General features: G+C 43.8%; 3 protein-coding genes and 1 long non-coding RNA gene across 8 annotated transcripts; 1 reads left to right on the top strand and 3 right to left on the bottom strand.

Annotated features, from left to right (window-relative positions):
* Window positions 1-13051: 13051 nt before the first annotated feature.
* LOC118788832 (NEDD8-conjugating enzyme UBE2F) lies at window positions 13052-77026 on the bottom strand. Of its 2 annotated transcripts, none has more exons than XM_036544943.1 (10): window positions 76826-77026; window positions 69949-70085; window positions 64100-64129; window positions 62649-62714; window positions 46954-47021; window positions 41839-41909; window positions 40025-40082; window positions 29260-29292; window positions 26645-26707; window positions 13052-14428 (listed from the first exon to the last, which is right to left on the bottom strand). In XM_036544943.1, exons 2-10 carry the CDS (start codon window positions 70064-70066, stop codon window positions 14378-14380), a joined length of 558 nt encoding a protein of 185 aa, XP_036400836.1. In that variant the 5' UTR covers window positions 70067-70085; window positions 76826-77026; the 3' UTR covers window positions 13052-14377. The 2 variants fall into 2 exon arrangements, with proteins under 2 accessions (XP_036400836.1, XP_036400837.1); XM_036544944.1 differs by having other exon boundaries at window positions 76859-77026.
* Window positions 77027-92346: 15320 nt separating this feature from the next.
* On the bottom strand, window positions 92347-99722 carry zgc:162780 (uncharacterized protein LOC555377 homolog). Of its 2 annotated transcripts, none has more exons than XM_036545260.1 (6): window positions 99084-99722; window positions 98184-98344; window positions 96450-96669; window positions 95919-96022; window positions 95085-95222; window positions 92347-94621 (listed from the first exon to the last, which is right to left on the bottom strand). In XM_036545260.1, exons 1-6 carry the CDS (start codon window positions 99192-99194, stop codon window positions 94525-94527), a joined length of 831 nt encoding a protein of 276 aa, XP_036401153.1. In that variant the 5' UTR covers window positions 99195-99722; the 3' UTR covers window positions 92347-94524. The 2 variants fall into 2 exon arrangements, with proteins under 2 accessions (XP_036401153.1, XP_036401154.1); XM_036545261.1 differs by having other exon boundaries at window positions 94569-94621; window positions 95081-95222; window positions 99084-99720.
* A 2448-nt stretch (window positions 99723-102170) lies between these two features.
* Window positions 102171-126159, bottom strand: zgc:162396 (uncharacterized protein LOC555292 homolog). 3 transcript variants are annotated; one of them, XM_036544644.1, is made up of 8 exons: window positions 126087-126159; window positions 123074-123138; window positions 107460-107643; window positions 106310-106470; window positions 105365-105578; window positions 104691-104791; window positions 104035-104068; window positions 102171-103169 (listed from the first exon to the last, which is right to left on the bottom strand). In XM_036544644.1, exons 3-8 carry the CDS (start codon window positions 107568-107570, stop codon window positions 102936-102938), a joined length of 855 nt encoding a protein of 284 aa, XP_036400537.1. In that variant the 5' UTR covers window positions 107571-107643; window positions 123074-123138; window positions 126087-126159; the 3' UTR covers window positions 102171-102935. The 3 variants fall into 3 exon arrangements, with proteins under 3 accessions (XP_036400537.1, XP_036400538.1, XP_036400539.1); XM_036544646.1 differs by having other exon boundaries at window positions 103003-103169; window positions 103931-104068; XM_036544645.1 differs by lacking the exons at window positions 123074-123138; window positions 126087-126159 and having other exon boundaries at window positions 107460-107649.
* Window positions 117476-119410, top strand: LOC118788667. Its single transcript, XR_005005422.1, has 3 exons — window positions 117476-117526; window positions 118934-119194; window positions 119363-119410. It is a non-coding gene; the product is annotated as an uncharacterized LOC118788667 (long non-coding RNA).
* Window positions 126160-133398: the final 7239 nt, after the last annotated feature.

The following is a 133398-nucleotide window of genomic DNA, read 5'->3' as shown; positions in this document are numbered from 1 at the left end:
CAACTTTAAGGACAGTTATTGTGTCAGTAAATGGAACGTCTTATACAGCATTTTATCAAGGTCACAAGGTCATAAGGTTACAAGGTTATTCCCATTCACCTACCATTCCCTGTGGAGTTGGAATGGCATTGCTAAAGGTAAAGAGTGCTAGACTGCTAGACCAATGCCAGATCTTCAGTTAGCCTGACAGCTCCTCCACACGGATTACAGCTCTGTTCTGCAGCCACACAGATCCCTTCCCCCCACCCTCAGTTCACATCTGTTCCCCCCGCCAGCTTCACATCTCACCAACTCTCCGAGGCTCTCTCTCTCTCCGCAGTACCACCCACAGCATCCGCTCTCCGTAACTTCGTGGAGGTCAGATGCCGCGTGCATGAGAACTGCATAAACCTGTTTAAATAGGCTTCAGCCATATTGCGTGATGCTTAAAGAGTGAGAAGAATCCCCCGCCTCACCACCGTGGCGTACCTAAACTGCACACAGTTCAGAGGAATTGCTTGATGGAGGAGGGAGAGGAGATGTTAGCGCACTGCAAGCCACAGAGAAGAGCATAACACATGTTGAAGACCAGTGAAGACAATATTACATTACATTGTTTGCTTAGTGGTGGCTCTTATTCAGGAAAACATTTATAATGACTTCATACAATTAGATATTTACTGAAGTAAAGCATTTGGCTCAAAGGTACAACAGTGGGAGGGAATCAAACCAGAAACCTCTGGATTACAACCTCTGCCCCTTATTCACTACCATTAGGACTATGAGAACTCCAAACACTGTGCAAAAAGGAAGCAATTTATATCAAACCCAATGATCTCTCATTGATTTCCACGGCCTTCTGAGTTCAAGATGGCCTCCAAATTTTGTTTATACTGCAAACCTGGGGAGCTTGCTGCTTTTTTGATTAGATTATGCTCTCATCGAGATGGGAGATTGCCTTTAAAAACAGATGAACAACCAAAATAACCAACAGCCTGATGAATTTAACATCATTAGTGCTGAAGGGCTCGGTGCGCTGCGGTCACGTGGCAGTCCAAATGCTTTTTCGCTAAGATCACTTGAATTTTTCCCGGCTGGCTGTTTGGCCCCGGCACTGATCGGCAGCACCCGTGGCTTAAAAGCCTGAGGTACTTTACCTGCACAGTGCTTATTGGTGAACACAATGGAGGAACAGCCACTCTATATGTGAATGCATGAGACTTTTGAAAGATTGAATAAATTCTTTTATCTTTTCTGGTCCCTCCATTAATCCACTGGTCTTTCATTATTGTTTCACAGAGGGCAAGGACACAGTGTACCCTGGGTAAATAAAAGCACCTGAAGGACATGTTTGTGAGTCATCAGAGCACATTGTACCTGCCCTGCTGAATTGGCCAATTAATAATGTCATGATCCATTCGACTGGTGCACATCCGACGTCAGCTCCAACTCCATAGTCTTTCATCTGAAAGACTGAGTTATCCATTCACCGTTTGTGGAAATGTCCTTCTTTTCAGATGTTTTCAGAAATAAAGCTCTAATATCCCCCAGTGCTGATAAATATGTTTCTACATTTTTTGAATACTGTCAAAGAAATGGTAGTTATTCCTATGGTCTCTGATTGTTACAAAAATAAAAAAAAAACCACAACAGAAATATTGGTGCCCCACAATGCCTTTATCTGCCCTGGCGTCAAACACATTTACATGCAAATTACTTTTTGTCATTTAAAGCAGAGCACACACACAGAAAGGCATTCCATGCTAATATTTGAATGTGCAGCTTAAAATCAAGATAGCAGATACGGACAGTAAACAGATACGGACAGTAAACATACCTCATGTTCTAATGGCAGTTAGCTAGTCTGAGTGTCATAATACAATGCAGATGGGTCATGCTTTGATCTGTGAACTTGTGGCAGCATTAAAAAGGTACCATGCTTAAAGCATGTCAATGGCTATGACCATTATTTTTTTACTCCAAGTGATGTACAGTGAATGCAAGTACCACAACAGCTGGAGTATCTGCACTACCAGTCAAAAGTTTGGACACACCTACTCAGAGAAGGGTTTTTTTTTTTTTTTCATTTGTACTATTTTCCACATTTTAGAATCATAGTAAAGACAGCCACGCTATGAAATAACACAAATGGAATTATGCACTGATCAAGTTAACATTTTTTGGAAGAAATTCACACATAGGCATCAACGTCACTATTAACATTTGTCTAAGAAACACATTTCAAACATTTAAGCATAAGTCAGATAAAAATATCTCTGACTGCATGTTTCCTGTTCTTAAAAAGTTGTGTCTAAACTTTTGAGTGTTGCTGTACAAGAAGTTAATTTGCAAAAACCGCAAACATAAAATAGAAAGCTATAGCTGACAGAATGTGATGGTCTTTGTCCAAACAGACCAGACATTTTCAGTCTTCACAACTACACATTATACTGTATGGGACCACACTGTACCGCCTGTTGAAAGACCTTCTGTCCGCTCTGCCAAAAGAACAGGTTTACAGCAGCCAAAAAATACAGATAAGTTTTCAACTTATTATACCAGCAAGTGCTGTTTTTTCACATGCTGAGTGGTGTGATTCAATCCCACACAAGTATGAAAGCAAGGAAGTAAATATACTGCCTAAGTCTACCACAGAGAAAAGGTGGTAATGTCAAATCACTGAAGAGCAGAAACTTCAACCAGTGGTTTAATGAAAAGAGAAGAAAAAAAAAACAAAACAAAATATGCAACCTTGCTTATGGTTACAATGTATTTGATAATACCTTTGGTAGATATAATAAAATTGTCTAGTGTAATTACTACTGATTACACTACTGATTGTGTATCACAATTACTACAAATCATGCTGCATTCATGAGAGAAAAAGATTGTATTGTGTAAATCGTACATTCTTGAGAAAGTAAGATTCTGTCATGTAAAACGTGCGTTCATGAGAGAGTAAGATTGTGTCATGTAAATGAATTTGTCTGTTGAACCTCCTCTGATGGAGGTTGTGTGAATTGTATGGGACTGTCTGCCTCATGGCATATTTCTCATGCCCCCTCACACAGATACAGACACACACCACACATACGCACACATACACACACGCATGCACGCGTACACACACACACACACACACACACACACACACACACACACACACACACACACACACACACACACACACGCACACACACACACACAACAGGAGCAAATTGGATTATTAACATTGGCATTTTCACATTTTATAAGCAGTCTCTGAGGGCTGAAGTCTTTTCCCTGGTTTATTTGTGGTACCCGGCAGAATGAAAGCTGTGGTCCACCTCTGGGAACATAACAGAAATGAGGAGCACATGGGAAAAGAGAGGCCTGCGAGAATATGCCACACACACAGACTGCATACTGCAAATCCACAGAGATTAGTTTCAAAAAAATAGCCTGTAGCAAGGAAAAGAAATACTCATGTGAGCATACTGTAAATCCATAAATAAAAATAAAAACAGGCTTTGATAAACATCATTACAAAGTGATAGAGAGAGGAATATGTTTCCACGGGGACAATAGTAAAGGGTGTGCACATATTTACAGCGGCCACATGTCGTCCTCCCCTAAGAGGGGCATGAATTTGGCATTTCACACAGTGCGCCTAGCACGGGACCTTCGCTCTGCAATACCATATGACCCAAGCCTCTTGGAACAAGGTACTTGACTTTGGGACTGAAGTCATATGTACAGTGACTCAACGCGCATGCCTCCTTGCGGACTCCTCTTACGAAGTGATTGATGAAACAACCTGGGAGAACCGCAGAAAATATATTTCATGCGTTCCTACATTGATGATAACAAAGACACTGTCATAACTCAGTCTCCCCACTGGATGTAAATACTGTAGTTAAAATACACGTGGGCTCTCTTCCAAATCCCCATAGATGCATCAGAATAGGTTATTATGAAAACAGAAATCAGTGAAATGCTTCAGTTGTACAGTGAGAGGGAGAAAGAAGAGAAACAATGTCAGGGGGAAGCAGGTGGTGGGTGTGTGTGTGTGTGTGGGTGTGTGTGTGTGTGTGGGGGGGGGGGGGGGGGTGTTGTTGGCAGACGCATTAAATGACATGGCAATTAACTTCACTGTGTTTTTGTGCATTGGACAGTATTCAGTCAATATTAACTTATTACTGCTTGTTATAAGGCAGTTTGCCTGACCTTTAATACTTTCAAGTAGCAAGAAAACAGATGCCTGCTGAGAAATCTCTCCCCCTTAAGGTAACTGTCAGCTTCTGTATGCCTAATCAAGTTGATTGTTTCATTGCGCTTTAAGGAAGTCAGTGCTTGAAAATACAGGTTTTTTTTTTCCAATTTTGCAATTACAAAAACACTTTTTAATCATGATTTAGGAGGAATAATCTGTTGTAATGAAGGCTTTTAACATCCCAGAAGAATGACAAAATAGGCTATAGGTGTATTTATGTTCGTCGAATGCTCAAACATGTAGGCATCGTGCAAAGATGACTGTGCTTGTCAGAAATATTGTTCACAGGCATTAATGGTGTTCTGCTTGTTATCTTTGTTGCGAATGTGATGTGCTATTCGTGGAATCCCGAAACGAAGCAGGAGGCACATTAGAAGAAAACTTAGGAGAGAGAGAGAGAGAAAAAAAAAAACTCATTAGGAGAAAAAAAATGCTCATTAAAAAGAAAGATATAGCAAATGACACAGCGATAATTAGAATGTAATTAATCACTTTGAAGTGTCACAAATCATTTAAGGCTTGTAGGTGGGACTGCCCTGAACTGATTACAAAGCCATTTTTCCATTCTCAGGTTCAATTTTTTAAACAGTTGTCTGAATTTCAAAATATTCTGAGGCATGAATATTTAATAAAAGTGCCTGGCACAGCATTGCAGAGCATATTCCCCCCAATTTGGATATTTAGCTCCCCTTTTTCTGACATTTGCAGTCACTGTGCTCTATGCAAAGACAGATTATTGCATGTACTGTAAGGCTGGTGCACTAGCGTCCACACAAGATGGTCAGTGACAGATGTCTCAGTGGAGCACCAATGATGCCACCTTGAGCAATGTCCGTCATGTGAATAACTTAAGAAAATTAAATAAAATAAGGAACTAAATAAATGGGAAGTGTACAAGTTCCACAAGAAAGGGGAGCAGTGGGTGTGTAGTGGTTGAGTTGAACTCGTAACTTGAAAGCTGCAGGTCCAGTTCCCAAAATGAGCACTATTGTTGCACCATTGAGCGACACGCTTAACCTGAATTACTAGCCTGCACCTAGATAAGAGCGCTAGTAAACGTGTATGTTAATTAGTAGTACTGTGTTGAAATTAGGTTCATATTTCTAATGATGAGATGTTTCCATAACTGAATTCCACTGCAGATCTACTGCTATCAGATTACACACAGACGATTAAAGATTATCAGGCAGGTGCTGAGCTTAGATCCACTGACTATAAATATTCATGCATACATGGGTACTTCTTTCAACGTCTTCAGTGAAAATTTACATTTTATAAACGAGCCACAGATTTTTAAAGTGCCCTGACAGTGCAGTAACTTCTGTAATTAAAAATAGCAGCAGACACTGTGATATTATGCTCTGAAATGTTTCAGTCAGGTCTGTTAAAGCTAGTTAGCCAGGTAGGTAGACCAGTGATTGTCAATCTCCAGTCAAAATTGAGATGTCTAAACCCAAACAGTTCACGTTAAGAGGGAAGTCATTTTTTAATCACAGACATTTCAGCTAAGGCCAACAGCAACACTTATTGGCATATCTTCCTATAAAAGAGGTAATATGGAAATGTAATAAAAGGTTTAAAACAACACAGAAACAATCCTGACTGTAGTGCATATGTAATACTTATATACATTGGCGGGAGAGCCAATGTACATGATTGGAATGTACAAGTCAAATATGTGGAGCCTGAAATCATTTTTATTGTATTCTGAAAAAAGATAGTACTGTAGATTCTGATTTACCATTATGCCTTAAACCTTTCATGCAAGAATTTACAAATAATAATGACTAAATACATCTTAAGATATATTCAATACATAACTGCAGAATACTTAACTGTCTGATTAATTATCTATAGGAAATTATCCTCAATATCTTTTTGGATTTTGTTACCAGCAAGAGCCAAAGCTGCTGTAATGCCAACGGTGTATTGTGTAAACAGGGAGATTACTTTCCCATTTATCAGAGTTTTATCTTAGGTGAATAACCAAAGTTTTATGAGCAGTCTGCTACTATACCTCCTTTTGTCTTGTGTTATTGTGTTAATGGGAAGCGAGGCTGGTTTCCTGTAGGCACTGTGGAGAATCAAAAAGGGCACATTTTTTGGGCATTACCTGGGCAATTGCCTTCCACGGAGTGAATGCACTTAAAAGTGACCTTCCCGCACGATAATGCAGCTACTCTCCACGAAAATGAAGAATGAATAGAGTGAATGAGATGCAGGGATAAATCAAAAGGCCTGGCAGATCTGGGAACATCAGGTAAGACAATACTGTTTTTCATTTCTGTTAGGAGGCGGGGGGAGGGAGGCTGCTCTAAAACCCATTTGCCAAACGAGAGAGCGTAACGCTGATATGAGCAAGCCCTCGGGTTAGCTAAGGATATCCTTCAGTGACATTTTAATTACGCGTAGGATTGTCGTACAAGGTTTTTGCTCTGCTTTAAATATGTCAGTCCAGTGTTTCTAATATGCCATAGAGCAAATTTGAAAAGTCAACACATTTTGATCAATAAGCTCTAGGACAGGGATAAAACCATCTTAGCTGCCTGTAAATGAATAAAGTAAAGGGAAATTACCATTGAATATGAAGAAGAAGAGTGATATCCACACTGTGGTCTGAGAATAGCATGGTTGTATCTTACAGGAGTAGCTCTACAATATGAAACTCAAAAGCACAGCAGTGACAAAGACTGCAGGGGAGAGACACTGTGCCACTCACACAGAGAGAGAGACACTGTGCCACTCACAGAGAGAGAGAGACACTGTGCCACTCACACAGAGAGAGAGACACTGTGCCACTCACACAGGGGGAGAGACACTGTGCAACTCACACAGGGGGAGAGACACTGTGCCACTCACACAGGGAGAGAGACACTGTGCCACTCACACAGGGGGAGAGACACTGTGCAACTCACACAGTGGGGAGAGACACTGTGCCACTCACACAGTGGGGAGAGACACTGTGCCACTCACACAGGGAGAGAGACACTGTGCCACTCACACAGGGTGTGAGTCACACAGGGGGAGAGACACTGTGCCACTCACACAGGGGGAGAGACACTGTGCCACTCACACAGGGGGAGAGACACTGTGCCACTCACACAGTGGGGAGAGACACTGTGCCACTCACACAGGGAGAGAGACACTGTGCCACTCACACAGGGGGAGAGACACTGTGCCACTCACACAGGGGGAGAGACACTGTGCCACTCACACAGTGGGGAGAGACACTGTGCCACTCACACAGGGGGAGAGACACTGTGCCACTCATACAAGGGGAGAGACACTGTGCCACTCACACAGGGGGAGAGACACTGTGCCACTCACACAGGGGGAGAGACACTGTGCCACTCACACAGGGGGAGAGACACTGTGCCACTCACACAAGGGGAGAGACACTGTGCCACTCACACAGGGGGAGAGACACTGTGCCACTCACACAGTGGGGACAGACATTGCCATTAACACTGGAGGAAGGCCTTGTGCCATTTATACAGGGGGCCAGAGGAACTGGGAAAGCTGGCTGCCACTAAAATGTGTTCACATTCAAATCATTGACCGCCAATGTATACTCATCACTCTTCTGGCCATGGTCCCACAGGTTCTTATACCAGCAGACTGCAAATGAAATTCTTCGATATTGATTTATTCATGGACTACATCTTCGTTTTCCCTCTAATAAATCAATCCTCTCTGGTCTCCTCACCTCCTCCAGTAGCGCTCCGCCCCTTCACTTGGTCCCCCTAAATTAAGTGTGGTACTATTCATTTGGATTCCCTGAGTAACACTGTTGTGGACCATGGCAAATGACTGAGTGATGCATATTTCATAAGGAATCATTTTCACAGTGACTTACATAGCTGAAAACTGACATATCATCCATTTATGCAGATGAATATTCCCTGAAGCAATCGAGGTTAAACGCCTTACCTGAGAGTTCAACAGTAGTGCTCCACCTGGAAATAAAAAGAGGAAGGCTTTCCTTACAGCATCAGTTCCCTAACCAGTGAGCTACAATCCATTCATATGAAAAATAAAAATAACTTTCAGAAATGTCCCAGTTACTTCATGGAAAATAAAGTGAAGCAAGCCAAAAGACAAAGAGAAGCTGGGATGATACTTATGGCAGTGTTGCAATAAATTATTTCTGTGTTTAAATGTGACTCTGACATCTAACTTAGAAATTGTACTTATCTTTTCTAATTTCACAGAGATAAAGATGACTTTCACATTAGATAACTTGATTCTCGGCCTGTTCCAATCGAGTGAAGTTCTGGGTGCTGGGTCAAAATTTCTGCCATGCCTGGATCATGAGGTCTGCTTGGGACTTTAAAGGCATGCTGTCAGTTTCCCTTGTGAGTAATACATGGCTCGGTTCCAGGAACTAGTCATATATGTAGAATAGAATAGTGTACAGTCTAACATATAGTATGTATTAGTAGCCATCCCATTCATCCTAAACTTGATAGCGACCTTCAGTAAAAGCTTATCCATTGTACTATACCATATTAATCAGAAATCTCCCAAAACGAGCACTTTCTTGATTTTAAACCCATAATAAAATCCAATCAATTTCCTTCAGCAATAATCATTATTATATAGACATACTTAGATCAAGCTATTTATAAATGTATTTTGAGAAATGTGTAGTTTGACATGATTTAGGATCATGGAAGGGAGAATTTTATCCACAACATAAGTGATAAATTCATTGTTAAGAGCCATTTTTCAGCTGGCTGTCATGAAAACAGCAGGAAGACCATTTCAAGACCATTGAAAGGCCATTTCAAACACCAACAAATGACCAGTTCTATGTGCTGTTTCATCTCTGTACCCGTCTTTAATTTACCATCACTAAAACCTGTTTGTTCACATGGAATATAATGCTTCCTACACGTAAAGTAAGAATGTGTGTTTTCAAACAAAGTGAAAATTCATTTGCCAGCACATCTTCTGCATGCAGATAGCTTTGATCAGATGAGGCAAGGGGGCAAAGAGGATAGGATGCGCCTCCATCTCCAGAAATCAGGGCCACTGCCTAAAAAGCAAAGGGAAAATAAGAGTGAGAAAGTCTTTATGGGGACTTTGTACCCTAAATTCCATTACCCCACATCTGCTCTAGAACCCTGACTGCTCCCCCCTGCTTCACTTGGTTACTGGATCTGCCATTCTATATTTGGGATGAGACACACATGCTAATTCCCCAGACACACGAGGCCTAAAGCCCACAGAAGCCCAGCACTCAGGCTGTGATGAGGCTGCTCCTAACAGATGCAGAGAAAATAAGCGCAGTAAAGGTCTATCCTCTGCCGTGTGAAATCTCTGTGAGCGTGAGCTGCGTGTTTGCCTCTCTTGGCTTTCGTAGCAAAACTCGTGGGCAGTGCCAACATAACACTGTGTATTCCTCTCTCCCCCTCCTTCGCCTGGCTGCTGTTGTTAACAGTGGGTATGTGAGGGTGCAACAACCTCCTACCATAAGGAGCTGCCTGCCTACTGTGGAACATAGACTGATCTGAGCAAATAAAAACGCTTCGCTCTCTACACTGAGGTATTCCGATTGGTTAAGATCAGTCACTGACAGCCCATATAATACTGCAGCACACCTACTGCAGTGCATCTTCTCAGAGGTACTCAATTCTGAAAATTGCGTATCACAATACACACACAGGTGATCCCGATTTTATCACACGGGGATGTTTACACTCAGCCAAATGCTACACAAGTAGGAAGGCTAAGCCATCTCAGAGTGACAAGAATACACAGAGAACTGGACGTGTACCAGAATGCCAAAACACACAGGCTAACATAGGAGCTAAGCCCTGATGTATCTCAGTTTGCAGGGAGGCATTTTTCGAAGAATCTTAAAAACAGTATCGTCCTCCCCTGAAATAGTCTCCCATGCTTCTCCTTTTACTTCCCCCATGTGATCCCCCCTGTCAGCAGCTTCCTGCATAATCCTATACTGATTTATGGATCACATTTCCTGAGCATTGATGGGTGGTCAGGTTGGCAGCTGTGCGCAGATTGAGTGTTCCAGCAGGCTGCGCTGGGGTCAGTCTCTAACTACACCACCTCAGCAAAAACGAGCGCGGTGAATACCTTTGTTCCCATTGCCCAGGTCAGTGCGTCAGCGCTTCTTCGTCACAGCCTGCGGCGAGCGGATTCCAGCCCGGATGGTATGGACACGGAGCACTGACAGACGACAGCGGATGCCCCCGTTCTCTTATGCGGAGACCAGCTTTGATTACACGCAGTGACGTGGAGGAAACATTGTTGACATAGAAGCCGTGCACCAACTCCTCAACTACCCCTTCTATGGAACTACGACCCTCTTAATACATTACATTATTTTCATTTAGCTGACCTTGCCCAAGGGTACAGCAGCAGTGCAGGAATCGAACCTGCAATCTCTTGGTTACAAGCCCTGCTCCTTCCCGCTATGTCACACTGCCAACCTATAATGATTTTTATAAGTTAAACAGTTAACACATTTGCCGTCCTGTTAGAAATGCCTCAGTGGCTGTTTATCCCACATGTTTTTAAGTAACTAACATGCTTGTCCAGAGTTTACAGGCAATAATTTGTAGAAATGCACTCTGGAGTGCAGAAACATTCCTTTCCTTACCAATTTAATTTTTATCTTGTGTAAAGTAAGAATTTGGAGATACAGAACCTCACCATGAGTGCATTTCAATGTGCACTGGTTTATACCACATGAGCATTTAAGAAATTGGTAACCCACTCTACAAATGAACACTAATATGAAGGTTGAAGTGAAGTATTTTCTGTCTGCTTGGTAGGCGGCTATCACTGAGAATCCCCACATTCCCCTAAACACAAACTACCATTGACTGGAAACCTTTTTTTTGGCCCTTGGCTTGACAAAATTGCGCAGGCAGCTTTAGGAGCTGAACAAGCCTGTTTGTCACAATCCTACCTAAACCACCCCCGTGCTTTGCAGAGGTTCCACTTCACTGTTCCCGGGCCAGCCCACGCACACCGAAAACGTCTCTCCCTCTCTCTCTCTCTCTCAGGGGCTCCAGGCACTGCTGCGCTGCACCGCGCATCACAGCCCGGTGAGTCACAGCTGCGGGACTCTGCCTCGACCAGGATCCGCTGCGCGTGTTTAACCTTCAGCGTTCCTGCCCAGGTGACACCCGCTGTTTTCACAACATCCCCGCGACGAGGTGACAGTGGAGCCCTGCCGCAGGGGCTGACGGGGGGGGGAGGGCGGTCTCTCCGCGGTCTGTCAGGCCGGTGAGGTGTGTGTGCAATGGGTGAGCCCAGGCCCGGCGCCATGGGGGCGCTTAGGAGTCCCCAGACGGACCTCAACGCACCCCCAGTTGCCTCCTTATATCTCCATGTCTACATAGTATTTATTACGCTTTTTTAAGATATGATGTTTTTGTGCCCCCCCACCGTGAATTGCAAGTGCACCCCTCTGTAATTTCTCTGGGCGCCGGGCCTGGGTGAGCCGCTGTCAGGGGGCGGTTGAGGAGTGACAGAGGGGCTAGCGAGTGGCAGCTCTGTAGCTCACTGTCCTTCTGACAGCCCTCAGGGGGAAAGGACTCTATCTACCTGACAGCTGTCCTTTCCCTGCTATCCCGGCAGCAAGACTCCTGGCTTTGCAGATTGCAAAGCAAACATTACCCTTAACTTCTGAATGGTGAGCAAATATTTCATGAGCAAATGGTGAATAGAATAATAAAAAAAAATAACGAGCAGCTCTGTCAACACACTTTGCACAAATTTACATTATTTTAGTCATAGATAAAGAATTGCTACACTGTGTGCTCCCCCTTGATAGTCAGTCATGTTGAATAGGCTTGAATCCAAACACAAGTAGGAGGGCGCAGGAAGTGCACATGAAGGATGTCGTTTCACATCAATACCGATGCATCCTTTCAGGACGCTGTGTGAGATAGAGGAACGTGCTGAATCTCAGACAGCTCAGAAGGCCAGGATGCACAAGCATATCAAACAGTCGTTTGTTTCATGAGGGAGACTTCAAATAAAACTAAGTCATGAAGCCCCAAAGGTTATCCAACATCAACTTTACAGCGAAGAAAAGCAAAATAGTCTGTTGATTCCCAGAGAACCCTGTCCAAACATTATTACTGTGGCCTAGCGTTCAGCTAGCTTTGATGTGAACTCTTGTGAAGGTCTCTGACAAGGGAGGAGTGGACATTGTATGCAGTTAATCATACAGCTACTGGACACGACATAGTACTCTTTACCAAGTACTGGGGGGAACGGAAGAAATGGTACTTACACAAGGAGTCAGTGAAGACAAACACCATATTTTTGTCCTTATTATAATTCCTCTTTAATATATTTTTTAAAAAATGGATATACAACTCTGAGAAGGAACAGAAGTGTTTAAATAAGGGGACAGACCCTCACCAATCCTGCAAGGCTCTGATGGCTGAGCTGCTGAAGAAGGGCCGGGTGCCCAGCGCATGCCATCTGACCTGCCACCTGCATGTCATCATTCCCAACAATGACACGCAGAGCAAACATGCACACACACACACACGCACGCACGCACGCACGCACGCACGCACGCACGCACGCACGCACACACACACACACACGCAAACTCAACCTCTCTCACACACACACACACACACACACACACACACACACACACACACACACACACACGCAAACTCAACCTCTCTCACACACACACACACACACACACACACACACACACAGGCGCAAACTCAACCTCTCTCACACACACACACACACACACACACACACACACACACACACACACACGCAAACTCAACCTCTCTCTCACACACACACGCACACACACACACACACACACACACAGCCATAGACACACAACCAAACAATTCAAACACTCAGCCATACATACATACATACAAACACACACAGACATAGACACACTCAACCATGGACACTCACAACCAACACACACAGCAAGCCCACTTAAGTCATCCCCACACCTACACATACCTTGACCCAAAAACAGCTCTAACACCCACGTACACTTTCGCACACAGAGTTAGCATGCACACACACATAGTCACTCTGACACAAACATGAGCAGAGATATATATGCTAAAGCACCCATAAGCCAAACTGTATCCCAACATGCACTCGCTCACTCTAATATCTACAGTACACCTCATTGACACATATTTAAAACCACGTCCCGACTTCCCAACAAATAACAAGGCTGCGGTTGTGTGAACGGTGGCGTGTGAGGGCGCGTCTGCAGTGTGGAGGGATGGGCAACCTTCACGCATGCTCAGATGGGACAGGAGCGGGGACAGGAAGCGAGGACGAAGGAAGTGACCCAGCGGCAGACCGCGCATGTCCTCAGAGAAGAACAATCGCTTCGTTCATTTTTCGCTCAGCCAGGTAAGGTCGACGGTTGTGGTGCAGCAGAATCCGGAGCCACAGCCGTCAGCCACAGACAGGCCGTGCAGATCGTACAACGTCACCATTGGCATTAAGCACAGAGAGCCGGAGTAACACTTCTGTCCCCTTTGGGCATGGGAGAAGGACGCGGTGTCCGCGTAGGCGTGCTGGGTGTCGCAGGCAGTATCGGGGCCTGTGACCTTGGCAATTCGCATGCTGTCAGGAGTGGGAGCAGGCAGTGTGGTTTATTTCAGTTAGAGAGTGTCCAGCTACATGGGGGATTTCTCTCAGAACAAAGAGGGGAGAGGGGCAGGCACTAGCATGGAGGGATGGTGGTAACGAGGGTCTATCCACTTCGTCGTCATGATCATCGTAGTCGTCGGGTTTTCTCGCGCTGCGTGTTAAAGTGAATTGATTCAGTGACCTTGAGGTCACCACACCAAGCTCACCCATGAGTTTTGGAAAAACAAAAACAAAACATCTGATCAACGTTCCTTTTCACTGCTCCAGTAATTGGAGACTTGCCTTAAGGGACCTAGAGAGGAGTGCTAAAGCATTTTCTTTTTTCCCCCATTTATTTTTTAAAATTTTAACATCTAGATTCTTTTTTTTTTTGGTGGTTTTGTATTGCAGTCTGGGGTGTGGCTGGAGGTGTGTGCTGAGCAGGTCGGTCGTGGGGGGCTCCAGCTGCGCAGTCGCAGACGGAGGGGGGGTGGGGGGGGCAGGCAGCCGACGCAGCTGGCGCAGTCATCATCTGGCGTAGTTCTTGATGAAGTCCTGAACTTTGTTCCGGAAATCCTCCTGGAACGAGAACACAGGCAGGCGGGCGCATTAGGATTTCGCGAAAGGCGCTGACCTCGTTAAATGAGATCCCCCGCGCAGGAACGGCACCCACTGAGAGACACAAGCGCGGCGGGGTCAGTGGGGCTGCTTTCACCAGAGGCTGGCTTTCTGCTGCCACAAAAATAGAAACATCTGAACACACAGAGCTCCTCTGTTATGGAATAGCTGTGTCTGGGAATCAGGCACAATCCCTAAATCTAGATTAACAGCCTATCTTTATCACAGGTCTTACAGTTGAACTGGGTGCTGAGGAGGATGGCTCCTGGCTATATGAACTGGAAGGTGCTAAAACTGTCATTCCTGTCACCTCATTTTCAGTGGGACTGCCCTGTGTTGTTAGCTCTGGGAACGGGACAGTCTCGGTGCCGAAGGAATTCACTACTACAGTGCCATTCACTCTTTTCATGGGCTGCGGTGCCCAGCATGACAGAGCTGAGGTGAGCAGGACTTCAGGTAAAAGAACACACGATTGTGGACTTGTGGCATAGAGCCCTGCATGGGACTGTTTTTTGGATCTTACTCCAGTAGCATTACATTACATTGTCATTTAGCAGCCATGCTTACCCCGAGCAACTTACATAGGTCACAGTTTATACAGCTGGATATTTACTGAGGCAATTCTGGGTTAAGTACCCGGCCCAAGGGTACAGCAGTAGTGCTGCAATGGGGAACTGAACCAGCAGCCTTTCAGTTACAAGCCCCGCTCCTTACCACTATGCTACACAATATCATTCCCAGCTGATCTGCACCCATGTCATCTCATTCTGGTGCTCAAACCCAAACCTGCCTGCAGCAAAAGATTCCCTCCTGTCCGAGCCCCACCCTAAAGGCTTATTCACTGCGTATTAGCATACAGAAGCGGTATGGTAGTGATACCACCAGCTTCTGAACCTTGTTGGAATGACAATATCCCAACTTACTGTCGCACCACCTGTACATTTGTCCTGTGACTGCATATGCTGGGCTCTGGACCTGCAGGCCCAGGGCAGGGGCCGTGCTTCGCACTTGAATCTGAATGTTCTAGATAACAATCGCACAGAAATAACGCAAACGACGACGTCAGAAACCCTGCATGTGACAGTGACATTAGTGGCTCATTAGCGACGCTTGTGATTCATCGCACAAAGCATTCGAGACCCTTGATGTCTGCAACATAAGACCAGCCGCAGGGGGTTTGAGAGTAGGGAGGGAGGGAGAGAGGAAGGGGGGCCGCTTATGGAAACAACTGCACCAATAAAATCTGACACTACGGACATCCGCCCAGAGAACGAGCTGGCAGAGCCAGGACTATTATACAAGCAGGGCATAGCGCGAAAGCTTGCTTATATTAATAACAACATCACCTCCATTTAGAACAGAGAGGCCGGGCCACTCTAAATCACTCTCAGCTGCTACCTCCACACAACCCATAAATAACCACAGATGGGGAGAGGGAAAAGGCCCCCAGAGAACCAGATCATTTTTAACATTGTGAATACTAATGGTAAAAAAAAAGGATATGACAGCCTGGAAGTCTCGGTTTTCTGGCATCCGATTTGCTGTGACGCTCACAGTCCTTTTAACCTCCTACTGCACGGCCAATAAGAACTACCAGATCTCACAATCACAGACAAAGATTTTCGTTGAGGTTTGGTCGTTTTCCGAGACTCATTAATTAACCAGACTGGGGAGTCGACGGCAGCACCGCCCAGTGAAGACTTCCAATTAAAAACTAAAAATAAATCTCTCTGGGAAGCACGCACTGGGAACACAGTGTGTTGCAGTAGCTGAAGTGGGGGGTTGTGGCCGGTGAGGGGGGGGTGAGGGACGGTGGGGTGGGGTGGAGGTTCAGTATTGTCGGGTGGCGAGTGATCAGAGCTCTCTCAGAACAGCGCAGGCCCCTGGCACCTGTTTGCACAGCCCGGCTACCCCTGACCTTTGCGTCCCGACTCCGTTTACCGCCCGTCTCCGATTGCAGGGAGGAAAAACGCTGGCTAATATTTTTACTCAGCAGTCTGGCAGGTGCTCGTGTCCCCCCTTGTGAGATGGGGAGGGAACGTAATGTTGCTGGAGCCCTTCCGTGCGTGTTATGATCAGGGCGGGGGCTCCCTTTGGGCGTCCTGGAGGACTCTGGAACAACCTCAGGGTGAGCTGCGCCCCTTACCCCCCCCCCCCAACCTCCTCCCCTGTAACATGGTCTTGTGTTGCCACTCTCCACTTTCCCGGATCCCCCCGGGATATCGGCCGTCTCTGATCTCTGATCGGCTCCAGCCTGCATGCTGATGATTGGGGCTGGCGTTTTGAAGGCCTGCCGAGCGTGCCCACACCAGCAGCAGCAACAGGACAAGGATGAGGATGACTGGGGGTGGGGGGGGGGGGACCGAACAAACAGATGGAAGGCACCTTCCTCTGGCACTCTGCAGGACTTTGAAGCCACACTCACTCTCTTCTGCTCCGCCGGAGAAATCGACTGAGAGGACAGATCACTGCTCTCCCCAAAGTTTCCCCAGAAAAAAGAACAAACAAGCCCTGCGTGCCTCTGTATGAGGGCTGATAACATGCTCCTACTCAGGGCTGTCTGCATGGGGGTGTGTGTGTGGGGGGTGGGGGGGGCAGCCATTTACAGCTAAGACTGTGGGTTTATGCAAGGCAGATTAATTACCATCTGTCCTGCTCAGCCCTGAAGTGAATTGCCCAAGAAAAGCCAAAAAAGAAAAAAAAAAGACAGAAGTCAAACACTGGTGAGGCACTTGCTTGGTTTATCAAGTGGGACTCAGGAGCAAACTCATAACAAACTATAAAAAAAAAGAGGTGAGAGAAGGATGGGAGTGGGAAGGGATGTCTGTTTGTGGAAAGATAACCCCCCCACACTGACAGAGCTGTGAGGGAGTCTGGTGGGAGATATACCTGGCTTGGAGCATGCTGACACATCTATTACACGGACAGCTTACTTGTACAACTTCACAAAGTCTGTCCTCATTCTCTGATCCGGCATCAACACCCGACCTTTTACACAAAATGACTGCCACCAGAATTACGGGCTGGAGTGATTCATTCCTCCTGGTCACTTACTCGAAATTGTCCCAGACAAAAGGCCCTTCAATTTAAGCTATACCCGGGCAACCCTCGGCTGTAGGAGAATAAAACACCCTGGAACCTTATTATTGCTGGCTGTGAGGGGAAAAAAAATAATAAATTAGCTACACTTATATTCGAGCAAGAGACGTGATGTTCTGTTAAAAGAACATTTTCGGCTACTGTGGGGAGGTTGGAAACCTACAGACTGGGCCACCACAGACCCCAAAGCCTCATGATTCCCACCGTTGCATAACTTGGTGCTTTCAAAAACGTTTGGGGCCAAGGTTTTAAATAGCCTGGCGGGCCTGTTTATTAATCTGTCTGATTAAAATTTAAGACGTCCGTGTCGGTAAAGGCTAAGGAGATTACCTTCTTTTTTCCTTTAGACGCGGCTTGGAGAATTTAAAGCTTTTCAAAGCACCGTAATAGAAAAAAATGATTGAAAAATAAAGTGGTTGTAACAGCCGTGCCTCCTTGAGCCATGGCCGAGTGAAAAGGGGATCTGACAGGAGGGGGATGGGGGAGGGAGGTAATTCAGGAAGGTGTGAGGTGGAATTTAGGAAGTGCTGAGTGGAGCAATGAGGCTGGCACAGTGAAGCTACTCTGGCGCCTTCTGTGGGTAATCTGCATGCTGAAACAGTATGTACCCACAGATGAAAAAATAGAGGCCCACTCCATTAATGATCCTGCTGTCATGACTGAGAGATATCATATACTGAGAGGTCTTAATAAATCCACCCAAAAATATATTTCTCAAGAAAGGTGTAAGGTGCACCCACGTACAAGAAATTTATTTAGGGCCATATCTGCATAATGAACTGTAATGCCCTACGGTTGTACTGACTAAGGAATTTACTGGAACCAGTTTATCTAGGATGTAATGCAACATTTCCTCACTTCGAGAGATACTTGATTCAAACGTGTTTTCATAATCCCAGAGTTTCCTCTTTCAAAAACCACAAGCGTATTCTGATCAGAAATCAATCTGGCAATAAAAAATAAACAATGATGACAGAGAGCTCAAAGGAATCTTCCACCACTTCCAAAATCCCAGCGTAACCCCTTGTTGTACTGAATGATAATGGTGCATCACCGACTGCAACTTTTTATGGCCTTCCCCGAATTGTTATAAGACATTTGCTTTTGGAGTAACGCAGCCCTTGCCAAGAGGACAACAGTGGCTGAAAATAAAGTAAATGTCAGCCTTGCGGAACAGCTCCTAAACACCTCTGCCACCCTTACACACACGCACACACACGCACGCACGCACACACACACACGCTTCCCTCTACTTCCAGTCCACAGTGTAGGAACGCCCGCACCCAGCCCCAGCCTGCAGCTCCAGCCTGCTCCCTGGCAATGATTGAATAGCTGCCATTTAACACACTTAATTAGTTTCCCTCCTAATTAAAATCGGATGGGTGTGTTCCATGCCCCGTCGACCCCCCTGGGCTATGAAAAGCACCATGGGATTTCCCAACCCGTGTTTTTTTAAACACTGGAGGCTTGCAGCACTGAAATAAACAGGACGCCACGCTGGGGTTTTTACTGCCTTCATCAGCAGTAAAGACATCGATCAGCGGGGCGCTGTGCCCTCTGGCCCATCATCTCGAGGCGGCGCGGCTGGCATTTCCGCGGCAGGGTCACAGACAGACAGGCCCCCCTGCGATTCTGTCCCCCGCCAGCGGGGCAGCACCGCGGGGTCACCGCACGCAGACGCAGGGTTAATGCGCCCGTGACTCAAACAGGCCCGCCCGCCCTGCCCGACGAGCGAGGTGAGCCACGGGGGTCAACGCGGATTGCGCGGTTCTGATGAACCTCCAGCGATATCCACATAACCGAACCCCGAGGGCCCCTGATGCCCAGCAGAGCCTCAGCAGGGGGTGCAAGCTGGCCTTATGTTAAACGTAAAGCAGCCCCAGAATTATCCAAAGCCACCCCTCCTGTATTACAGCTGCTGAGAACAGAAAACAGTGCCGTGCTAATGACGGTTACATAAGCCTGATTACATCAGCTCCTCCCAGCTACTCGACCCTGAAGGGGCTGTCAGGTACACTTGGTTGCATTTAAACAGATTTGGGGGTGGGGGGTGGGGGGTTGGGTCTGCAGCTGTTGGGCACGGTAAGATGTTTCCCTGTTTCCTCCCACGCTCTGCTTTCACACTTCCAAAACCGTCCGATCGGTTTCTGAAATCTCGGGGCAAACTGACCTTAAGGAGTCTGCTTATTCGGCTTGACTTCAACATTTTGATCGCACCGATTCAGGTCCGATCACATCATGAGAACACGACCCATGAGAACACGACGAAGTCAGCTCACCAACTAGAGGGGTGGTAGCCGTGAAGGTGCAGGGTGTAGGGTGCGTACATAATTAGCCTGGCATCAAGAGGATAAGCATTGCATAGCCTATATTACTTAAAACATATTCAGAGCCAGTTACATGGTAATTATGGCAAAAACATTGACTAAATATCACAGAAGCACCAAAAAGGCACAGACTCAAAATAGCCAGTAACACAGTAAATAAGCATCCAGCTGAATGAATAAAATGTCAGTGCTAAAAGAGAAGCAGAGAAAAGTTGCTAATTGTTTTAATATGTGTATATACAATGTGGCAAGCAATTATCATTTAAAACAACATATTGACATATTTATATAATACATTTATAGGATGGTGAAGATGGAAGCACAGGCCCACACATTCCATCACTGTCACCGATCAATTAGTCTTTGTCCCCGGACAAAATCCACATCCAAGCTTTGTGGAGGAGTTTAGCATAATTGAATTTTAACTGAAGTGCTGTCAGCTGTCTATAATCACCGCAATCCCTTATGAAAATGTTCAGGAAGGACCGATAATGCAAATATGCACATTATGGAGCAAGATTATGGAGTAACTCCCGCAGGAGAGTAGAAAGAAACTAGAAAAAAAGAGGATACTGGCAATAGTGATGTTATAAATATATCTGGCCCATACAATGACACTGACATGAAGTTTGATTTCCACAGTTAATTAACTGTAGGTCCGTATAATGGTTTCAAACATATGGTCTTCAAAAATAAAAACATGTTGGTTGCTTGATGAAATCCACACAGTAGATGAGAGAGTAATGTATTTTCTAAGTAATGCAGTTACGACTTTCTTTATTAATTAAGACCTCAGCAGAAGGAAATGCAAGTTGCTTACTTGCCCAAACAGTGGCCATGCTTGTTCCCAACCACACACTGCTACATTCTCCGACAGCATACTACTGGCCTTAGTAAAATGGTGTACTGCATGCAAACAATAGCTCGTCACACTACCAATGTTTGAACAAACAACAAGTTTACTGATTGCACCATAAACTTGATTTCAACTTATAGGTCAAATTCCTTCGCTATCTAATTTGAAGCCAAGACCTGAAGGCAGATTTATCTCGGTCTGTGGATGATCCAATTTCTGCACACCACTTTTTTTCAGTAGATTTATGTCCAGGGAATAAGCAACCCAATCCCCAACCTAATGTATGTATTTTTAAAACCTGGAACACCCAATGATTTTTCCCCTTTTTTCTCCTAATTTGGAATGACCAGCTGTATCACAGAGATGCTGCTTATTGCTGCAATCCTTGCTAAAAACCCGGGAGAATGCAGAGGAACACTTGGGAGTCACAACAGATGGTAAACAACAAACCTAAGGCTGGCTAGAAACTGATAACAGCCATTATATGACGATAGCCGTACTGATATAATGCTTAATGACTGCTTAGGAATTGCAAAACACGTGTCCTTGATTGAACCGTGATGATCCACCGCGGATTCTGATCCCTTCAGGGTGATCCCAGCTTCTGGCTGCTGATTTCAGGGCACTGCAGTGTAGAAGCCTGTGTGTGGAAACCTGCAGCGATCCCACCCACCGAACCCGCACTCAGACGCTCTCCCACGCTCACCCGCATCTCTCCGCTGACAGGGCACTCCGGAGGCGATGACGCACCCCTCACGGTGTGGCAGCGCCTCTTTGCAATGCAAAGAGCAGAGCAGCCCACCAGGCAGGGAGGTGCGCGCACGCTGCTTCTGTTACCGAAAACCGTTTCAGCGAGGGAGAACAAGAGCATCACATTTGTGTCTTTACAATGTCAAAAAAAAGACCATGATCTCGTTTAGATCGTCACCATTTTCAGGGGGGCGATATTGCCTGTGATGCGTTTCTGACGCTGCTTTCAGCAGCTGTCTCTGTTAAAAGGCCGTGTGGTCCCCAAACCCCTGTGCCTCGCTCTACTAGGTCTGACCACAGAGGCAAAGTCTGTTACATCACTCTGCAGTGGGTGGACGTGCAGGCTGCGGTCCAAGCGACGCGAAACGCACACGTCCCAGAATTCCCTGATCGCGGCTTGTTGGTCTCAAAACGCCCCCTCGTCCCCTCTGCAGCTTAATGTCACAGGAAACCGAAGATATTAACCCAGGCTCCCCAAGTCACAAGGAAAGGAATCTGGAAGCAGATGGTGGTGTGGGGGGGGTAGTTGTACACCGTGAGGCTGACTGCTCGTCCCTCACGTACAGGAACAAACTGACCATAACAACATCAGACCTGACCCCCAAAAGCAAAGACCATCTGCCCGACCAACAATCCCGGCTCAGCCGCTGAGCTACTGCCTGAGCCACTGCTAGGCAAACACAGACATCAAATACGAATCTGTCTAGACTTCGCTGTCTTCATCCATGCCCATTCATTTCAGCGCAGACCGAGAGGAATGTTCTCCCTCTGAAGAATCCTCAACACCTTCCGTTGGGCTGTAGTATTGAGAACGAAGAGTAGAAAACCCGACTGATGCAAGGCCAACGCCGCCCACCAGCAGAATGCTGGCGCACTCCCCTGCCTGTCATCCCTCAGAGGGGAGTCGCTAAAACAGGAATACTGCTCCTCCTCAAGGCATTTATACCACAAAATGACTGCAGGATGTGTTACTCCTGGTCTCCTGAGAGCCACAGGCTCCACAATCAAGAAGTTTAGACTGTTTGTGATGCTCTAACTGCAAAGCAAACACTGTGATTGGGGAGAACACAACCTTCTGAACGTACCTTTGCTGACAGGAATTGAAATTGAAAGACAGGATAAATATATCTAGCTGGTTTTCATTTAACACTGAATAGGTACATGAATCAAGGGAGTCTGAACATCATTAACAAACACCCCCAAGACTGCACTTCCATCAAAAATGCACAGCTCAGAGACCTATAACTAAGCCTAGAGACTGTTTCCATGAACATCAAACCCGCTCTCTTTAACTCTACCATACAACTTTAGGTGTGATGTAACCATTACATAACACGCCATAACATGTTTACACATGGACATAAATATTTCAGTTATACAAGAATGCACACACAAAGTGGTATGCCACAATAAGAGAACTGTAAGAGAATTTCATGAGCAATTAAGAATGACCTTGTAAACTGGGCGACAATCGCAGTAAAAACACATGTCAGAGTTAGACCTTATTACCCACTCTTTCCATGACACATAATCACTGCAACAGGTATAAGTGGCAGCTATAGCTGGTGGGGAAATGCGGAGTCAGAGGGATGAGGACTGTTAAATGCAGTGGCAGAAAGGGCGCACACAGACCACACTGCAGCTGTCCTGGAGCCTGGGCTCTGACTCCAGCAATGCACGCTTAACTGGCTTCGAGCTTCTTGCACGTCTCTAAACCTTGAGCTAGGCTAGCATAATGCGAAAGCAAAATCGCGTTTTAAGAACGACGCCCAAATGCACCGAATTCTGTCGGAGCTGGATGTTGTGCGATTGGCTTAATCTAAGCAAGCCTTGTTTGGTCCCAGTGATGAAAGAAGGGGAAAAAAGGGGCTTTTTTACATGAAATGAAAACGGCCTTTGCTGATGGGAGAGAGGCAGGGGGCATGGGGAGGTGTCTGGTTATGAAGTACAGATGAGAGGGCTGCATGGGAGAGAACACCATCGACTGAAGATCATTCTACTGGCAGGGGTTGAATTACAGAGTGCATGTGCCTGGGGCAAGTTCACCTTTGAGCAACTTTCTGCAATGGTGCCAATGGGTGCTGACGTCCACAAATAGTTTGTCTAAAATTATTCAGTCAAATACTTCCCACTTTGGACTTTGGCTCCTTTCTGCCTTCATGTGAAATGCAATACCTCTTGAACTCATCCCAGATTTCTGCCCACGCTCCAGAGTGACCCTTGTTTAAATCAAAGCTTGGACCATTTCAGGAAAAAAAGAAAACAAAATGACTACTGGCCTTTGGACACAGGGGTTGGCAGGATATCAATTAAATATCACCACGAGGTTAATTAAAAACCTCTTACAAAGAGTCAGTGCAGCAAAAACATGCAATTTATCACCAAAAATGTGCCTAATTAGATAATATGACTCAGTGCATTCTGGGTATAGTACATCTATCAAATGACTTAATGATGGGTTTGAACTAGGCAATACATACTTTCAGTTCTTTCAAGGAGACTTATAAAGGCAATGAATTTTGAAAAACCAACAGACTGGAAAAAAAAATACTGTGTTTTATTTTTTTCATTTTCATTGTATTTATTTGTTTCATTTCCAGGAACACTGCAATGCAGCCTTTATAGTTAGAAGACAGAAGAGGAGAAATGAGGGGCCAGGGAAGCCCCAGCCACTGCTGCTAATCATCATGCTTTAGTCTTTTTCAGTGCGGGTCAATTTATTCATATAGTTTATTATTATATAACTTTAAATTTAAAAATTTTACTATTTAAATTAGTTATAGCAAAATTTTTTGTATTTTCATTTAAGAGGGGTGTGTGTGTTTGTGTGTGTGTGTGTGTAACTTTATAAAAGTAGAGGTCAGTACTCTTCAATTCTGATTTGATCTCATGATGGAAGAAAACCTTTATGGAAGTTACAGCACAAACAAATAATTTATTTCTCAGTCCCAGCTCAATTAATTTAGGCTATTTGCTGAGATTAAAAAAAAGAAAATTGTAAGAAACCAACAAAGAAGCATCCTAAAGGTTAAACTGCAGAATGGGAGGCCTGAATTCCACCCCTCAAAAACTTTTTCCTTTCAACCACTTAACTAGCACTTGATGAACTTGGACCAGCTAATATATCTGAAAAGAGGAACAAAAGCAACACTCAACTTCTCAACAGAAACAATTGCAGCTGTCTAGATGAAGCAGCCCCAATGCTGATGCCTTTATGTGAGCCTTCATGAGCAGTCTGACTAAGACCATTTGATCGATAAGCTATTAGCTCTCTAATGAGTAAAAGGCCTTGCTTTTCTGTTCTGTTCTAATAACCAATTGTAGGGCTGGCTATAAATTCACACTCCGAAATGAGTCATCTTGAACCCAATCCGCGCCTACAATTTCAGATGTGACACAACTCTAACCAACTTTTATAAAAGCCTAAGCAAATTATTGGAATGCAGTAATTAAGAGCAGAGGTTAGAGGAAAAATGAGTGCACACTCTCACCACTCTCAGACGTCTGAGGATTTCTTTTAACCACGGTTCACACATAGCTTGATAATATTACTAAAATATGTCTGGTCCGCCACTTATAGCTTACAATCTGTACAGATTTCTCAAAATAATTATCAAATGCATTTGAACATCTTTGACCAAAACAACCTGGGCCATGATTAATTTTGTACAAAGTAATGGAAACTGCTGGCCATCAATTTATCATTTATTTCCTCATTTATTTCGGTATTTTGTTCATACAAGAAGTTAACAGTTCATCAAAGCTGTGATTTTTCTCTTAAGTGCTGTAGTCATATTTCTGTGTGAATTAAGGAGTAATTTGTTGATCCAAAACAGCCTACAGCACCTTGTGACTAATGTGTCAGTGGACTCAGGGACAGTAGACATGTTCAAAGAGAACTCTTCCTAAGATCAATCAACTATACTAATGCAAACTGAGATGTTCAGTCAGAATCAAGCAGGAAGCAAATTCACACATGGAAGCATATCATGACCAAAAACTTAAACATTTATATGGGTATCTCTAAATAATACATGCATCTCTCTTACAAGGTCACAGTGTAGTGACGAATATTATGTAATAATATAAGAATCAAATGTTACATAAGGTATATTACTGTAGCTTTTTTAATGTTGTTTTTTATCTACTTCTATTGATATAGCCCAGTACAGAAAAAAACTGTCCTGCTGGGAAAATCCCTTTAAAACTGGGAAAGGTTCAAATCTATGAGCATGCATGCTGGAATATCCCTTCAGGCATGCATACTGTCAACAAAACCACATCCACTTATACCAGAGGACATTTCAGCTGTGCTGGATATGCCCACATCCTAGCCGCTGGGAAAATATAAATGAGAAAAGGTATGAGAATAACACCTACCACAAAAACATCATGGGGCATTTTATCTGCATTGTCACGACACCATAATTATAGTTGATACAGATGAGGTCCCGTAGCAATTTGCGCCAGCCAAAATACCCACTAGAGGCCCTTCCTCACGCCGGACTTGATGACTACAGGGGTGTCAGAATTACACTTTGCCTGTTGCGAAATGGACCCTGCACTTCTGCATCGGTATTGAGCATATAATACCGGGTGCCCCAGGCAAATGTCACAGTCATGTGGGGAATCAAACTGGTGGACTTTTAAGGAATCCATTACACTGTGTTTTTTCATTTCTCCTGTCCCCTAGGACACACACACACACACGCACGCACGCACACACAGTCACAGTGTTCTGCACATTGCACGGTACACGGTCCCCTTGGGTGTTACGATAACAGCTGCTTCAATGAGGACCACCAATGCAGTGCAACAGGGAATATTTACAACTTAATTAGTAGCATTTCCATTCTGTCCACAATCCTCTCCAGTGAGACGTACAGTATGATGTGCGTGTGAAACCTATGATAATTGTTATAATTGGTATGATAGATTTCTGGGGAGCATTTTCCCCTGGTCAAAAGCATGACATAATCACGCCTAAAGCTGCGCATGCCGGGAGCTCAGCGTCCACATTCTAATCATTCCTGATGTTTCATTTCCTACATGTCTGCAGGCTTATTGTTGGGGGACAGAGAGCGCGCTCGGGGGGGCCGACCTATTCCGCTCCTATCACTCCCGTCCCTTCCAGGTGGATATTACCTTGTCTCGTAGGTGATGCTCCGCTGCGTCAATGTTCAACGGGTCATCGAAATTCAGTAGATCCTGCAGGGAATACAGGAAAACGGGATGAGTGGTGGGTTTATGTCACCTCCGCAAAACTCTAATCCTGAAGCCCTTCCTTTCTGCACCATGAATGTAGCCTGTAGAAGCCATGTTTCTTAAGATATTCTGTCCCTTAATCTGGTCCCTGATTGGATCTCATTTTACTGGTAATGTGCAGGTCATGCTGTGGTCGGGCTGCGAAACCGCAGTCCCGATGCAGCCGGCCCCAGGCCCCCCCCCTCCCCTGCGCGCTGTCAGACCGCCACAGCGCCTGGCACAGGACTGCGGAGCTCAGACAGATTAGGAGCGCGTGTCAGAACACGGAGCTCGGAGCGAAGACGTGCGAGATGGAGCGCTTTAAAGGGGAATCACAGAGGGTCGAGCTCACTCCGCGAGGCCTGGCGAGCCGGTGCCCAGTCACCTGCGTCTCTGCGCTGAGCTGACAGGATGTTATTGTAGCTCCTCAGAGGGGCTTTGCTGCACTTCCCAGCAGATGTCAGCCTGATCTGCCACTTGGACTTTAGTGTGTACCGTGTGACACCGTGGGATCAGACAGCAGGACTGGTATGAGCGGACTAGATGAGGCCGTTCTGCAGGGAATATATGCCAGGGAGCCGAGCGTGGTACTTACTACAGTGAAGTCCTTCGTATCATAGGTCTGCTTGGTTGGACATACCTATTATTTATGAAATCAGCCTTTTGGGGGCAATTCCCTTCCTATGCACATACTACCCAAACAAACACTTTCTCTGGGAGTCGTTTTCAAAGAAACACATTTCAAAGGGAAGCATAAAATGAACTGCATATTTTAATTAGGAATCCAGTTTGAATTGTAAGTCACAGCGATGAGATCAGTTATTGATGAGCTATCATTAAACAACCCAAGAAGCCCTTGAAGGGTGAGGATGTGTATCTCAAACAGACTCCAGTCAAATTAAAAACAGACACACGATGGTTTTGTATACCAACGAAAACACATTACTGTATTACTGTACACATAAGAGGAGGTTTTTTAGGAATGTACATCATGCAAGTACCATGAGGAGCAGGAGAGTGCCCATGCAATCCTACTGCCTCCTTACCTAACACTGCCACTTCAACTGCAAATCACAACTAGCATAGGTAGTGCTAATTCCCGTGGGCTAATACCCACAGGAAAATGTCGGCACAGGGCAGTATCTGGCAGTGTGCATTCTCTCTCTCTCCTCTCAGTAAGCTGGACTCTTGCCACATCTGTTCCGCTTCCCAGGGCCTTGCACATTGGCCAGCCTGTTGCCAGGTGCAGAGTGCCACAGAGAGTCGCATCCCCTCCTTTGTCACATCGGCAATGGCAGGACACCTTAGGGACATGGCCCATTATTGATGAGGGACATCAGGAACTCTGACAGGCTCTCACCTCCTGCGACTGCCAGCCCCAACAGCCACTAAAGAGACTGTTAACACGTGGCAGCTAAAGTGGCCCTGGCTCAAGACCTTCACACCTGCACAGATTAAAGAGCGCCAGGATCACATGTCCTTTGTGCTGTCAGATAAGGCATTATTTATTTAAGACTTACTGAAACAAGACTAAGTAATCAAATCATCAACACATACCAGAATGTTTTTGAACTATAAACATAAGTTCTACCATCTGGCAAAAACAGCCTTACACACTTAATATGTGCATACATGTAACACGAGTTCTTAATACCTGTGCTTAATGTGTGTGTTCTTACAGACGCACATGCACGCAACACACACGTATCCGACGAAGAAAAATACAATGGTAAACACCATATTGTTAGATTCTGACTACTGGTATACTGTGAAACAGTAATGCTCCCAAGGCCACCAGACAGTAAGGCCATTCCACTAGTACCACTTGCAGCAGCACCACTGTAAGGTACGCGTCTCGGGCATCCTTCACAGCATCCCGTCCGCCCCTGAGTGTGAGCGAATCAGACGCTTTCACTGATGCTGCCTCACCGCATCATGCGCGGGAGCTGGAGGATGCTGTCAGTGAGGCATGACAAGACAGCTCTCCACGTGCCTGACAGCTTCATGTTTAGCTCATGAGCTGCAGGTAAGCTCTGGTGGATGACCAAACACAAAAACAGCACAAAATGTGCTCACAATCAGCGGCTGATTGCTGGCTGATATTGCCCTATTAGTGGCTTAGTTTGGTTTCGTTGCTAGTGTTCCTGGTATGGCTTTGTTCAGTTTTCAGGGTTTGTTCATAAGGTCACTATTTAGGAAACAAGGAGGAGTAGGAAGGAAACATGAAGGTATGTATTCAGTTACAAATTCTGCAGTTCAGGATATAATGCAGTAAAAGTACTCAAAATGGAGCACCTGGCTACAGTACTACTTAGTATAGAGTTGTGTGATTTTTTTTTTAACCTGGTTCTTACATTTTAGTCATTAATCACAAGTGGCTACTGATCTTCAGATGTGATATGTGACATTCCCCTACGAACACATCCCTCTGTCAATCACAGATCTCAGCACATGTTCAAATGAGCAACAGGAGCAGGGAGGTCAATGACCGCATTATTCCTCTTTAAGGTACTTACGGTAAATAAGGAGTTTAATCCCCAGACCACGTCCTGAAAGAGAAAAAAAGAAAACACAGAAGATGGTTAAAACTGCTCCTCCTCCTGCCCCCGAACTTCTTCATCTCGTTATTATTACAACTCTTACAGTTCAAGTAGCAAACCATTAAATGCATTAAGTGCAGAATAAGTCTTCACTTATGTTGACTTTCAGCACTGTATTTGATGATGATGGGAAAATCTTCTGACAGTTCTAATGTACAGCTATTCTGCAGTTTTTAGGAACACGCCATTGATGATTGGAGTCATGAAGCAACGAGTATAAAATTGATTACTTAGCCGTTCTCATTTGCGGACGCTAAAAATGAGATGATGGCTTGTTACAAGGGCACCCCAACAGCAACAGTGTGCATTTATGAATCATAAGGATGCTGTAATAAAATATTCTAAATGCCTACAGACGTTTTTACACAATTACCCTTTGGAAACCCCTTTCCCGGGGACACTCATATAAATGATTGAATAACTCACCTTATGTTTCTTGTAATGAAATAATGATTCATTTTCATGGTGGAATATTTCACTGAGTGAAGGGCAATTTGAACTCAGCTTCACACTTTAAAATAATTGATACTGTAACAAATCCTATTTGGCCATTTTTCAGTCCCACTGACAATTACCCAAGACATTATATCCATCATAAAAAAAAAAAAAAAAAAAAACTAAAATAAAGAGAATGCAGGGGAGACTGGGACACTGTGACACATGTGAAAAAGGAAGACTAAATACATGGCACTAAAGTTAGTGTATACAAATATACCTTAGCTTAAATACACCATAATGATACAACAAGACGGACAACACCTACAGAAACATAACAAAAGGTTGGGAAAGGAGGGTCTGCTGGAGTTCATAAAGTAAATGTCACACTATCAAACTGCAACTTCTTCAATAAATGATGAACGAGAAAAACGATGATGCCAGAAAATATAACCAATTGATTAAAAATTGGTCTACTGCCTACGTCTTGTTTTAGTGAGGGGAAAAAAATGCCCTTGTTACAATGAATTACGATAATCAGTTTTCTGTGAGTGTGAGAGGTAAACCTGAAAAAAAATGTTTACTGTCAAAAAAAGACAGATTTCATAAAAGATATGACACAGAGACAAACAGCCCTGTTCTTTAGCTTTATTAGTTATTAGTTTTATTATTATTTATCAAATTTTTTTTTGCTTTATTTCAGTACCATCATCATATCTTCTGCATAATATCTGTACGAAGGCCCCGATTCAGTCATATTACAGTCTGCTCTGGCCTCTCCTTTCCAGGGAAGAAAGAAAGAAAGAAAAAAAAAAAAAAACAAAAACTTTGCACTAGAGTGGGCAAAGGTTTATTGGTTTATACCACACATTTGTCATAACTTCCTGTGACTGCTGAACTCACTAGGTTGTGTAAGAAAAAGAAAATTAATCGTAGTGCTTTCATTGCTCGGTTACTCAAAGTGGAGAAAAGAACGCTTTGTACCGAGGCTGAACAGGGGCTTCTAGAGGTTATTGTCTCCTGAATTCTCAATTAAGGAGCCAAAAGCTTGCAGTGGATATTGCCTTTGTTAGGTTCTTCTTTTTTTTTTTTTTTAAAGTCGGACACCCACACAGCCAAACGGGAGGTGCAGGATGAAACGCAAGCATAAAACAAATCAATACCGTAAGCTTTGGCCTTCACATCTTTTGACAGCCTATTATGAGGCTGTGCGGCTGGAAAGCCAGGGAAGGCGATGAGAACAAACTATGGGGACTGACTCACACGCACGTGACTTCCTGCAAGACTCTGTCACCTTTAAAATCCAAAATAACGTCACAGACACTGGTCTTTCGGTTCGGCTGCGTGTTCCTACTTCACAAGCTTCATGACAACTCTGGAAATGTAGCATCAGAGACAGGGATCAAAGCTTCACTGGAACTCTCTCTATATGGTGTCCTTCTCTTTTACTTAAAGCGGAATGATATCATTGACGCATATGCTACTATCCACTGGAACACTAGACGGGGGCTGTGTGGTCACAGTAAGCTGGTGCTGTCAAAGAGTGACTGACAGCTCAGATTAGCATTTCAATTTGGTCGCGCCTGTCCAATTCCTTGAACGGGTCTCCTTTTTCACCCCGGATTAATTAGGAAATTGTTTCACTTCACTGCTGTCATCCCTTCTAATATTTCACTGAAACAAATGCTTAACCTTGAATACAAATTATGCAAAAACGAACAAACGAACACACCGTTTCCTCCCGGCAAGTGGAAGGGTTTTTTTTTTTTTTATAAATGAAAATCAAAAGAAAATGGCTGATTATCATGATCAAACAACAACAGCGCTACCTTGTTTACAGGGCACTTAACCTCTCCGTTGAAGTGTGAGGCTTAAACGGGTAACTGAGCAGAGCCTGCTGGCAGAGGCAGGCTAATAAGGAGAGTTTATTCCCCCCCCCGTTGCAGACAGGAAGAGTGGAAACCAGAAGAAAGTGGGTCATTTCGATGAGGCGGGCAGGCACACGCCGCCCCTGCGCTTTGCTTTTCAGCGGAGGGCGGAGAAAGCCTGCGATAACCGCTCTCACGATGCGTGTTCAAAGCGTCTCCTCCTCTCTGATCATTACCCTCCCAACCACACAGTTGTCAAATTCTAACATCCCCCCACCCATCTCCCCACCCCATCAGGGGTTTGGGCATGTGGTCTCGATCAGATAAAGCCGAAATTTAAGGGAGCGCGCACAAAGAGCCCGAAATCCTCAACCGAGGGGCCAGAGACGTCCACGTTTCAGGGATCAAGCCGGAGTGAAAGGACGGATTAGAGGAAAAGCGCAGAAACACGGCCGATGAAAAGATGCACAGAGGTAAAGGGCGGGGTAGAGTTTACGGAGGTGCGCATTAAGTCAGCTTTGTCAGAGTGGATTAAAGCGAGGCGGGCAGCGGCTCCCTTTTGTCTGGGCGGGAGAGGATCAGTGACACGGCGCTGAGAGGAGAGTGGGTGGGCGTGGGACGGGGGGGATGGAGCTGCGGATGAGAGCTGAGCAGACAGTAAGGGGAGGTAATGCTGTCTGACTACTGTGTGGGCTGAGGGCTGGCGCTGCACTGAGGCAAGGTGATGGGAGATGACAGCATCACTCAGTCCCGCGCACACGAAGCGCAGGAATGGAGGGCCCGCGTGTTTACACACACACACAGCCACACACACACTCGCACTCGCACTCGCACACACACACACACACACACACACACACACACACACAGCCACACACACACTCGCACACACACACACACACACACACACACACAGCCACACACACACTCGCACTCGCACACACACATGCGTGCACACACACACACACACAGCCACACACACACACACACACACACACACACACACACACAGCCACACACACACTCGCACGCACACACACACACAGCCACACACACACACACACACACACACACAGCCACACACACACAGCCACACACACACTCACATCGTTACTAACATTGGCAGGGACAAACACCACCCTCACACACAGGCACACACAATAAATAAAGCTGGCCAGGATGAGCTCAAAACACCCGACATAAATACACCAAGCTTGCACACACGGGTAAACACACACACACATGGATTAATTAGAGATATCCACTCCGCTTCCCCTGCACACAGACCAGTCCCCGAGGGAGGTCACGAAGACCCTCAAATGGACATCCACAGTGGAGAGGGGGAAGATAGAGTCCCCCCCATTCGCCATGCATCTCTCTGTCCTTACACACAACTCCTCCTCTAACAGAGAGAAGCCACTTTAATCCACTACAGTCATTATGTGTTGAAAAGGATACAGGTCCTGGATCTGACTAACACTCAGCATTGTTCAGCATCCCCTCTCTAAATGCTAAGTGACTATATGAGCTGTGAGGAAATGCAGAAGACCCTACAGGTAATGGCATCAGCACAGATGGACACAGTGGCGTGGTGCTGAGCAAACTGCTCCTATAACCACAGTGCTTATTCTGGTATGCTCCATTAAACATCCCGCTCTACGAATGGATTAAATATTCGTTCAATCCATGTATGTCACGGGGCTGTGGAGTTCAGCTTGGTTAGTACTTAGATGGGAGACCTCCTGTAAAAACAAACAAAACAAAACAAAACAAAAGTGGTGTTGGTGGACCAGTAGGGGGCGATCTTCTCTCTGAACCAACTGGCCTGAATCCAACACCCCAGCCTGGTGAGGGACGGCTCTGTCCTTCAGAAGGTACCATCCTTTTGCTGAGATGTCAGACCGAGGTACTCCCTGCCGTTGCTGAAGCAGACTGTGCTTCAAAGAGCCAAGCTCAAGAGCAAGGCAGCAGTGTTCCTGCAAGCATTGGAACCCGGGACCCTTTTCGGGACAGGTGTCCCTACTCTCTGCCCACGGCCTGGCTGGGGAGAATGGGTGATGCAGTGCAGCACAGTGGTTAAGAAGCAAGACTCATGACCTAAAGGTTGCTGGTTCGATTCCCCACTGGGGCACTGCTGCTGTACCCTTGGGCAAGGTCCTTAACCCACAATTGCCTCAGTAAAATATCCACCTGTATAAATGGATAATGCTGGAAGTCGCTCTGGATAAGAGAGTCTGCTAAATGCCAATAATGTAATAATGTAATGAAGCATCCGGTCACCAGCGGCACCCCGCACCCCACAGACCAGCGCAAGGATCAGACCCCCGCCCGCGAGACCCCCGAAAAGCCCGTCATCCGGGGATCCCAGAGCCTGTTCGCGCTTAGCGTCAAGGGCAGACGATCATTTACATCCACCTCTAACATGGAGACAGCCTTGAGACGACTCAGCGAGAGAGCGCACACAGCAGGAAATGGCCTGCTCTTCACAGGGCTTTCCGAGGGGCTGTCGGCCCTATTGACGCGGTCTCTCCAGCACTCAATAGGCAGCGTAATTGGCAAGTCAGGAGGTTAACTCAACACTGGCTCACAAGGAGCAGCTGATGGACAGACAAAGAGTGTGTGGACCGGATTTCGGGAAAGCTTCAAGGAGGCACGCAGAGGTACTCCAATCTGATAGGGAACGAGCCGGGCAGATTGGATTCCAACTGTCGAAAGGGAGATGTTATTTACAATATGTGGTTATTGCCTTTTGTTTCCAGCATCAATTAAAATGAATTTTGTAATGGCTCACACTGCACCAGTCCTTACCCATGATGTCAGCATTTCCGGATCTTAAAAGTTTATCAAACATAAAAGGAAATGATAGACTATAAAAAGTGTAACAGTCTAATCTGCTCATTTTAGATGACACACTGTGGAAAAAAAGTACATTTTCCGTATATTTAGAGTAATAGCTCATCCTACTTCACTGCCCCCTAGAAATGGCTGACAAATTAGGTTTCTGTATTACGTAATGCTATGAAAGAGGTATGACAATTCCACATGTATGGGCGGTTAAATGTAATCTTCAGTGACTTTTTTTTCCAGGGAGGAGGTCTTTGCCGCTTCTGTCAAATACAGCCTTAAGCTTGCTGAGAAATGTATGTCACTTTCATAACTGAAACATAACTGATGAAACGAACGACAGTTTTATTCTGTTTCTTCATATCCAATTGGTCCAAACAGGGGTTGTCAGCATCATGATTACTTTATTGGGGAAGGATATAGCACATGGTGCCCTCTTTGTCTTATTACTAATTACCAAAGCTTCACTTGCACTGTTGCATCGGGAAATAAAGAAATTTGCAGTTTGGCAGGGGATGCCCTCAGAGGCTCCACACGGGAAGTAGCAGTGAACCACTCCGCTGAGACCCGGAGAAAGACAGACTGCTGGACGGAACCACGAGATGCCTGTTGCCGTAGAGACAATCACCCCTGATTTTAGGCGGGGCTGAAAGAGGAGCCATTAAACTTGCCAGCAGAGTCTCAAAACACTTCTCCTCCTCTATCTAAACAAGCCGGGAGACGGCGCATCGGGGGAAGGGATTCGCAGAGCCGTTATCGCTGATGGCGCTCCGATAACCGCTGAACAGGCTTATTATCTTCCGTTTGAAGAGTTTTCACAAGTTTTTCCACAGCGGATTAGTAAAACGACGTGATGACTTTAGGGCAGGGCTGACTGGCCTAGTTCAATTAAAGGGATTTTGATAAGGGTCAGGCTTGCTTAGGAAGCTGTTAAATTGAGGACAAAAATACACTGAGCCATAATATATGACAATAAACTCAACAACATATCAAGAGAATTACCAGTCACAGTAACATCTCCACAATGTGACCTGCTCCCGATTCCTTTTCCCTTATACTGACATCTTTTCAGAAAAAAAAAAACAACAAATGAGAGCAACCACCACTGCACAATCAATGAGTTCAATCAATGCAGTTGATTATCTGACCATGACAAAAATATTCAAGCATACGCAATAAAAGGCAGTATCTGACTGTTAGTCACTGCAACCCAATTAACCCCCCACCCACCCAAAGACCTTTCTAAAGTACCCCATTTCATATTGGTGGACAGATCATTGCTGAATTTCTCTTCACCACTCCCTTCGCAGTCAGAGGTGAAGAGCACATCAGGGAGGAGAAACAGCTCCTCAGCTCAGGCTAATAGGAGGTGCACAGAGGGCAAGTTTATTACGGCTGCCTCCACCAGCCAATCAGGATGGTGCATTCATCAGAACTGCGGGGCGCTTAATTTTTCACCAGCAGATCACTGGAAACCTGGCAACAGGATGGGAATTCCTACTGCCTACAGAACTGTGTGTGACCAAAAAACATGCTCTGTGATGGATCAGATGGGTTTTCAGTGTCTTGTTTCAGTGTCTGTATTTCTTTATTTATACACATTGGGAATGACATTTCCAAACCAGATTACATTATAAGCACCATGTGTAGATGATGGACCCTGGACTCTCTCGTCTCTCCTCTTCATCCACCGCAATGGTTACTGCCCCCTGAACCACAGCTGTGATGAATCATGTTCTTGACCTTTCAATCAAGATAGCTGTCGCGGCTGAGGGGATGGCTGCAGGTTGTCATTGTTGAAGACATAAAATCATAAGGACAACTGCATCCCATGGTAATCCCGCTTAATTATCTCTGCAGTTTTGTAAGCCCAGCAAAGCCTTCTGGCCATTCAAAGAAGGTCAGTAGCTACTGCCCTGATTAATAATGACTTAATAATGTCTAAAATCATGGCAGTAAAGAATCCATCCAAAGACAGCAGAAGTTCCAGTGATGACAGAAGAGGTATCGGCACTGACAGCTGAAGTGGCATCAGCACCGATTATGGTAGGATAAGGGTTTTTTCTCCGGCAATTTTCGTATTTTTTCACTCAATGTCAGCAGTCACTAATTAAGTTGGCTTGAAAAAGCCAACTTACTGCTCCTTCAATGTCATCTTGTTGTTATTTTTCCATCTGATTTTCTGTGCAGAACCGTGCACAACTCCTACTGCTTTTCAGCTACGCTTGCCAATGCGCTTGACATTACACCTGGCCAATATCTTCAGCTAGCATGGGATTGTGTTGCTCGTGCTTTTTGTGTTAATATCTAAAATGTGTTTTGAGATATTTAGGGGTTTTTTAATCAAAAAAATTCCATTGACTAACATAGAAAATGGGCAGAATCTGAACATTCTAACACGTGCAGCTGACGTCACAACGAGCCTGGTAAAGTGGACACAGATACAGACTATCAAACAAAGCTTTTAACTCCAGGCTACTACCATGCTAGGCTTTTTCAAGCCAATTTAAAGCTTGTTCTTATACTTTCCTTTCTAGTTACGCATTTAAGCTTGTCACCACTGCAAGAACATCCACTGGACCCTCGTAGGAGCACAGGGAGAGGCGTGTGCAATCCTCCGATGCACATGCATATTTACTGCACCTACTTTTCACATTGCAAAACCCAGAGTGCACCAGGAGGTAAATGCCGCCACAAGACAGTTGAAAGCTAACACTATTTGAGTAACAATTTGTTCTGCCGATATGGACTCACAGCCATTGTAAAATGACACATCCGGTTTCAAACCCAGACCGCAGGGCTCATTGTGTGCTGGAAACAAGTGCTTTAACTGTCTGAATCACTCTGGAATCTATTCGTATCAGTGCTGATGACTATAGTGGTGTCTGAGCTTATGATTGTAGGGGTCTCTTTTGATGATGCATTGTGCTGATTTCTTTTTTTTAGTGCTATTTCATCCGACATCTTGCATTTTCACATTATTTGCCTAGGCACTGTTTGTTCTGAACTACAGGGGGGAAAAAAACTGCAACCACGTCTTTCACTTACAACATATGCAAAAATCCCTTGGCAGTACACTTTTAATGGGGTTCATTGTGACGGGCAGTAGAAGCACACCAATTTCTCATGGAGTCAAAGATATCCAAATCAAAGATAGCTTTATATGACGTGATGTGCTGTACAGTCAGTTTTCCCTGTTAATTGCCCCCCCAGCCTCATTATCAGGTCTCCATCCTGCACATAACTCTGAAGCGAATGAAGGGAGGGCCATGGCTCGTAATTAGATGAGCGCAGATTAAGGATTCAGAGTGGCGCCCATGTGGGCCTACGCTGCCACAGAAGCCTGCTGATGGCAACAGGAGCTATTAGACATGTACTTTTATTAGCGGTGCCCCCGTCAGTCTTTGACAGACATGCTGACAGCAGCCTGGGCTCATTAAATCGGTGTTTCAGTTAAACTCTTCCCATTACGGGCAGAGCACCTGGTGCATGCCAATGACTGGCCTCATGGCCTGGCCTGGTTTCACACTCACAACAGCTCTTTCCCCAGCTGGTTCATTCTTAAATGCTGCTGTTTTATGAGATAAACCACTGCTGTTGTAACAAAGGTAGTAAAATTGCTCAGTAAATATCCATCAATACAAATATACAACATAAAAATTGTAAGCTCTATAAGTCACTATGGATAATAATGTCCACTAAGCAAAGATAGTATAACATAGTGGTAGGCCCAGTTCAAATCGTGACGGATGTTGCCATTGTTAAGGTATTTTAATCTCGCCCGTTAAAGATATCTGTTGGCAATATCTTTTCAGCCTTCATGGCTGCCCTGTAGATAAGGATTTACTAAGGTGTGAAAATGAAACAAATGAATTGAAACTACTACTGGAGACAGTGTATTACACTGTATCATTTACATTGTAATTACATATTAATTAAAGTGTAGTACCACCACACCCAAGATTTAAGCTCAGAATGAACATGTCAGATAGGGACTGAGGAACTGTGGTCTGGACCTTAATGTCTTTGTATCAAACTCCATGTTGAGCAGTGCATGGGCTGCACAAATTACGAGATGTTAAAAACAATGTCCTCATGGATAAGAACAATAAAAACTGAAAAATGAACACACAAATACACTGATCGTGTTGTTCTGAATAAAATACGTTGCTTTGCTTTTATTTTCACGCAGCTGCAGTGTATGCGCGGAACCCTCTAGAAAGTTAGCGGAAACTTCCAGCGTCCACATCCTTCTGTTTATCCAAACAGCTTAAGATGAGATAAACAATCACCTTGACAACAACACCCTCCTATCTCTGTCAGCTCTGCAGTTTAGCGGTTAAACTGAAGCGTTTGCAGCTTACGAAAATTCATTCTGCCTCCGACAAATCAAAGAGAATCCATTTAGGTGTGACGTAAGGCAGACGGGGAGAGACACAGAGAACATGCGTGTGAAAACAGAGACCAGCGTCCTGTCTCTGTGAGACTGCTACAGGTACGTGCTGGCTGAGTCGACACGCTGGCTGAGTCACACGTGGCACCTGTGTGTAAAGTCACACTGCAGCGTGCAGACTGGACTTGCTTATCAGGCCTGGGCACACATCTGGGGGCACCCACACTGTAAACTGAGATCATTAATGCAATCAGACAGAGCACCAGTAGCAGGTGATTCTTTCTCTCACTCAATCAGCAGCATATGTATTTCATTAACAGACAAATGAGTGAGAAGGAAGGGTCCTCCCTGCAAGAACAGTCCATGCATACTTATCTCAGTTAAAAATCACTGGTCTTCCTGAATCCCCCGCCACAGACCATAATGATTCTCCTGCTGTCATACATAAGAGCTCTCAAAGAGAATTAGAAATGGACTAGCTAAAAAGAAACTGGCAAGTAGCACTAGCAGGTTACGCACTCTTATCTGCTGTCCTCTCCCTTCCTAGCCACGTGGCACTTGAGCGGTGAATCTGAAGAGCAATGGACTACAGAAAATGAATCTACAGAAAAACCCTCACTGCATGAGCGAATCTCTTATACCATCTAGGTTCTATTACCTCAAGACAAGTTAATTCCACACTGTGTATCTCTCTCTTACTCCAATCAGCAAGAGGCACAAAAGTTGGCACATTATGTCTTACTCCCTAAAACAGGGCCACTCTATACAGCAGGTGTGACAGGTAGAGATGTGGGTGACTCAGGGAGGCAGAAGTAGAATCCTAAACAGGACGCTGTTTGAGGATTAGACTATATCGTCCATCAGAGCGTACCGGTTCAGCTTAAGTCTACCCACAATCCTCCTCCATACGCTCTGCAAATAAATGCGAATGCAGTCATGACACACCCCAGTCCTCCTCTACACTCTCCTGCTGCATCTTGAGCGGCTGCTTCCAGCTGAAACCGACTGATTCCGCAGGATAAGAAGCGACGGAAGTGATTTACGGGATCGATGCGAATACCGGTAGGTTGAGAGGTGCGCTGCCTCCAGGGAACCCAAACCAGAAGACCGAATTTAGAACCAAACGGGACGGGACACTCACCTTTAGCGTCCTGGTCGGGGCCCAGCCAGTGCCATCGATCGAATGCTCCCGCAATAAACTGTTAAAGGAGGGAACAGAAAGACCAATTTTCCAAAATGTTTGCTCTTGTACCATCCATTATCAGCAGCATGTCAGCGTAAGAAACCATTCACTGAACAGCAGGGGAGAGCGAAGACGGATAAAAACAGAAGGAGGGGAAATGAAATCATCTTATCACTGGCTGTTTGTTTGGGAGTCTGCACCGTAATTAGTATGTAATTACTCAGCTGGAAATGCATTCCACTCCATTTCATTATCAATGAATTCAATGGCCTTTTTCCCTTACTTTCCTTAAATAGCCTGAGGCTACATCAACCGCCTTCAGAGATACCCCAAAAACAAATCAGTTTATTTTTGTTCAAAGCCGTGAGCTGCTCCTCTGGCTCTGTCAGGGATTGCCCCTAGTATACATATTAATGAACTGTGTCTGACAGAATGCCATGCCCTCTGCATTGATGGATGCTTCGTACCGTGGTCACAGAACCTGAGTTCATCACCCTGTAGGCATATACAACCCCCAGGGTAAACCATGGAAACAGGTACACGGGACTAAACAGCTTGGAATCAGCTGCCTCATCAATATTACATTCTTAGCTTTGGACGCCATCTAGGCTTCTCCTCTTAAAGACGGAGTCCAGTGAAAATCATACATTTGTATCTGCATAATCTTTGGTCTACCCAGTTAAATACGCCAAGGAGTTAATATTCCATTTTTGGAACATATGTGTTAATATAGCAATCAACTGACATTTATAAGGGCAGCTGAAACAAGATTTCCAAGGAATCCGATGGCACAATATTAGAAGTTAATGTCACTTTGAATTTGAGAGAAGGCCACCCCTTCAGCTGAGGGGACTGCCCCTACTTTGAGCTGCATATGAACTGATCAAATCAGCTGTTCAGTAAGACCTCTCTGTGTTCGGCCAGATTCTGCACAAATCAGGCATACAAAACTCACTCTTGCACAACCCATATGCATAATCAGTGCTCCTCTGTTATATGGTGAAATTGCTGCAACAGAATTAGCTTGTGGTTCCCATTTTCCAGTTTGTCCATTATAGACTCCAATTACATGCCCTCTATGGCAAGGAACCGCTACAACTTGGCCTCCCAATTATAGGTCCAATGTTAAAACTGAGCATTGTGACTCTGTAAGCAAAGGGATTTTCAGTTTCATCCAACCTGACTCCCTCCTGACAGCTCTGATACAGGCAGCTTGGAGAAACTAAGCCAAAGGTTTAGTAGCCATGTTTTCACTTCAGGTATCGCTCCAGCAGCAGCTAGGATTGCGCAAAGCTCAGCCACTTACAACCATACAGACTGCTTGGGGTTTGTCGGACTAGCACAGGGTCATGCCAATATTTTTTTTCTGCTGTTGAAACATTAATTGCTGCTCTGACACAGCTGAGAGAGCGTGAGAGGGAGAGAGGGGAAGCATTTAGTCCATCATCAATGACCATCACCATCTGCTGTCATTACCATGGGACAGTAGCCACCTCATCTCACAGGCCACTTCCAGACCTCAGGTGGCCAATATGGCAGTGGGCCCACTCGATGCTGCATCGCTCTAGCGCACCATCATTTATCTACGCCAACACTGGGACACAGCAGGGCTGAAGCACTGGCTGAAGCTTATCTGAACCCTGCCCACACGCTACATCGATGCATCTGATAGGTTGCATTCCAGCTGGAGAAATGTGTTTTGTTTTTTTTTATTGTTTTTTTGGGAGCTGCAGTGAAAATGTGCTTGGAAAGGGTAGAAGGTCTCTGGTTACCTTAGACAAATCTCTCCAGTCTCCGTGATGTTCGGATGCCATATTCTGGTCAAGCATTTCACTTTGGGAGGCTGGAAGATAACAGAGGAGGAAGGCAGATTATGTAAAGAGTTAATGAAAATTGAGCTATTTAACTGATGTCATTCATTCATATAAGAGCAGCACTCATCCGCGAAGATGTCTTTTTTTTTCCAATTTACCTCATTTAATGAAAATCCTAACCATCTAAAGCAACAAGGCGAAGGGGAAAACAGCAGCATCCCCTGCCGCACACTCCCCACCTTTTCACGCTGTTTCTGCAGTGCGTTCATGCTAAAATGTCAGCTTTGTTGTTTTATCAACATATCGCAGGCACAGCCTCAGCGATGGGGAGAGGAAGCACAACGCTTCATACACAAACCAGCAGGTGGGGGGGAAAAAAGCAAAACTTCAGTCTGCGCCTGATCAAAGGAGGATGTTTCTGTGAGGCCCAGAGCTTTGCTAAGTGAGCAGAACACTCGGAAATGCCGTGAAATCATTTGCAAACTCGGCTTTTCTTCCAAGTCTTTCCCGGCTCCTTCCATTTTCACCCTGAATTTTGTGGAAAGAGGCAGGCTTTTATGCTGTTAAACTGTTAGGCAGTGCCTCATTGCTTCAAATGCTAATTCACTGAATTATTATCAAAGTAATATGGAACATTTGTCTGTCGTTATTGTGCACTGTAAAAGACGATTAGAAGGAACTGCATGTCCCTTGCTTCCTGCTGTGAGGCCCCTCTCGGTAGCACGCTAAGAGTCATTGTCATTAGCAGGCTGGGTAAAGGAGCCCGAAAGAGACAGCCAGCATTATCAGAGGGAAAAGCATGCTCCTGGCCCTCACTGAAGCCTTAGGTCTAGGTTAAATCTGCAGAAACCCAAGTCTAATTTGAGACACCCCAGGCCACCTCGGACTTAGTTGGGGTCAGGGTGACACTACAGTCAGTTCTTGGGATCAAAAAACATGCTGATTAAATCCAACACAGACCGACATCCTCATTTGTCTTTTACTATGACAAATGCAAATTCATGTTAGACAATTTTTGTAGATACCAGGCTATTGTTAATCTCTTCCCTTACTGCTATTACAGTTAGCTTCAGTAATCAGTAATCTCCTGAAATCTGCAGAAGGAGAGAATGAAAGGAAGCAGGGGTAACATTTACTCTACCTGCCTGGTACGGTATGTAACTGTACTATTAATACTAAACTGTAAAGTTTAGTATTAATGCGGCAAACACTATCCTCACAGCGGGGTCTTTTTGGGAAAGGTGAGGGAAGGCCGCACACCTCTCTGCCCCAGACACGCTGGCTGTTTTAGACAGCTCTGGATGTTTATGACAGGTCCCTTCACAGGAACTCGCGTTTGGATGGCTGTGCCACCCAGCGTCCCCAGCACAGAGGAGCCATCACGCACTGCTGATGGCTGCATAATGAAACAGGGGTGGGCTGAGGACACAACAGCCTCCCCCGAGACAGCACTGCCCAAACACGAGACAGGGACCCCATGTGGGGGTCACAAAGGTGCAAAACATATAAATGATATGTATATTTTGAAACAGTGCAAAAAGGTTTGAGCAATTTTATTAAATCAGAATTGACTATGTTTACATGCACACTATAATGAGTTCATTGCCAATATTGGAGTTACGAAAAAAGTTTATGTAATTTACATGTCTCTGCAAAAAAGAAGCATTTCCCATATCGTCCCCTTTACCTGTAAATAATGGACTATTCAATTAAGCAGTGGAAACAAGGGGGGGGGGGGGGGCAGAGGCTTTTGCCCCAGAGTAACCCTGCAAACTGGCATGCTGTGGTTTCCAGCTGCTGTAGCTGTTAGAGCCATCATTATTACATGTTCATCTCCGCCGCAGGCCTGTCACATTTGCAAAATGCATTCCTCCAGGTCATTCTCCTGGCCAACATTTTGGAAAGCAGAGGAAGACAGCGCGAGTTGCTTCAGAGGGCTTCACTCAGAATTCACAACTGTAATGCTGTTAACAAAGAAATATATCTTCTTCTTACTTTGCCACATATCTTACTGCCATTATATTCACTGTGATTAAGACCTTAATCGCATTAAAATAATACAACTAAGGTGTGTATGATTTCTGCCTAACTCGAGGTATTGTGTTAATAGCATCAAAATCACATTATTAACGTGTGTGTAAACATGGCCAATGAGCAGCATAGCACTGGCTAAATTAGCTTCCACTTCATCAGTAATGCAATTCTAATCTGCAAACCCTGGAAAACAAACTCTGGCTAATCCTACTATACACAGTCCTGCTCACACTGAAAACGATAACAACAACAAAAAAAACAATCCTTTCAAGTTCAAATGAATTCTACCACAGTCACATATTTATGATGAATATAAAGATGACCTCCGAGCAGTAACATCACTTCCAGGGTGATTTTTTTTTGGCATTCTAATGATAAAATAATATAATTAGCCAGTGCCATTAGAAAATGATGACAGAAAGGGAACGCTTTCAAGGAACTGATTAACAGGTGTACTTAATGGAAAAACATTCTCCGGTGCGACGGCTAGGAAATGATGGATCGTTGCGGACCTCAGTGAGCCCGGCTTTAAATGGGCTCTAAAATACGGGCAGGATGAAGGTCCCAGGGCACGGGCATCTTACCAGCAGCGAGATCGATGGCCTTCGATCAGGGCCCTGACCCAGAACCGGCCATGATAGCCAGGGCTTGAGATAAAAGTGTCCGAGACATATAGACGAGAGATAAAGAGGAACCACGCGCAGGGCCCAGCGGAGGGAATAACTCACCCCGCGGCCTGCGCGACCACTGCTTATTCAGGCTGTAAACTCCCTTTCACAGGACCTGTAAACTGCCCAGTAAATCACCCACGCTGCCAAGCGGAGCGCAGTGTGGTTATCTCTCTCTGCTGCTGGCCTCTAATACCTGGGGCCAGCCAGGGTCATTTCAAATGTCTCTACCTGCACCAACACCATTTGGAGGAAATTCAAGGGCAATTTAATGACTAGAAATAGTATATTGATTGTGGAACCAATGGCCTTAGTGTTTAACATACTAGACAGCGGCTTTAAAGATGAACACAGCATTAATCCAAATTCTATGCAAAGCCTGTCTCTAGGCGTCTGTTGCAGAAAGCAATACATTTTCTGACAAAAGAAACAGTTTAAGAAGCATTGTAGGACAGATAACGGGCAACCTAAATTTTGGCTTCTGTGTGACCTCAAAGATTTCAAATAATGTCTTGATCAGGTGCTTTTTACATTATTTTCATTTAGCAAATGCTCTTATCCAGAGCGACTTACATAAATTTTACATAATGTACCTTGCCCAAGGGCACAGCAGCAGTGCCTCCGTGGGGAATGGAACCAGCAACCTTTCGGTTACCAGCCCTGCTCCTTACCACTATGCAACACTGCCACCATTTTTTTCCACAAAAACCAATACAATCCTATTAACCCAATCAAGCTGTTTTGCAGTGAAAAGCAAACTGTTGCTGGTTCAAACCAGTCAATGCAGCTCCATCTAATCATTATGCAGCCTCACTCTCCAATCAACACTTAAGTCTAGTACACATGCTAGAGCAGCTGGGTAAAATAGCGGCAAGGAGCCAGGCTCATAGCCAGTCTGCTTTGCAGTTTGGCAACTGCTTTTGCACCTCTGGGTAAGGTACTTAATGTTTATTTTCTGATTAATTACCTGTCTCTGTAAATGGATGCAAAGCAGCTGTGTTTATTAGTTAAAAATCAGCCAATGCCACAGCACACTTCCACTCCATGTAAGGAATCATATGTCTGAAAAATGTAAAAATGTAATACTATGACTCTTTAAAATTACAAGCACATGCACTGCGATTGACCCTGATGCACATTACGAGAGGCTCACAGCAGAATTCTGCCCATCTGTCAATGCCTCTGTGGTTTGTGGTGGAAATTTTGACGTTTGTGGACAAATGAAACAAACCCTAATGCTACTGGCACAGCTCTAGCCAAGGAACTACAGAGGAAAATTATCTGTGTGGCTAAATCTGGTACTTAGTGCATTGCCACAATTGCTGATGCAGACTACCGCACATTGTCCCTTTTAGCTAAATGAAATAAATAAACTTGTCATCATCAGCGTCTGCCCGGGGTGTATATCTGGCTCGGCATTTGTGTATTTTTAGCCTTCTTTCATTTCTCTTGCTGACTTTTACTTTGGTTCCATGAGAATCACTAAGGACTTACTGGAAAAAAATCTCTTCTTTGGTGATATGATCTTATTGCATGGTTATTTTTCATTGGCTGTTGGCAGTCCCTTACTGCTTTTAAAATCAGACACTGAGCAGGAATCTGCAAAATATTCAAGGCCGCTTGATAAGTCCTCACAGCTCATACGGTGCTTAAAAGTCTAATTACTATTGCTCGTGTGACCTGACATACGATACTATCCAAGGTCTTAAGATGAGCTATGTGCAGGAGGTACGTGGTATACGATTTCAGTGTGCATGTACTGAATTTCGGCAGGAATCGTGCCAAACTTGTGAGGACAGTTAAAAGAGCTAAATCAGGATTAAAATAGTAAAGTGTATAATAGGCATTACCCCCCCCTTTACAACCACTTCACCACCGGTTTATACACACGCTCAACCGTAAAGCAGAGCCTTACTGACAGAGGCCCATTTTAATGCCACCCTTGGTTTATTTGCTTTAAAATGAGTTCTTCTTAGCAAATTCCATTATCTAGGGCACCTAAAGGGCTCTTCAATTTTCATATTATCCACTGAGGCAGCCAGATATTTACTGAGTACCCTGCCAGCGGTAACAACAGCAGTGTCCGAACATGCAACCTTCTGGATACGCGCCCATCTCCTTCACCATAACACCACACTGCTGTCCATTTGCTGCAAAATCAGTCCCTCGTTCCTACAAGGCTTTATAAAGAATCCGACATGGCTTTACCTTGTTCATTTTCCCTTTTGATGACAAACGAAACATGCTGACTGCAGCCCTATAAGACAAACCCACTCCATCTCTCACCACCTGGCCCTGAGCCTCAATACCCTCCCGCTGACACACAACCCCCCCCATCTTCGAATAGATGTGACATGGCAGGGCCACTTACCACCATGTTGTAGGCTTCAGGGACATCTATTTCGAACTGGAATTTTCCGCTCTGGTAGTAGCCTTCATCTGCGGACACAGGAGCAGCGGATTAGCAGGTGAGACTCCAGGACTCTGGAGGTCTGTCCTTCAGCAGTGGGAGTAGAGAGTGAAGGTCACGGGCAGTAGCAGCATATGAGGCAGAGATATGATCGATGATGTGGACCGTGAGATCCAACCTTCTGCCGCCCCCTCTACTGAGCACACAGGGGCCAGGAGCTACAGACAATATACTCTGAGTCCATGATTATTGGCTAGCAATGTACAGAAACTACTTGTATTTTCTTTTTTGTATTGGTTAACATCTGATAAGCATAGCCGGAGTTCAAAAACCTCAAGCACCACATTGGTGTTGCTAGAAGTTATACTCCACCTCAGACATTAGGAAATTCCCAGAAGAAATGGAAGTTGGCTGTTTATTAAAGCCACCTACAACACAGTCAGTCTATAAGGACTTCATCCAGGATGACTTCAAGGAAACAGACAGCATCAAATCACAATTTGTGTGTCAATCATACAGAAGGTGAACTCAATTTTTCCTTGTTATACATGAGACATTGTGGAAATTCCGTTCCATCGACTTCCATAAACAAATATATGTGATGCAACAGACACCGCTTAGAATGCAGGATGTGCAGCCTGCTCTGTAGGTGGTTTCCCTGAAGCACTGAAAAAGCCCAAACAGATTCTAATGATGGGAATTACTGAAAAGAGTACTTAAGATAAATTAGATTCAAGACTACTGAGAAAGAAAAAAGAAAAACTGTATCCAAATAAGCAAGTAAGAAATGGGACTAGAGACAGATAAATATGAAATTAAATACAAATGTTGTAGGCAAATGGCACCTGACCTGCTTATGGTACTGGAGAGTCAACAAGCCTTATACCACTGCTGTCCTGTTCTGCCATGTCTAACTAGTAAACTATAAAAACCCTAAAATGTGCAATCTTTGATATCCTGCCTTTGACTGGAAATTTAGAACCCGGGGGGAATCTTTTCAGGACTGACTGTTCCTTTACCCTAAATTTTAAAATTAGGCATAAATTAACAAGGAGTCTCTTGTGAGTCATGTGCAGGACTGTATCCATAGAAAAAGCACCCAAAGTCCTTGAGCGTGATGGTGATTGTGAACTTGTCATCCCCTCAGACCGAAATGCTTGAGTCTTTACGGTGTCCAGTCACAATGCAAACAGGCCGAGTCCCTCCATGCTAAAAATTACAGCACAGGAGCCCGTCAAGCCAGAAGTAAACTAAAATTCAAGCATATGGGCTTGAAATACAAGGATTGCAGGTTCCAGTCTGGGTATTGCCCCTGCAATGCCTTGGGAAAAGTACTTCGCCTGTATTACACTGGTGAATATCCTGTTTTATAAATGGGTAATACATTACAAAACAAAAACTAAATTGTCAATTGCTTTGAGTAAGACAAGCAAAAAAGTCAGGTGTTGTACACACACAATAAGAAAGGGCAGCTGTGTCTGTGGGCTCCCAGCATGTGCAGGAAACACCGGTTTCAATGGCATGGATGCCCAACTGAGCAGAGGCCATACAAGCATTCCAAAGCCCAAATGAGTTAAGACTCACTGAGCCTAACAGATGGAGGGAAATGGAGGGAAAGTCACAGTTGTGCGAAATTTCTATTAACTGAGACCAGCAGAGAGAACAAAGGATGATAAGCAACCTTACTTTCTACAACAGTATGAAGGCAGCTCTTTATGCTCTTAGATCTGAAGTGCAAGGGTCACCTTTTGTCAGGTGCTGGCGGATGCAGAGTCCAAAGCCACTAAAGAAGGCAGAGAATGGCAGGCTGCGCTTGGGCTGAAGATGAAAGACAGACGGACAATCACAGCTGTGCCGTCACACTTTCCGCTTGCGCAGAGACCGTGCACGCAACTCGCAGATTCCAGTCTAACTGTTAATGAAAGAAGCATTCCAAATCACAAATGAGAAACAAGATTTTGCCAACCGGATACAGAACATTTACATTTAAATAAGACTCCACAATCCACTAGGTCTAGTCCTCTACAATGGTTCACCAATGCAGTACAGATAGACTGCTGCCTTCTCAGACTGAAGTGGCTCTAGTGGGAATAGCAAAGGGCAGTGAATTATTCAAACTGAAAGAAAGATAGGTGCTTAGTCCCATAATTTGTTCAGCTTCTCGCAAACACGATCAAAACTGCACGCTGAGGTACTGCAGGAAATGTCCATCAACCCAACTGGCATCTCCAAAATCTCATTCAGCTCTGTGTTGTGGGGAATCCCTGTTAGAATTGACCTATTTTTCCCCCAAACACGCCATGTGGAAAGTAGCACAGAGGCCCCATGAAAGTCAAAACTGCAGGGGGGGAAACGATCAAACCCTGCCGGTGTTTTGAGCCCCCGTCGTGCTTCCGACCCCGTTACAGCTTGTGTGTCAAGCCTTCAGAGCATGAAAAGTCCCCTTTTAAGCCGCACTGAAAGACAATCCGCCTCCACGGAAGGTGCATTACGTGACAGAGCTGAAGGCAGGCCGAAGGGTAGGGAATGGATCCCGCTAAACCCTGCCTCTCCCAGGAGCGCGTCCCTCTCGCTCTTCAGTGGAATTACAGCCATTCTTCATGTAATCCCACTTCCTCTCCAAAGCTCTGTGCGCACACAATGCGAGCGTCAGGTGTTGGTGTTCCGCAGCCTGTACAACACCCTGGCTTCCCATACAGGAAATGGCCTGGGGACGCAGCATGGGACAGAGCAGGGTATGACACGATGCCTTTGAGTGAAAGCTAGAGAGTGTGGACTCAGAATTAAAACATGCTTTCGGCGCCTTGAGCAGGGTCCTTGCCCCAAAAATATCCAGCTGTATAAACAGGTATGAGCTATTGTGCGATATGATGTCACAATAAATCATCTTTAATAGGGGAAGGGATCTGTCAAGAAACACAAAACTTGAAGTGCTCTGGAAGGCTGGGGGTTGGCCATTTAAGGCCAGTGTGAATTGTATATGGAGCGTCCTTATGCTGCAGAAAGCAACCCCAGGCTGGAGTGTTCACACATGCCATGGGTTCACACTCTGCTGCAGCAATGTAATAATGTGGCATAGCAGTTGCCCTGGGCAGGTTGCATACTGCATCAGTGGACACTAGTTAAACAAAATACAAAAAGCTGACAAATGCACAGACTTCCCTGAATATAATTCGGTGTGACAGTAGTTTAAAGCATATGCTTAGTAAGCAATAGCCATCTAGGTAGTACATATAATAGTCCTACAGCAGAATTCAACCTAAAAAATGTGGAGATAATGATGCTAAGGTGTGCTCTTCATGATCCAGCCTAGGAGTGCATAACCACTGAAAGCATGCACATATACAGAGCCAAGTCCCCTAGGAGCTGTTCTTATTCAAAAGAAGCAATAAAAAACCCAGACCAAACAGGCAGAGAGTCAAGTCCTAAAGTGTCCCACTGAAACATTTCTGTGGCAGATGTAGATTTTAAAAAATCATGAGAATCTGCATATATTCAGTAAACATATTCTTCATTCAAGGGTTCAAAAGGGTAAATGGCCCAGATGACACAGCCTGTGACTGGGATTCATCACAGCCCATTCCCACTCCTGGCTGGGATTCTCCGCAGAACATTCCGATTCCCTGCTGGGACTCACCGCAGCGCATTCCGATTCCCTGCTGGGATTCAGCACTGCGCATTCCAATTCCCTGCTGAGATTCACCACAGCGCATTCCGATTCCCTGCTAGGATTCAGCACTGCGCATTCCAATTCCCTGCTGAGATTCACCACAGCGCATTCCGATTCCCTGCTGAGATTCACCACAGCGCATTCCGATTCCCTGCTGAGATTCACCACAGCGCATTCCGATTCCCTGCTGGGATTTACCACAGCGCATTCCCACTCCCTCCAGGGATTCGCCTAAGTGCATTCCGATTCACTGCTAGGATTCAGCAAAGCACATTCTGATTCCCTGCTGGGATTCACCACAGCATATTCCCACTCCCTGCTGAGATTCACTACAGCACATTCACACTACCTGCTAGGATTCACCGCAGCAAATTTCGATTCCCTGCTGGGATTCACCACAGCGCATTTCGATTCCCTGCTGGGATTCACCACAGTGCATTCCCACTCCCTCCTGGGATTCACCACAGCGCATTCCGATTCCCTGCTAGGATTCACCACAGTGCATTCCGATTGCCTGAAAGTCCAGAGCCAGCCCTCCACTCTACCACTGCACACATCATTAGAACACCCCACTACTGCAGAGCCTGCACCTCTCAGCCGCATTCATCTCCGACACCGCTACCTGCCTGCTGTTCATTAGCACAGACAGTGCAGGCAGAGGAGGGGATAGAAGGGGAAACGCAAGAGCTTCTGGAGCTGTTCAGAGGCTGCCACCACAGTGATGGATCCCCTCATTATATTACATTCTAGTGGTGAAACAAAGGTACAGTCCTTACCTTAGGGAAAATGACTCAATGAGCCAGTCAGCTGGTCAGTGGCGTACACTGCTATATCTTCAGCTGCTAAGTAGCAGTCAAAAAAAATCCACATTTACATGGCATCTTTGGATTATTAGCTATATTAACCTGCCAGAAAGCCCCTTTTTTCCTCACATTCTACAACATGGCAGTACAATATTGATGAGCTTCCTCTAAAGCTCAAAGAGTTACTGTAACCCGAAGTCACTGTCTCTAAGTCAATTTTTTCCACATTATTTTCCAAAACCGGCTCTGACACCTGCTGACATTTGCAAGCTTCTCTTCACCCACACGAGGATGAAATGATGCGCTAATTTACGAGTAATTTTCATAGAGGTAATATTACTCACACCTCCTGATGCAACATGGTACTGCCCCTCAAACATATTTAGCAAATGAGAGGAAATGTGAAATTGAAATTGGCGTCTAGCTTATCAAAGTGTAGGGTTACAGTACAACTTTAAGGGTACAACAGATGCATCATCAAAGCCACTTCCCTACTTCCTTGAAAGATTATTCCACATAGCACCCAACATTCCACGTACGGAACACGTTTAGACTGACTATGGAAGTCAATACAAGCAAACAATTGGGGTCATTTCCAAGGGAAATAAATTATGAATGCTGTCTGACTTCATTTACAGACGACAAGAAACTTCCAACTTAACTGAATGACAAGGGAAAGTGCAGTCAGCCCTGCAGAAGAGCTGCTGTGGGGAGAAAAAAGTGGTGAAGATTACTTTGATATCCTCACCTGTGGATACGCTTCACACAGCTCATACACTAACACAGTAAACATTAGGTACCATTGCAGACACTTAACAATATCACTGAAGGCATGTGCCATCCAACAGTACATTAAAAAGAATAACATTACATTAATGAACAATCATGTTCACATTCAAAGACAAAGTGTCCTTTTTTCATTCAGAATTTTCATGGTGACTGGGATAACACTGGAATTGCCTCAGCCTCAGTAACAAGCGGGTTACCCAAGGAGTTTGGGTCCTTGGAATAACAGTGCCTGACCATAACTGAAACGCAACCACGGCTGCACGACCACAAATGGGACTGTGAGAACCAGGACATGACAGCCTGTGTGACAGGGCACAAATTATTCATATCCCGGCCAGTTTGATGGAAATTGGCCACTTGATGATGCAATACCTCACCAGAGGCTACAAAAGGCTTCATCCATTATTAACCTGTCCAGTAAGGGAACACGGCCCCGTGTAAATGGCTCCGGTTAAGGTGGATGAATAAGAGTAGATGCAATTAGTTTCCCAATAGAACGGGGTGTCAGGCCTTGAGGAATGAGGCTAATTTTCAACCGCAGCCTGAGCAATTAGCCGCAGGTCATGGACTCGGGCGCCGTTTGGCAAAGCATGCGGCAGATGGCACTCTCAGTGGGCAGAGTCCATGAGGAGAAGGTCAGAGCCGCCATCTAGCGTGGGGTCTAACATGACTCCAAACCACATTTGCCCATTAGTGGATTTATATACATTTATTTATACATTTATACATATATTTACATTTACTCATTTGGCAGACGCTTTTATCCAAAGCGACTTACATAGGTTACAGTTCTTTACAATGTTATCCATTTATACAGCTGGATATTTACTGAGGCAACTGTGGGTTAAGTACCTTGCCCAAGGGTACAGCAGCAGTGTCCCAGCGGGGATCGAACCAGTGTCAGGGCGGGTCTGCCGGTTGGCAGACAAAGCTACCCATAGATGCCTACCCTGGCAGAGTAGAAACTGACAGACAATGCAACAGAAATAAAACCGAGCCGGGCAATCGAGTAACAGGAAAAAAGCTGTGAGCCATTCTATCTGCAAGGGTAGCAGGTGTTGGGGCACCTTATTCCCCCACCCCACACTTCTGGGTTCCATCTGTGAGCCCTGTTTAGGCCATTTAGACTTGGATCGACCACCCCACTGTGAACACAGCAATACTTTGCAACGTACTGATGTACACCAACACATTATACCTCCTAGTTTTTATGGTCTGGAGGTTGCATCTCAAGCTCTTCCTTATGGGTCAAAAAAATAACACCCCCTTTAGTCCATTTAATGCAATGGCACAGAGGAGTCTGGCTGCAGTGAAATTTGGCTGGTGCTCTGGTTCCTAAATACTGTGTACAAAGCAGCTCAATGACTTTGATTCCCAGATCCAGCCCTGTGGCCCTCATCTAATCTGCAACACAGATCACAGCCAGGCCGCCTTCATCTGATATGGCACACTTTCCTTTCACCCCATTATTTCCATCTACATCCCTAATTCCATCTCCATTATCAGACACCAGTCAGCCGGCTAAGCATAACCACTTGCCCCGGGACGATCTTCATTAGGAGGGAGAACCCGATAGTGTCTCTTAATCGTCGTCCCTGGCCACGCTGTCTAATGCTGTACTTGTTTACAGCTGATTCATCAATGGGAAGCGGCACTTGCATAGTGATGGAGGAAGGGGAAAAATTGCTTAAAGCGCATAATCACATGGAGAAACAGAGCAAAAAGCTCACTCATGTGTTAAATTAGTTTTCTTTTCCCACCAAAACTGCATCCATGTAATTATCTTTCAACATATAGACCCTTTGATGAAACAAGGCTAAGATGCCTTTGGTGTACGTAACTAGGTCAACTCAAACTCAAAACTAAATTTTCACTTTATGTTGATCAAAGACAACTACAATTTGGATTTTAATTTACCCAACAGAGAGAAAACCTACACTGGAGCCCATGTAGTACTTACATTTCAAGGCATGTAGTGGTGCTTACAAGAGACTCCAGACCTGTTGGTGACCAGTTTTAATCCAACTGAGTAAACTGGAATAATTGACAGATACAGAATGAAAATGTGCCTGTACAGATAGGTTCCAGATTATTTAAAATATGTATTGAGTCTGCCCATGAAGAGGAATCTGCTGAGCAAATAACGTGTGATGCTGGCCATCGGTGCTATGATGTATTTCTGCATGTGTATGTGATGATTCCATAAGAGAAAGGTCCCAGAGTTTCGGGGCAGATTCCTAGGGTCCTCACTTAAACACTTGCTGCTCTGCCTCCCGAAATTCTCGTCTTGCTTGTTCTCTCGGCTGCCCCGTGATTGAGTTTAAATTGGACTGTGCCTCCGACGGCATGCAAGCTGCCCCAGTGAACAGCTTCCAGGAGATTTACAATATGTTCCTGTTTAACAAGGAATGATTCAACGCCCACCAGGCCTTCCCCAAGACGGCCGAAGCAGTGGGTGTGGAGAGTGCTACAGATGCGTCTTAAATTCTGCAAGACTTAAATAACACTGCTATTCCGCATGTGTTCGAAAGGTGATACGGTTTAAACTTAAGAGTATTAACTTTTATCCATGACTCAATTTATGGGGGAAACTACTCTCAGAAGGTGCAAACATGACAAAATAGTTTGAAATCAAAGTTTTCCCCCCTGAAGAGAGCAAATTATGCTGATCCAGGACAGAATTCTGGAAGTTAGTTCCGTCAAACAAAACAGCCAATTTGAAAGCAAGCCTAGACAGTTTTCCAACAAATGGCGTTGGAGCCCATCAATTCCACAGACACGCTGGGAAGTGTCATCTGAAAAGGACTCAAAAACGTATCGCTAAAGGTAATGACTTCAGCTGTTCTCGTGAATGGAGTGAGGAGAGGGCCACGCTGCGAGCCTAATGCGGCTGTGGCAGTGGGGACAGGGGTTTGGCGGGCGGGTGGTGACCCAGTTCCGCCCCACCGCTTGCCTGGATGCACACTTCGCTCAGGGCTGGGGCTGCGGTCAGCCCTTCTCCCATGTGCACCCTCTCCACGTTCCCGTCGCCCACCACTATCCCCACAGCGGCCAAACCAGGAGCATCGCCAAGGGCACAAGGAAGCAATGAGCTCAGACCGGGCGAGAGCTCAATAGGCTCTTAGGCACTGTTAAGCAGCTGTGACTGCTTCGCTGGCCGTGTGCCATCTAGTGGTCAAATGAGGCGCTGTGGTTCACTGCCAAGGGAGCTGCTCATTCAGTCAGTGAGTGAGTGAGGGACAATATCATTCCTAGAAGGAAAAAAAAAAAAAAAAACTAGCAAGGTCACGCTCAATGTCTGCACTCTCTTGTACATGAGCCACCCCATTACCCTTTAAGAGGGACACTGTCTGCTGACAGACAACACTCTCCTTGGTGACAGAGACCTCGAGAGAGAGGTCTTACTCTTGTTTTGAAGTGTTGCTGTTCATTAAGCGATTGCCTTTGTGCAGAGCAAGAAGTCTTTGACTAGAACTATACACTGAAGAGCCTCCAAATACAAACCTGGGCTGCTGCATGCTACAGCACCCTGACACAAGGCCTCGCTGTGCGGTGACACCTTCTCGGGAAGCATGGGGTATGTGGACGAACCCCAGCCCCATCGTCACATTACAAACCACAAGGATCTCGTGCTTGCATCGTGAAGAAAAAAAAAATGTGCTGGGTGCTTTAATGGCACTCAGGGCATGGAGTGTCCCTAAGAGTAGGTCTGTCTTTAGCTGCAGACCCAGCACAAAGACAGACATTAATGAGGTCACTGTAAATGTAATATGAGTTGATGACAGACCAGGGGCTCCCAGTCCGGATGCAGCCCCAAGGACACCGTGTGTAAGCCACACATTTTATAAAACCATTCCAACATGATGACCAAGCAAACTTCGCACACAATTTCATTTTGTGGACGTTTGCAAATTATATTAGAATATGGATTTAATGACATTCGTGTTCCCGTAAAAAAAGATAAATGTGCAGATGATAAAATCACTCCCAGAAACAATAACTGTACCGGTCTGATAGATAGTAATATTTTATGTTTGACAACAGAAAGGAATGTCAAAACGGATGATGCATTTAACAAAGATTTTTGTCTCACGATGATCAATTTTCCTCAGAGTCCCTGCCCCCACGGTGAATGCTGCTGTCCATCTTAACTGATTAACTTCAAACGAGTCTATGAGAAACAGGACTCAAAAGCAAGCTGACCAGAAAGTAATAGGAGAGCAGAGGGGCCCCATGGGGAGGCTGCAGGCCAGTCAGAAACACATTAACCACAGAACAAACTGACCTTTTTTTACTCTGAGTATTTCCATTTTGGCCTTTACCTGCAGTACGGAACGAAAAACGGATTTGTGCCCCATGATTAATCCCTTACAGCCCACAGAAAGTCAGCCCAATCTCCTGGGCTGCACCACCACTGAAAGCAATAAAGCAACACCTGACTCCCCTCGAGAGAGAGAGAGAGAGAAAGAGAGAGGAAAAAATCTCTGCATGACTCCCAGGTAGGGCACTGCCACTGCTCCCTGGGGCATGGAATAGCTTCAGGAAAAAAAATACATATATCCAGCTGCATAAATGAAGAATATGCAAAACATAAGCTATGCAAATTGCCCTGGATAAGCAAATAACCACACGGTCATCACCCCTTCAGTCCATGCTTTGCAAGTTTAATCTGCAGGCTGAAACAGAATTGAGAAGGGTTTAATAGAAATATGGCCATCTCAGGCAGGTTTGCGAGCTGGTGTGGTGAGTATCCCTAGCAGGAGAATGGCAGTGATCTGAGGACACAATCCGGCTTCTGACCCCCTTTTCCACCCCCATTATCTTATTTGCCCCAATGTCCACGTGCCCAGCCAGAGGGGGTCTAAAGACACTCAACAGGACACGTCTCGCCACTGATTACAATCTGTGCAAAGGACACATTCATCCAGAGATGGTATCGGCAGCAGAAATCTGCAGCCTTCCAGCCTTTGAAGCCATGGCCTACATGCCTCATTACATGAAAGTGAGGATAATGAAAAAAATCATTAAAATATTTGTTTTTCTCATAGCCTGCGGTTCAGCAATTAATGTCATGTAAGTGACTTACATATAATTTTCAAACTGAACTTTCTTTTTTGTTTGTTGTTCTTAATTGTGCATTAAAGAAGCATAAAATTATGTTTAACCCTTGTATGTATGGGTGAAATGATATGCATATTATAACACTGTATTTTTATTATTTGTCATATAATCTCATGCAAATATGAACCGCTGAATATAAACCTGGATTTTGTTCATAGCAGGACAACCTTTGCTTCACAGCCAGCATAGCTGCTGACATGACAAAAGAGGATGTTTGATCACTTAGTAAGCCTGTAAACCCTCACTGAAATTCACTCCCTAAGCCTTGGAAAACTCCTGTGTCACAGAGGAGTCTGGGAATGCGCCAGACTGAGGGGTAGAGGTTAGGGGAGGGGTGTATGGGCAGGGGCACAGCTTCCCCTCTCTCACCCTCAGCACTCCTTCATAATTCAAGGGTGGCGATGATCAGCAGGACTTCAGCACTCTCCTTAATGGACTTTCAAAGGTTGTCTCAAGAGCTCTGTCTAACACCTCTGATGGAGGAAGCCACTGCTACAGAAATATAAATGGAGACGTACAGCGCTGAACCCATTCATTTTCAAGGAGCCGATTACCAGGAGGCAGAGGGAAATGTTTTTGACATCAAGCTGACTGGAACCCCTCAGGGCAACACCCCTGCTGCTGTGTCCACTGAATTTGGGGCTTAACACTGACTGTTTGGGAGGAGAAAAAAAATACACTCATAAAAAACCATAAAAGACTGAGTATTTTAAATTTTCAAAAAACTGTTTGGTAATGATTCCTTGACAAGGACGGAGAAGTGGAAATTATGAATTCTAATGAGTTCATGGTTGGAAGTGAGAAGTCAAGTTTCGTCTCCTGCTAGGAAGAGCTCCATACATGAAACACATCACTCTTCAAAAAGTACAAAGATGAGGTGTCAACTATTCACAATGTGACAGGTCTGACAAGCACACCGAAGATGATCCCTAAATGTGCCATATTTAAATGCATGAGCTTCAAACAGAATTTCAATCCCTCGGTTAAGTCAAGTGCCCTGTCGTACTCTTAAGGTGATGTGTCACCGAGTTAACCTACTGTGAGCTCAAATATTCGCCTTACAATTTCCGGTCACAGTGGAAACCGCTGCCCCTACCCAATCGCACCAGCGGCGTACAGAGACTGATGCCTGATTATAGTCCCCGATGCAGAGGCAGACGGTTTATGAAGTCTCCTACTGAAGCCAGCTTCATACTCCAGCACCTCCATAATTGAGGCTGTTTCACCCGAAGAAATGAGACAGCAAAATGTTCTGACCCATCACTGTGAGTGCGATTCCCTGCACTCTCGCTCCGCAAATTATTTAATGGCTGCAGCGCTGCAACCTCGCTGTAGAGGTTTCGGCAGAGGGAGCAGAGGCGCTGAGAGCCCCCCCCCCCCCCAGCCGGTGTGCAGAGGTGTCTTTCCCATTATTAAAAAAATGAATAGTTCCAGTCCGACATAATGGGGACATCGTGGCGGTTAGAGGCAGGCCCTGTAGAAGAGGAGAGACGGGATTTTTTGGATGTCAGGTCTAGGCCAGTACATTTTGTTCGGGCCTACAGAGGCCCCAGATCGGTCCCAGGGCTGGCAGGCCCACTGCACGCCGGGCCACTGTGGGATCGGGGCACAACTGTCTGCCCTCGAGGTGACCGGGCCCTGACATATCGGCCTGCTCTTGTGTGGGCGAGCAGACTGCTGTCGTGCCAGGCTTTTCACTCGGGTTAGATGGGACCAAACCTGACGTCAGAGCTAGAGCCAGGCTGGCAAGTTGTGCCAGGCCAAGAGTGGGCACCATCAGGGGCCACCATTAGGTCAATCCCTGCATTTCCATCTTCTCCTTATAGACATCACTAAAGTCTTGACATGCCTGTATAAAGTAGCACAGTTACTGGACAGATTAATACTGTCTACAAAGGTAACACATTTACATAGCAACTAGCTGTTCATTGGGGTACAAGTAGAACTAAGAGCAGAAGGATAAATGACAGGTTGCAGGTGTGTATAAAGAGAGTATAAGGGTTTACATTTTTTGGCAAGATGCAAATTTGGAGTTTAGCAAAAGGATCCTGTTAAATATATCTTTGCCTCATTACTGAGATTATCTCACTAACAGCCACAGACTCAGACTTTTTGAACTGCATGAACAGAAATCTACCAATGTTTATGGAACGTGCCTGATAAATCTTTTCGTCTGATCTAAAACACTGGGGCTAAGAAGCTAAGAAGCTAGATCCTAAACAGACAGAACATCAGCATGACTTCTTGCAAGTGTTGTCAGTAATATGTTTATCAAACACCTGCAGAGTTTCGCCTGCCTCGACAGTTCGACCCACTTTGTTTAATTATTACTCATTTGCTTTAACTGCATTCTAAAACAAGAACACACTGCTAACATCAAATCCTCGTCCAAATATCTGCCTTTTTCCCGGGAATGACTCAAAAGGTAAAACGTTAAACATTATTTTAGTATTAAAAAACAACAACAAAAAAACACTAGTCCGGTACTTTTACAACATTACAGTTTATTATGAATCCCCTCTCAGTACAACATGTTCTGTATAAGAGTGCTCATATAATTGCCCTCCAGCTGAAGCAGAACAGGACTCATTGAACATTCAACACCCTGAATAAACTCACTGTGCACAATGCTCTGCGGTGATGCGCACTCAGGCCTAGAACATATGTTTTGGGCGACCACAGTACTGCGAGGCTTCAGCGGGGGGGGGGGGGGGGGGGGGGGTGTGGCAGCAGGCACCCTCGACATATCTCCAGGGGTTTGCAGGCTCAAATCCACACTTCAGCTCCCCTCCGCTGCAGCACATTTCAGTCAAATACTTCACCTGGACTCCAAACCCCTGGATATATCCTGAGGGGTAAACTTGCAGGTTTAAAGCCACACTTCAAATCCCCACTGCAGCAGCGCACTCCAGTCAGGCACTTCACCTGGACTCTGAGCCGGATCACCAGGACGAATCCGAGACCCTAATCGATGGCAATGTGGTCCGCTGTCTCTTGGCAGAAACTGAGGCGATCACTCCGGCAAGTGACCTATAGTCAAGACTGAGTCTGATTTACTGATCTGTGCAGGAGCAACACTGCTATTGAAATGCCTTAATTACAATACTACACTCCAAGCTAGACCCCTGTATCGAGCTGGGTACCAGCACATAACTGCAACTGATCTAAAACTGGATAGCCAGGAGATTGATTTTAATCTGAGGATCAGTTGCAAAACAAAACAAATGGAAAATGTTCTAAAATTGATCCTTAATTTAAATATATACCATTGCAATGTATCTGTTGTTATGAAGCCTAAAATACAAATGGGACAGGACTAGTATCACCAGTGGAAAAGGTCATTTTACCAAAGGAAATGAGATGTTTTAGTACAATGGAAATCAGCCATGTCAGTCACTTTGACAGGACGCAACTGCAATAATTCCAGACTAAAAGCCTGCCATTTTTCAACCACCTCAGAAACAGCTTGACAATGCTAGGGTTCTGCGATTCAACATCAGTGAGTTTTGAGCACAGACAAAGCAAGCTGTCACTTCTCCAAAGAGGAGAGAAGATTAGAAATAAATGGCTTCTAGGTTGGTTTGACAATGTTTTGGTAGAATCCACTCAGGTCCACATATCTTCCTTTTCTGTCCAGAGACAGATAACAGCAAAAAGATAACAAGAGAGTGACAGATATCCAGAACTAAATCAGTCAATTTTGCAGCGTGGAGAGAAAGGAGACTCCAGTCAGGTAACCGTTACTCCACACTTCTCTACAGTCTCTTGACAAAGCTAGCTTTTTCAAGGCCCCCCAAAAAAATCTCTCTCCTTAATATCAGCAGGCAACGCAGACAGTTTGAATGTCACCTTGACCTGGAGCATTTCGAGGGGCCCACAGAAGCTGCAGGAGTGGAGGGATGGTGTGAATCTGCTGCTGCTGCACTTCTACACAAGGAACGGAGCGAGGAGGGGGGGCAGAAGGCTGAAAACAAAGTACATCTCCTTCGGGTGTGAATAATTCAGGGAACCCCCCCCCCCACACACACACACACACACACACACACACACACACACACACACACACACACACACACACACACACACACACACACACACACCTACGCATCTGTTTGTTTCACTGCTGAGCCAGCAGCCAGGAGGTGGGGGGCAGCACTGCTCACCTGTCAGGGGTACATATCCGCCTGGGGAGAGAAGAGCGAGGGGCGCCCCCCGACAGAGGAGGGACCGGGATCGCGTGCGGCTGTTCGTTTGCTGAGTAAAGCAAACCTATTTAATTAAAAAACGGCCTCCAGTCAAGCGTGCCGTCCTTCCTTTCGTACTGGAACATCAGCCCGTCAAGTTGGTCATGCCGTGCATATTTGTGGATATTTGTGATGCTCCTTCTCTTACAATTATAAGGGATCAGATAAGAACTATGCATCTCAGCAGTTAAAAACTTTTTCTTCAGACTTCATTTTGAAAGGAACAAAAGTACTCTGTGTTTGCTTGCTTTTTGTTCAAGCAGAATATTATTACAAATGCCACTGCTCCAGAAACAGTGATTTACCAGAATTATAAATCAGTTCTCTCAGGACATGTTCAAACTTTCATTGATAAACATGGGGAAAAATGGCACACCTCTGATCTTCAGCAGCTATCAGTGTTTTCATCTCCACATCTGTAATTTCTATGGCTATAAAACTATATCATTACCAAAACATTACAGTGATCGTAGGATTTCAAGTCTCCACCATATACAGACTACCGAGAATTTCTTTTTGAAATGCATTGCATTAATTTTACTCAGATCATTTTACTTATTAATCAAAAGTCAGGATCATTTTGGCACAGACTACTATACTGTTAACAAATGTTTGCCTATACTCTCAGAAAACACAATGCCAGTTTACTTTCAAAAGTGTCACTTTCCCTTAACAGAGGGCAAACAAGCAGGACTTGATCAATTCCTTATGAATCCTATCTAAAGAGATAAAACCGATACATATATAATTTCAAGTCACATGTCATATATTTGAAAACAGGTCAATTACTGCCACTTTCATTAATGTGATGCTATGAATTTTGTTGCAAAATAACATTCAAAAAATGTATTCTGCAACAGAACATATATTTAGCACACATTAAGGATGTCACATTTTACACTGCAGGAATACCCACAAGGAAACAAGGAAACTTGTGTGGATGCAGTGGATATGACTGTGCTTGCATAAGGAATCTGTCCCATTCTTTCTCTGCTAGCAGCCTGGCTCATTGAGAGAGACCAAAGTTACCTGGGGACACAGCCAGCTGAAAGGAGTGGAGCTTGTTCACATCGGGAAAGTTGACTTTACAGGTACCTGAGGAGGGAGCGAAAAAGGACCGGGGATGTCAGTACATTACATTGCATTATTGTTATTTAGCAGATACTCTTATCCAGAGCGACTCAAATAGGTTCAAGTTTTTATATGTTATTCACAGCTGGATATTCACTGCAATTCTGGGTTAGGTACCTTACCCCAAGGGTAAAGCACCTGCGCTCCGGCGGGGAATCGAACCAGCAACCTTTTGGTTATGAGCCCTGCTCCTTTCCACTATGCTAGTGATAGCAGTATGGTCAGAAATGCCATGAACTTCTAAACAATCCACACCTAATGACTTTTCAACTAGAGTCGGTTTCTTCTCTGTTAAATGCAAACCTGATTTCAAGCTCCACTTAACTAGAGATGCATGTGAAATGACACCTGAAATGACACAGTTCTTGGCACCGTTTCAGATGCCAGGAGTCATGAGACACATCTGAACTAGACCTTTTCACACTGAGGCAGACACTACTATTGTATCAATACTACTGTCTCTATTTATTACTATTAATAATCATTATTGTTATTATTAGTTACCAGGCACATTTAATCATGGTTACATACAGAGCATACCATTTTTAAATTCATTTATATAGCAATTAATGAAGCAATGCTGATCTCTGCTGAAGGGTCCATGGGGGAAGTGACCAGCTACCATTTATAAATGATGGGTTTAAATAAACAGGAGGTACTGTCAGCACACAGAAAATGGCTAAAGCATTAGCTTTATAGCTGGTTGAAGCTTCCGACATATCTCCAAACCAGATACACAGTGGTAGATACATCTACACCAACAAGCAAAGAGGGATTTCAGGAATTGGTGTATGTTAAGATTTCCACTTGTGAAAACACAGAACGTAGAACCCCACACAGTCCATTAAAAAAATGAATAGTTTTTCTTCTAACATGAGACACACCCTTTCAGGATGCGAGGCCTTTCTTCGACAGTGCATGCATGCATGCATGCATTAAGCAGTGTTGTAACATCTTGGCGATTAGTAAATGATTTGTTAATGCTTTCTTCAGGATGGTCTGGGGAAAGGGAACATGTACTCCTCTTGCAAATGTCACCAAAAACCAAACAGGAGTACTGTGACACGGGTCTTTGATCATGCAATATCATTATGACCATCAAAGACTCTGCAGTGTAAAATTCTGAGTAAGACTCCACCCAGTGCCCAGACTGGTGTATTACATTTGATAGAAAAGTGCCTACAAAAAAATTGGGAGCTTCAATAATGTGCTGGGTCAGCAGTAAAACACCTTCTCCTTCAAAAAAAATTCGAGGACATAATTGGAACAGGAGCCTGGCCATGTGGGTAGAGTGACATCACCTGAATCAGCTCGTTCCTAACAGGGGAAAGTAGCACGAGAATACTTACTGGGAAGGTTGGCTTCAAGTTCTGCAACTTCTGCAAAAAAGTGAAAAGAAACAAAAAGTTAACAAATGCACGAACGGAAGGAAAAACTCACTAATATAAAAGTCTGGTACGCTTTCAGCATCCACACCAACACGCCCCAATTCTACGCTATACCATATGAATATTCTTTTATGTTTACATGTACACATCTCCAAAGAGCCTGGACCTAATGCGGGTAAATAAAGCACTAGTGCGTTGTCTTATGCTGTGCTACACCGTAACTCTGCGCTCATGATTACACTACATTACATTACGTTCATTTTGCAGACGCTCTTAGCCACTTCCAGCACAACAGAACATAAGTTCAAGTTGTGTCCATTCAAGGTAATTGCCTGAAGTGAAACAGCTTCCTTCCATGTGTAAGACAAAAAGCCTTCCCCACAGGTGAAGGTATCGCTTCCCTGCTCTACAGGTCACCATGCACCCCCAATCTGCTGTTTCTAAGAAACAGCCCCACAGCCCACACATCATAAATCAACCCAGACCCACTTCGTTTTAATCAGTTCCAGGGAGCGTGCGGTCCTCCAAAAACAGGCCCAGCAATGCTATCTCAGGCCCCACGCGCACACAGCTCAGGCTTAAATCTGTCAGCGAACTGAGCCGCTCAAACGCCCCCGCACAGCAGCCCGCTCCCCGTGACAGATGGCTCTGTCTTGACATGTGGTCACCAGCCCGGCCAAGGTCAAGACAAAGCATGTGGACCTTTCGCCGGGTGGTTATCTGCAGGACCGGCGCCGCTCATGTTAACAGCACAAATAACTGCCGGTGTGTACCCGTGTCAACAGGGGTGACTGGGGGGGACATGAATGGGCCGCTGGCTGGTGACAAATTACCTGCACCACTCATTTCCCGTTTGTGCCGCTGGGAAGGCTCCCACTGACCTGATTCAGCTCGACACTTACACACCCAGGTGATGCTATTTTTTTTTTCCCTCGCCCACGATACATTGTGTGAGTGTTATTACCGAGTTATGATTCGATGCAGGACGAGGATATCTTGAGGACAGAAAAGAAGCATGGCTTCCAAGTAGAGGGAGGGAACTAAACAACAAAAAGCCCTCATCCTCCTGCCACTGTGACTCAACGTAACGGTTTTTCACCGCTGCAAACAGAGGTACTGTATATAGCTACCATGCTACCCTCCTTTCCAAGTCATATCTGCTCACTGAAATAAAGCTACAAGAGCTGCACATGGTTTTTCTGAATGATAGAAACAGCTAACGGACACTCAAGCTGCAGATAAAGCTACTTGGGAGATGGGACCATTTCTTTACTTCTTACAAAAGGTCTTGGAAGTGCAACGGCAGGGTAACTGGCTGTCATCAGAGCCACATTCACAGGAAGCGGCTGCTGCATTACGAGGCTTAATGTACCACCTTGCTGTACCAGCCAGTGCTCCCAATTCCTTAATTCCACGGTTACAAAGCTCCATATCCACCAACAAAACTGCCATCAAACGTCAGTCCCTATTTCTGTCAGTTCAGTATGGAGGAGGCATTCAGCCCGATGTCCCTGGAGAAATCTGCACTCAGCTGATGAGATACATGGATGTGACCTGGGGGCCAGCTGGGTAAACACTCTCCCTGACTCCTCCATTACCGGCTCTCCTGCTGCAGGTAGGCCTCACCCGGTGGCCCACGCAGGCGGCCTCCTGCCCCCGGGGGATTCTGGGATGGATGGAGTTCTCGGTTTGACTGACATGCCAGCTAGTCCAGGCCCCGAAGCGCACAGGACATCTCGATGTAGAGACACCGCAGGAGGTGCTAAACGGTCACGGCAAGACCTCTCTCGTTAAAGCTTCACAGCAGTGCAGTGCTAAGCCACGTTACAGGAGAGGAGAAGTCCCACGGGGGAAAGTAGGTATAAAACGGTAAATCCCTATTACAGAAAAGTGTCATACTCTCCTGGGCGAGAGATGCAATGCAAGGATCTGTAACAGATCTGAATGGTCAGCCTTCTTCCTCACTGTGGTAAACTTGTGCTAATAGGCTGGGTTCTGTCATAACTCACCATCAGCCTGCCTTGTGCAAGTACATTCTTCCGAGAAATTATTCTTTTTTTTTTCAGCTGCACCCATTATTACAGTGCCATCATTGGCATTGACATGTTCTGAAGAAGATGTGTTTACTTGAATGCCCATTAAAAAGCAAATCTGCCAGCTCAGGTATCTCTACAGAGACCGCCAGTATAGATTGTCTGGATTGTACACATATAAAAACCATGTCAAAGGGTCATGCCATTGTTTTGTATTGTGAAATGGTATCAGTTAAATGACAGGTGAAAATAGGCTCAGAAATTTTCAAGTTAGATAAAAGTGTTGTCACATTTTTTAAACACACTGCAAATGACACATAACTTTAAATAAATAGTGACATAAAACAAATGCAAAATAACTACAGATCAGACAAAGTAATAATTTACACTAATACAAAATCACTACAACAAAATGTTTGATTTAAGTGGTGGCAATCAAACAGATGTAAAAAAATCACTTCATCTTTCTGTTTTATTTATGATAAATAAACTGCTTCCAATGATCATCATCTTTGCTCTTATCATCTACATGGTTAGCCAAGCTGAGAGACACACATCTGAATATACTGCAGATATCAACAGGTGAAGATTACATCTTTGGTGTATACAGTCCTATTGTTTATGACCATCTGATTGAAGAAAACATTTCCATGTCCTGAAATAACCAAGATATTAAACTCAGATGAACTGGAGTTCTTTTTGAAGTAAATGAAACCTGGTGAAGTAAAAATTTAGGCAGGCTTTGAGCCCCTGCTGCAGAGCCAATTTTATGCTCAGTGATAGTGTACTCAACACACTGAAAACCACAGGCTTCCTGTTCATGGAAAAATAAACAGGAAGTTTCTGCTTGCAAAATGAAGTTATTCAGCGCAGAATCAGGTAAGCTCAATTTGCTGCTAGCAGGTTGCAAGGGTCGATAGCCAATTCCTGAGGAATCAGCATGTCAACATTTCCTAACACTCAATGAATCTGGTGCATCTTACGGAAAAAGAAACCGAATTTAAAATCTGTCAGTGTAGCACTGGGGACTTCACCTGGAGCCCGAACGGGATCAGATGGTGCAGATGCACTAGGGCACAGGGAGGGCCAGAAAAGGTCTGTTCTCACAATCTGTGCTCGCTGCCTCATAGCCTCGATCGGAGTGTTCAGTTCTGTCGCCATGAGTTACGCAGCGATGACCTCACGCCCCGCTGCATCCGCGGCTGCGGGGGGGGGCTCTCTCTCTCACAGGTCAGGCTCCTTCCAGTCTGCGCGTCTCGCCCGCTCACCGCTAACGTCCTCTCTGCCCACGCCGCGCCACACTCGAGCGTTTCTCCTTCGTTTGAGCCAAATTCTGAATCACTCCGCGAGATGAAGACGCCTGCGGTGGCATTAGCAGCTGATCGAACGCACAGCCAAGGACAGTACTTCCTGCCTCATGCCCACCATCTCAATATGATTGATTACGAGCAGATCACACCTGCTTGTGCTAATGGCACACTAATGGCAAAGCACTGAGATACAGAGATTAATGTATGTAGAGGCATGGAGGACACCCTTATTTTTATGAGAGGCACTGCAAATGACAGCGATTGATTCAGACAAAAGAAGTAACATCAATCATCCATCGTCGTTAAATGTTTCACAGCCTCCCTTATCTAACACTTCTCCAAAATACCACAAGATTATTAAAAGAAGCCTCATTTTTGGCACATTGTCCATTTAGAGCTGAATCCAACAACTGTGTTAAATACTATGCTCAAGGTTATAACAAAATGTGCCACCAAGCAATCGAACTCGCAAACCTCCAGTTGTAAGTTAAGTTCCCCACCCATATACCAACACCACTGCCTGTCCCTGCCGTCAACTTTTTCTTCTCTAAATATATCAGACTGAACAGGCTGCCCCATTACTATGAAGTCCCTGTCTGTCACAGTGCACCTCTGAGTCTCCAAACCCGCACTCCTGAAAGATCTCCACCCTCACCCCTCCCCCCCTTGCTGTCAGCAGCCGTCTCGATAATTTCACCCCTGTCCACATCAAAGTTCCCCCCAACTTTTAAACACTTTTAAACGGCCTGCTCTCCTCTCTCTCTCTCTCTCTCTCTCTGGACTGTCAGCGTGAAAACCCCCCACTCCTCTGAGATGGAGCCCTGTGTCAGCGCTGGAACAAAGCTGTACTGGAAGACGAACCTACAGCTGACACACGCGCACCGGGGGGGGGGCATGTCAAAGCGGGGGGGGACGAGATGAGCGGAGACTCGCGGTGACAGGGACCGCCAGAAGGCTGCCCATGAGGGCCTGGGCCTGCACTCTGTCCCCCTGGGCTAATCCGGTTTCACAGAGCGTGGAGAAGTGACACACAGCAATAGGAAGAGTCCATAATCTCATCATAAAAACACCAATGCTGGGGATAACAGCCGTGCATGCTTTCACGTATCAAAAAAGTCATTTTTAACAATCATCATCTTAAAGTAAGAGCTTTTCAGAATTTTTTAAGTGCCTTTAAAGTGTTTTTCAAATTCTATAAAAATTCCATTCCATTTACATTTTCCTCAATATATTTTCCTTTGCATAAGTTATTCTTCTCATAAGCAATTTTTTTGCACACAAGATGAGAGCTGTTTCAGAGCACTTAAATCCAATACATTCTTTAAAATAACCTTGCGAGAAAATGAGAACAAAGATGCAGTCTGGGAGCCAGCTTTCATCAATCTAATAAAGACTGATGAAAGCTGATTGATAAAGTCTGATTGATGAAAGCCCCCCAAAGGATCGATCAGAGCAGGAGGAGCCTGATCGAACCCTGGCCTCCTTCATCTCCTCCCGCTGCCTGTGGATTAGCGCAGCGCCGCCTGACAGGCGGTTCAACCGAAACGAGCACCCCGCAGCATGCTCAAGCGGGAAATGAATGATGGCAGAGCCCATCACGAGCGACCGGACAACGAGAGAGTGAAAAGCGGACGGAGCGTCCAGCGCATGGAGCCAGGCCCACCGGGGAGAGACAAAAACTCTCCCCGACAGACGGGAAACGACTCGGAAGCGGAGACGGGCCTCTGAAATTCATGAGGGAAGCCGGTACCCAGAAGAGGACCGACGGCACTGGAAGCACGATTCAACGACAAATAAAGGGGGAAGACAGAAGGAGAGAAGCAGGAGGGGAAACATGAGAGCAAGGATGCGGAAGGAGGCCCGGAAGCCCTCCACACACCGGAGCCACCACACGAATACTAAACTAAGGAGAGGAAAACTGTGGGTGCCCACATCTTTCTCTCACAAACACTCCCTAATACGGTACTTCCCAGCAGGGCTCACTGCATTGGCGTAGTTTAGAAGGCAATTTATGCCCTGTGCCCTGTGAAAAATCCAGAGCGACTTACAGGTTAGTTTTCTGAGGAGCCCTGCTCATTACTACTGTGCTACACTGCTGCCCATGCTATGCTATGCTATACTATGCTACACTAACTTAAAGTTTGTCCATCACGAGACAAGAGGTTTGTAGGTTTTAACGTCAGCTCTTCAAAAATGAAGTAGGGTCCTCCCCACTACCAGCACCACTCATTTGCCAACACTGCTACCCCCGTTTCAAATTCCTGTAAAAACCTAATATACTTTTGAATCCCCAAATGACAGACTAAGACAACTCAAAGTCTTGTAAAATACAGCTGTGTGTTACCCACTACGGATGAGACACTGGCTCTGTGTCACCCTTGATAAGGATAGGCTCCAGATGAATTAAAGAACGCATGTATTGTGAAACAGGAGTGCATTGTGGGAGTGTGCCAAAAAGGCCCCGCACCTTTTATCAGCAGCCGATCCCGGATGGACACCCTTTGGGTGGAGTCAGAGGTGCCACTGGGGGTGCGGCCAGCCTTCCCGCCCTCGTCCCGCTTCAGCTTGCTCGCCAACGTCAGCATGGCTGCCCCGCTCTCTCACCTGCAGCGGGGACAACAGGACATGAATCACAAATACATTCACACACACACGCGCGCACACACACACACAACCGCATTAAACACAGGCTCAGTATGGCTGCCCCACTCCCTCACAACCAGCATAGACAACAGGACATGAAACTCAAACGCATGGACACACACACGCACACACCTCACACTAATGCACACGGTTAGAATGGCTGCCCCACTCTCTTACCTGGAGCATAGACAACAGGACATGAAACGCAAATACACTGACACACACACACACACACACACACACACACACACTCACAACCGCATAAACAGACAGGCTTAGTACAGCTGCCATACTCTCTCACTTGCAGCAAAGACAACAGGATGTGAAACAGAAATACATGGACACACATATGCATGCACACGACCCACACTAACACACAGACTTAGTATGGCTACCTCACTGCCTCTCACAAGCAGCATAGACAATGAGACCTGAAACGCACATACATACATGAACACATACACAAACACATGCACAGTATGGCTGCTCTGCTTTGTCCTCAACCACACACCACTAGAAATAAGCGTGTAATAGCACCTATTTTTTTTTTGCACTTGGACTGCATGCTCCACGGACTGCTGACGGGGAAATGGGTGTGGCTGAATTTACATAACCACTTCAGAATCAGGGAATCAGAATACTGGAGAACTCAGGAACGGACTTTCAAGTAAAAAACATTCCACGGCCTGTGGAAACCCAAGCCGTCAACAGGGTGCAATGGCTCATTCCATAAAAAGGCCGAAGCCTTTATGACAATGCAGACACAACCCTCCAACAAAGAGCGCGAGCGCTGGGCCAGCAAAGTGCTAGCTGATGTGTTCGTGACAAGTGCACAATCGAGCTCTCCCTTCCCACACTCTCCCATTCAGGACACGGAGGACAGGGTTAGCCTGGGACACCTGTCTGCGGTCTCTTCTGCCCCCTCACTGCCCGCTCTCCCGGGACTGCTGTCCACAAAGAGGCCGATACAATTAGTTTCACTGAATGCAAACTACAGCACACAGCACGAGGAGCAGAATTCACTCGGCCAGATATGCTGATTGCCCGAGCTGATTTGCATGACATTAACATAACGACCAGTTCCCATGCAATCAGCTCAAATCCACATACACTTACTTAGGAGGTTGGCATGCAATTGGGTGGGGCTGGTCACAGGCTACACTGGAAAATGCACATTTGAAACAAGCTCTCGTTCACGTCGACACAACACTGCTGATGCTAGCACTGTGGTGAATTATGCATCTGCCCCAGTCAGGGAGTCTAGCCCTCCTGAGAGACTGGCTTTGCTTAATTTGCATCAAATTACCATGAGCTTATACCAACGAAAATATAAGTTATGACAGGCAAACAGTTTAGCTTAATCATTTTTGCATTGGAATGATCTCAGTTGACAGGAACATTAGACTTCAAAGAGATAAAAATAAAGACGCTTCCACGTGACAAAGCTCCATATTCCAGTCATTTTCTAGTTGCTCCTTTATTTCAGTTACGTTGCCGATGCTGCAAATGTACAATATCTTCAATGGCATAACACTGATAAAAGTAGCTAACTATCACTATAAAGAGAGAATGGGGTAAATTACATTCCGGGCGAATTACTTTACGGGAATTTAACGGCTTTCACACCGCTGTCTATGTGAACAATACAGACTACCGAACAATGCTTGACATGTAAAACAGGTCAAACAAACAGCCTACATTTCTGACTGTCAAATTCCACGCGTTTTGCCTTTGGTAAATTTGTGGCACGGCCGGGAATGCGTTCGGTGTTCTGCTGTGAGTATTCCCTTTGAAGGACAGGGCTTCTGCAAAAAGGGGAGCCCTACAAATCTTTTATGGGCATGGCAAGAGAGCGGAGTGGAACTGAGTGAGGGACATCAATAATGAAGCGCTAAAGCATTGATCACTTCAGGCTGGTTGTTTCTGCAAAGCCGAGGGGAGAGGCAAACACAGCCTTCCAGCTTCTGACGGGAACGTGCCAAGCTGCAAACACGAGCGCTAGCCAGATATGCAACAAAGACAAGCACAGCTAAACAATATTGATGGTGCTGTCACACAAATTGAAAACCGTTTGCCCTGTTCTATTGATCTTTGCAAAATCCCAGCCACTGGAAAAATCATTGCTTTTTTTTAGACTTCTTTAAACTACAGATAGAATTGTTTTTTTCCTTTATCCTGTAATGCAGTGAGAGCCATAAACTCTAAATAAATTCTTTTTTATTTACTATTATTAAGCATGATATTAAGTTCCATTTTTATGAATATTAATTTAAATTCTAACAGTGGTGGATAACTTGTCAAAGTGCTCAAAGACTTTGACAGTTCGCTGTCAGGGTGAGCAACAGGCTGAACTAAGACATCTCTCAAAACCGTGTGGTATCAACATGTTCTCATAAATAATGACTGATCTAAACCTGAACTAGCAGACTCATAATAAGTCGGCCCCCAGCTACCACCTAATTATCCAAAAACAGGACAGCCAATCAATCAGCCCACCATGTGGGGCTCTAAGTGCAGGATGTTGTGCTGCAAAGAAAGGAGGAGAGAGGCAGAGGGAGAGACAGCTCCTCCAGATGTTTCCATTTCCAGTAATGAAGACTAATTATAGGCAGGCTCGTGAAGAGCAAATCCGCAGGTTTAACGCAGATTATGTGCGCTAATTGCATATCAGCCTCTAGTAAGGGAAACATTACACCGCTGAAGGCAGTCAATTAGAAGGAGACGACAAAATATGGCCACATAACATAAACTAATGTGAAGAAAACTGCTTGATAATTTGCTATCACTGCAGATCATTCCCATTCACCGCACAAGCAGCGTTTGACAAAGAACTTTTGGACTGACGTAGATCTGAAAATGCAAGCACAAACACAAGCACCCAGTACTGGCCTACTAGGATTTAATGACACATTTGTTAGACATTAGAGGACTCCAGTTTTCTGTAGAATTCCATTTGTTTTAGAGTACAGCTGTAAAGAGCACACTGCCATGGACTGGTGGCTCTCAAAGTGAAAAATAATATTTGAGAAAAGACAACAGAAACACCCCACAGCTGTCCAACATGAAAGCCAGGGTTTCTCAAAACACACCTTCTCTGAAACTTGACGTCATTGCATTTACCTCCATTCATCCTCAATCAATCCTCTTTACGCCACTTAGGTAGGAAAGACTACCGATCCCCGGGTTGAAAATGACGGCGGCGGGGGTGAGCGTACGAGGACCAAGAAGGGATCAATCTTCCATTAGCGGACAATGTACGGCACTCAAGGGATGAGGAGTCCAGCTGAGACCGGCCACAGAGAGGGCCCACCCGAGACCATCGATCCACTGAGGCCACAAACACGGCACGTTAAATCTGCCTTTCCTTCTCAAATCATCCGAGGCCACTCTGTGCCATCCACTGAAACCCCGGCCAACATTCTCACAACGTCCCTGCAACGCTGCAGCAGCGTCTACAATGCAAAAGCAATGTTAGGATCGTGTTCTGTGACTTTCATTCTCCTTTTGTTGTTTCAATAGAATGAGGCAGTCTGAAATTGTCCTCACAGATCTACTAAGAGTCAGTGTGAAGGAGACCCTTCATCTTTCCCCCAAAACTCCCTGCTAAACTGTCACTTTGTTACATTTTAAGGATTGTTGGCTTTCCATTTCCAACCTCACCAATAACTGAACTCATCGATCAATTTCATTTCATACAGATTGATTGTTTGTCAGTTGAAAATGGTCTTTGTGTGAGCCAGCCCATTGGTTAACAGGCTTCACTTGCCTAATTAAAGGCATGTTAAACACAGGTGTGTCACTGGAGAGCAGCTCCAGGCTCTTTTTTCAACTGACTGTGTGTTCAGGCTGGTTTCATTTGTTTGTTGGTATTTAAAATAATTTTTTTTGAAGGTTTGCTCCTTCTGCTTCTTTTTGTAAGAGGTCTTGGCCAGCTTCTCCATAGTCAGACAAAAGGGTACCATTTATGTTTTTGGAGTGTATGAAGAAAGGTCTTGAATAATCATATTGTGCTCACCTTAATCATGAAATGCTGAATATGCTTCTGGCTTTTGTTCCACAAAAAATCCAGTTAATTAAGTATTTTCATGACTTTAATAAAAAAATAAGGCTTATTTTCTAGACGCTTGTCTTTTCAGTAAGGAAATTCAAAGTACTGAGTTTCTCCACTGTGGTCTTGGTGTAAGATTACTGGTTGAATATGGAGTTTGAGCTGGTTCCAGGCAAAAGTCCCCAAGTTTACCCTTTCTGGTGATATCAGAGTTTGATCTACTTTTAATGAATCCCTTTTAATGTCTGTGAGCATATTACTTTATACATGGATACACACACACACACACACACACACACACACACACAGCACAGCACAGCACAGCACCAAAGCCAAAAGTGGTAGTGGTGTAGTACATAGTCCCGTACTAGCCTAAATGGGAAGCAGTGTGATGGTAGTGTTAAAGAAAAGGGACTGTATCCCAAAGGCTAACTAGTTGATTCTCCAGCTGAGTGATTCTTGGGGCACTGTTGTTGTACCCTTGGGCAAGGTACTTAACCAGAATTTAAATATCCAGCTGTATAAATTGATAACATAAGAAAACAGTAAGGTATATAAGTGGAGCTAGATAAGAGGGCCTGCTAAACACCTGTAATCTAATGCAAATGACTATGATAATAGCACTCCATGTATTAGCGAACTACTGGTCCTTGAAACATAAGTTTCTGAAAACTCATAAATCCTTTTAAAAAGTTCTGCTTGGATGGCAACTGGCAACCTTCCAATAATTTGCCAAAATATGCCAGCTGAGCTGGGGGGAGTCTGCATCAGCAGACTTGCAGACACGCTTGGGGTGTTGATACGTCGCCCCCCGCTGGCTAAGATGAACCCTACTTTTCTCTGTGAGTCACTGAACATCTTGAGAGCAACCACGAAAAACACCCACAAGAAATATATATATTTGACGAAGCTGACCGACAGGTCAGCCTGTCCTTTCACAAAAAACAGAAAACATGTAGACAGTTTCCTGCTTAGGGGAACAGCCTGAACAGTGTCTACCTCATAACTCTTCATTACATACAGAAACAAAATCCAGGCCTGCTTCTGCACACTGGCAAATGGCTACTGCAAATAGCCCTGTCAGTGAGGACTGGTTTTGGAAACATTTACCTTTAAAGGAAGAGAGAATTTCCTCAGCCATCTGTACTGAGTACAGCAAACAGTCAAGGATATAGGGACTCTGGCTTGGTAGAGTTTTCTCATGCAACCATGATGGTGTTACCCCAGTTGTTACCACTGACTTATCAGTGAACCAGCTCCTGACTACAGGGAAATGGAATTTCAGTTTGAGATGTAAGCAGCAGCAGGGTCACAGAAATGGTATTGCATTAGGGCCAGTCAGCCAGGCTGAATGAACCACCCGATTCTGTTAAAAAAAATTCACAGAATGAACCAGCATAGCAATACAAAAGTTCTGAAGCAGCCAGCCATCTAAAGTGACCTGGAAGTGACTGCACAAAAATAAAGAAACCCAAACTTTCTGGTCATGTTTTTTCTCTCTGTCACATAACGTGGAGAAAACATACACTGCCACAGCACAGTCATAATAAAATCAGATCAATGGGTTGAAACAAAAGGAATACTCCTCTCACTCTGCCTGGGCACCCTACTCTGAAATGCACTCACTGAGCTATCTGGCAGCTTCCCTAGGACCCAGAACACATGCTCAGCTGCATATCACATGTCAGAAAGACTGCCCAGTCCTGGCATTCTCTTCCCCCTCCCCCCCGGGCTGCCCACCAGCATCAAGCCCAGACTTACCCTGCCTGGCTCCCTGGATCTCACACACTTGCAACAGTGACAAGTGGAATTAAACTGTTCGGCGAACTAAGATAGGGGAAGAGGCGCCGACAGCCTACAAACGCATGTGGTGCGATGATCAGGAAGCCTTGGCAGGGGACAACCGCTGTAGTTACAGTGTGGGGGAGACTGCATTGCACCACTGTAGGCCACACTGAAACCTGCACGCTTCAACTAGTGGCAGACAACTTCCTAGATCTTTCTCAAACTTCTTTTTGAAAAGAATATGAGAACAAGAATTTAACATATCTAAAAGAACGGTGTGGGTGAAAGAAAAGAAACAGCTAAGCAGGTGCAACATTTAACTAACAAAGTCAAAGTCGCTACCTGCCCAACCCCTCTAGTCATAATTTCGGAGGGTATAAGGTCTAGCTAATAAAAAAAAATCAAGACAGTAAATTGTGTTATTGCTGAGTCACACGTAAATGATTTTAAATGGGATTATCATTCTGACAAGAACAATTTGTGCTATATTCTTGTGAAATCTGTGCCTCACAAATCACAGTGACAAACCTAACATATTAGCTAGTTGGCTAACTAACATTGCTAACTGCAAACTGTAGCTAGATGGAAACATTGCTAGCTAGCTGGCTAACTACGTAATCCCATCAGCGAGAAAGCCAGCTAGCGTACTAGCCAGGAAAGGAGCAATTAAATGGTTAACGTTACCAAAGCAAAACACATCTAGTTTTGTTATAAGTTATTTCCGCTAACACAACAAGATGTAAGTGCAGCAGCTCTTCATAATATGATCATGTCTCCTTTGTTTTCGCTGAAATTAGCTGTAATACAGGGATGCAGCAGGCTAATGGTTCTCTTGTTGTTAGGTCTAGCTAGCTAGCTAGCTGTTTACCTGCTCCGAGTTTGAGAGAGAGCTCCGTCTTACATCATAATCAACAGTCCACGGAAACAGTCCCGGCCGCCACTGCAGCGCCAGATCAATATTTGCACTTCACGCACCGGCGACCTAAAGGAAATATTACGGAAATCCTCAGTTACTCGTTCAGACAGGGTTTAACTCCCAGGAACGCCGCTTCAGCGGGCCAGTATTAGAAGCGGAAGTACAGTGTTCGTTTCGTCTTAGAAATTTGCCCGACCACATTTCAGGGACCTCGCTGTAGTTCCGCTTTAATTTTTAGCTATGAGGCGTATGTCATATCTGAAGCAAAGTGAAATACAAACAACGACTGTGATATGTCGTTATTTTATAATACTCTGTGTCGTTTTGTTGGATGCACTTTGTGCGCGACTTTGGAGTCGCTCTGGATAAGAGTTTCTGCTGGCTGTCAAAAATGTGGTCTAAATGTAAATGTATTCACACCTTGCAAATTGCATTTACACGTACATGTATCACACTCGTGCCGCAGATTCACCACACAGAATTCAGTAACACAAACTCCACATTTCCTTCTCTCAGCTGTTAATTTGACGTAAGATTCCAGTTCTTGAACAAGGTGACCATTGCAAACCAGGTGAAGGAATACAGTGTGTCCTCCTGGGTCCTGCAGACAGATACTCTCCCTTACCTATCTCCTCTCATTTTACCTCTCTCCTTCTCTCTCAGGCAGAGACTTAAACATGGCATATAAAATGTGACCTTGTTACTGAACCAGGCATTCAGGTCTGGAGGCCACAGACAAGCGGATCTTTAGCAGTAACTCAGGCTATTTTGACCATGGATATTTTTTTCCTTACTCATTATTGCTAAGCCAGAGTATCATTTATGTGTTACAAAGCTGGGATCAGCAATAAGGATGCAATGTATAAAGTATGAACTTTTGAGAGAACTTAAAAGGATTCAAAGAGACAAAAGCTCCGTGTGCAAGTTATGTGTGCAAGTCCCCAACCTAATAGTGTACTATGGGAAAGACTATCACAGACACATCATTAAAACTATCACTTTAACATTTTTTTATATATATTGCATTTAGATGGTGAACTCCATTACCCTTTTGCTGGATGTCAGGGTTTCTGTTTGCACAGTAATTTAAACTGCATCCAGGAGGTGAGGTGAGGATCTTGCTCACCACAGAACAATGTCACTTTGAAGCCACACAGAGCATCTCTGAGACCACACAGAAACAGTCTTCACGTGAATAGCAGAAACCACTTACCAAAAGGTGTTGAGGAAGGAACAGAAATAGTGTTTTGTTTTGGATAATATGTTTTTTACAGATACTGTATATTTTATAACATAATTTTGACACAGTCATGTATTGATACAAAGCTCTGTGAAAAGCTCTGTATGACACAAAATTTACAAACAGCACTACTGAAAAGGCAGGCATGCTATGTTACCAGGCAGAACTGCCACACCAAACATGTGATTCACCCACACAGTGAACATTCTGCATGCACTGTGGCAAATTTATATGATCCTAAAGACATTTTGTATTGAGTGTGGTTACACCCACAATAGAAATGACATCACTGCAATTCTTATATAAAGGGAGAGTGAAGCCATGGGGTGAAATCCTCATTGTGAAGAGGCTGAGTCAGACTATTTTTTAATTGCTTGTATTTAAAAGCATACAGGAACGGAGCAGATAAGTAGAGCACTGCATTAAAACATTACATCAGTTAAGAGGCAGTCTTTCTTTTGTCACAATAACAGAAATTATTCCCATAATTATTCTTTTCACTTCATTGTATTTTGCAGAGTGTGAAATCATTTCCTATTCCAATTCATATACATGAAATTTACTGTTGGAACAAGCAATCTGAGCTAAGATTCAGCCAGACAAATACATTTATATGTACATATATATGGGCATTTACTGGAACAACAACAGCAGTGGTCAAGCAGGAATTTGAAACTGTAATTATAACTGGTCAAGTTATAAGTTCACTTCCCAAATCAGACAGGGACCTTTGACACATATACTCTTCCCTGTCAGTCATTCTGCACCAGAAAGTGTGACCCTCTGTAGTAATAACAGAAGAGCTGGACGCTTTTTGCAGAATAAAGGCACTCTTTACTGAAATGTAATGTTCTCATATCTCTCACTGCTATCCCTTGCAGTGAGAGATATGAGGTGCTGCATATTGACAAGCACCTAATATGTTTAACTGTTTACTTTTCCATTACTATTTGGCATTTATACCTAGTGAAAATGTTAGATGTATTCTGGTTTTCTAAAGCAAATGCTATTTGAAAATGATGTATTTTGTTAAAAAAAAAAAGACAAAAAAATGAAATAAATTTAAAGCATACCCTTGCCCTATCCAAGCTGTATCCCAGATACACATACGTGTTGTCACATGCACAGATCAGTACATGCTGTACCATCTCGCTCATCCTAAATATCACCCTCCTCTGACAAAGGAGGGAAAGACAGATACCCGCTGGAGCATGAACCACTCAGCCATGGTAAGAGCAGTCAGTTCGGTACACTCTAAACCATTAATATGTCCATCACGCCCACACTGGAACGTGTCAGATATACAGTTGAATCTTAAGGGCTGGCATGACAGTACATTACAAAGCAAAGCGCACATCATTTTGAGACAGTTTTTCCGTACCCATCCAGATCGCCTAAAACGAAAGATGCGAATAAACCAAAGGGATGGGAGTTTGGCATTAGCAGTAATTGGTCGGGAAAAGATCAGACACAGGCCTCTTCTCCCATCTGTGGTCCAGGGGAGCCTGTGGCTACAAATAACCTTCACTAAAAGGGCTGAATGGAAGGCAGCCTGACTTGTTAAAAGAGGAACACTTCCTGGAGCACAGCTTATACGAATCACTTTCTATTTCTTTGTCGAGTTACAAGAACAGAAAAGGACAGCATACCAAGCAAACAATTTTTTGAAAAAGTAATAAAAATATGGTCTTGAAAAGAATTTCCGTCGAGATGTATTTACTTCCTGTGCTTTGCATAATACATTTAGCATATGTAGGGGATACGTTGGTGGAGGCCAAATGTCTTAAAACCGTCTTAAAGATGTTTTGGGAGCAAAATTTATTTTAGTACAGTTCAGTACAGTTTTAGTACAGTTTATATGGATGCAGAAGTTTGAAAGCTGGCAGCTTGTGAACCATTGACAGAAGAACTGTGAGACATTACTCATGGTCCCATGGTTGTAGTCAGTGTTTAATGTTCTGTTTCATAAACAATATGGGAGACAGAGGGAGAGAAACAGACTGACTTCAAGCATTAAAACTTACTAAACAATTCTGTAATTTCAATCTATTCATTGTAACTTGGAGTCAAATCTACCTGATTTTGTTTGACCCCTTCAGTGTGGTGAGTGGTATTAGATTGTCTTTTTACACCTAAAGAACCTAGATTTAATTGGGTTTACCCAAGCATTGCGGCATGATCGGCCACAGAGACAGAGACTGAAACAATAATACACTTTGAAATGGCCTCCTTCTCCTCCTAGCACTACAGAAACATCTGCAGTATGTCTGTACAACAATGCATCCATGTAGAACAATGCCATAATGCAAAATCTGCAGTTTTCCATTTTGTTGAACAAGAGTTTTGTGATCAATTTTTGACAAGGCAATCTCCATTGTGTGCTTGATTTGGAAAACCTGTTCCACTATTCCAAGCATGACTTTTATAAATGCTGCATGATTTCTGTGGAACAATGATCAAGTGAGCTATGTATTAGTGTATTAATTTGACACAGCAAAAACAATCAATTGATTATCCCATTCATCATTTTCTCTTTCTCTCTTCCTGTAGCTGTAACCTGTTTCCTTGAGGGAAACATGGATGGCTACTACACATCGACTGGTTGTCATTTTCCCGTAAAAAAATCTGCCAAAAGTCTGCCAAAATCAGCCCATCGGCTCATTACCATGGCCCACCTGGGCTGAGCTATTTTTTTTTTTTTTTTTGCAATGTTCTGGATTTTGAAGCTTGATTTAAGATGATTTATTAATATGGATTGTTGTTCTAAACCTACTTTTGTTGTTGCAGTCACAAACCACCCACGCCTCGTGTGGCAGCAGAGGAGAGAGTATTCATGAATCATTTACCAACAGGCTGCACACTGTGTAACATTTCAGCACGGCAGGTTGGGTTATGCAGAAATAGAGCTACTGTAGGTGCATTCTAATTCTAACGCTACCTTTGTACGTGCCTCTTTCAGGTAGTCATACACATTGTTCCACGGTGGAGCTGCTGCCCAAACAGGATTTTCAAAAAAAAAAAAAATCTCCAACCCACTCAGTGATCAGACATCTGCAGCCAATTCAGTTGCACTAATGTATTACTCTGACGAAGCTGTGTTTACCCTATCCACAATTTCCTGTTTGCTTGAATCTGTGATCTATAGGTCAAAGTTCTGATTTAGTCAGAACATTCTGGATTCAGCCCATTGTCAAGACTCCTGACATCAAATATCAAGTGAGGGAAAGGATAAGGACTATCGTTATCTCATGTGTTTTGCAACCTTTCAGAGCCCCAGTTGACAGAGTACCTCCAGCACTCGTTCTGTGAAACAGCTGAGGCGGCTGGGGTTATATTTCGGATGCACCCTCTGCCTGTCCCTCCAGGATGTCTGAGACAACTTCGCGTTCCCCTCATTTAAGGAGGCAGAACTGCACTACTGAGAGGGGAATGAGAAATGTGAGTCTGCCTTGATGCTTGGGGGGGGGGGGGGGGTGCAGTGTTTGCACCTGGTGAGGAACAAATCCTTTCCTCATGAACGTTGGAGGCAGAACCAGAACCCTCTAAAAACCGTGTCATTAATGAAGCCTTAGAACTGAGCACTGCATCCTCCCCGTCCACCAATTTAGTTTTTTTTCTGATTGTTTTAACAGATGGAGGTAATTAAGTCCCTGCAGTGCCGAGCTGGGCGAGCGCACTGCCTGAAACAGGAGATGAGTCACACTCTGCAACCCCCCCACCCCCCCCATGCTCAGCACAGAGTGGGGGCCGAGAGCTCACTTCAAAACCGCCACGGATCGATTTGCGCTGCCCTCCACTTTAACCCTGTTGTGTATAGTGTGTGAATGCATTTTCCAATATAAAGCTCGGTCAAAACCAGCTGGGACTAAAACCTGTGCATGCAGCAGTCCTGGGAGTATCAGGGATGCAAAATGCTGCATTATCAGGAACTCATGCTGATGAGGGTAATTACTGTAACATCAACACAGCCATGAGCATACCGCACAAAACAGATCCTGCTATATGATTGTCTGAGGGATCTGGATCAAAGTGAATGAATATGTCCACAAGATGTCATCATTTCCAGTAGCAAAGAGATGTAAGCCCTCTAACCAATTTTGATCATCACTTAGATATCAGGGGCCTTCCACACCTTCCTAAAGTTTCTGTTTTTACTTTAGAGGTCTTTTCCTTTTGCAGGATTACTTTAAGTGGTTGGAGTCTGGATTAGTCTGGGTTTTTCCTAATACTTGATCAGTACTTGTGGGAACTGGCTACTTAGATCTGCATGATTAAAATGCTGATAGTGAATTCATTTGCATTCGGGACTTGTGATTTATGCTATCCGTCACTCTTGAAAATTAAATGAAGTTGAAGATCCAATGATGCTAATGAAGGTAAGGAAATATAGTGATTTGCTCTAATCATCTTTATCTTTAAACTCAATTTATTCAGCCTAGGAGTGACAAGGGAATATTGGAGCAATTCCGTAAATACAGGCTGTGTCCGTTACACATTTCCATCTTTTCAACTCCTAAAATGAGAGCATGCTGTGTTTGTGGCTTCTGGAAACAGAAATAATTGAGCTGTAGCCAGGCAACGGCTGTTCTGTCAGTCCTGCCAAATGCAACAAAGAGAGTGGTCAACCGCTCAATCACGAAGGACTTCATGAGAGGGAGATGGAGAGGGAGACAGACAGACAGACAGACAGAGCAAGTGAGAGAGAGGGACAGATGGGGAACAAGGGATAGAGAAAGAGAATTATTCATTTTTAAATTACTATATTTAAGGAAGAAAAGGAACAGACAGTATGCTTAAGTGGTCCCCCCATATACTTCTAAGTGTATCTAATTCCTCATTTAACCCGTGTGCTGTTATTTTTTGTTTGGCCATATAAATAACTTGCTAGCATTTGGTAAAACATAAAGAAATGTAATTCATTCCAATAGAGGCGTTTGAACTTGGAGCTGAAGAAAAAGATGACGCTAAAGAAGAAAAGAGAGAAAGAGACAGTAAGTCAATAAAAACACGCTGCGTGGGAACGTTGCCTCGGGGCTGGGAAATCATGCTTTATTGAATGAATAAAAGAAACAGGCAAACAAAAATCACACCAGGGTTCTGCAGATATAAACACTATTTTGCCTTTAATAGAGAGTATATTGTGAGGCCTCTATTCTAGGGGGGCTTGCGTGGGTTAAGTTGATGGTTCAATCACATCCAAACCGGAGAGGGGAATACATCATTTTCTGTCATGCTATTTCTCAGTTTAGCTATCAATATGTTTTTGGCTTGCTAAATTGAGTTTGTTGTGAATTTTCAAAGTTCCATAGGCTATCCTGACACTGATGACAAACGTCTGCCATTTTCTGGTAAAGTTACATAACGAGGGTGATTTTTTGGACAGTTCCAAAGAGCAGGAAACATCCTGGAATCCTGGTATCTGTACTGGGCTTTTTTAAATTTTGGCCACTGTTGACATTTTTTGCAGTCAAAATTTTTCTGAGTGCTGTCACGAAAATATTTAGACAGGCTCGGAGCAAGTTAGCAGGGAAATCTACAGTGTATCTGAATTATTTATACTTTCATAATCCAGTCTGGATTTGACATGGCTGTGACCAGCGCCAAGACAAGCCTTATGCATCTGTTATTGCGACATTCACCATTTCCAACAGAATCCAGCAGGTGACACTCACCAGTTTGGCAACTGGAGGCAAAAGACACAACCTGCCAGACTCAAAAGCAGGGATATGAGCGGAAGGGGGATTACGCTATCATTTGCATCTGCTCACACACAGATGTAAAGCCATTATGAGGGAAGAATTGGATGCTGGATAACACATTACATTGCTGTACATTATTGCATTATATCTGCAGCCTGATAAAATGTGGTTTTCTGTGTCAGTGTATGTATTCTGGGAGAGCTCCTTGTGTGTGGGAGCTCTGTGCTCTGGTTGACTCATCTCTGGAGGCCATTATGGAGGAGGGAGGTGAGAAACCAGCAAAATGGCTCTCTTGTTTGAATGCCGTCCATTGGCTGGTCTGAACAGTCTGGTCTTTTTAAGGGGAGAGATGTGGAACTGGCACACCCTACCATCTGTATCAAGAACTTCAGAAGAGACGCATTCAGAAACATTTCAGAACAAGTCCTGCTCTACTCATAGCGATTGACGCTTGATTTTTTTTTTTTTTTTTTTTGGGAGGTTGGGTGGGTGGGGTCATTAGGGGAGGGGAAATAGGGGAGAGGATTCTCTATCAAATTCCAAAAACAAAACTGAATTTTTCATCCTGCTAGGATAAACTTCATGTCCACAGCAGATAAGCCCTCTATTTGTTGCAAGATCCTTATCAAATGAAAGGATTAGATATCAATAATCTTCCCTTGACATTGAGCTCAGGTACTGACAGCATTAGCATTTAAGAGAAGATGATGTTTATTTTATGAGGCCCATTTCAACCAGACTGCAAATTCAATCAAATCTAATTCAGTTAAAGGTTGTACCTATCCTATAGAAACATGATTGAATAACTTAAAACCTGGCTCTTCAGAACTGGCACCAGAGACCGACTTTAAACACAAAATCAGTTTTGACCACAGCTATCACTCTTCTGAAGTAAAAATCTGATTTTTTTTCCCACGTAAAATCATTTCTTGGTAGCAGGCAGCAAAATTGTCATTATTTTTCATTAGCTGAGCTTCCACAGGTGAAGGTACTGAGATAATTCAGGGAGTTTCAATTCAACACCTCCTATAAGGTTTTAAATATTTCTCACTTTAGCACAATCTTATTGGATGTCAGCTCACCTTGGTAGCATCTCCACGGTGACAGCTCTCTGCTTGTATGTGTCTGATATCTCATCAAACATTCAGCTGGATTAGCCGTTGCTGATGACCTCAATGTTCTCTGACTATTTGCTCTTGATTTTCATCAATTAATGCTCAATAATTCCCACCACCTTTGAACTGAAGCAGTTTACATGTGATGTTCTCATGAATATCTTTTATAACGGATACAATCCCATACCAGTATCCATATCCCTCCATGGTCCACTGCTCCCACTTCACCTCTACAACTTTGACAGGATAATTCAGAGATGAACATTAGTACCTTATTATCTTTACATGAACACATGCTACCCTGTAAAAATGAAACTTCTTTGCTCTATGCCAAATTCATATAATGTTAATGTATGAATAAACATGAACAGGAACAGGTGATGTCAAAATATGTTTCTGTAAAAAAGGTAACCTCTAATGCTGATTCAAACTCTCACACACAGACCATTCATTTCAAAAACCTTCAAAAACATACACACCATCTATTTCAAATCCTCTTATACCCTCTTTACAAGTGAACCATATGGTCAGCACTCCTTCATGTGTGTGTTTGCTAATGCTAAATAAGGTAATTAAGAGAGAGACCAGCAGAAGAGTGGGGATTTGTTTCATGTGATTGGGGGAATTTGGCATTTATATGTGTGTAGATTATTTTTCAATACTTTTGACAATGTTGGTCTATTTTCCAAATGGGGCTTCAGTTGCTTTGTAAATACACCTCTTTCACCACCAATGTTTAAAAAAAATCCAAAAGCTCAGGTTGACAGGAGATTCACGCAGTCATGCAGGAAAGTAGCCAGTGAAACTACTGATGCTCGGTCTTTGGATTACCAGATACACTGTCAATTTATGCGCTCTCTCTAAAGGCAAGCTGTCTGCCACACACACACACACACACACACACACACACAATATATATGTCATTTTTTCCCTGGGAGTGTGGGGATGTAGTGAATGCAATGCTCCAATACACACACCACTTCATGTCAACCACAACTTTTTTCCAGCCTCAAGTCCTACAGTGCACCAGGAGGGCAAAACTCAGACGGGGGGGATAATCAACTCCTTGACATGCTTATCATTACCTGAGCAACTCATTAACACCTGATCGGTCTCAGGGAGCAGAGAGCGGCACGACGACGGCGCCCCGACTGACAAAACCTTATCCCAATAGAACAAAACTGAAGAAACAGCTGTAAGACTCAGCTTGGCCAGCTGTGTCACCGGGGAACCATAGATCCATGCAATAACAGTACTGTAGCTGCTCTGCTGGCCCACACTGCACAGCATTGGCCAGAAGTGGAATAGATGAACAGAGAGAGTGAAGTTGGATTGGACCAGGGTTGTTACTCAAAGCGATGCATCTATCACAGACAGACACACTCAGCCATTTTCCAACACTGAGGACCACTATAATTATACTAGACAGACAGACAGACAGACAGACAAGCAGACAGGTAGGCTAGAGCAGACACAGCCTGTACTTACCATGACATCATAATTTCCCCCATCAATCAGAATGTGTTTATGGTAGTCTGGCTGCGACTGATGACCTGTTTTGCTGCTCACTAAATACTCCCCGCACCCATCCAACACCATAGTAAGAGATGGAAAGAGAGAGGAGTGACAGCTGGCCTTAGCGTTTTCACATTTGCCAGCATCAGCCTCTTGCGCGTGTAGTGCAGAGGACAGAGAGGCACTGGCAGGCATTCAGCAGCGGGCAGGGCCTCCTCCTCAAGCAGAATGGAGCTGTCTAATGGAATCTCGCCCGACCTGACATCGGCCTGTCGCGCCGGCAGGGACAGTGCCAGCGCGGCGGTGTCGCGGGTCAGCGCGGATGCGTGGTCGGACAGCCGACCCGTTCGTCAGAGGGCCGTGGGTACAGAGCTCTGAGTCACAGGGTCCACTGTCAAAAAAAAAGCACCGTGCAAGAACTGCCAGATGGCAACATGCCAGAGAACACAGGGAGAGAGGACCGAGAAGCACCTGATTAACAGCATGAGGAGCCACATGGACATTTAGGAGAAGGTTGCTTCGGAGTGAGGCTATTACTCTTGCAGAACCAGTGGGGGATTTGAAAATAAAACAGCCTGCCTCAAAGACAGCAAGGCGGACCAGTGCTCTGTGCAGCTCCTCCAAATTCATTCCTTCACAAACAATAAAAACTACTTATAAGTAATTCAGAAATCCAGTTCCAGACCCCTCCAGAGTTAGACCATCATAGAGCAGAACCTAGCCTAAAGAGAAATATATCTGGATCGTACGTGAGGTTTTGCATTGCTATGCTGTGTGAGATACTGAATTTTCTTTTACATTTCATGTACTAAAAGCCTTAATCAAACAGTCAGCGAATCACTGGAGATACTGCAAAACTGGAAAACAGGCTATGAGATCAAAGCGGTCAGCAAGCACACATCTGGGAGACAGAAGAGCACTTCATTCAAATTATTATCACTGTATGCGTATTGTTATGCAGAGAAAGGCAGATCTGTGCAATGCATAAAACTGACTCTGACAGGAGCACTAAAGGTCACAAGCACTAAACTCCTTACTGGCACTGTCTCAGCGATAATGAGCTCTGAGAAGAACGCACACACATACACACTCAAGCAAACACACTAACACATGCAGACACATAAATAACAGCATGAGTCATTTCAAACAGAGATACATAGGGGCTGCTTCAAATCTCTTGACAGTCTTAATCAGTTGCTTAGAAATAAAATTGACAGGTATGAGTATTAAGAAATATACAGCAACAGTTTCACGCTTCCTCTGTTGGACTACACTTTCTTTAAAAAAAAAAAAGGCAGCAAGGCTGGGAGTGGTACAATCATGGTGTGTTCTTTCATGTAGACATTTTAACTGTCACCACAGGCAACCCACACTCTGAGCTGAAGAAATCTGAGAAGTGGGAAGCCTTTCAAAATACACCTAACTAAGCAAAGAGGACGTGCCTGGTCTTCCTGCACAGTGATGCAATTTACCAAGACCCAATTGCATGTTTGCGCCATTCCTCTGAGCTCTGCACGCTTCATTACCCGGCGAAAACAATGATTCAGCCGCCAACTCCTCACAGATGCCCCTCCGGCCTCATCGTGACAACAGTTCGTCACCCATCTGTCTGCCCTCTCTCTTCGGTACTACATCCAGAGGCTGAATGCTGGGTGCTCTACCCAGAATCCCCCACTACCTCCCCCCCTCCACTACCACCAATCCAAAAAAAAAAAAAATTGGAGCAGTGTTTGCTGTCTTTTATTGTAGGAAATAAATACAGTATCTGACAATGTAATGACTCTGGGGTGGTGCCACCTTGGTGTAGAGGGGTTCCCTTGAGTGGTGTGGCCTAATGTCAATCTAGCCAACAATCTTCAATCACCGTGCCGTTCTGGCTTTGATCTGAATCAAGCACGGCACAGATGGAGTGTGTTAGTGGAACATATGAGTCCATTAAATGACAAAAGGTAGCTTCAATCCATTGTGCATTGGAAACAAGAAATCCCATTGAGAATGCTGTTGGGAAAGAGAGTGGTGTTGCAGGGAGGAGCTCAAATTTGCCAGGAGGTTGAAAACACAGCATGACATCATACAGATCCTCCAGAATCACATTAGACATTTAATGGTTTCTGGAAGCGGTAACATTTGTGTCAAGGCAACAGTTAACAGTATAATGGGTGGTAGTGTGCTAGAAAAGAAGATATCTGTCCCTTTTGTGTGGGCAAAATTAAACTCTAGGTCATTATGCTTAAATGTTGCATATAGGGAGCCTGTATCTGTCCAGACCTTGTAGCATCCAGTGTAGTAAGTTATCAAATCTGTTATATTTTGTATCAAAGTACTCAAGCGTCAGGAAACATCAGTGTCCCTGGAATCTCTATCTCTAACTCCCTGAACTTGAATGTAACACTTTGATCTTTACTCACCCTTCCACCATGATGCCATCAGAATCCTTCACCTTCTGAGTGGGTCATCTCCTTCCTCTGAGACACACCAGCCAGCACATGACATTGTCAGAGACGCTCTTTCGAAATTATGGGGCGATTTTCACATTAAGGTAACATGACTGAAATGGGGTGAGAGTGTTGCGTGTTAGCTGTGCTGACTGGGTGGGGGGGGGGGGGGGGGCGGTTCTGGGAGGTTTGTGCGTGCTGTCCACGGAGTAACTGCAAACCGGAGGTAATGAAGACTGCGGTGCTCAGAGGATGTGATCAGAGTGATCGGAGCTCACTGTAATTCATCACGCCCATTGATCCACGGACGCAGGTACACGGGTTAATGAGGCTGAGAGAGTGATCCATCTGCAGAGCCAGCTAATGTGTGCGTGTGTGTGTGTGTGTGTGTGTGGGTGTGTGTGCGTGCGTGTGTGTGTGTGTGTGACGTGACATTACCACAATGTTACAGTAACACTGGAGGAATGTTGGGATAAGGAAGCATCCCATGTTAGAGAGCAATAAGCACAGAGGCAGTCTCATAGATGCAGCAGGGGAGAAACTTTAGCAAACCTGTTTAACAAACGTCAGCTGTCAGTAGCTCTGCATACCTTCATTTTATGTGTCGTGGTGACAGTACACACAGGGACTATTATGATGCATGGGCGGTCCACATGCACAGTACTTGGCAGTAAGAGGAGAGGTTTGTCCTCTGCTGTGGGTCTGACACACGTGAACAGACACACACACACACACACACACACACACACACACACACACAGGCATGCACACAAACACACAGTACACACACTGACATGTTCACTCCCTTTCGTCTGATCCAGAACTCTGCTGCCAGCACAGGCTACAACCCCCCCAAAATCCTCTCACATTACCCCACTCCCCCAAACCCTCCGCTGGCAACTGCTCGTCACTCGCTTCGAATTCCACACACCGGTGCCTGCTTAAAGGGCATCTAAAGGGTCACCCCCCTCCTTACTAACAGACAATTATCTGGCTGTATACCCCTGCTGGACCACTCCACCTCTTCAGGTTGCCTGTCTGTCCCTTCCCTGCTGGGACACTCTGGCCCCCTGAGTGGCGGAACAAGCTCTCCATTGCCATTAGAATGACTGAGTCACCTGCAATCATCTGCCACAGACCGAAAAGTCACCATCTCAGGGAGCAACTTGGGGCCCCCAACCGAGGACTTCTCCCTTCTCTCTTAGCACTTGAAACCATTTTGCACTTGCAGAGTAGCCTTAGTGTGTATTTCTACACACTAGGATTCCTTATTGTAGCACTGTACATGTATTTACAATGTGTTGAACGTGTTGCTGCCTTATTTCTATTTTAATGTTGATAATTATGCTCCTTATAGTAAGAACTGAGTGCTCTCTAATACGCACGTTGCACTACACGACAGCATCTGTGAAGTGAATAAATATAAATGCCTTGTTAACCATCCCTTTTTGTCACATTTATTTCTGTTTCAGGCTTTCCACTGGCAGATCGCATGGATACAGGCATTACAGCCCCCTCCAGCATAAATGTGTCTATCACTGGATACACAAGACATTAATGTATTATACACAGTTACCCAGAGGAAAGGAACATAAGTCAGAAACACAGACTGGGGTGTAATATGCGCTTTACATCATATTCCGCCATCACAAGCAGTGATGCTTTGAAAAAGGGGATACCTGCACACAACGTGTGCTACACAAAAACAAAGTTGCACTCCTCATTTTCTGTGAGGTAAAATAGAGGTTTACAGGTGCAGTGCAGAATGTTTTTTACAGCCAAATGAACATCATTTGAATTCAATTGATTAAAACCTTTAAAATTAGCGCAGGGGGTGTTTGCCTGGGAAAGCACTGTGCTTGCTTGCCCTCTAGTGGACATATTGTTACTCAATAAACTTCTTGTGACATGTTTTTTTGCACCAGACACAGTGCTCTTCCTTAAGGTATGATACAGAAATTGTAGGCTATTCTGAGCATTACACCAAAGTAAGTGTTTAGGTATCATCGTTTAGACATTACTGTGTCCCATATGAGATTGAGAGATGTATTTAATTTGCTCTTTCTGTTTACAGTGACAAAATAACGCATCAAGAGCAAATTGCGACTTTGAGTCTCAATGCTCTAGCCCATTCACTTCCAGGAATGCAATAGGGACCTGGTAATTTTGCACTAATTTAATAAAGTAAAAATGTTTGATAAGGAGGAGAAAGCTTGTTCAATATACGTTAAACTATTTTCAGTCTGTGTTTATTCGTCAAGTGGTTTCTTTCAACAATGGAGACCTTAACAACAATGGATACATAATACAATGGAGACATAATATTGCTCATAGCAATATTATGTCATACAGGCTTAATTCCTTTTGGCTCAGTGGTTTATTAAATTTGCGCACAGCCATAATAAAATATTTTGCTGTCAGAACTGTAGTTAAAATTAACCTTGGTGGCTTACAGCCATTCCAAAAGCACAGAAGGCATTTGTAGTGTTGGTGTGATCAATCAGGCTGATGAGTCAGAATAACCCCAACCAAACGCAAGCCTCTGCTGCTCATTTCATACAGAGATTTATTAGATTTGCTGGCTGTTAACTATTACACACCTGATGTGGTATTCACGAAGTGCATGTTTGTCATTATTGTGCAATTGCCTTTTCAAGAATGTATCTTGTTGCAGATCAACAGTCAATACTTAATGGACAAACAATAATTAATGGAGGATAGCGATGTTCCTGGAGATGGAGATCTCCCTTGCCCCAAAAAAGAAATTAAGAAAGCAAGACTGGTGGGAAAAAATGGTTAAAATTACAATAAAACATTAGTTACCTTTGTCACTGTACATTGTTCTTTGCAGGTCATTCCTGGCTCTCTGCCTCCACTTTCAAGCAGAACAAATGTTCCCTCCTCTTTTCTCCATTTTTTCTACCTTTTCTATCTGCGCTTTGGTAGTTTGTTAGAAAATCATGCTGGCATCTGAGTGCATTGGTTTGGTGAGGTTTTGATGGGTCAAAACTATTTGCTTTCTTGCAGCCTCCATTTCACATCTGTGGGCAAAATAACAATAGCAAGAAAGGTCCTTGGTATACCTTTAATGTGGTGTAGGCCAGAAAGTCTAACATGCTGCGCGGCGTTGATCTTGACTGACGGTCATTGTATACTTCCTTCTTTTGTCCAACCAGTGTACTTATATAGGTCAGGTAGTGTTTCACTGGAACTACACTCCTATTTACTTAAGTAGCAGGTGTGATGAATAGACAGATAATTCACCTGTGTGAGTGTAGCCTTATTTTACACTGATCTCACAGTTGTTTTCTGTACATTAGCAATGAATTATCGTTTGGTTGGAGCTTCCTGTCAGGAATGCGGCATGTTAGCCGGTTGTTTTGTTTTCCTTGGCCATGTGCTTTTGTTTTTCCCTGTGTTCCAGCCCTGCCCTGCTCTCCACCCTGTTGCCGCCCACCTGATTGCCTAACTGTCTTCACCTGCCTGCCTGCGCACCTACATCCCGTCTTCTCATCAGCCTTGCCCTATTTAAGTCCCGCTTGTGTCTTGTCTCGTTGCTGGTTTGTCCCGGTTCGCCGTGTTGTTACTCGCCGTTTGCCTTTTCGTCGTGTTTGCCTGCCGGTTCTGTTTTCTTGCCTGTTTTCCCGACTTCACTCCTCGTTCCTGCCCTGTGGTTTTGGTCGCCGTGTCTGCTCTGGTTTTTTGACTCTGCCTGCCTTGACTTCGTTTCTGGATTGCCCTCTGGACTTAATAAACCCGTGTGCCCAGTTTTTTCTGTCTGCGCTTGAGTCCCTGCCTGAGTTCTGACACTTCCTTTGTTTTCCTACGTAAACATTGTACTCTTAATTATCGGCTCTCGCACATGTATTTGCAACACATAATTATATTGCTTACCAAAATGTTCCAGAAGATTGCTGTCCTTCAAAGTTAGTAGAGTAACCCTGAACACGGTTTCCTAAACCGCAGAGTAAAACACTGCCATGCAAAAATAAGCAGTCTCTAAACACAGACTCTAAGAGCTGTACACATAAATATGAGGAAATTTTTCCATAGCACAAGCCTTGGAGAAACAAGGCAAGGAATCAATGCCCTGTTGTCTCTGTGAAAAATGACCCAGATTTGGGTTCAAGAATTAATCCTCTCTGATTAATTTCTGAAAACACACTCCCGAGCAATTAGGGGGAAACTTGCAATTCATCATTTTCCTCATTAACCCTGCGCTCAATCCATTTTTCATACACGCCGTTGGGCTGCCACATGATGTGAGCCAGCCGCTGCAGAATGCTGACCAACACGAATCAATAATGACGTTTCATAAACTTTACATCCATCTCTGCTCAGCGACACCAGGGATTCTGCGCAAGCTACAGATACTTACGGCATCGCATTTTCACCGTGAGGTGGTCCGGGCCCTGTAAACCTGGTCCATAAATCATAATCACTGATTAAATAATTCATCTGCAGGGCCCTGTGTGTTGATCTTTCAAATTAGCTGTGAATCATGAGCGTGGCAGAACTCGGGCCTGCGCCCTGACCCGTACCTGACTGGGCATCATCCTGGCTCATTTTCCTCCTCACCGCCCCTGATTAAGGACCCGCTGCGCACAGCGAGGCGAGCGCACCTCCGCCCCCGGTGCTTCAAAGAGCCACGCTACTCAGATCCCCCACGCCTCATTTCACAGGAATTTACCTCTGAAGCGCCCGAGAATGGGGTGGAAAGATTACGCAGCATCAAACATGCGTTCCGCACAGAGGTCCAATGCGACACGGTTTGAGGAATGGAGGCTCCTCTGAGGTGCATATGCCGTGCTAATGAAAGCAGATGCTTAAAAATAACCTCCTTAGCAAATAACAAATGGGTGAAAGGTTCTGGTGTGGTTACAACTGGCCTGTTGTCAATTTCATGGTAAAAAATAATGTTATAGCAAAGTAATAACAGTGTTATAACCACATTATAAAATCTCTTGAATTGGGAGATGAGTTATTGAACGTTCTAGTCTCTCCATCATATTCTTGCGACCCCAACCTCACACTTTTGACGTCATGGTACCATTCAGCTGCCATCTACATCTAGTATGCAAAATAACTCTGTATCAAGGGGCATGTTGAGCTATATTACTGAAATTATCTGCACAATATGGCACTGCACTCATGGTCTGCCTGTGTAATGGTCTGTCTTGTTGCTGTATTAGTGTATGGCATGCTAGTGTTACAGCTACTCTGCTGTGGTGCATGGTGGGAGATGTAGTATATGGGAGCTTTGGGTTCACATGCCCACTAGGTCAGTAAGGATACGTGCCACTACCAATCATTAGCAAATGGTTAGCAAAGATTCATGCTTTATCATCCAAACAGTCTATTTTTAAAAGGGGTAAGCAACCTGACAGTCCCTGAACCAAATCATTTTCAGCACTTTCACTGTGGGCTTGAATTCCAGTCACATTCATTATGTTACGTCTATAGCACCCTATACATGATTTTGGGCATCCCGTAGTAGGATCACATCAGGCTAATGTGCTAGATAAATTACGAAACCACTGTCAATACCTTTGCAGCAGTGTGTTATAATTTTAACGCGTGTAAACCACTACTGTTAGTGTCTCAACAGAAACTGGTCCCTCTCCATTAGTCACAGATCAGTGATATTTCAGTTTAGTGCAGGCTTGCAGGCCAGTAGGTAGTAATACTTCACTGACATAACCACCTCTGTGTCCTTAGAGGAGACGCCCATCACTGCCAGCAGCCTGGAGAGAGAGACAATTGCAACTAGATGTAAAGTTTTCAAAGCTTCGTCTGTGATGAGAAGGAAACATGGAGAAGAATACAGTGCTATTATTTCAACTGTTATAGCCCCACAGCTATAGCTGCCAATGCATCTGTTCTCTAAGTTGTGAAAGATGTTACATTACATTTTTGGCATTAAGCAGAAGCTCTTATCCAGAGTGACTTACATAGGTTGCAATTTGTACATGTTATCCATTTATACAGGTTAAGGGTTAAGTATCTTATCCAAGGGTACAATGGCAGTGCCCCAGCGGGGAATCGAACTGGCGACCTTTCAGTCACGGGTCCGGTTCCTTACCACTACGCTATACTGCGGCCCGCAGTTACATGCTAACAGCATGTTGCATGCTATTTCAGTGCAAATATTTACATTGATTTCTTCAGAGTCCAGTTGTCAAGCATGGCTGGTATCACCTCACTTACTTGTCAGTGATGTCGTGGGACAGTCTCCTGGCCACCTCTGGGTCTTTTGCCAGCAGGGCCTGGTAGCTGGTAAAGGACTCCACCAGGCCCACGTAGTTGCACAGAGGTACGCAATGCTTTGCCCAGAAACACTCATGCCTGCAGACAGCAGCAGAGCAGCATGAGTCATTTCAGAGTACGCATACTAAAGCAAACCTGGGTATACACACTAAAGCAAACCTGGGTATGCACACTAAAGCAAACCTGGGACCACCATGTTATGACAAGCTTGACTTCTTCACATAACGCCTTGTGGAGGAAATTCGCTGCATTAATATGATTATTTTTAACCTCATATAGACAAGCTTCCTGCGTTGTAGCTGTACGTAACTAACGTGACTTCTGCTTACTCTTTTTAAAAATCGATATATTAACCAAAAATGTTTTTAAGGACCCCACCGATGTTGCAGGCACACCATATTGTTTAACTTATTTATGTGATATTGTTTAGCTTATTTCGGTGATATTATGTAGCTTATGTTTCTACCCTTGCCAGGATGTACCTAGCAGATGGATCCTGTTTTATTTACTCTACCCCCAGTATTTATTTTATTATGGCATTACATATATGACTTTGTCTACACTCTGAGCGCTAGAACTGCAGTGCTCTGTACTTCTTGCCATGAAATAAAGCACCAGTCTCCAGTTGTCCGAAAATTGTTCAGCACACCTCATTTATAGCCCAATGTACCGCTAAGCCACGGTGCCTGACTATGAGTGTAAGCTGTGGATGTGTCCCTCTGCTTTCTGTCTCTCTAGTGTGGACAGGGTAACACTGTCCTACCCAGCTCTTACCATTCCTTCTCTGGATAGGGGATGGAGTCGTACATCTCCTTGTACAGCAAGGCAGAGCTGGGGCCCAGGTAAGCATTGCGATATGGCTGGAGGGCGGCATAAAACTGTTGGGATAAAGTGGAGTTATCTCGGCATGCAGAACAGGTGTGGAACACAGGGAAAGTGCCAAGTTACATCCAGCATCTGGGCTGGATTGTAGGTCTCTGCTACCACCTTCATTGTGGTCTTGTGTTACTATCAATTTTCAACTCAAAGTAGAAAGACATGCAAAATCCTAATTCTTAATAAAAGGTAAACTACTAACAACTATTCAAAAAGAAGCCAAAAATACCATTATGAGTAGTCACTGATGTACAGAATCAAATCAATAAAAAACAGCTATATCTTAACAACATCCATATCCAATATGTTCCATATCATTTGAATCACTGAGATGTAAAACTGCTGGTACTTTGACTTACTACTGAGTCTGTGCCAGAGTGTGCATTTTCATGTGAACAGCGTGTGTGGGTGATTCACAGCGAGTCAGACCTCCTTGCAGACTTCATTGAGTCTCCGGGAGCAGTCGTCGTCTCCGTACTGCAACTCCATATCCAGGGTGTAGTTAAGCAGGGCGAGGCAGCCCCGGGGTTTAAGCAGCCTGTATGCCTCCTGCAGGAACCGTGGTCGGTCGAACCAGTGCGCTGCTGACATGGCCGTCACCAGGTCTGCGGAGGTGTCCGGAAAGGGCAGCTCCTCGGCTGCGCTCTGCCTGCGCATACAGAGAGCAGACAAAAGCATCAGCACTGTGCCTGCGCATACGGAGAGCAGATACGGACATCAGGACTGCGTATGCGCATACAGAGAGCAAACAGGGGCATCAGGACTCTGCTGTCTACAGACAGAGAACAGACATTGGGACTGTGTCTGTGTATGATTGAAACAGATATGAACATCAGGACTGGATCTGTGAATGCAGAGAGTAGACCTCGGGACTCTGCTGGTTCACTGATCCCTCTGTGTCAGCCAATCCACATACTACAAAAATGAGTAAGCCTGCCCAGAATCAGAGAACAACCTCAAAGACCAAGATTTTGAGTGCACAGAAGCATAGACCGGAGACATAGGTTAGTTATTTAACTGCTCAGAAAGCGTGAAAGATGTAGATACTAAAATAATGCTGGCTATAAAAACAAGCAGCTCATTGAAAGTTGTGTTGGTATAATACCTGGGCTACTACACATTTAGATAAAGCATGAAAAACATTTAAATCATCATGATCACATCATTCACCTTGGTATGCACTCACACTGATTAGGGGAGACTCAGAATTGCACAAAAGAAGCAAAAACAGTTGATTGGTTGCTAGGAGCAGCCCCAAGCTTAGCATGTGCTGTAACCATGGTGACCTCACTGGGACAAGGGCCCCACTGTCACAACAGAGGTTCAGACCTTACCCCCTGGCCTACTTTCAACACCCCCTCCCCACCTCTACAGAACTGAACACAGCCTTTGTGAATACATTTATCATTTACCAAGTTTCATCATTCAGATAATGGTTTGATGATTATACTGCACTGAGTCCCTAACCAGGGCACATGCATTCCTAGGAACATATGTCATATTCATTCATTAGTTTATTTATTTATACACTATCTATTTCGCAACATACTTCACTTATTTAAAGGTTCCTACAGCATGCTCCAATTAATATACTTTAAAGGGCACACATGGTATTTTGTATCCTTTTTCACGTTACATTTAGGTTCACATTTAGGTATGCATGTACTGAAAGGGTTTAACAAATGAATATTATTGTAGTTGTGATGACTTCAGGAATGCTTTATTCATACATTTATATCAAATAAAGCATTTTTTATTAATAAGTGTGCAAGTCGTTTTTCCCTGTGATTCTTCCAATAATATTCATCTCATTATTTAGTGCATGCATTTCCCTTTTCAGATTTTCTTACGGAATCCTGTCCTGCTGACAGGAAATTGCTAAATATAGATACACAGTGGTCCCAAGTTGTGAGCCATGCCTTCAGAGTTTTTAAAAGTGCATTTGCAACCCTCTTGACAAAACTGTAAACGCGTCTGTGTAATTTTAGTGAATACCATTCTTCAGAACTGTACTTTCCAATGCTGGAAACATTCAGATTGGTTGTGTTGCTCTGCCTTTTTTTAAAAAAAAAGTAAGCACTCCTGCGATTTGAGATTCTCCATTATGCACCTTTGATGGATGTGTATTGTGTGTGAAAAGACTGAGTCAGTCCTGGCTCTGACCTATAAGAGACATTGGGGGTATGGTTGTTGGTCTGGGCCATCTCCAGCTGGGCGGGGCTGACATCAGTGCCAACTACCTGGTTGAAGTGTGGGGTGAGGAGGACTGTCCCTTGTCCTGAGCCACAGCCCACATCCACCGCCAGGTCAAAGGGCTTCTCCTTCTGCCGTCGCACACAACACGAGACAGGCACAACCAACAGCGCACAGAACAGACATGAGTAATCACTCTAAGAGAGGCGCACCTTTCATTTTCGGGTGCTACTTTATCTGTCCTCTGCACGATTTACAGGCTTAAACTGCCACAGTCAACTACAGAGGCTCCATTTACATTCCATTGTAGCCACTTAGCTTATAGCTAACCTTGTAGCTGGATATCTTTGTAGCTGGATATCAGACGCATATTAATTTGTCATGTCAACTTAGTATACATACAGTATGAAACTTAAGACCCATGAAATAAGTTTATTACTCATGACTACAAAGACACAAGCAGGATGGGACGTTGACAGGCAATACAGGCTTATAAGCAAACAGAGCATATACATATCTGTAAGGCAGTTACAGTGTAAGATAATAGAAAGAAATCTTAGATCCTACAGAGAAAGTCATTTTTGAAGACATGCTGGACTCAGCAAAATCCAGAGCATGAGCAGTCCTAGTATAAGGGTTCAAAGCTGGAGCCTGTTAAAAGCTAGGAAATGCATGCAAGTCAGAAACTGACAAAACATTTCCACTGCTCAAAAACAAAGACATACATGCAGCAAGTTGCAACCTACACAAGAAAACCCACTGGTATTCAGCTCAACCACAGAAAGGACATTGCCCTTAATCCTGCAGAACAATAACAGCAGTGTTCACATAACCTTGGTTCTTAACAGTCTGTCGGTTTGCAGCTCCCACCTTTTTCTCCAGGAAAGTCAGGATCTCCCCGATCAGCTCCTGCGAGGGGGAGACCCTGTACTTCTGGTAGGCGACAGCTTGCTCCTTGCCCTCAAACAAACGGTTAGCCATGGTGCTGCTCTGAAGGAGGACCTCTGGCTTGACACCCCCGGAGCCGCTGGCACCTCCTGCGCTGAACTGAGGTCAAGCACTTAAACACAGCAGCTAATGTAATCTTTCCCTCGGTCACGCGACACAGTGCAGGAAGATAGTGGCTGTGCCCTAATCTGCCAGTGAGAAAAGGAAGCGTGTGACTGGCTACGTCATGTGATGTCATGTTGCAGAGGGAGGGGATAGATGTTATTTGAGACACACTCCGCCACTGTCATTCCAGCACTGGGGCTCTGGAGACAAGTGGGAAACGGGAGGGAATTAAAAAACATGAAACCATGGGGACAGCACAGACAATGCCAAATGGACATCGAGCTGTAATCAAAATGCTGGCAATGCTGAAAAACATTAAATACAAATCTGAAAATAGGTGTTAACACTGCTTTTTTTTAAAATAATCGTGTCTTCTCCCACATTGATCTTTCACTAAGGGACAGCGCAGCAGCAATTTAAGGAAGACAGGTCAATCTGCTGAAAGTGATGTTAGATGCAAAAAACAACGTCTAAATAAAGCAAGGCACAAAACATTACTTTAACATAAGAGTTACATTAATCTTCCAGTTTTATCAATATAACAATTAAAATATTTTATTGCAAATAAGACTAGGGTTTGATAGAGATCTTTTTTTTCCCTCATGATTTTCAACTCATAACTTTTTTGTTTTTTGTTTGGGTTTTTTTTTTTGTTTCTTTCAACTCATGACTTTTGGAAATTTGCAAAACGAGTTCAAAAAGTTTTCTATGCAAATGTGCATCCTGGCATACAAGACAAAAGGGACCTGGGCATATCACACTGAATATGTAGGGTGCATGGATGTGCACTTGGACTGAGTCCCAGTCCACACTTTCTCTCACTCACCCTGAGCAATTCCCCTCAAAATGGCATGAGTCATGTGCCATATAGCATAGCCAATTTGCTAACTGAACTTTCACTTGCCCCTTGGTTTCTCCCCTTGAACCAGTGCACAATACTTCACTTGCTGTCAGGTCATTTTAAAACTCATATAGCTACTCATTAAACTGGTTTACTTGCATCATAAGCTACTCTGAAATGGGATGCGAGTTATACATTTGACAGCAAGGGTTATGGGACACTGAAGCATGAGGAAAGGGCATATATGCCATTTAATTGCATCATGGAATTCAGCTGTTTTGCCAACTCGCAATGCACAAATTAAGTGCTACTTGGGTATTAATGGTGACAATCAAAACATTTCCTTCTTTCTATAGTCTAAACTCTTTATATAACTCTTTATACTCTTTATACCTCTTCACCAGTTGCATCAGCTTGTTTACTGTTGCAAATGGACAGAAGGACGTGACATCATGTTTTGATCTTATTTCTTGGAACTGTGGATAAAGTCTCAATGATGAAGAATGCCCCCATTGTGAAACTCTGCTACAGACCCAAAGATCCACATCCATGTTAACTGCATCCTAGAACAATGAGTAAAAGTGCTGAATTCTTATTGAACCTGTGGGTAGACTATGTCAAAGGTATGGAATCGTAAATGTTTTCCCAGACTTTTATTTGCTTTTTCCAGACTCTTCCAGGCTGGGAAATTATCTGTATTTTATGGCATACTCTACAAGACCTTCCAGACATGTGCAGGGACACACTAACTTAGAGAAGGCCAGTTTCAGGCCCAGGGTCAAACAGTTTTTTTTTTTTTTAACTCAACCGTATCACTGTATGTTGCAACTGTAACCATACACTGACATTTGTTACATCACTATAATGATGAATAATACTGAACTATAACAAAATGTTATAGCATTGAACAGAGGACTCTAAAGCAATATATAAATGGTTGTAAATTACATGCATTGGTTAACACTTGTTAGGTCAGACCATACCCTAAATTTCACCAGTAGTTCACTGCTGTTACATATAATTGGAACTTTAATACAAATCCTGGCTGCATGTGATCATAATCAAGCAGTTAAGTTATTCATGTTGTTAAAGGGTTATTGATACTGGCCACAAATACACATTCAAGGCTATTTTCATCTCAAGCTTAATTGTACAATTAAAATCATTATTTGAACAAGAAATCAACCTGCCTGGTGTTTCAGTTGCTAACTTAAAGGTAACTCTGTAGCCTGCAGGATCTGGCACTCCAGCCCAGGAAGAGCACGTCCTGCAATACTGTGAAATGGAAGTGGGGCATGAACAGCAAAAATGTACAGTACTGCACTGTAATTCATTTACCCTCATAACAGGTAGGTGGAATTGTGATTATACGGTCACCCCAGTGCGGTCAACCCTACCTGTCTTTCAGCCAGAGAATGTCACAAGTGGAAAAGTTGTGGATGAACTAGATGACACTTCATGAAATCATTTCCTTTGAGACACAGAACAAATGCTGACTGCAGCTTAAATAGGACATTGTTGCCTGCAATAACTAAAGTGTGGGAGAGGTCTCTACTCTATACAACCTGATTCATAGCATCACCTGCAAAATTGTTGTAAACTCTACCACTACTATATTAGAGGTTGATTAGAGATTAGAGGTTGTGTGATTGCCTCTACGCGTTTCTCATCATTGTCATTTAGCAGACACTCTTATCCAGAGTGATTTACATGGGTTTCAATTGTTACATGTTATCCAATTATACAGCTGGATATTTATTGGGACAATTGTGGGTTAAATACCTTGTCTAAGGGCACAGCGGCAGTGCCCCAGTGGGGAATTGAACCAGCAACCTTTCAGTTATGAGCCCTCCTCCTTACCACTATGCTACACCAACCAAAATAGAGTCAAGTTCTAGTATGTTTGCTTTTATAACAAACAAAAAGTACTTTTTATACATTGTACACAATGTGTTAAAAAACAAGTAGTTGTTTTGTTTTCCTTGGCCATGTGCTTTTGTTTTTCCCTGTGTTCCAGCCCTGCCCTGCTCTCCGCCCTGTTGCCGCCCACCTGATTGCCTAACTGTCTTCACCTGCCTGCCTGCGCACCTGCATCCCATCTTCTCATCAGCCTTGCCCTATTTAAGTCCTGCTTGTGTCTTGTCTTGTTGCTGGTTCGTCCCGGTTCGCTGTGTTGTTACTTGCTGTTTGCCTTTTCGTCGTGTCTGCCTGCCGGTTCTGTTTTCGTGCCTGTTTTCCCGACTTCGCTCCTCGTTCCTGCCCTGTGGTTTTGGTCGCCGTGTCTGCTCTGGTTTTTTGACTCTGCCTGCCTTGACTTCGTTTCTAGATTGCCCTCTGGACTTAATAAACCCATGTGCCCAGTTTTCTCTGTCTGCGCTTGAGTCCCTGCCTGAGTTCTGACAGGAATAACAGGTATCCTTTCATTTGAAATGGCATTGAAATACAGACCGAAAACAAGTCTCTGCACTGCACACAAAAAGCTGTTTATCAATCATTTTAATTTTTGTATTGCTTGATTGTTCCAACCACATAACCACAATTTTAAACCTCAATCAATAATTCTGAGGAGTACTGGTGATGTAATAATACTGAGCAGTGCACATGTTAGCTTTCATATCTGCTGAATATAATAATCATAGCATCTTTAATACCCAGCAACTACAAAACGTCATTAAAACATATCAAGGCTGAATGAATCAGAGGTCAGAGCTTAGAGGTTTTTTTTTTCCCTGCACAAGTAATCTTCTGTTCAACCCAATTAATCCATTAATTGCTACAGCCCCGATTACAACAAATTAGCACATTAAGTGTGTGAGGGCTCTACTCTATTAACCAGTGCATCTACAATGAGGGCCCCACGGAGAAACTGAACGAAATCGCCTCAGCCAGGAATAGACGACTGACGCCCCCCTGCTGCTGTGGGCGGGAGTTGCACGAAGGCAAAAGTCACGGTCCGAATCTAAAACGCTGTTCACTGTGGTTTGCAGGCCAGCACGCAGAAATACTTCAACTGCACTTCCACCTCTGTGTCCGGGGATGACACTCCCATCTCCTCCAGGAACCTGAAACAAAGAAAGAGCTGCTTTCTCCTGCTCCGATCAGCACAGGTGGACCGTAGCAGAAGGGGGCAGGGCCACTGATTGTCCTGACATACCCTGAAGGGCCTTTGCTTTCTCAGGCCGCAAATAATTGCATTTACTGAACGATGTCACCAGTGTGCGCTTAATGGGCACTGTTCACCTGCGTTTTAGTAGATGGGATTTTTACTGGAAATGAGGACAAACAGTGACAAGAAAGGAAAGGGAAGGTATTACAACTTCAGAAGATATTTACAATCAGAGAGAAAAGCTCTCAGGGTAGGAGCAAAGTCTGGGACACTGGAAAATAAATGACAGATGCTTTGACCATAAACTAACAGGGCAATTAGCAAATCAGCACTGTATAGCAACGTTGGTGGAGAATTTGTCTGATCTCATTGCTCTGTGTAGCTCTGCGTTAGCTGAGGGTTTGCTTGGTCTGAGTGCTCTGAGTAGCTGCGTCAACTGAGGATTCACCTGGTCTGAGTGCTCTGTGTAGCTCTGTGTTAGCTGAGGGTTTGCTTGGTCTGAGTGCTCTGAGTAGCTGCGTCAACTGAGGATTCACCTGGTCTGAGTGCTCTGTGTAGCTCTGTGTTAGCTGAGGGTTTGCCTGGTTTAACTGTTCTGTGTAGCCCTGCATTAACTGAGAGTTCGACTGGTGTCACTACACTGTGTAGCTCTGCATTAGCTGAGGCTTTAACCTGGTCTACATGCTATGTGCTGCTCTGTGTTAGCAAAGACTGTACCTGCTCTGCATGTTCTGCAGCAAGGAGGTGGCTGCTTCAGGATCTGCTCTCAGATAGGACTGGTAATAGGAGAAGGACTCAACAAAGCCCACCAGACTACTCACAGAGAGCCGCTTCCTTTCTTCAATACTCTCAATCCTCATGAGAAAAAAAGAGAACAGGGAGGGTTGGGGTTGAACAAAAAAAAAAATTGAAATGACTAAGCAAGACTGGGCTGGGTGCCTTGAAGTCCATTCATCGAATGGCATCAATGGTACAGCAAGTTGGACATACTGTGTAAGGGAGTAAGACTTAAGGTAATGTTCATATGGGACATGTCCCCACTCATCAAATCCCAGTAGTTAACCATTTCTATAGAATTTCCTGAAAAGGGTGCAATACATTGTTTTACTAGCTTCCAGAGCATTTATATTTAAACAGTCACACCCAGCACACAGACAACAGTCAATTTTATACACAAAGTATCAATTGTCATACCTTCCTTCATTTTAATGTTAGCTCTGAACCCACTGTTTCTCTGCACTGTCTGAAAAAGATATGTGGGAACAGCTTTTGCACCCGTTGTGTGTTTTTATTCTGTTTAACCATTTCTGTGCGTTCCTCTGCTCCCTGCCTGTCCAGATTTGTTTCCTCAACACCATGAAGTTGGTTTATGGCTATGCTGTAGCAGTCTGCTCCTGCCTGGTCCTCTCTGATCTGGGAGGTTTTGCTGAGTCAGGCCTGGTTAGTGCTTGGGTGGGAAGACCATGCTGTGTGTTACCTCTCTTTGTCGGGGAAAGGTATGGCATCAAACAGATCCTGTAGCTTGGTGTTTGCCACTGCCACCGGTGTGCTTACATAGGGCGACAGGAACGTCTTCACCTGGTGGAGGTCAGTAATAGGTCAGGTTTCAACAGAGTCCACTGACATTATTCCATCCTCCATGTGAGTGACCATTGCGTTACAAGTATGGCGTAGTGGTTGGGACACTGGTTGTGGTGCATGGCTTTGAACTACGTATGTAAACTGAATTACTTTATGTAAGTGTAAATGTTCAGCTGTGTACAGTAAGTGCATCATTACATTACAGCATTACATTACATTGCATTTAGCAGACGCTCTTATCCAGAGCCACTTACATAGGTTACAATTTTTTACATGTTATCCATTTACACAGCTGAATATTTACTGAGGCAATTCTGGGTTAAGTACCTTGCCCAAGGGTATAACAGCAGCGCCCCAGCAGGGAATCGAACTGGCAACCTTTCAGTTCCTGCTCCTTACCACTATGTTACAGTACCACATCACTTTGCCGAGTGTACACTGAGCACTGTTGGTAACTCTGAGTAGGTGTGCCCTGGGCCATATTAACACTGTGACGTTCTGTGAAAGTGAAAAAGATCTTTTCGCCGGGGAAGTGCTTCTGCATGACGGGTGCCACAGGCTCCCCCTGACCTCCTCAAAGATGCAGTTGAGCCTGTCCCCGCAGGAGCCGTAGTGGAGCCCCAGGTTGTCCGTGTAGCCCAGCAGGGCCATGCAGCCCCGGGGCCGCAGGGTCCGCACCGCCTCCTTCAGGAACCGCTCCTGGTTGAACCAGTGGGCCGCTGACGCCGCGGTCAGCAGGTCCACCGAGCTGTCCTCGAACGGCAGTTCCTCCGCAGACCCCACCCTAAAGGGCCAGAGTCCTTGCCAATCACTGCGTGTCTGTGGAGGCCATGCCATGCAGCCTAATATCTCTATTTTAATCTGAATATTCAAGTAATAGGAATGTGACCTGCACCTATGATCATCTTACTCTGAATAAAATATTGGCAGTAATGCAGTCTTAAAACATGCTTCAGAATAAGAGGAGTGGTATACTCCAATAACGTTCCAAAAGACCAAATATAACAGTCATATAAACATAACTTCTAAATGAAGATGGTAGTATCAAGCCTAAGATGTCATCTTCCAGTATTTTAAGTTCAATATATTCAGAAATTATATGACTGATATTTAAACAAAAAATTAATGCACTACTGTCCCAATATCTTCCAGCAAGAAAGTGATACTATGCTCATAACATTTTTTTTCTGTTTGCTCAACTGCCTATAAACTTGCGTGCAAGTTACCAGCATATTTAGAATATTCACTCAAGATCTTCAGAATTCTTCAGAGTACTTAAAATATTGCCTGCATGTACACCCACTTTATTACAATCCAAAAATACTGTTGGAATCTCTGAAGACCTAAATTCTGTAGCGTATGTAAGGATTCGGGTTCCATAGTGGCTGCATCATGACCGAAGTCTGTTGTTTCAACAGTGACAACAGTTGTGCATATAAAGCCACATCGGCGTGTCTCTGACTCTGAACACGGATTGTGCATCTAGACTGGTTGTGGTGCAGTTCCCACACTGACCTGTAGGTGACATTGGGAAACCCTGGCACTGCACGGGCCTGCTCCAGCTGGCATTCGCTGATGTCAATGCCCACAACCTCCTGGAAGTAAGGAGCCAGCAGGCGCGAGTTCTGCCCTGTCCCACAGCCCAGGTCCACAGCTAACACATGAGGCTGCCCTTTCTGAAGGATATGGTGCATCATGGGAAGGGAAAAAAAACATTAGAGGTGAACAGACACACACACACACACACACACACACACACACACTGTATATATATACATGTAGAGAGAGAGACAGACAGAGAAAGCAAGAGAGAGATCATATGCAGACAGGTATTGTCAAAATATATGCCATACTGCACACTACTGCCATTTCCATCAATGTTATTTTATGGATATACAGCAGAGTGTGTTGTAACCTCTATGATACAGTGTATTGTATATTACCATGTTGTAATTCATATAATATACAGTGTGCTAGAAGCAATATGTAAAATACTAAATTAACTATTATTAATACAAATACATTTCAACAGATTTTTAAATTTTATATGCAATGGTGCATTCCTAGTCACAATATAATTCAGAGCTGTTTTTCATTTTTAATTTAATATGTCCATTCAAAATATTTATTGATGTTATAAGTTAGGTTTTCAACACAGCCATAATTATTAAAATACATTTTTGGTGAATGCATCCAACAGCTGTGACAGCTTATTATGCACAATGGTTGTTTATTCTTCACAAGCATGAAACAATCTTTCTTTGCTAATACAAAGAAAAGAGAATCTTGGAAACTACAGTTAAGTTCTAAGTTCTAAGGCCATTCTGTTCAACTGTGGAGAAAGTCTTTTTTTACCTATTTTAATATTTCACTGCTCAGCTAAGGTTTAGTGTGGGTCTTTCACCTGGGAAGCTGATGAGTGTACATTTTTTTTTAATTATATCAAGAAAAATGCACAGATCCCCCAAAAAGGACAAACTACTTTTTCAACGTCCTTCTTCAATGTAGACAGATATGAATCAATTCCATACAATTTTGTACTGTCACAACACAATGGCCAATGAGTTTATATTAGTTTGAGGAACTTGTGTGTGAAGAGTCAGCTTATAATTAATGAGAGAGATTCTAGTTACAGAGTTCATGCGCAGGACTCAGCAGGGCTCACCTTATTGTCCAGGTACTGAAGGATGAGCTCTTTGAGTGGTTCAGGGGGGACAAAGCGGTACTTCTGATAGAGGGAGGCATGGTGCTTCTCCTCGAACAGCCTGTGGGTCATGTTGCTCTCACGCCCAAAGCTCTGCTATACTCTGTGACTCAGCCGATACAGGTGGACTTCACCAGTCAATGTCCTGTCAATCATCACCCAGAGCAATAAGAGGAGTTTGTTAACCATTCCAGGAAATCCCATGGATGCTACCAGGCCAAAATGCTAATGATACTGTGTATCTGTTGCAGAGATGAGGTAAAATGTAGCTACGTAGACTGGAGATGACTGTATGGTTGGAGAAGTTCAAGGTCTCCTCTGAAATACAGCACCACCTACAGCACAATATACCAGTCACAGCACATTTCAACAAAGATCACAAATCCAAGCACTATCAAGCCTTGCCCTGCTTACTTATTTGGCAAGACAAAGTCAGATGGTGGTATGGGTCCCGGCTGATAATAAATGCTCAGTACATAGGCAGGATATTCTCACAATCTCACACTACAAAACAGTAACTAGCAACAGCTACAGCTAGTGAAACCATTTCATGTGAAGGTGATGAAATGTATGTCAAATGTGCAAGTGTTTTCAGATGTTTCAGATTTTTTTTCCCACATTTACTCATCAGCATGTGCCTCCTGTTCAATCACACTTAGATGAGGAAGGTAGCCTATAGCACACGCGCTTATTTTAATAGCTTCATCAAATAAAGTCGAAAACAAATGAAAAGCAATGAAATGCTTCCCTTTATGCTCTTATTAAACCAGCATATGTAGTGTAATGTGATACTGAATCAAAAGTGTCACAGTCCAACATTATCTGTCATATTCCATTAAGTGCCATAGCAGGTGCAACAAGAAGTTTGACAATATCCTGTAGCAAGCGTGCCTGAGGACACTGGTTGACACATACATGTTTCCTGATGACAGCAGAGTCCCAGAAACCACATCTATTTCCTTTACCAACAGTCAAAGCTGAAGGGAGGGCCATGTTGGTGAAACATTTAGCTGCATGGGGAACTTTTCTTTTTGTTTACTAGTCATGCCTTTGCTGTAAGGGAAATATATGAGGCGGTGATGAGAAAGACCTTTTGTAACATTTTCCACTTGCAGCCTTGTCTTACTTGCAGCCTTGTATGCACACTGACCTGTAGGACAATCTGGCTACCAGAAAAAAACAAAATATAAATAAACAAATATCGCTAATCTCATGCAATTAAAGTCATATGCTAGCAAATAAAAAGTTGGAAAGTGTATTTCAAAGTATCCTTGAGCTGCTAATATAACAACACAAGGTACTGTAGTTTTCATACTCACTTTAAATGTATGAATTTGTGGTCTGTCAACTAACACCAATGGCTTCAATGGGTTAAGATCTTTTTGCAGCAAACCTGCTCCCCAATGTCTTGTCTAATACACAATACAATGAACTTGTTCATGGACACGACAGGAATTGATCATTTTCAGATACAGCACAGCAACTATGCAAAACACAGTTCCAGGCTTGGAATTTCATCAAGCAAAAAGCTGCACTCCATTCACTATTTTGAATTCAGTTCTGTGCCATGTCCAAAGCCAGTCAGCCCGAATCAATACTAAGTTCTGAAACTGATCACAGGCTGAACTGACACTAGATACATCATTAGTTGGTCAAGCAGGAATGCTGTAGGGCAACCAATTGTGTTCTTTTTCTTCTTCAACTGCAGTTTTGCTATAATTGTTATAACATTAGAGCAGATTGTCAGATTTTTTTTTCCTTCTAATACGCTACACTCAAAATTCGTGACCAGACATTGATTTCCCTTAAACCTGACTGCTTTTCAGATTTGTAAGTGTTCTGTTAAAACAAGGATAAGGTCACTGAAAATTCATGGGCTTTTCACCATTTTCTTAATTCCATGCAAAAGAAAAAAAAAATCCCTAACCTCAAGCCCAATTAAGAGACAATTCGGCATGTGTGACTGTTGAACAAGTTTGTTCATTAGAAGTTTATAGGTAAAACAAAAGTTTATACCGTTGCCGTGACCCATCTTACTTGCAGATACAAGGGAGAGGCAAATTAGCTGGAACTACAGTATTGTGGGGCTGAGGATGTTTTATCCAATGATCACAGATCAAATTAACAGGTCACACAGCCATTCTTCAAGGTGATCAACTCTAAACTGCAGACAAGCTCAGACTACAGACTCCTGATGACGTCCCTCACCTCAGGTGAGTTTCTAGGGGTTTTCAGCTTGTAGTCCCATCAGGCTAAAGCAGACGCTATGCCAAAAGGTCACACAAGTCAACTCCCATGTAAGAATTTATGCGCTTTTGCGCCTTCTCCTTCTGGTATAACAGAATTCTGTCGCAAGTACTGTACTTTTGACACAACACTGGTGCGCTTCCTGTAAGCATACTCTTCCTCTTCTAGCATACAACCATACATCATGTGCCATGCAACAGGAGACGTATGTTAATATAGTTATCTCCTGGAAACCCGAAATTGATGCAGAGTTAGTTGATCTATCATGTTACAGAACCATAACTCCTCTGGAATAACACTGTGGTGGATCCTGGTGTGGATATCAGGACAGTGTCATACAGTCTCAGCTGAGGGTGAGTCTCTCTTTATATCTGTGTGGATCAAGCCATATTTCAGCTGTAATGATCTGAAATAAATCAGTGCATTGTGGTACAATCAATACATACTGTAAAATGGCTAATACATTCACATAATTTTGGACAATATCATTTGAAATTCATTTGTTTTAAAGTGATACATTTATAGTACATCACAGACGATACCAATACATTTCAGCATATTATAATGAAAAATTTAGACAAAATTTGGCTTCAACTTAATGACAAATCTCAGACTGTTGATTGTAGAGGCAACAATATAGATTTAGTCTATTTTCATTTTATGTGGAAATGTGGAAATAAACAGAGAATATTGTGTAGGCATCAACTAAGATAAAACATTAGTGAAAGTTGAGACCAACGACCGACTTGTCCTCTAGCTATAACTAATCAGATAGGAGCACACATCTGATTAACTGATCAGTTACCTTTCTTTTCCTTTTCATAAAATATGCCCTCTCTGTTTTTTCTAAAGTGGCAGTGAGAAGCATGTACTTTTTCCATGGACAAAAAGAATGGATAATTCTCTCTGTGCCCACTGTAACAGACGGGACAGCATTCAACTGGACATGGACATCACATGACAACAAATACAAAGAGACCATAATAGCAAAAATAGAATACAGTAATGGAAAGTTCTCATGGACCTATTTCGAGTCTTCCTTCTGGCTGGGCACCAACTGTAGCATTCCACTGGCACCACAGTTTAAATATGCAGGCATTTATTCATTTTCACAAACAAACCCTTACCATGCCTTTCTCGCAAAGTTTGAAGTATTTGCTTTAAAAAGTAAGTTGTTATATCATATATTTATATATATATATATATATATATATATATATATATATATATATATATATATATATATATATATTACAGTTATTAATACATAATATAATGTTATATATGAATATCTCTTTGCGTGTAGCAGAGGCATTACAACTTCCACATGAAATACTCATAATGAAGGAATGTAAAAACACTACACCAACTATAAATTTTTCATTTCATAATACTGGATTGAAAAATTGATAAAAGGCTGGTTTAGCTCCGTGGATATGAATATATGATTTTGGTGGACTATTTAACAATTGAGAAATGTTTTTGGAGCATATGACACTTTTAAAAAACATACATTCTATTTACACATATTTATTCTAACACTTGGTCACCAATATGGCCACTATTCACTGGGAAAAAAGTGTTTTCTATTCATCACTGTTCTAGCTAGTTCTCTTAGAGACCTGTTTATGCAGCTGAGGATACTTATATACTTCCACCCTATGAACTGTGCAATTTGACAGAAAACATCATAATGTTTCTTTTAATCCTCTTACTCTTTCCATTTAAAGTCGAACCGTCCCAGTGGCTCGATTTTCTTATAGGATCTGATGTAAGTGCGAGCTGTGAGGTGTCCCGAATGCCTGAATCTGCCACACTGCAGTGGGAAAAGGAAGGAGATCCCACTGCTAACACCACGCTGTTCTACAACAACACAGCCCATATAATTATCCACGGCACTGACCAACAGAGCCAGGGGAGCTACAGTTGCACTCTCAGAAAGAATGGGCAGCTTTTATACTCTGCCACTAATATGCTAGAGGTCAGGAAAGGTATGAGGAAGGAATATTCTTGACTCTTCAACAGTAAGCTGCTTCCACAGTGGAAGCACACCCATTCATCAACACTCAAATATGACTAAACTTGTACATAATTTACTATATATATATACTATATATCTGTATATATTAGTATATATCTGCTGCACTGCAATCTCCACACTTCTAAAATACTTTTTTCACTGTATTTTGCAGACACAGCTAAATCCTCCCACATTCTGTACAGAAACAGCGGCATCAGCAGTGAGCTTGCACTGACCTGCAGGTCTTCTACGACACACAGCACAGCTACATGGTCCTGGGCAGCCGCGGATGGGACAGCAGCACTAACTGTGGCATCAGCCGAGAGAGGCAAGCCTGTAAACATTTCTACTAAGATTGATGAAGAAAGGTTCTTCTCTGAAGGTTACGATGGAAAATTCTTTCCCTTGACCATCTAACCTGTAAAATTTGGAGATACTGGAACATACACCTGTAATGTTGATTATTTCTACTTCAATGATATTCATCTGGTGACTCTTCAGGGTAAGTTTAAAAAAAACTATATTATGATTTGCTATATTACATTTATGTCATTTAGCAGACTTACAATTACGATTTTATTCATTTATCCATTTATACAGCATACAGCAACATTACACTGAGGCAATTCTGGGTTAAGTACCTTGGGCACAACAGCAGTGCCCCTGCGGGGAATTGAACCAGCAACCTTTCAGCTGCAAGTCTTACTCCTCACCACTATGCCACACTGCTGCCCTGAACTACATTGTTAAAGCTGTACTCCTGTGCGTTAAAGCTTCATTTTGACAAAGACATGTCTGTTTTGGCTAAAACTGTGATCCACGCTTATTTCTTTTTAATCCACACAAAACCATAAACTTTCAATGAATCAAAACTCATCTTTTGCATTTGCATGTGTGTCTGTGTAGTCCTTGAAAAGCCCCCTGGTGGTCTGTCCAGAAATCAGCCAGTTAGCCTAAGTTGTGAAGTATCAGAAGTAACTGGCTCAGTGACCCTGGCCTGGCTGAGAATGGAGGGAGATAAGGGCGTGCTGGTCAAACAGGAAGTCCTGAGTCAGCATCGTCCAAACAAAGAGCTCAATCTGACCCTCACCAGCCTCCATAAAGGCCACTTGCACTGGAGGTGTGCGGTCTTCACACAGAGCATGCTGAGAGCACAGGCCCCTCTGCACCTCACACCGATGCCACCGCCTGCACAACCAGGTAACACCTTACAAGCACAGCTCCTTCACTGACAGTTGTCAGCCTTTAATGCCACAAAAGTTAAAAACAAACCATTGTTTGGTAACGTCCTGAATGTCTCTACTTCACATGACATAAGACTGCCAATCATCGAGGCACACATCTGTGCTGCAGGGATGGGAATAGATGGAGTCATATCACAATTCACAAGTAACATCATGATAGGAAACATTCAATTAAAAATTTGCCTTGCTGTAAGTGTGACATTATGGAAATGTATTTCCAAACTTTTCCATTTAGGTGAAACACAAGCCAGTTATAAAGTGAACACATGCTCTTAGTCCAGCAGCTAGCCTTCTCCATGCACCAGTTAGGTTGACTTGCTGGAATCCCAGAAGTACTGAAAATGCCACAGTTCAGGTGGATTTGTTGGCATGGAAACAGTTACAGTAAATCACCCCATAGTCGTTTATGTAGGAGAAAAGCATCAGCCAGCTACAGCAACACAGCTATATACAGCTATGATTGAATGTAAGAGACTAACTTACAGATGCATTTATAATATACTGTGCTCCCTTTCACACAGGGTGCAGGACTGAGACAGTGATCAGAGTGGGGGTGGTGGTGGCTGCCACTCTCGGACTCCTCGGCGCCCTCCTGTGGCATTGCTGCAGCAGGAGGCAAACAGGTGAGGACGCGAGCACCGGAATACCCCTACACAGCTGCACCTCGTGGTTCCGCTACAGTGATGGGCCGAAGTGTGTGACTAACGCCGTGTAAGACTAAGAGTTTTAATATCTTCACCGCAACAGGAACCCCAGGCACCCAAGGGTCAACGCATGAGAACTTTGAGCTGTCGGTACCTGATTCCACACAGAGGCAGAGAGGGGAAGCATGCAGCATGAACAAAGAGACACAGAGCTCTCGATGACTGGTCAGCTGCTCTGCACAGAGCCCTGTGGTGAAGGAGAAGCCTTTAAGATGTGCAATTTCTCCAAGTTAATTCACTGCTAACTCACTGATGTCTGTGTGCGCATATAAATACATATAGGGTCACGCCATATGAAATCTATCAAGAAATGTCTGTCCTAACTTTTGAGTAACAAAAAAAATGCATCCATGTTTGCCAAAGGGAGAAATGGTTAGGCTGAAATTTCTGGAGCTGAAAGTCCAGCCTTACAGGAGACAGAGGTGCTCAAAGTTGGCTCATTTTGGATGCTCCACCCTACCATCACTGATTACCAGAGCGAGGAAATTGTTTTAAAGTGCAGCTTTAGAAACTATTTTAAAAATTACATTATTATATTATAAAATAATTAATCATCAATAAAATGTTCATTTCACCTCAATTATCTCAAAACACAAACACATTTTTATACATATGGTGTGGTTGCATTTTACATGTTATGAGGCCTTTTTCCACATCCCTTGAGAATTTAGTGTTCTGTCAGTTAAGCCACAGCATACATGTGAATGAAGGGTGTCAGCCAAGTCTATCATATACATCTTCTACACTCCTTCAATAATTAATTTATCAATCTGAATGTTCAATTACTTCACATTGCATGTTAACTTATTAGCACAAATAACTATAATGCAGTAAATGGCTTGGATTCTTCCTTAAGTGGACAGTAAGGATAATCCTAGCCAAAACTGATGTGTACCTGATCCCACCCGATCCCTCCCCACAGCTTCTGCTGTGAGGGTGACAGCCAGCCTTACTTCCCGGCCACCGAGGGGTTACTTCCGGGCACGTCCCTAACGACCACTGTGTGTTGCACAATGTCACCCCAGGCATCAATTCCGAAAGTAAAATGCCGAATAAATTTTGTCACTCCAGTCATTTATGTAATGTAGCTGTTTTGCTGCTTTGTTACACATACTACCCTAATTTTAAATTATCTGCACTGGCCGCCTGTGACTTTTAGAATAGGTTTAAAAACCTAATCGTTTACTGGGGTGTAAATGCACCTGAACATATCACTTTTCACACCCTACATTTCTCGGAGGTCTTTGTTAGGTCTGTGAAAAACTCCCTGGATCCATTTGCCATTCTACACTCCTGTATTTTTTTTCTGTATTTATACTTTGTGCTGTATGTTTGAAAAGTGCTATAAAATAAATATTAATTCTTCTTCTTCTTGTAAAAATAATAATAATTAGTAGTAGTAGTAGACATTGAGTTGATCTAGCTACACACATTGTGTGAGTATTGTGATTGCAGGGCTACACTGCATAATATAATGATTGATTAGCTAACCTGAGGGATGGGCTAATAAATAACAATTAACAAAAGAAAAGTTTGAATCCTCAATTTTGTTGTCAGTGTCTTTGATTGCATTTCATCCATAACTGCAATAACTATATCATTAAACATTTCAAATATGTTCATTCTCTTTGGCTAGCTCTGCCACATGGTTTGCTTAGGGGCGTATCGTAAATTGCAACCCTCAAGCCGTGGAAGATCAAAGCAGGCGTTTTGTTCAGTTTCTGAGAATCTCCAGTTTACGAAAACTTCACCAATTGTTCACTCATATTATGTTAAGCAGGAATCAGAGACAACAAAATGAAAATCTGTTCGCATGTCAAAACAATGTCTCATTTTGATTTCATCTGACATAATCACAGGAAAAGAATTATTCATATGCAAGGGCATTCCCGTATAGCTGATAAATACAACAATTATCATTTAATTTAAACAATAATATCCAATTGTGTTCAAACCTAAAAAAGAGTGACATTTTGAGCTGGCAGCACACACTCTCTACAACCACAAGCCAGAGATTCAGACTGCACACACCGGAATTCATCCAGCTGATGTATGTACAGCTTTTAAAATTTCATAGGTAACTTTTTCATAGGTAACTACATTTTTAGTATTTCCCCACTGTAAATGACAGCAGGCCGTTTGATAACGAGAACTACGTGGAAAGATGGACTGAAAACACTTCGACTTTCACGCTGCTCACGTCAGCCACTGCTCTTTTCACTTCCTCCTCTTAGAAATTTCCTCTGCAGCAGATCATGCTGAAGTAGGAAGTTAGCTGGCAGATGGCAGCTAAATTCTAAATGAAGCCAGAGTGAGTAGAGGACCATGTTACTGGACCACAGCACTATGGGAACAGCACGGTGGTGGATTCTGGCGTGGGTGACAGGGTACTGTTACAGACTCTCAGCTGAAGGCAAGTCTCTCTTCTTGTCTTTCATTGTGAATGTATCTGGAACATCTCAACAAACGAAACAAATGGACAAGGACAAATAACAAATTTTGGTCTTAATTCTTGCACAAATATAAAGTACCACTCAAACGTTTTGAGACAGCTGATTAAGATAATGGGAAACATGCATTCAAAGACATTTTTGATCTAAAGGCTGATGCTGGAATGCTTGAAATTAATTATGAACAGTGAAGCTGACACCAACATATGAATTTCTTTCCAAACTGGTTCTGTATACATACAAGTATATATACATACATCCAAAATATAAGAATCAGATGAGTCTTCAGTCTACGGTCAGATGGTCAGTGATTCAGTAGTATATTAGACTGTTGTAGGTAGCTATGTCTACCAATATTGTATTTCTATGGGAGAAGAACTGGCTGACAAACAGCAATACCTAAAAAAGGGTACATAAGCACTAGAAAATGGCAAAATGCATAATATAAAAGAAGCAAGAATTCTATTAAAATATATACATAAAAATTACAAAAAGCACAACATCAGAAATAGCAACATGCGTCATAAGCTTTTGGTAACTCAGAGGAGCGGAGGAGATTAGGCAATATTCCACTTCTGCATTTAAGTATTTCAGACTAAAAAAAAGAAATGACATATGTAAAGTTCAGTTACAGTCATGCGTTTACAATTACATTTAACTGTTCATTAAGCAGGTAGTATTATCCAGAGTGACATAAAACGACAAAGTGCATCTGATAAACCTCCTTGAATGAGGGCCAGAAAAGCCAACATTTGAAAATGTGTGAAAACCTCACACAATGTTGTAATAATTAGTGCTTCGGTAAATACATTCATGCTAAAAGAAAGCCACACATGCAAGTGCTTCTACACGAATAAAGTTAAAATCATCATGCTTGTTTATTTGTATAAGTATGTGTCAGAGGACTCGACAAACCCCAGATGCACTTTGACATTATTGTTTTGTGTTTGTGTTATATCCACCAAGCTTTTGCATTTCACCTCTGTGTTTGATTTAAATGATCTCGCTTACGCAAACGGATCTTTGCATTTGGCATCTCACTTTGCCTCTACAGCGGTAATGCAGAATATCTTCTTCGACAGTGAACAGGAGGATAAGGTCACCTTACCAGCCCCTGTTGCCAATAAGGCAGAATACAGGTGGGCGTGGACGTCACACGATGGAAGATACAGAAATGCTAAAATACTGAACATAAAGTCTACTGGATACTATGACTGGAATATGGATTTGAAGGCAATCTTTTCATTCAACAAAAATGGCCTTTCTCTAAAACCACATTTTGGAAACGCAGGAATTTTTTCTCTTGCACAAACTAAACCACAGTATGTTAATTTATCTTGGTTTGAAGTGTTTGCTGTAAAAGGTAAGTAACACTTACTTAAATTTCTGCATACCCAATAAAATGATGATGGAATATGCTTATGACACATTTATTCTTAAGTTGATTGTTTTTGCTTTTTGCTTATGATGCGTCTGCAAGCACTGATAACACTTGCCTACTTGCTTGAGGGAAGTACTATTTTGGTGTGGATGGGTGTCAGTTTCAGGCTAAAGAGCTTTCTCACCAACGACACTTTCGATGTAAATATATCCTCCTCTAATGACCATCTCCTTGCTGTGTCAGATCTGCTCATAGGTGTAACTGTTTGCAGTTTTATGTCTGTTCAGCAGTACGACCAAGTAAAATCAATCAAACATATTTCAGTGCTGTCAGAACTCGGAAGTCTCAGGTCTTTCCATATAAAAAGTGGTTCTGCAATTAGTACCCATGGAGAAAGGTTGTGGATTAGCCCCCATGCTCTCAGGGGCGTGTGCACCCTCATCAAAGTCACACATTTTACCTTCTGTTTTCCATTCCACTCACTGGTATATCTTTTTTATGTGTGGGACAGCCATTTTCAGCGTACAAGCGCAAAGAGGGACACTTATTTGCATATACAGGGTGTTCTTCAAATAAAAAAGCTTGATATTAGAATCAGTCACATATAGTCATCAAAAATGCTGGTATCAATCCTGTACTACAGCTGTATCTAAAACTCAGCCTGCAAGAATCATTCAGTTACCTATAGGAATCAATTTGTGCACCAATTTGTGCTCATTTACAACATGTAATACAGTAATTAATGGACAGCAAAGGTACATAATTAATTTAAATTTGTATGCAGTGCATCTCTCATCTCATGCTAATTATTGAGGAACACAGCATATTAAATATTTTAAGAAAAAAATAGTGTGTCAGCGTATCAGTTGACATTGGATGCCTGTTAGAGATGAAAACAACCTTGCCTTCCTCAGACTTAAAATAAGACTCTTGAAAAAAATGAATCTGAGAAATTTAACATTCCACAGTCTACACTGTGTTCATTAAGAGAAAGATTTCTTAGAACACAAATTTGCATCTACCCTTTTCACCTGGAATTCCACGTTTAAAAATCAGAGTAGAGTACACTCTACATACTTGTGGCTGTAAAATTGTAGGTAGTTGTTTTCTAGTTTGTCTCTACTGGAAAATCATTTAAATGAAATTTAAATCAGATTAGCCAGATTAAAATTAAACCATCTCCACTGTAACAGAACATGCAGCACAAAAGAACAAGCTAAAAAGTTTAGTCCTAAACACTGTTCCACTTCCACTGCTCCATCTCCTCAAATTCCTTGCATAGTTGAAGAGACCGGCATGGGTCTTTGGATTGGGTGATTGCATTTTGAAACGTACCAAATACGATTCAAGATACAGAACAGCTCCATATTCACGGCTCTCTTTCTGCAGCTGATCTGTCGCTATGGAGAAAAATTTCTGAAGGTTCTGATGTGACCTGGAGCTGTGAGGTGTCTCGGGTGCCTGAATCTGCCACACTGCAGTGGGAAAAGGAAGGAGATCCCACCGCTAACACCACGCTGTTCTACAACAACACAGCCCACATTATCATCCACAGCGCTGGTCAACACAGCCAGGGGCGATACAGCTGCACGCTTAGAAAGAATGGGCAGCTTTTATATGCCGTTAACAAAACGATCAACGTTGAGCTGGGTTTGTACTTGTTAAAATTTTGAAATGCTTGTAATGTACTGTTACTACTCCTAATTGAATCACTTTCTATTCTTTATATGAACAACTGAAAAATTACAGCTGAATTTACTTTGCTTGTCTTATAGCCGTATGAAGTCGTCCCTCTAAACTATAACATTTACTCTTTAGGTACATATCTCACACACCACACTCTATACAGAGTGAGTTGCAACTGCAGTAAGGTGGTGCTGATTTGCAGGTCCACAGCAACATACAACAGAGCTTCTTGGGCCTGGGTATCGGTGTCTGGGACAACAACAGTAACTGTGGCATCAGCTCAGAGAAACAATCCTACTGCTGTTTCCAAGAAGACTGATAGAGAACAATTCTCGACTGACATTTACGATGGATGTTATTTCCCCTTGAGCATCTCACCACTGAGGTTTGGAGACAGTGGGGAGTACACTTGTCATTTTGAAAGCTCTGCCATGGCTTCCGTAAGACTGATAACTATTCAGGGTAAGTGGAGAGTCAATATTCAATTCCAGCCAAGACTTCACTATAGATGAACATAACTGTATTTGTCAACATGACAATCATTACGTGTACAGTAACATTTTTCTCAACAGTGGTCTTCAGAGTTGAGATGTCCAGTTCTGGACTTGAGATATTCTGTCATGATATGGTGGCAGAATATCCAGGTTCAGGCAAAAGTGTGAAAGGTTGCCAGAGGTATCATGTTAATGTAAAGTATAGCACATAACCTAGCGCTGCGCGGCACTGACTGTTTTTTGTTTTTTTTTGAAACTATGCTTGATTCTCAGTCAGCGCATTGTAGGAGTCTTCTAGTCACCAAAGAAAGAAAGAAAATAAATACAAAAATGGTATTTACTCACATGTATGGACCATGTCTGCATACAGTGGAAGTTGTGTTATTTTTCTAACGTTCTGATGTTGTTCTAATGTTCACCTGTGTTATCTCAGTTTCAGCAGAGCCCCCTGGTGGTCTGTCCTGGAATCAGTCAGTCGTCCTGAGCTGTGAGGTATCAGAAGTGACTGGCTCAGTGACTCTGGCCTGGCTAAGTATGGAAGGAGACAAGGGTGTGCTGGTCAAACAGGAAGTTCTCCATTCCTCCAACAGGAAGCTCAATCTGACCCTCTCCAGCCTCCGTACAGACCAGCTGAGCTGGACGTGTGCGGTCTTCACAGAGAGCATGCTGAGAGTGCTGGCCCCTCTGCATCTCACACTGCTGCCACCGCCTATGCTGAAACAACCACCTGGATCTTCACGTAACACCTTTCCTACACACCTCCTTCACTTCAGCTTTAGGTTCACTTCAACATTCAGCCCAAGAAAGCAGTACCTTATCCCCTTTCACAGCTTTAGTTTTTAGTTTTTTGTGTGTCAAAAAAAAACAAGAATTGGGGCCTTAAGGCTTGGAGTAGCCAATGTAACTGCCAAAGTGAATACTGCCTCATAAAAACATCAGTGACCTCATTTGTGACCTCACAGCCTCACATTTTCAAAACTTCACAGGAACTGAACTGCTGAAGAGAAAGGATGTTCCAGTGTTGGGCTTTATGAAAAACTGCCTGGTGGTTTTACTTGGTTTGGGTGGTTTTTAGCAGTGTTGATAAGTGGGGTGTGTCTGGACAATCTTATCTTTAGCCAGTGTGAAGGCCTGTCCATTTCTTAATAGCATTCCTTACTGATTGACTAACATTTGCTTATTATGAACTTGAGGGTTGTTTCGGTATTCAATTACGTTTCTATTCCTGTTTTCTTAAAAGTAACTGCCTGTAGATGTCATGATGCTATTAGTTAGCTAGGCATCTACTTAAAGGTAGCAGAGGAGCAAGGGGATTTTCTAGCTGCATAACAAATAAGTATAGCATCTAAACCTATGCACGTTATCCATCTAACTGTTGGATAAAACACTACACAGTAACCTAACATGTAATAATAAAATAATTATTATGACTATTAAAACAACATATAGCAAATTTCTTATTGTCATGTCTACTAAGCCAGCTTTTCTTTCTATTCCCCATTAAAATTTTGGTCTCAAAAGGTACAATTTTGCACATTTCCTCACAGAGAAATTCTCAAAACACATCCCAGACACATATGTACAGATAGATTACCCTTGAATCAATGTAAAACCACTATGCTGTGTATTTTGTAAAAAAAAAAAATATTTTCCAAATCTAAAGACACTCCCTAATGCAGTGAAGGAGCGGAGACAGTATGGTGTCCAGCATGGAAGCGGCCGTGATATTATGTCTTCAGTGTCAAACTCACACAACACATGTGACATGGAGAGGATTAACATCGGTTTATACTTGCACAAGATATAACATACATAAAGAGCTGCAACAATACCGTTTTCATCTGTGGTAGTATTGCCTTGAATATGCTGCGTACTGTGGCCTCTGGTCACGTCTTCCTTTTTGTGCCAATACAGGGAAAGGATGGCTGACAGAAGTTATTGTGGCTTGCATTGGGGCTTTGTGTGCCGGAATGCTGCTGGGAGCTTTACTGTTCTACCGCAAGAAAGCAGCAGTCGGTAAGAGGACCGACACCGATGGCTCTGGCAGGGACCCTTCTACCAACGGTGAGTAAGACCACTTTCGCGCCAAGATCATATACAAGTGATGTGTACGCTCAGTGCACTTTCCAAAGATTCTTCTTCCCAGCTTAGGTTTGCTTCACTCAGATCAGGAAATTTTTAACTTTACTTGCAAACAAAAATTACACTAATTTGCAAATAAATTCATGTTTGTTTAGTCCATTTGTGCATCAAAAATTTTTCAACTGCACTCAGACCATTTGCAAGTATGCAGCTGCCCAGAGCCCCACAGCTATCCAGGGTAACCCTATGGCATTTATTTTCCAATCAATTGATCAATCAACTTTTTTTTTTTACACTTTATTTATTTTATGGCACAAACCTCCTGTGGTAGCTGTTCACTCTTATTTTCTGTTATTGACAACGGGCCTATGACCTCCCGACACCTGTCATTACATTTACACTACATTACAACTCTTCATTTGGCAAACGCTTTTATCCAAAGCGACTTACAAGTGAGACAAAACAGGAGACAAGCAAAAAACCAGTCATAACCTGATCTATGGTTAATTATCATCTATGTAAAAGACGCCCCTGGGCCACTGCTGGGGTAAAAGTAAACGCAGCTTCTCTAAGTCCCCCCAACACATTCACATTTTACATGCTAAAAATGGCGTATATGTTTACAGTAGGTGATTTGTTCATTTTTAACAGGGGGGATGGCAGATACACACGCAGCACTCTCTCTGCTACTAACTAGGGGATGGAGAGGGGGGTGGCAGGTTAACAAGGGGGATAGCACCCCCCCCCCCTCAAATCGCCTACTGTATGTTGACCTCCACAATAGTTCCTGCTTCACTGCTAAAAACTACTGGAGAAAAACCTTTATGAGCGTAGCACTACTCAGTGTCATAATCATGTTAGCTAACTAGTTGGAGTAAAGTAGACAGTTAAGTAGTTATAAAAAAAAGGAAATTGGAAACAGTGACATGAAAGCCAATACACAAGCCATTTCAAAGGAAAAGAGAGAGGAAAAACTATGGCATCTAAATGGAAGTGTGGTCTCGAGTTTCAGTACGCTGAGGCAGAGGGAGGACGCTAGGTGTGTGCTAGGTCCTCCTCGCTGGCTTGCTATCACACATTGCCCCGACCCCCGACAGGAGGGCCCCTGTTGATATTATAGTGGCGGCAGATTATCCCCATCTGCGGAAAGGTTCCACTCGTGCAGCACCAGGGGACTCCAGGGACTTCAGCCATGGAATAGTTACCATGAACAGCTTGTCCTGTGGGTGGACACCAAAGGAGGGGCACCACGTCTGTATGGGCCTACCTGTTAAGCAGCTTCTGGAGGCCCATAGGCAGATACAGGTCATCTAGACGGCCGCACTGCCAACCCTGGAAAGAAAGAGGCACGTCTCGTCAAAAATAAAAACACAATTTTTAAACAAGGGAGGTAGTAATAAACAAACATGGAAAATGAGTCAGATGTAAAAGAAGATGATAACAACACTGGGATATGTAACACTGAATGGAGTTCAATTTTTTGGGGGCTCCAGTTTAGGTTACACAGTAAAAATTCATCATGACAGATATTCCTAAAGTGGATATTTTAAAATGGCATTGTTGAAATCTTTGATGAATGCCTTTTTGAGAATCAGGTATTAACCACCTGCAGCTGGTGATATGTTGTAGTGCCCTATGTGCTTGTCAGGGAAAAGGAACCAAAACATGTATGTTACCAGGAAAAAAATGGTCTTGATCCCCACAACTTAATATTGTTAAGGTTCAAGGCAGCAAAGGAGACACCAGAGAGCAGAACACCATCTTCATATGTTCTGTAAGAACTTAGAAATTGCATGTGATCTGTAGATTGGATGGTGAAGCAGACAACCCTAAGTTAGCAAGTGCCAGTTTAAGGGTCTGTTCAAGGCTCTGAAACACAGATGAGAAAGCAACAGGAGCAGAATCCAGTCCACTCCCCATTTTCCCCACAGGACATACTGCAGCGTCCTGAGAGAGGCAGGCAAAGTGCATGCCATAGTTCCTCCAAGTACACAGAACTAGACACTGAAATGCACACCACTTCCTTGAACTTTCTGGTGATGATGGAGAAACTGGAGAGCAAATTCAATGCCAGGATGGGATTCCCAATTCTACGCTGGCCCTCCACTTCAGCAAATAACAGGGGGAAAATGCACTACAGTTTCCTAAAGGGTGGACAAGGCCCGTCCCAGCTTGCCCATAAAGCTACACCTTGAGATCTCACAGCTGGAGGTCTTATGCTGGAGTCATGGAGAAATAAATGGATATGTTTCTAATGTAACGCAGCCTGTTGGCCATCTTTTGGTATTGACTGCCAGGGCACTTAGTGGGGATGCTGATGGTTACAGTGTCAATGCAAAAAATGGTTCATGTTGTTTTTTATAATAATACTAAAAGAAGACTGTGTGGAATTTTATGGCTTGTTCACATTTACGTGTTTTTTTTCCCCACATAGACACCTCGGTGGAAAAGACGACATAAAATTTAAATGCTTCTTGATGAAACACTTCTTAAACCTGCCTGTCTTTCACAGCTCCATGCACACTACCAGTGACAACGACTAGTGAGTCCAGCCCACCTGATACCATCTACAGTAACATCACAGATGTCAAAGGTGACAAAGGTAATGTGCGGGACAACATACAGTATGTGAGGCTGATAAGCACTACAGGGCAGTGAACTGTTGTAAGGGAAGGCTATCACCACAAGGTCTGATGCACCAAATGCCTCTGGGAACACAACTATCTACTGAAGCTGAACATCTGGAATTATGGTCTGTTCAGGGTACATAAGGCTTCCACTATTAATTCCTGACAGCTGTGTTCTGGTTTCAATTAAAATCCAGTGTTTGGACGCCTTCCCCAAATGTTGTGTAGCTAAGCATAGTATCCAAGGCTCAAAATGGCCATGAAATTGCAACAAAAACATTGTAAGGGTATGCTGCTGGGGTCAGGGGCCATGAAAATAACATGGCTTTCACGTTATCGTTCTCTCTGCATCAACTACATTCCCTTTCCCAGCAGGCACTGTGTAAACGCAGCTAATCCACATACAGCTCTTAGGAAGGAATTTTGATATTGGTAGACTTACTGATCTCTCGTTTTAATAACTGTAAGTCCTTATTTGTGAACACAGACTCAAAAAAATCCACACTTTTGTAGCTAAATTGCTGTATGCCAGTTTGCTAGCTGCAAATTAATCTTAATTAAACTGCAGATTAACTGTTGTTAATCTAAAGAGGTATGTTTGAATTAATTTTGCCATTATAAAAGCACAAGCACACACAGCACCAGTACCATACAGGCAGAGAACAACACTTTCATGAATTTAAGGTATGATGAAGGTGTCACTGTTCACGAACAGATCTAGATGCCAGACATACTTCCTTTAAACAAGCATTACTCTATTCATCAAAGTTTGCCTAATGTCATTTAAAGACTTTTTCCCCAGCCCACTTGTTTTTCCCCCACCAGATGCTAGCTCCATTAGAATGTCAACACTTAACAGGACATGCCTCTTTGAGAGCAGAGCTTACACTTACACCTGCCACGCTGCCAAAACAGTTTCCGTGATTTACGCTGCCCTGTAGGTGGATGACACCGAGTTACTAAACACTGCCCCCGGGACAGGGCAGACCCGGGGTTGCCAAATGCTGCCCGCGAGGAAGGAAAAAACCAACATCCGCACACCCCCAGAAACAGAATCTCTCCATAATACTGGAAGAATATTCCATTGCTACAGGTGTGCTGGAATTAAATTAAATTTACCCCACAAACAGGAAACCCAGGTACCTCGGCGAAGGAGAACGAAAGTGAAGAGGGCCACTACGCCTCATTTTCTTTCAAAAATCACAGTTATGGTGAGTTCACTGACGTTCCAGTTGTGACACTGTCATTAATCTTGTCTTTGAGAGTTTCCCCAACAACTGCAACTACACGGCACACCGTGGATCCGATACAAGACATCACCCGATATATGATGTGTTCAGAAAACATCACAACGTCTCTCAGTGTTCCTAGACAGATCGCAAAGCGAGTCGAACTGGTGGTTCAAAGGGACGTAACGGTAAATGCGTTTGGGGAAAATGGTTTATGGTTTAACTTGATGAACATCAAGGTAGAAAATGCATTTCATTGCTGCTGTTAAGTACACAAACGCAAAACGTGAGAAATCCGTAAGCACTGTTTCCGATCAGCCAATCGACATCAGTGTTCACTGTGTGACTGAGTTGTATGCATTGTTCAAGCAAAAATAACACTAACTCTCGCACTTATAAAATTGTGGAACGTAAGAGTAGTTACCTGTCGGTGCTTTGAGGCAACCTGCAAGCCCCTACGAAACTACAGACACCTAAACATCGTGGCCAGTCATACGAAGTCTCGCGATTGTGCCGTGCCAGATGACGTCGTTAAGTTGACCCTATCGTGTCCGAGCTGCTCATGACAGTGGCCACTGTGATTGACGATGCTCGATTGACAAAGTAATACTTAATCCTGGTATTGCATCTGATGATAACGACTGTGCTGTGTATGATTAACTGTTTTGCTGCTGTTTGCCTTTTCAGATTCTAACAGACAACAGAGACGATTTAAACCGCAGTCAGACTCTGTAAGTTAAATTCTCTGAGATAGTCTGTTACAGAAAATTTTATGGCTTTGTTGGTGCAAAGTGCAAAATGCAAAACAAAGACACGTGCAAAAGAGTTTGAATCAAATACTTGCATGATCGCATCATTTTTTTTTTTTTTTTGTAATTACACAAACATTGGCCCAAACAGATCCATGTGTGTCCCTTGAATAGTGGCACTATTGTAAACTTTTGGCTGAACTGTTAGCTGCTGTACGTTGCACTTTTACACATGTGACCAATGAATAAATAATAATTTCAATATTTTTTATAGTGTTAGGGCAGTTATCGCATTTACTGTACTTGGCCCGTGCTTGGCTAACCCAGCTAACTTTAATTGTTTAGGTGGTAATTGTTCTGTTTTTAACTCCCCGTGAACATAAACTCTAATCTTTGTTTGTATTTCTACAGAAACAAGAAGAGAGCGACGCAGTGGTTTATTCAAGCATCAAAGCAACATGAGATGACATTGAAACACACACACACACACACACACACACACCTTGTCTCAGGAATGTGCTTACATTTCTATATTTTAAGAATGTTTCAAGAATAATATATTAAAATGCTAGTTATATAATTTATGCTAGTTATATAATTTTTGGAAGCAAAACGATCAGAAGCAATTTACTGTATTTACTCTGTTATTGAAATTCTGCCTGTTTCTTCTTAATGACTCTCTATTTTAAATTTAATCATGAAAAAGCTTTAAGCATGTAATATGTAAATAAATGTTATTTTACTCTTTAGTATTGTTTTTAAGCATTTCCATACAGTATATGACCAGCAGAGGGTAGTATTGCACCAAACAGCCTCTTCAGCACACAAATTTAGAAACTCAGTTATGTGGTGATGGTGTGCTTTTGAACACTCTTCTGTATGTATTGTATTTTCTCTTTTTTTGACATGGCTGTGAATCAGAACCTCACAACACACTGAATAATGCCCAAACCATAGAGACTGACAACTACTAGAAACAACACTGTTTATGCTATTTTGTGCAAATCAAGGTCTCTTGAAACGGACTCATTTATGAAGAAATGAAAAGAGTCAGAATCAAAATTGCAATTAAAATACGGCTGCATTGTATTTCAGAGTGGTTCTTGGTGCAAAAGGCATAATAAAAAGGAGTCTAGCTAAGTGTGACAAATGGGCAGCTTCCCCTTCCTCCGGCCCTCTCAGCTGGTGTCTGTGATCAGTGTATCTGGTTCAGCAATAGAGGCTAGATATTTTGAGAGGACACAGGCAGAGAGAAAGATTGTTGGCCTCGTAGAAGACAACTGCAGTTGATCTTGCCTGCCTATATTAGCTAACAGTCCATCCTTTTAAGAACGGGTTATACCCGCAGTTGTCCATTAGGGGGCAGAGCAGTACAAGCATGGAGATTGAGGCTTTTTTTTTTTTTTATTCACATCGCATTGATTCTCGGGTCTTCACACACTCGCACACACACACACACACACACACACACACATACAGGCACACAATGCAGAAGTAAAAACCTGGGGTGCCCTTTGCATTGTGCTACATTAGTTATCTGCACTGTTACATCTTGCTCCTCTGTTAAGAGTTTTGCGCTGCTGGATGCTAACCGGGGCAGCGGAGGTGAAGCACCTCGTGCCTGTCAGTGCGGAGGGAGTTAAGGCTGAGAAGAAGTGCAGAGAGGGAGAATACTACACCACTGGCACCTGCGTCATATCTATTTAAGGTAATGTTTGCCCAGCACTCACAACACATACTGCTACCTGGCAGAGTCTGCCTGATCAGAGACCCACCGCTCCGTGTCTCACCCCCGCAGAGCCTGACCCTGAGACAAGCTGGACCGAGTCCATCAAAACTTGGTGAAGGGAACCACCAACCTCGAGGCATACCTGGCAGAGCGTTGCTGACATTTATTTTGTGCCTCTGGCGCATAGCAAAGTGACCTTGTACTGAAGATTGTACTGATTTGATAAAAATAAACACTGCTGACACGTGACAGTCTGCTTGTCATGTGAGCGAGAGAAATCGTCAACTATTGCTCTCTGATTATTAAAAAGAGACCAAAAAGCTTAAAAAGATGTGCTTTGGGTCAGTGAAGAAATTCACCTTAGTCAGCTGGGAGGAAACACCAATATAGGCAGTGATACATGCCCTCTTGGTGCAGGCTCAGGCCTGCCAAGAACTTTGCGAACCTGATCCCGAGCAGCTCAGTTTCTGTGCCAGGGAGCAATTGATTAAGGTTTAGCTCTCATGTTCCTCCATACCACTGGTTCACTTCATTCCAACGGTTGAGATTTTATGCATGCATCAGACAAATTTCCCCTTACGGCCACGGAAACCTAAAATTTGCACATTAGAGAACCTCCTCTTCTTTATCAATTCAAATTTGTGATTTATCTTATTCCACTGTATCATAAATCCCTGTTCAGGCTCTTGCACCATATATCAGTATGCCAGTTGGTATAGTGCTGGTCTGTGTGTAAAGAAAACATTGTATGGGTATAAACATAAGTTCATCATACTGCCTTTGAAAACTGCCATATCATACTGTCATTACTCCTTTATGAGAGCATTGCCAGTATATTGCCATTACAGTGAACCCATGTTTCATTGCACAAAGCAGCATACACTCAACTCTTAACACATTACATTTACATTATTACATTATTATCATTTAGCAGACAAGCATCTTGTCCAAGGGTACAGCAGGAAGTGCCCCAGCAGGGAATCGAACCAGCAACCTCTCGGTCATGAGCTCTGCTCCTTACCACTATGCTACACTGCTGCCCCCAGGATAATAACTCAGGAAATAACCCATGAAATGCCAGCGTGAGGGTGCGGGTGATGTTTCGGTGATCAGAGTCCGGCCGTAAATTGTTGCACTGCTTATGAATGACAGGTTTTTTCACATACAATGCCTGTAGAAATTACATCTGGTAGTATATATGCTCTTCTGATGTACATGCTCCTTCTAACAATGTTTTGGAATCTTACATTTGCATTTTTCTCAATTCCAAAATATTGTTATTTTTTGATTAAAGTTCAGAAAGTGATACATAAAAATTTAACACCATGCTTTCAGCCTATATGTTGTCCATATGTGCATCTAATGGGTCATTTAACATGATTGGTGTGAATGTTTAACATTCATTATTTGTACTGCGATATTGTGTTTTCAGTTATATTTTCAGAAATGTTCATAACAAGAAGACTGTAAACGAATGCAGGATGGTGAGTATGGTATCTGCAAAGTTATAGATTGGCTATGATAACAAAAAAAACCCTGCCTGTAGTTGTTGCGGATAGAGATTGTGCATGTGGGAGGGGCCTGTGTGTGTGTGACTGTAATTAAGGCGTGGGGGCGGGGCTTGCGCGCGGCTGTAATGAGCCCGGGGGCGCTTGTTTGTAGGAGGGGCCGCTTTGATTGGCAGCTGATTGTGCCCAGGCAGCAGAGCGGCACAGCGGGCTGAATAATCACGCGGTGGGGTGCTGGGTCTGCGCTGAGCCCAACAATGACAGACGCACCACTGAGCCTTTCAGCTCCCGTGGAAAAGAGCCTTTCCAGTAATGAGGGCTTCCTCCTGGAAATGAAAGACGGGGCGGTCTGACTGACTCGGCTTGGAGCCCGTCCCAGAACTGAGGCTCCGTCCTCCACTGAGGCTGGGTTTGCGATCCAGCCGGGCACAATGAAGAGCTGGTCCCTATTTACTTCCGCAGCACCAACGTCGCTGAATTTGGAGAAATGAATTTGGGAGATAACTTAGATTGATTCAGTTTATGATTCTGTATTGTTATTATTAATAATAATAATATTAGTAGTATATGGTTTAGAGGAAGCCCTTATTCAGGGTTGCTTCTTGTGTACGACATCAATATAAAACAGTATCATTGATTTAACAGTAAAACAAATCCTCCTTAAGACTGGTAAACAAAACTCTATTAATGTCTATTAATGAATCTCTCGGTCTCATCTCGTGACGGAGAATACCAAATACACTGTTATGGTCATTGCCACCTTGCAGCATCTGAAAGCGCACTGCATCTGATGACAGTGTAGACGGAGATCTGTTCTCACCTTGAACGAGTGCGGGGCCAGAGTGTCCTCTGATATCTGTGGTGTGAGCCAGCCTGACGCACATGTAGGCCCCCCTGTAGAGGATGTTCATCACAGTCTCACCTCCTGCAATTGCTTAGAACTCCCAAAGACCACTTATTCTCATATCAGTAGCACCTGAGCACCTGCCACTTATGTGCCTGATGTGGGGCGTGGGGGTGCTCAGACCACAATACATTACCTTATTGTCATTTAACATCAGCAATCAACGTAACAGACACATGAACGTGCACAGTCCATATCAGACATTACGTTACGCTATTGGCATTTAGCAGACGCTCTTATCCAGATCAGCTTATATATGTTCCAATTTTTACATGTTATCCATTTATACAGCTGGATACTTACTGAGGCAATTGAGGGTTAAGTACCTTGTTTAAGGGTACAGCAGCAGTGCCCCAGCAGGGAGTTGAACTGGCAGCCTTTCGGTTACAAGCCCTGCTCCTTACCACGATGCTACACTGCTGCTCCTGCTATGATAGCGAACATGGCCTCCAATGCTCCTTCAAACATTCCTTCTCACGTCCCCCTCCGTGGTGCAATCCGTCCAATAACTCAAGGCCAGCAATCTTGTTAGAATGAATTCTTGACCAAGTGATCTTCATTCCTTTGCCATCGGTGGTTGAGCTGGGAGAGTCAATGCTTAACTCCAAGCAGGGGTTCCTGATCTGCTTTTAGTGTGAGATGTTGTTATTGTAGGGTCATTGTCAAGTCTCCTCTGATCTGACTCTCACGTGTTAGTCTGCACCTCCTTCCTGCCCCGATCTGTGAAATCAGTAAATGCACCATATGATGAGAGCAGAGCACTGATTCCCTGACACAGCGGCAGTGTCGGCCAAATAAGGCCTGCTGTCTGGTAGACTGGAAACTGTGACACTCAAGGACCTCAATATTTTTGTTATATGGATTCCCTTAAAATACACCACTTAGAATGAAGGAGAGTCAGTGTGGCATATTGAGAATGGAGAAGTATTGTAGGATCAGATCTCATGTGGGGCTCTGCCATTATACCTTGACCAACGAGCTTAACTAGAACAGCCACGCTTTATAAATTAATGATGTATAAAATATAAATTTGTGACCCGCATAAAGGCTCCTGATAAGCAAATAAATAATGTAATATAATAGTCTACGGCTGAAGGCAGCCGAATTTCCTATTCAGATAAGAAGTGTCAAGTGATTTAGGTCTAAGTGAGGCGGGAGGCGGAATGAGAAGCAGATTGCCGGAGACATCCACACCATTCTCTCTGCCTCCTTACTCTAAACATACATGTGGCTCAGGAGCTGGTGTTCAGAAAGCCTTCAAGCGACATCACATGGGTTACCAGCTCACAACAAAAATGAGATGCTGGGCTGATCTTGGTGTGTTGTGCTGGTCAAAGAATCACATTTTACCTATTGTGAATCATCTCAGATGATCTCTTCCCGCTGCCAGTTCCAAATATCACGCAGACTCTCTTTTTTCGTTTGGTAAAACTTATCTCATCCAACAAAAGCTGAAGAAAGCTGAATGAATAGGGGTCATTTGAGAATGTAATGTATGCTGTGAATTTCATTTTTATTTTCAAAAAGAAGCATGCAAACACAGCACCCTACCCCTTGAGCACAATTTGATCCAGCGGGTAATTATAAAACATTGCCAGGGATCTTTAGAAGACCCGTGCAGGGAGATGAGACATGCTTTCATGATCGGGGGGACAATTTGCCAATCTTCTGGCGAGTGATTAGCTCTCCTGATGCTCGTCATTATGACTGAAAGACTCCGCGTTATGACAGAAACATGTTCTGGAACCGCAAGCGCAAATAAGGACCGACTGTTTCATTTGGTCAGAATGCTCAAGCAGCGCCAAACAGAACACTGTAATGAGCCGCAATGATTTTGCTGGGAAGTGGGGGGGGGGGGGCGCATAAAGTATTACGGGGGCAGAGAGGCTGTTCGGTGCAGCTTCTCTTGTCATGTCCTGTGGCTAATCACCCACCGACGTGTGACGCAGTTTACCGGCATTTCCAGAGAATGAATTTTTAATGCCAATTGCATAACAGGAGGTGGGATTACTTGCTGCTAAGTTTTGCAGACTTATCGCTTGTCATAGTACTGTGTGTGTACAATGACTCCCTCCCTCCCTTGTCCTTTTCTCTTATATGGTGGAGGAAAGTGGTTTAGGAGTCCAGGGGGGCTGGGGTATCAGTGCCCCCCTTCCACCATCCCTTCTTAATCTCTGTATCTTGGCAGGTGTAAGATTGATCTTTTTTGCCCTCATCCTCTTGTCTTTCTACATCACCTCATCCCTCTCTTTCCCTGACAAATACCCCCGTTTCTGTCTCTCCCTTCCTCTCTTTCTCTCCCCATCTCGCCATAATAGATTTTTGCTGACGGCATTGCTCGAGCTCCTCCAGAAGATGCTGCTGCAGACATCATTGGTGGAAATGACTCCAAATTGATTTTCGTGGCGGTTTGAGCACGACCCGCTATTAAGCGGGAACAGGATCTCTCATTAACATGAAATCTGAGCAAGTTAATGTTGTCCGTGCAGGGGGGTGGAGTGATATTTGCTGAGGATCTGTTTTTTTTATTTGAGATTCTGTGCATGTGTGTGTGACCATGCATGTGTGTGTGTGCTTGTGTGCGTGCGTCTGCATGTGTGTCTGTGTCTTTGTCTGTGTGTGTGTGTGTGTGTGTGTGTGTGTGTGTAGGAAAGAGAGAGTAGGAGAGAGAGTGAGTTGCCCTGGTAGCTGACCTCTTACTAATTTGATTTTAAAATGAAAGCCATCAGCAGCCAAAGGAGAGAGAATGAGGGAGACAGGGATGGATGGAGACAGGGGGGAGAGAGTTTGAAAGAGGCATTTAAAATTGGCCCGATTCCTTCATCTGATAATGTTAGGCCTAATAC

This window comes from Megalops cyprinoides, chromosome 14 (genome assembly GCF_013368585.1).
Source record: "Megalops cyprinoides isolate fMegCyp1 chromosome 14, fMegCyp1.pri, whole genome shotgun sequence".
In the NCBI taxonomy this organism is placed as follows: Eukaryota; Metazoa; Chordata; class Actinopteri; order Elopiformes; family Megalopidae; genus Megalops; species Megalops cyprinoides.
This window is presented reverse-complemented; position numbering and strand designations above follow the sequence as displayed.

Bases quoted from the DNA above. Each gene is read 5' to 3' on its own strand.
- zgc:162780 (XM_036545260.1), bottom strand. From the start codon at position 99,194: ATGGCTAACCGTTTGTTTGAGGGCAAGGAGCAAGCTGTCGCCTACCAG. The intron at 96,670-98,183 runs GTCAGAGCCAGG...CTGTATGCGCAG, and splicing joins ACCCCCAATGTCTCTTATAG to GCAGAGCGCAGCCGAGGAGC. The intron at 94,622-95,084 runs GTAAGTGAGGTG...CTCTCTCTCCAG, and splicing joins TCCCACGACATCACTGACAA to GCTGCTGGCAGTGATGGGCG.
- LOC118788832 (XM_036544943.1), bottom strand. From the start codon at position 70,066: ATGCTGACGTTGGCGAGCAAGCTGAAGCGGGACGAGGGCGGGAAGGCT. The intron at 62,715-64,099 runs GTAAGTATTCTC...CTCCCTCCTCAG, and splicing joins ACTTGAAGCCAACCTTCCCA to GTACCTGTAAAGTCAACTTT. The intron at 41,910-46,953 runs GTAAGTGGCCCT...GTTATCTTCCAG, and splicing joins CTGAAGCCTACAACATGGTG to CCTCCCAAAGTGAAATGCTT.
- zgc:162396 (XM_036544644.1), bottom strand. From the start codon at position 107,570: ATGACCCACAGGCTGTTCGAGGAGAAGCACCATGCCTCCCTCTATCAG. The intron at 106,471-107,459 runs GTGAGCCCTGCT...CATATCCTTCAG, and splicing joins TTCAGTACCTGGACAATAAG to AAAGGGCAGCCTCATGTGTT. The intron at 104,792-105,364 runs GTCAGGGGGAGC...GACCTCCACCAG, and splicing joins TCAACTGCATCTTTGAGGAG to GTGAAGACGTTCCTGTCGCC.